This window comes from Ostrea edulis, chromosome 10, assembly GCF_947568905.1.
Source record: "Ostrea edulis chromosome 10, xbOstEdul1.1, whole genome shotgun sequence".
In the NCBI taxonomy this organism is placed as follows: Eukaryota; Metazoa; Mollusca; class Bivalvia; order Ostreida; family Ostreidae; genus Ostrea; species Ostrea edulis.
The window spans coordinates 17,321,870-17,439,217 of NC_079173.1; the positions used below are offsets into that span (position 1 = coordinate 17,321,870).

At 35.4% G+C, this 117,348-nt stretch overlaps 4 protein-coding genes across 7 annotated transcripts; 1 reads left to right on the forward strand and 3 right to left on the reverse strand.

Annotated features, from left to right (window-relative positions):
• The first annotated feature begins 281 nt into the window (after positions 1–281).
• Positions 282–42,949, forward strand: LOC125667473 (uncharacterized). Of its 4 annotated transcripts, none has more exons than XM_056152101.1 (23): positions 282–517; positions 22,879–22,956; positions 25,115–25,212; positions 26,020–26,121; positions 26,309–26,428; positions 26,525–26,824; positions 27,452–27,572; positions 28,135–28,336; positions 30,880–31,736; positions 31,850–31,973; positions 32,217–32,405; positions 32,545–32,581; positions 32,682–32,801; positions 33,090–33,254; positions 34,312–34,377; positions 34,539–34,714; positions 35,481–35,673; positions 36,054–36,170; positions 36,254–36,408; positions 36,828–36,938; positions 37,172–37,286; positions 38,044–38,137; positions 38,988–42,949. In XM_056152101.1, the coding sequence occupies exons 1-23, from the start codon at positions 438–440 to the stop codon at positions 39,142–39,144; spliced, it is 3,777 nt and encodes a 1,258-aa protein (XP_056008076.1). In that variant the 5' UTR covers positions 282–437; the 3' UTR covers positions 39,145–42,949. The 4 variants fall into 4 exon arrangements, with proteins under 4 accessions (XP_056008076.1, XP_056008077.1, XP_056008078.1 ...); XM_056152102.1 differs by having other exon boundaries at positions 33,093–33,254; XM_056152103.1 differs by lacking the exon at positions 282–517 and adding an exon at positions 17,955–18,165.
• A 557-nt stretch (positions 42,950–43,506) lies between these two features.
• On the reverse strand, positions 43,507–61,198 carry LOC125665221 (D-3-phosphoglycerate dehydrogenase-like). Its single transcript, XM_048897855.2, has 11 exons — positions 60,814–61,198; positions 57,347–57,498; positions 56,390–56,455; positions 53,960–54,116; positions 52,903–53,035; positions 52,020–52,168; positions 51,321–51,473; positions 50,366–50,498; positions 49,855–49,997; positions 45,050–45,266; positions 43,507–43,936 (listed from the first exon to the last, which is right to left on the reverse strand). The coding sequence occupies exons 1-11, from the start codon at positions 60,946–60,948 to the stop codon at positions 43,782–43,784; spliced, it is 1,593 nt and encodes a 530-aa protein (XP_048753812.1). The 5' UTR covers positions 60,949–61,198; the 3' UTR covers positions 43,507–43,781.
• Positions 61,199–70,603: 9,405 nt separating this feature from the next.
• Positions 70,604–89,090, reverse strand: LOC125666309 (excitatory amino acid transporter 1-like). Its single transcript, XM_048899485.2, has 8 exons — positions 88,341–89,090; positions 81,455–81,497; positions 80,848–80,947; positions 77,149–77,329; positions 76,500–76,733; positions 74,282–74,476; positions 73,833–73,967; positions 70,604–72,860 (listed from the first exon to the last, which is right to left on the reverse strand). The coding sequence occupies exons 1-8, from the start codon at positions 88,889–88,891 to the stop codon at positions 72,692–72,694; spliced, it is 1,608 nt and encodes a 535-aa protein (XP_048755442.2). The 5' UTR covers positions 88,892–89,090; the 3' UTR covers positions 70,604–72,691.
• A 9,652-nt stretch (positions 89,091–98,742) lies between these two features.
• On the reverse strand, positions 98,743–114,440 carry LOC125666308 (acetylcholine receptor subunit alpha-1-B-like). The gene is made up of 8 exons (XM_048899484.2): positions 113,967–114,440; positions 112,551–112,625; positions 111,915–112,063; positions 106,307–106,351; positions 101,952–102,061; positions 100,764–101,302; positions 100,200–100,390; positions 98,743–99,197 (listed from the first exon to the last, which is right to left on the reverse strand). The coding sequence occupies exons 2-8, from the start codon at positions 112,621–112,623 to the stop codon at positions 98,850–98,852; spliced, it is 1,455 nt and encodes a 484-aa protein (XP_048755441.2). The 5' UTR covers positions 112,624–112,625; positions 113,967–114,440; the 3' UTR covers positions 98,743–98,849.
• Between the last annotated feature and the right edge of the window lie 2,908 nt (positions 114,441–117,348).

A 117,348-nucleotide genomic window follows, 5' to 3' on the forward strand; every position in this document is an offset into this window, starting at 1 on the left:
CACATAGTTTGATCATTTGGTAAAGTTTTGATCCCATCCCCTAGGCGCCAGGGGTGCAGTGACAATTAAATTCACAATTTAGTTCCCTTTGCTCTCAAAGTATTCTGTATCAGCTTTTATCAAAAATGGCCATGTACTTGCAGAAAAGATATTGATTATGCTAATGTAACACACAAGTTCTAGTGTCTGAAACAAGTGTGAACGGAATTCTGAATAAAACTTCCCGACTATAATTAGAAAGCACATATATAGGTCAAAATTGTATAGCGCACGAATAGTTTTGGTAATTCTAACTCTGAAGAATAACAATTCTATAAACCCTGTTGGAACAAATCTGGACAAAATCCAAACTTCCGTGTTGATTAATTAAGTATCGGGGTCTTTCGTCACCAAAAAGAGGTACTTGTATTTAGGCAGCACAAGGAGCTAGATCATAGATGTTCCGGAGTTTGTGGATGGCGAGGCCTGTTCTTTTTCTCTTACTTTCGATTCTTGGACTTGCCGAAGCCTGGTCTGGGTAAGAAATAACCATTTATAATTGATCAATCTTTGTTGAAATTAGATAAAAAGTACCTGCGAATGCTGATGTGGAAAACAGTTGGCATAATATGGAGCCCCATGTGCGCATGAAACAAACTAAAACTAACAATTCAGTGTATTATGTATGGCACTGGATTAGTGTCACGGTAGTGCATGAATCAGGAGGTCAGATGTAATAATCCAGTTCACTTTGGTTTTTGTTGATTTCACCGTCCTCGGTCTGATTTTCATTAATCAATCTAAAACAGTAGTGTGTATGCCTGTGTGTTTCAGTCACGTGAGTGTGTATTTCAGTCACGTGAAACATACTGCGATAATACAGAAACTATTTCGACAAGATGCAGCATATTCAAGTTTTTGAGATGATTAAATAACACTTGAACTTCTAAAGAGAGTTGTTTTGCTTTCTTTGTAATTTTATACTCTAAAAACACCCTGTAAGAATCTCTCGTATGTATTTAAAAGCACTGTAAAGGTGTATGTGCAATCCAATTGGCTGAATGATTTAAAAATCCCATGTCGTTCCAATTTTTCTTCCTCCTTTCATTATATCATGTTTTCTCTTTCTCCATTGAAACCCAATTTAACCATTCCGAATCGCAAGTCTTTCATTAAACTAATATGAATACAATTTATGTGATTTGATTATTATGCAATATAGTTAGTCGCAAATGAATTATTTACAAATAGATATAGATGTTTATATTCACATTTCCAGTGTTTTTTTATTTTGATATCTTACAATTGTACTGGTAACCATTTCTTCATGTATGTACTCCAGCTGTGATTATTGCGCGTATGAATATTGATACTGTATTGTACATGCACGTCTGTCTTAACTGGTGGAAATTCCGATAATAATGAAAAGAAAATGTCAATATGAAATAGTAGAAATGTAGTGCTGTGAATTTTCCTTGATACCAGGACGTTTCATTCCGTGTTTGACCAACAATTGCACAACCTCTACCAATGAATGTAGACAGAAGAAAAAGACAGGCTGTGTTCTGACACTATTTTTAGCTACAATGAAGTATTTGATTTTATACCATTCATAGAATACCATAATATTGATGTCTTATTTAAAATCTAGTATAATCAAAGTACTAAAAGCTTTGGGGGCGCTAGGTTTGGTCTGATAAAGTATACTTTAATGATAATTTCATTGTTGATGTGAAATATTCTAAATGATTGATGGGAAGTTAACGAAAAGTGTCAGAGTACTTGTATTTGACAATATCATCATATTTCAACGCACCTCTTCAGTCATTGAATGGTTTTAGCTCTTCTGAACTGAAAGCTTAAGTGCCACGGGCTTTTCTGATCACCTTTTGTTTTTCGTAGTTCTGGTCATCCATCTGTCTGTCTATTCGTAAACTTTCCACATTTTTATCTTCGTCCGAACAACTGAAACTTAAGCACAGTTTCAATGAAACTTCGTACAAATTATCCTTGGTTAAAAGGAATTGAAATTTATTCAAAAGAACATGCTTCCTTCAAACATCTTTAAAATCTTCATCTCAATTACAGCATGACCATAATTAATCATATCAATATGTTAATCATAATGATATTAATATGCAAGCATTCACAGTTAATGTAGATTCAGGTTTGTATAATTATGGTGCTCAGAGTTAGGTTGAGACCACGATTGGGGATCAGAGAAAATGATTAAAGGGAAACATCTTTATGAAATAATTTTTCTTTTATTAGTTTCTTGTCCTCTCTCTCTGAAATCGGCAGCAAAAGTGAAGTGTGTCATATATATATATATATATATATATATATATATATATATATATATATATAATGTCTATTGAGTTATCTTCCGATTGTGATGATTATAACAAACAAATCAACACCGCATCAACACCGCAATCGAAATACCAAAGCATGAAAATATTTTAACCACATCATTTTTGCGTAAGGTGTTATGAATGTATCACATGCATGTATTATTGGCCAATTAGACGATCGTTTTTCTACGACTGTGAAATACACTAGGCCTAATGTACTGTATATTTACATTTGTATTGTAATGTTGGGATGAATCTTGATGAATGTACAATAGTGCGTTAGTTTCAACGACTGTAAATCCGGACAGATGTAAGCATACAATGACGAGATTCTGGAGAAGTAGGCAGGCGTAAAGCGTCGCACTTCATACCCTCATGTAATTTCAAAATGAACTTTATTTCTTGAATGAATAGATCATAGGATCAGTAATCTGACGACAGAGAACAACTTTCATAAACAAGAGTTAGATCGAGTTACATGCATGTATATTCTGCGCTGCACATAGAATTTGCGTGAAGACGTCGTTATTTGACAATATCCTTGACACATTTAAACATAGAGTTTATTTTGATTCCTCTTTAGGCTGGGTGCTAAAGACCCGGAAGATTAATTCTGCTTTCAAAAACAAGGAAATTTCCTTGCTACTTTGACATGTACCAGTAGTAACTAAAAAGGAGATGTGGAAAAACAATGAATTTTTGAGGCCTTTCAGTGTCTGTTGTGCATCGTTATATTATAATACCAATACTGGGTAGGACATTCCTGTACAAAAAAGATGTTGATTCATAAATACACCAGTAACTGTAGATCTGAATGTTTGTAAGGGTTGATATCATATTTATCCAGTATGATCTTTTTCCTCGCATAACGAAACCGAAACATGTATAACTTACTTAGGCGCTTCCATTGCTATTCCGTCACATTGCAGAGTTTATTATTGAAACAAAAATACAGATATCTAACCAGGAATAAAACCCAAACAGTACACAAGTTGTGTAGTTTTGAAATGTTGTAAATGCGTGACGAGAAGCAGCACTATTTTTATACCTTTCTTCTCTCTCTCTCTAAAAATTGAAGAGTACCTGTTTTACAAAACAACTTACGACAAAGTCGCAAGTCTTAAATTCTATAACACAGTGAAGTGCTAAAAAATTGCAGCCGTAGTAGTGAGGGTTCTTTGCTATGTCAGAGTTTTTACATGATATGCAAAAGACCCGCGATTTTCCCTTCTTATGTAGGACGATTAACGAAGAAACAGACACTAGGGTGGTTTTATAATCGTTTTAATGGACACGGTCTCTCGGTTGGCGAAGCGTGCATAAGTTGTAATCCCTACGTAATCCGGACCAGTCAAATTCCATGGGTTTTTGTTTATTGTTTTAACGTCTCTTTGGAGGATTTTTCACCCATGTAGAGGCGTCACCAGCTTTTTTCTTATTAAAAAAGAGGTTCGCACCTGACATTTGAAGTAATGTAAATTTTTTGGAAAGTATATTTTTGATTTCTACATTAAAGGAGAATTAGGAAATTAAAAAGAAAACCTGTGGTCGCACGGCTTGTTATCGAGCTATGGTGTTCTAAAAATGACCTTTTTGCACTTACAATTTCTTTAATTAAACTTGATTTTTCTGTTAGTGTCAACACAACATAAGAAACACAAATCAATCATTACATAGAATAGATACATAACCATGTCCTCTAACACTACAGATGAAAAAAGAAATTATTACTAGTAAAGGAAATATATAATGAGCTTTTTGCACTTGATATACGAAAAACTTCATGCTATCAAAATTGAGAGTTTAAAAGGACATATTACTTATCCTTAGACGAATTTGACTCCACTTTTTTTTGGCACGCTGTTTTTGGCTATAATAGCTCTAAAGCTTCATTGTTATTTCGGATCTCAAACATTTCGGTTGAGCATCACTGAAGAGACATTATTTGTCGAAATGCGCATCTGGTGCATCAAATTGGTACCGTATAAGTTTTACATTAAGGGTAATGTCAATTTCTAAATTTTCACATAATTTTCAAGCTCTGGTCTTCCAATTTAAAATACATTTTTAAAAAAAGTGGGGGTTGGAGATAAAAAATTTGAATTATTGACGAAAATACTGAGTTTTTATACAAAATTTCGAGTAAATTAATTAAAACTTGTTTTAAGAATTGGTGTTTTGTTTGAAAAAATATATCAACCAAGTTAATAAATTACAACATTTGAAGTAGATCCAAGTCTCAACTACCTGTACCATAAATTATAAAACTGAAATACACGTATTGGGGTATAACAATACACGATACATAATTGGGTGAAACAGAAACTGTAATATCATGCAGAATTAGAACTTTTTGATTTGTGAATCCTTCCTCCACAAAATATAGTCCCTGTCAAACCCTTTCAAAATTCGAATGGACACAAAATTTTTCAACTGGATAGGGTTCAGCAATAGATGTATAATATATTTGCACCAATAGGATCAGTATTGAACCAGTGAATACTTAGTTGTTGCATTCTTTGCAGTTGTACTCAAAAGCTCCTGCGTTAACTTCATTAAGTGCAACATATTTTGATATTGTTTGATTCCGCAATATGTATAAATAACTGCCATTTTGTCATCCTCTTGTTGAGGACGGATATGGTATTATTAATTGAGAGAAAACCAGATTAACAATTCCGGCTATTGCATTAAAACAAAAAGGCAGACTCTGAATCGCACTATAAACTATGGTTTTTCCTCGGGTACTAATACAATTTGTCGAAAGAGGTGGAAATACATTTGCCGAAAGAGTAGGAAATACACCTGAAAGTGTCGCTTCAGTTTTTGCTGAATACTTCTCAACTGTGCACGAGCACGGACAAAATGAAATGTATGGCAATCAATTTTACAACAATACCATTTGACAATACAATTGTATCAAAATACAAGAAACTCAAAATTCTGCCGATCTTACAGGAGGAAATATTACAGAAAAGGACGTAGTTGATTCTATAACACTATTAAAATTTTTAAAAAAAAAAGCCCCTGGGTCCTACAAAATTCATTCAGAACATTTGATTCATGGAAAAAGTCAAAATATCTATGTGTATTACTCAACAGCATAATAAAACTAAGTAAAATCCCCTCTGGATGGAAACAAGGTTTTATAGTACCAATTTCCAAGGGTGGAAACAAACAAAAAACTTCTCCTGACAGCTATCGACCCATTTCATTATTGTCTATTATATCCAAAGTTTTTGAAAAAATCATCTACACAAGGATTATGAACGTAACATTCAAAGAGAAATACCCGAGTCCTCAACAACAAGGTTTTCTTAAAGGTTTAAGTTCTATCATAGCTACATTTAACCTTCAAGAAACAATCTTACATCACATTGAAAACGGATCACGTGTATATGCATGCTTTCTAGACAGCCGAAAAGCCTTTGATGCTGTATGGAGAAAAGGATTGCTTTGTAACGTTAACGAAATAGTATAGGTATCAAGGGAAAATTATGGACATTGATAGACGACTGCCACATTGATACCAAAAGTACTGTAATTGTAAATTACCAACAATCAGACTGGTTCCCGGTTGAACAAGGAATACGGCAAGGTGGTGTCTTATCTGGATTTTTATACACAGTTTATATCAATGACTTACTTAACGAACTTGGTCACATAAATAAAAACTTCGGAATTCATAATATAGAGTCATCGACCCCAACTCTTGCAGATGATATTGCCTGTTTATCGTCAACTCCGCACTCACTCCAGAATATGTTGGATGTTGCATAGTTATTCTTGTAGATGTAGATTCTCTTTCAACGCTAAAAAATCATGTATTATAGATATAATGTCGTCTCAAATCAATGGTTAGTGGGCGATGAAATCATTTCTGTAAAGAATGACTACAATCACCTTTGGGATCATTCAAAACCCTCATTTCAAATCTCTAACCAGGACAAAGGAGACATGTGACAAAGGCAGACGATCTTATTACTCCATAAAACACTTTTCTTCAGAAAATTTCAATCCAGTTACTCTTGTGAATCTTTATAAAAAGGTAGCCATACCTTCTACATTATATGGATGTGAAATTTGGAATGATCTTAAAACCCAGGATCTTCAGATGTTGCGTTGACTTCAACATTTTATCGTTAAAGATATTCAAAGCTTAAATCTATCAACGCGGTCCGATATGTGTGAAAGCTTATTAGGTCTCAGACCTATCATATCTGAAATTGATAAAAAGAAACTATTGTTTTTAGGAAAACTGTGCAATTTCTCTCACAATGTGCTGGCAAAACAAATTTTTCTCTTCAGACTCTTTAGATTTTTGTGTAACCCATGGGAAACCACACACGGATTCATTAAAGATATTCTGGATAAATACTCCTTGACTCAATATCTTGCATCTTACTTGGAATCTGGTGCCTTCCCAAACAAATATACCTGTAAAAAACTGTAAAATCCTCTATTTCTCTTTACGAAGATTGTGAATGGAATAAACAAACATATCTTGATTCAGACTTTACGCGATTTATACAGTTACATGATGGAAAGGGGTTGCAAAGAATTTAGAAAATCATATGGTCGACACAAGAAACCAAAATTATTAAAACCTTAGTTAAACTCTAGACAATACCTCCCATGAGAAACATATATACATGCCAACTTTGTAATTCCGAATATAATGATATGTTTAAACACATTGCCTGCAGTTGTCCCAACTTTTCCTCAAACAGAGAACAATTTTGGGACGATTTTACAAACCTTGATCTGTGTGTCTGTGCAGAATTATGTGCCCTTGATGAAGAAGATATATATATATATATATATATATATATATATATATATATATATATATATATATGTATGTATGTATGTATCACTGTCAGAACAGAAGGAAAAAAAGTTACTACTTATATGTGGGAATTATTTAATTAAAGTTTTTGCTATATACAAAAGGTGCATATGAATTTCAACTAAAAGTTAGTAATACAATGAGTTCCTTTTATATCACATTTCCTTTCTTTTTTATTCATCTACATGTAATTATGTAATATTTTGTTTTTCTTCTTTGTTCTCACATTTTCATATTTGTACATATGTTGTATTCTGATATACTCTCTGCAAAGAGGAATAAAATATTGAATGAATGAATGATATATCGCGCTGTTGCACTGTAGCAGTCAGTGCTAGCTACCCTCCCTGTGTCGCACGGCAACGCTATTGTAAAAGTCCCACCATCATACTATTACATGTACTCGGTCATAGTCTTCTGAATGTTGTAAATCCGCACAGTTATATAAACTTAATATAGATATCAAACTCGATCGGCGAGGACAGTCACTTTTTCAAAATTTAAATCTTTCACATTATCGATTTTTAAATATGCATCAAATCAGTTTATTCTAGAAGATGTTGGTGCGTCTTTAAATGGGTTCTAAAGAGCGAGGACAATATCTTTACATTTGTACTACAGATATTTAATTAAGACTGCAACAAAAGAGAAAACAAATAACTTTTAAATTCAATCTAAAGTAAACAACTTTTTTCATTTTGGCATCATGGTTGTTTTATACAAACCAACTGCTCTTTTGAAAACGTTATATTTACAGTACTTTCCTTCATGTATGGAATTGATTGCACAGCTAGAGGGGCGTGGCAGTCAATTTGTGCAGTGACGAGACTGTCACGCCCCTCTGTACATCGGTAAATGTCTTGTGTCCTGAATATTTATAATATTGCAAAACTGCACGCGGTGTGACATCATAAGTATGGGATTGTCAAAAATCAAGACTCTGCATCGAAAATCGCTGCATTAGACTTCAGGATAGGTGACATTGACTTTTTAGATTTTCAAAGTAATTTGAAAGGCATTGCATGGTCTCAAATACGCATGGTAATAGCGAATAAAGAAAGCGTGATTATGGGATTTGGCACAATGAGTATATTGCAGATTTCAGCTACATGTCGGCTAATGATTCAATAGGGTTCTACCTTATCTTGTAAACAGTAAGCAAGTTCTGCTTCTAGGGTGTTTACGATCACATTGTCATTGATTTATCGGATCCGATCTGTAACCTTGACCTTGAAACACGAGACGAGCAGGCAATGTGAATGAACAAGCATTAGCACTGAACAGCTTGTGTGATTCCTAAGGATCGACTGAGCAGGTATCGCAAGGTGACATATCAGGGAATGGGCGAAGGAGATCGCCAACTCATATTTGATATCAAAAGTATGTTTCTATAATAAATTAGCCAAGAACTGTGCCATCTAGTGTTATGAAAGAATGAGAACGTTACCGGAAGTAAATTTGATGACCAATCAATTCTTATTCTGCAACATGCTGTCATATCAGTGATTATCTTATCACACAATCACGTTCACAAGTATATACATGTAACACTTATACTGCAATACGAAAAGACTATTACCGATTGATTGATTGATTGATTGATGTTTTCCTCCACACTCATCAATTTTTCAATTATCTGGTGGTGCCCAGTTTTTATTGGTGGAAGAGAGAACCCAGATAAAATGTACCTGGGAAGAGATCACCGACCTTCCGAACCGACACGAGCGGGATTCGAACCCGCGCCGACAGAGGTGAGAAGCCGTGTGAATTTGAGCGCGATGCTCTAACCACTCGGCCACGGAGTACAATACCAGAAATCCTTAGAGTACATTAAATCAAATGTGAAAATCATTTCAAATGCATATAAATGCACGTAAAAGATGACAAATAAATTAATAAAGACCTTATAATAAACACATCAAGTTACTGTAATTTTGTTGATAAACTATGAACTATAACCTTCTAGGGAGTGGGCACATGTAGGCTAAGCCTGCAGCCCAATCCATCAATAGTGTTTGCCGGGCACTTACATCAGCAATACTTAGTGTGTGTCATCTAGTGTATCTACAAGGTGTGACATACATGTCACACAGATGACAAGAGAGAAATGACAGAATTACTATACTCCTGTAAAAGTGTTTCATACCGATTGTTAGGCCGTTCTTACCACACTGATTTTGAATACGGATAACTCCGTTTACCTGATCAGGATATAGGTTCATGGCGGGTGTGACCGGTTGACAGGGGATTCTTTCTCCTCCTAGGCACCTGATCCCACCTCTGGTGTGTCCAGGGGTCCGTGTTTACCCAACTACACTGTATCTATTTTGTATTGCTTATAGGAGTTATGAGATTGATCACTGTTCGTTATCTTCACCTTTCATTTGTGTATTTTCTTCGCAATCTGTCTTGTATTTGGCACACTGTAAGTGTTAAATGATTTTTTCGCAAACTAGTTTTAGCCAATGATGCCACAGTATCACCGTCACATGCTCAAGTTATTTGACACCAGGTCACCTATTATTTTCTTTCGCTGTTTAAAACATGCAAGGCAACATTTTTGGCATGAAAAATCATTATTGTTCCTGTTGCATTTCTTACTAAATAAGATGTTTAAATGTGTAGTGGGTTCGACTTTCAGTACCCACAAATCTGCTTTGGGTAGGAAGTATGACAAACTGATATTAACATGGTTGTGTTCTTCAGATAGTGCCCTTATAAATAGGAGGTCTACGTGGCCTGTTTGGCGCTCACCTGCTACCATGCTAACCCGAATTAACCTTCATCAAGATGAAATTAATCAATAGTAAGCTTTCCTGCTATGCCATTATGAAATTTTGATGACAAAAAAATCAGTTACGAAAAAGAATATTTGTCCCATTGGGGCTCGAACCCGCAATACTTTGATAATTAGCCATTGTGCACTTACAACCCGTGTTGCTGCAACACTCTGTTGACTAATCTGGGGGAAATACAACTTTGAGTAGTTTTCCCTTACATGTTTCAACCCCCCTCTTGTTTTTTTATTCTTAAAGAAGAATAAAAAATGAAATATTGTAAAAATTCTTTTAACAAAGCAATTATCTGCCCTTAAATGATTATAATAAGGCTTTCCTATTAGTCCATGAGTCAGTGCCTCAGAGGTCTACCTTAATCAGCGTACCATGACGCATTCAGAAATGGGTTCAGAAATTTCAAACATGTACATGTGCAAACCATAACCAAAGGGAAATCATTGTTCACATTTTCATCTTCTCCAGAACCACTGGGCTAATTTTAATCAAACTCGGCACACATCATTCTTTGGTGAAGAAGATTCAAGTTTGTTCATATTTACCCCCTTCAAAGGGGAAATAACCAAGAAAAAGAATATCGTGGGGATCCGGGTTATAATAGGTCCTCAGTACCCCTTGCTTGTCGTAAGAGGCGACTAAATGGGGCGGTCCTTCGGACGAGATCGCAAAAACCGAGGTCCCGTGTCACAGTTAGTAGGTGTGGCACGATCAAGATCCCTCCCTGCTCAAAGACCATATGCGCCGAGCATAGGCATAAAAGTTGCAGCCCTTCATCGGTAATAGTCTGGTGAAATATTCTCAAGAGGGAGGTTAAACAATATACAGTACAATCAATCATATTGGTGTTAAGACATCACCATGTTGTGTGAATTCAAGTTCAGTTATGTCGTGACCCTTTGAAATTTTTCATAGGAATAAAGATTTTTTTTAAAAACCCTTTAAAAATCAAAGCTTATCAACAACAGCAGAACCAAGGTGATTCAGATGAGGTATAAAATATTCAATTTCTATCGGTAAATGTAAGCTAAAGCAGACAGTTTCATTCTGAAGGAAAACCCAAAGAAAACGGTTGGTCACGGTGTATGCTCCTTATTGGGGATTTCTATAAGCTTATCTCCTGGAGATAACATTGTAACCATAGCATTCACAAATAAGGAAGAAAAAGATGCGTGTAAGTTTATTTGCCACGTAACACTGTATCTCCGTGAGGACTTCAATATTTGTAAATCAGCGTATCTTATACCAATCTAGCTGTAAACACGTCTACTCATTCTAAACGGAGATAACGGTGCTCTCATTAAAACACACAGAATACAAAGATCAGCGTCTTACCTGTAATACTTAAGAGGACTTATCTGTGAATTCCGCTATTGTTCCAAACTAGACACGACTCCTAAGTAGCTTGTACTCCTTTTTATATCATGATTCTTTTTTATGCGCCAGTCTTATGGTACAGCGATGTCTGTACGTCTGTCCGTCCATTCGGGGATTTCTGTCTCTATTTTCATGATTTGTCCGTCTAATTCCTCCCATAGTGTTTAAGTTAGGATCTTCTTATTTTTCATGGTGTTTGTATAGGTATCGAAAATGTGTATGTAGCGGGGATTTTAATTTTCTGAAATTTTTGAGAAAATGACAGGTTGTTGAACTTGGTGTGTTTTGAGGAGATGTTACAAAGTAAACAACGTTCACAGTTTTCAAGTAAAAGCAATTCCATCCTCATGTGGCGTTATACTAGGATTTTACAAAATCGTTGATTTATTTAGATTTATGCATGATAACAGTCTGATTAAAGTCAGCCCCCCTTCTCCTATCGTCGTCAGGCCGATAGGAGAAGGGGGGCTGGTTTTAATCAGACTGTGCATGATAGGAACATAAGTTTTGTTGGAGTCTTTTCTGATAGTTATTGTAGAAAATTATTGTTAAACATTAGATATTTCAAAAGTCTCAAGTTATAATATATGAATAATCAATTTACATGTTTTGATTCAAAAGGCAATAACTCTGTTTTCATTGATTTCTCTATCAAGTCCATTATGCGATCTATTTCCTTTATTTTTCACAGACATTTTGTATATTGTTGTAAAGAAACAGTTTCATGAAATTGTCATATTATTATATCGTTATAACCAGTTTCTGTGTGAATTTGGTAAAGAAATGTGCAATTTTCTGAAGTTGATATATGATTCAATCTATGCATGCGCATGTCTTGCATTTTAATAAGAGCGATGATCAAGAAAATTTATTTGATTGTGTATTAGCTCCAACTCTACTAAAAGGAAATCAGTACACTATCTATACTTTTATTAGATGATAATGCGAGTATGAACTTACCTTAAAGGGACTGGTTCACGATTTTACTCCAAATTTTGTTTTTCACTTTAATTGATCAAAATCTACAGTCTACCCGTAATATATTTAGAGGGTTTCACAAAAAAAAATTAAGGTTATTCATCTTGACAGAAGCTCATTATAGAGAGTTTATTATTTGGTTTGAAAACAAAGATTGATGTGTGTTATTGCTTACGAAGTTTTCAAAATAAATGGATATTTATCCAAGTTTATTATATATATCACATTTTAAATATACTTTAGGTAAAATGTGTCATATAAAAGTTAGCATTTGTGATTATTCAAAATGACGATGCTTTAAATTACAAAATTAACGTTTCACTGGTTTGTTTGTTTTCATAAAAAGACTCGAGTCTTTGTTTACATAACAAAGAATCAAAGTTAAAAAATTCCTCTTATCCTTGCATTCAGACGGTCCACATTTTGGTTGTCAACATTAAATGAGTTATATTTTTAATTCGTAACATCAAAAATGAAAAATATTTCTTTCGAAAAACGTGAGCCAGTCCCTTTAAAGCCTTTGTAAAGAATCTGAAGCATTGCAAGGACTCATTTTCTAATTTTATTTGATGTTTGAGAAACGTAGTCAATTGTTGGGAAAAAAATCAACACATAAAGCTGGTTCGTCTATCTACCCATTGTCACAGTTTTCAAGCAAAGACATTTTGATTATTCATGCAATGTAAAAGAAAGTAATATCAATATGTCACAGCTTCATGATGGCAGAAACTACCTTCAGTGGAGTTCTACAACTTGTGATTTTTACCCGTGTCAACTAATGAAACTCATTAATGAAAACACCCTACATTTACACAAGCTTGAGACGTTGAGGTTTGATCGGGGTTTTTAGTGTTCCAACCAGAACGTCAAAATTGATACCTATGGTTTTGGTTCAGGGCGATGATTTTAGTTCAGGGTGATGAGTTCGGTTCAGGGTGATGATTTGAGTTCAGGGTGATGATTTCGATTCAGGGTGATGAGTTCGGTTCAGGGTGATGAGTTTAGTTCAGGGTGATGATTTGAGTTCAGGGTGATGATCTCGGTTCAGGGTGATGAGTTCGGTTCAGGGTGATGAGTTTAGTTCAGGGTGATGATTTGAGTTCAGGGTGATGATTTCGGTTCAGGGTGATGATTTCGGTTCAAGGTGATGAGTTCGGTTCAGGGAGATGAGTTTAGTTCAGGGTGATGAGTTCGTTTCAGGTTGATGATTTTAGTTCAGGGTGATGATTTTAGTTCAGGGTGATGATTTCGGTTCAGGGTGATGATTTTAGTTCAGGGTGATGATTTCGGTTCAGGGTGATGAGTTTAGTTCGGTTCAGAGTGATGCTTTCGGTTTAGGGTGATGATTTCTGTTCAGGGTGATGAGTTTAGTTCAGGGTGATGATGATGATTTCGGTTCAGGTTGATGATTTTAGTTCAGGGTGATGATTTCGGTTCAGGGTGATGAGTTTAGTTCAGGGTGATGATGATTTTGGTTCAGGGTGATGATTTTGGTTGCCACTAGCGTAAGTTTTGTTCCGATCCTAATTTGGGATCTGGGCACACACTTATCTCTAGAATTTTAAAAATATCTAATATTTACCAACCCTTGTTAGGCGTTTTGTCTTTTCCATCGGTTTATACAATAATTAATTACTATTATATGTATCATTAGAGTCCGATTTATAGGTCTATTTCTGTGTTTCAAAAGTCACAAACTGTCAGAACAACAGATTATTATTATTTTTTTTTTTTTTGTAACTTGGATCTCCGATCCAATGGACGATACACGTAATTATCCTGCTTTTGTAAACAGGAGGCGTGAAACTTGCCGTTGAGATTTACATTGGAGAAAGCCCGGTAGGGGTCCTAATACGCTTGGTTTGTTACGACGAGGTGGGACGGCGGTCGACTCTCGGATCCCCTCGGAACGGGGGGGGGGGGGGGGGGGGGGAGGGGGGCTGTCTTTTTCAATGGGTTCTCCAGAAGGTGGTAAATGGGTCCATCTCCTTCTTCTCGAGTCGATCGTCCACGGATCCCCACAGTATAGTCGTGGGAAGAACTTTTTGAAGAAAGCTAACACAGTTCTTCATCTGAGGTCGATCGACCCTCGGATCTCCCTCGGTATGATCGCGGAGACGGGTCTTCATGAAGCACGAGCCCGCCATCTGTCTGTTTAATTTGTAATCAATTTAAATGGTCGCTTAAAAGATCCCTATTTATTGGCTGAAAAAGAAGAAGGATTTATATTATATTTAAAACGATTATATCAATATAAATTAAAAATTAAAATATTAAAAATGATATCAATATCAAACCGTAGTATTTGTATGCGTTTAGTGTCAACTGCTGAAATAAGAGGCATGCATGGTGGAGTGATTAATGAGACAGAATGATATGAAATAAGATTATATTCCTAAATAATCTATTGATCAAAATATTGTTTTACACATTTATATTAAAACGTATTAGTTAAGGGGGTATACGTTATTGATGTAACGGTATAAAGCTAGAACTATCGTGGGTAATATTTACTGTGTGTTCGATTGTTTTGATTTGTAAAGGACCAATTCAGACTTACTAAAGAAGAAAGTTTTATTGGGTCGGTTTTCGATTTAGTCTTTACAAAAAGCTCATCCGTATTCGTTCTAGTTCATTACTTTCTAAAGGCCAAATAAATACAATAATTTGTTTTCACACATCGCCATGCCTATGTAGTATGTGGATAGAGACGGGCACTTTTAACACTCTTTTTACTACATGTACGATTTATCGTGATAATGCAATGATTATACATATTAAATACGTATTTCCAAATGGCATTTAATATATTTGTAATGTTAATATCCAATCGATTGACAATGGTTCGTACACTTTTCTTCTAGAAATTATTCTACATGTATATACATACACGTCGGTGATAAAACTCTTCTCTAAGAATGAAAAATGACAAGTTTACATTGAAGCCTTGGTCGGGATCTTGTTAAAGGAAACCCCGGAACCCAAATGTACGGCTGAAACACAAAACACCCAGAGCGTAAATACCAAGCACCCTATTTCTCTCAGTTTGTATATGTACAATGGGACCCGACTGTGGTTAATGCTTTTAACTCAGCAATTCTTGTGACAATACCACTCGCTGGTTGTGATTTGAATTACCCCATACACGTAACATTGTCTAAGGCTAGTTGGAAGAACTTTTAAAAAGTGAACCATTATGAAATTTACAATTGGTCGACACTTCATAAAAAAGACATTAAATATATTTTTCACTGGAATGATAAGACGCGGTGTTCAAAGCACTGCGTCATCATCGGATAAACCTAAGATTTAAATACCCCCCGAAAAGTATCAGATGTCAACCGATGTAAGACGAATTGAATGCCGAGACAGAATTAGTAACAGGAAGTGTGAAATCGAAGTTTTTTCTTAGTGATGCCAATGTCTGATATACTGTATTGTATTGCATAACAACAAGGATGTATACAGTATGAAAAGTGGAGTGAATATTAGAGGATGGACGCAAAACAGATATGAATATCGGGATGGTCTCTTTATTCTACTCTTAACCATTTGAGTGTGTCTTCAACACATTTAACAATTGATACAAACTTACGAAATGTTTTTCTGTATAACAGTGCAAGTCCACCGCCTTTACCCTTCAGTCTAGGAAAACATTCGTATTCAAATTCGTCATTTAACCAATCGCACTTTAGAGTTGTTCCAGGTTGAATCCAGCATTCTGATAAAAATATTACATCGTAGTCAGAAGTCACTATCACATATCTTTTGCTCTAAATTTCTGTTTACATTCCATGCGACTATACGCAATGAATGTCCGACCCCCGCAATTTCCTATCTCATCGGTTCCTGGATCCGTGGGGTGGTACGTGGTTTGTATGGAACGCCATCAATGTACAGTTTATTGTACACTAAACATGTCCTGTGTCCTTGTCGTTGTTTGTCCTTCGCAATGTGAATTAATTGTCGTCTTTGTTCGTTGATTTCTGGTGGAAATTGTTCATTTATATAAAAGTTTGTACCTTTCAGTTCTCTGGATGTGAATTTGACGTCTTGCCTTTGTTTGAAGTTGTTAAACTTCGCCACTATTGCTCTGGGTTTGTTACGTCCCGTCATTCTATGTACTCTGTCAAACTTAATGTTGCTCTCATCAGCCGTATCCATTTTCAGTTCTTTTTCTAGAAATTCTCGTAAAATGTTCTCAGTCACATTTGGGGTTTCGTCGACTCTCTCAGGAATATTTGAGAAGATTAAATTGTCCCTCATTTCCCATTTCGTGCTTGATTTTCTGACTCTAGGTGTGCTATTCTGTCGTCCATTTCGTTGCACTGGTACTCTACTCCATCTGTTCTTTCACCGAGCGTTGTAATCATATCCTTTGTGTGTTGAAGACTTGAGTTTACACTGGATTGTATGTTGGATAGTTCCGATTCAAAATTTGCGATAGTAGTGCAGATGCTCGCTACTTTAGTTTCAACACTTTCAAGTTTTTCGAGTTTTTTGTACACACCGTTTACTTTGGACTCCAACGTACGGAAAGCGTTGACAAGTTCCTTAGAAAATGGTGGACATGTATCATTTGTTTGCGATTGCACCAGAGAGACATTTTGTTGATTCTGCGATGCTGCTTTTGGTAACGGTGTAGAAGTAATATTTTCTCGATTGTTTGTATCGATAACTGGTGTAGCTGCCAATGTTGAATTTCCATAGAGCACGTCGTTCACTTCACTGAGAACACTACTCACAGCCAGGGTACTACTGTCACTATTGTCCGAACTGCTAACACTTTGATTTTCTTTTTTTGCGTTTTTTATCCTGATTCTCACGAAGAGATTTCCCGATTCTCACGACGAGATATCCCCATTTGTATCTTTAATCGCTTCAAATATAAAGAGCTACCATACAAAAAACGTATGTCGTAAGATAATTTGACCTTAATGTTATAAAATTCCCCCAAATCAGGATCCTCCAAAAACACGTCCACACACCTTGAAATCTAATCACTGTAAAACAGACATCTAATGAGTTCAGATACGGTAAATCGGGAAATTACGAACTTATCTAACGGCAGTCTATCTTTAATCATAATGAAGTTGGTTTTGATAAAATATGACCCAAACTACACTTGTGGAAAATACTAGTAACACGTAAATGGCACGAGGAACTACTTTCAAAACACCTTTGTTATGAAATCCCCTTCCCGTGAACTGACAAAGGGTTTACCTATATTCTGTATGCATACCTCTATGTATTTATTTATTTTTTCAGTAGCAGCTATTAAAATTACGCATACGCGGTATTTTCCAGACAGAGGATATTTTAAAGCTATCCATTGAAATATACTGAAAATACTGAGTGGTCTCTTTTATGATGGAGCGAATTTGGACGCTATAAATTACAACAGATGTACAAATAAGTGAACTAGTTTTATTCAGTTATTCTCTCTCTCTCTCTCTCTCTCTCTCTCTCTCTCTCTCTCTCTCTCTCCGTAACCTTTCTCACACTTGAAAGTAAATAGATACGAAACGGTTTTTTGGTAATAAGCAAACATTGCTATGCTAGTGCTTTACAGTGGAAATTCCCTAAAAAGCACACTTGGTAGAATATTCTGTTGGGATTATGGGTAATATGCAGAGTGGGGGACCGTTAATTTACTTCCTTCTTCTGTGATCAATGTATTTAAATATACGGGCTTTGGGGACAAGTACATTATCCTTAAGGCTTTTGTTGGAGACGGTGCACTATATTTTTCGTCAACCGTTGCATCAAGTGACCAGCGGATTATGCGCTTGTTATTATTTTTCTCATTTGTTTCATTAGCTGCTGCTTGGTCGGGGTAAGACCAATTCTATTTTGTTATTTTCTTTTAATTCTATTTATCATTTTTTTAAATTTATCTTAATTTTGTATCATAGTTTGATTTTAAAGATACGGGATTCTTGTACGAAACAATGCCACATGTCTCTTATTGTCTTTCGATGTCAAAATATTTATATAGAAAGGTCTACCAGATTATCGTAGTCCGAGCGTGAATATTTAAAGCGATTACTCATTCTAGACATTGAAATTCCACAAAGGTAACCTCTGTAAGCCTAGCATTACGTTGCGCGCGACTGAATTCGACGAGTTTTAATTCAAAGACCTTGTATCGCATAGATTTGATGTGGATAATTGCGCTTGTATATCCATGTACTTTTTATTATTTAAGTCTAAAATAAAATATCAGCATTGTATCTTTGGGGGGGAAATCATGAAGCAATTTTCGGATATCTAAAGCATACTTCTGTGAAATCATTGTTTCTAGTTTAATGCATATAAAATGTTATTTCCTATCCGTGAAATATTATAGCTGGTCACTGAAAGTAACAGGCCCAAAATTTATCAGAGGTTGACTTCTATCTAATATGACAGCCCTGTCACGTCGGTTAAGATATTTCCATGGAAGCCGAAATCCTCCACCGCCTGCTGTTCACACCGAACTTAACCCGGAAGTATGAATTCATCTTGAAGTTTTAACGTTTGCCATTTCGAAATTGTTGAGTTTTAGAACTTGAGCCAGAGGTTCCAGTGAACTCTTTTAATTACGCCCTATTTTCGACGTCTGTTTGTCCGTTTGTCTGTCTGTAGCTCTTAGCTCATGTTTATTGTTTACCTGTATATAGTTACGACTTTAAATAAAAATTACTTACTTACTTACTCACTTTGTACCTTTTCTCGGTCTGTACCTTTTCTCGGCGTCTATGTGTCTGTACCTTTTCTCGGCGTCTATGTGTCTGTACCTTTTCTCGGCGTCTATGTGTCTGTACCTTTTCTCGGTCTGTACCTTTTCTCGGCGTCTATGTGTCTGTACCTTTTCTCGGTGTCCATGTGTCCGTTCGTCTGTACCTTTTCTCGGCGTCTGTTCGTCCGTTTGTTTGTAAATCTGGCCGTAAGCTTTTCGTTTAATCATGAACTACGGGGCTATTTACAGCCAAACGTCAAGTAAAGCATCACTGGCTGAAGAGGATTCAAATTTTTCTTATTTCAAAGAAAGGACCGTGTACATTTGAGGTCGTGACAATTGATGTAGATAAGGTCAATAAGATTAATAGGTCATATTGGTTTGTAGTAAGTAGGTAGGTAATCCCCCTAACACATGGAAAATGTTTCAAGCCTTCGCGTATTCTTAAAATAACATGGCGAGTCTCATCAATAAAAGTGTGGGAAGAATTTGAGGGGTGGATCCATGATTATTTTGTAGGATGGGATGACAGAATGATGGAATTCTTGACATGTAACTTCTAGAGTTATTTTCCGTGAAAATAACCAGCTTTTGGTGACAGTGACTTGTGAATGTCGGGGGTTTGTAATCATGTCAATATCAAATAAAACTAAACAGACTGATATTCTGTAACTAAAGATGGTCATTCATAATTCAGTGAATTCTACAGCCAACCCGTGTCATCTGCTGACCAATCAATGTCGAAAAATGTATACAGCCACATACTCTTTGTCATTTAACGTTAAACTACATGCTATAATACTGATCGCTAAATACATGACTGCAGATTGGAATAAACTTTAAATTCCAAGCTATTCTTTGCTCAATTGGAAGCGAATAAGGAAATATGTGTGGGGGATTTCCTCGGCAAATCCATGCGAACTCGTGCAGGTCATGTAAACTTACATGTAAGAAGACTTGTGCACCATCAGGCTGCATACATGCATATGTGTTGTAGCTTAAGGGTATTTTTCGGAGAACTACTGCATTCAAAATAAGGTTCGAAAGAAATTCCTCTGTAGAAAGTATTGATCGTATAAAGTTACAAAAATAATAATAAGACAACAATAAATTCATAAAAAGTATTCAACATGATACTGAATGAAGTGGAGTTTGGCTCTCCGGAGCTGAAAATTTTTCTGATCGCCTTTGTCCGTCCGTAAACATTCCACATAAATTTTTCATTTTATCCCGAGCATCGGGACCAATTTCATTCTAACTTGGTACAAAATATCCTTGGATGAAGAGGACTCAAATTTGTTCCATGTAATTTACAATTTATGCTCCTCCTAAAGGTGTTTCATACCAAATTTGAAAATTGTAAAGAAATGGAAGGGCAGTTAAATATGTAATTGTTTAACGGACGACGCATGGCGACGGACGAAGATCAATAGGAGTTGGTCATCGGAGTGACTCAAGTCATCTAAAAAGATTTAGACATTAGCCCGAGCATGCGCGTGTTAAAGGAAATAACATATATGAACAAAGGTCGAATCATGAAGTTCAATTGTTGAAATGATGTTGTGTAGAAACAGGAACAAATCTCCGATATAGACACACTCTAGAGATATAAAGAACCAATCTCCGATATAGACAAACTATAGAGATATAAAGAACAAATCTCCGCTATAGACAAACTATAGAGATATAAAGAACAAATCTCTGGTATAGACAAACTATAGAGATATAAAGAACAAATCTCCGATATAGACAAACTATAGAGATATAAAGAACAAATCTCCGATATAAACAAACTATAGAGATATAAAGAACAAATATCCGATATAGACAAACTATAGAGATCAGATATAAAGAACAAATCTCCGATATAGACAAACTATAGAGATATAAAGAACAAATCTCCGATATAAACAAACTATAGAGATATAAAGAACAAATCTCCGATATAAACAAACTATAGAGATATAAAGAACAAATCTCCGATATAAACAAACTATAGAGATATAAAGAACAAATCTCCGATATAGACAAACTATAGAGATCAGATATAAAGAACAAATCTCCGATATAGACAAACTATAGAGATATAAAGAACAAATCTCTGGTATAGACAAACTATAGAGATCAGATATAAAGAACAAATCTCCGATATAGACAACTATAGAGATATAAAGAACAAATCTCCGATATAAACAAACTATAGAGATATAAAGAACAAATTTCCGATATAGACAAACTATAGAGATATAAAGAACAAATCTCCGATATAGACAAACTATAGAGATATAAAGAACAAATCTCCGATATAGACAAACTATAGAGATATAAAGAACAAATCTCTGGTATAGACAAACTATAGAGATATAAAGAACAAATCTCCGATATAGACAAACTATAGAGATATAAAAAACAAATCTCCGATATAGACAAACTATAGAGATATAAAGAACACCCTTTTCGTTTATCTTCGTGTGCAATACTTCTGCCACATTTACTCACACTTGAATTTCATGAAATTACTTAAGTACACAATTTTTGTCTGTGTGTATTTTTACAAATTTAGTTGATGACCCACTCATATAAGGACGTCACTGGTGCGTGGTCTCGCATGCAAATGCTCGGAGCTTCAAGGAAGTTCTCCAACTCTGAGAACTTGAATAAGTAGCAAGTCATAATATATTACCATTGTTAGGCGGATTAAGAGAAAGACATAGTTCTGTTCTCTGAAAGATCGACAATTAATTTGACAACATTTAGCATTAAAGGGTGCGACGACTACGCTCAATGCTTAATGATGCATTAGTTTGTATCATTAGTGGTTAATGATACATTAGTTTGTATCATTAGTGGTTAATGATACATTAGTTTGTATCATTAGTGGTTGATCCTGTAGATATTTACGTTGTGACTGTTGTGCATTTGTGACGCTTAAACATTAAAATTATATCCTTACAATCAAATGCAACAAGCAGTGGTTTAACATTAGCGGTTGAGTATGTTAACTATCAATGCTATAGATTTAAGCGTTGCAATTGATTAGCGGGGAGTATGTAAACTTCATAGCATGAAACGTTTTATGTAGCGGCGTTGTATCTTTAGAATTAGCAACAAGGCGGGAGGAGTACATTTTTGGTACCAATCACCCATACGCAATTTTTTAAAAGTATATATAGAGCAAATAGATGAACATGTATAGATATGAATTTATATATGAATATACGTATTGACTGGCTGTGTTTAATTATCCGAGACACTTTTTATTAAATTTAAATGTATTATCCAGCGCACCGCACTATAAAATGTTTGTCGTTCAGGTACTTGCTGTCGAATGTGTTATTGTACTGTGCGTTAATTTACATTCTGACACCGCCAGCTTGTAGACTTATGTTTAGCGCTTAGTCTAGTAATAAAATCACTTCTAATGCCGGTCGTTTGGCGAAGAAACAGTCATATCTTATGTTAAACATACATGTATTAAGTTTGACGTCACACCGGATGTAGAATCAAACCCCGGACCCCCACCCCCCACCCCCCACCCCCCAGTTGCGTAGCAAGAGTGGTAACCATGGGGTAACCCGAAGGCAGTTTAGAGACGTTTTATTATACGGAATGCAGGAGTTTTACATCACGATACCAGAAGAGTACAGAATAACGTCTGCGGTTGAATAATTTCAAATAGCATAACATACCCATGCCTTAAAAGGTGATAAAATGTAATTATCAAAAGTATTCACCAGCACATAAAAAAGGGGCGACATTTATAATAGAAACATCTTTTGAGATGTAAAATGATTTCCAATTGTATTCTCAATTTTCTTCTTTCAATAGAACTAATCAGCAGCTGTGTTCCAGAACGAGGGTGAAATGTGTGTGGGTGTGGGGCTGCAGATACCGCACGTGGAGCGGGTAAGTGCCTACTACTCCTACAGTGTGTAAATGTATTTTTTGTGTTAAGTTAGTCAAGCAATATATGGTTGCAGTTTGAAGACAAAGAAGATGGATGTATCTTTATTATGTTACTATATAGATTTGCCAGCTATTCAAAATAATATTTGAACTTATTGACAGGCCACTGCTCATTTCTGGCGCATTATGGAATTTTGAAGACAATTGTGAAATGCTTAATATACAATAATTTGCTTATGTTTGTAGATATCGCTGTGTGTTCACATGGCTAAAAACGCACCAGGAGTAAATTTACTTTTATGTAGAAGTTAATTTGTACATGTACCCATAATTTTATTAGATGTAAATTTTGCACCGGGGGTGGGGGGGGGGGGGGTGGTGTTGCATGCAACTCCCATCCCCTGTTCATATGCACCAAATTACACCCGGGGTAAAATTTGCTTACATGTAAAATTTGCACACCGTATGTAAAAAGGCGCGTGTGAGCAGAGCTTTGATAAAGATAATTATATTTACATGTTCAGTAGGAAATGAAATCCCAGTGATAGGGCGATGACCACCATTTCCTTCTTTTTAAAAAAGTTACCTCCCCTTGATTCATTGGCTCATTGCATACATGTAAAGTGGATAGTTTATTCCCTTATCAAAGTTTCGTCGATTTCGCCTTGAAAGAATTATTATACCGGTAGTACATATACATGTATTTATAGAATTTAAGTAATTCTGTAAAAGTAGAGCAAAAGGAAGTATTTTTATGAAGACTTGGCGAGAACCTTAAATTCTCAGTTATGTCTTGTGACTGGAGAGAAGATAATCTCACAGTCGACATTTATAGGAAAGGCCAGGAAAAACATTGTATATACATGTCAGTTGTGCATATTTTCTACATGATATTTTGGAATGCACTAAGTTTTATACCATAGTATGTATTTATGTGAGGTGCAATGCCTTTCGGAGATCTGGTCTGGAGGTTAAAAAACTTTTACCGTACTCAAACTCAGCCGTATTTGGTTTGAGTACAACTCTGAGCAAGCTTAACTCGAGCATACTCCATTTGAGTGTGAGAATGATTTTATGAAAGTTTATAACCTTGACTTTTGAGTATGAGTACGTTACAGTACCTATGGGCTAGGTCTGACCCCTAAACATTATAGTATCTATAGGTTAGGTCTGAACTCTACACATTACAGTATATATAGGCTAGGTCTGACCCCTACACATTACAGTATATATAGGCTAGGTCTGACCCCTACACAGTACAATATCTATAGGCTAGGTCTGACACCCTACACATTACAGTATATATAGGCTAGGTCTGACCCCTACACAGTACAGTATATATAAGCTAGGTCTGACCCCCACACAGTACATTATCTATAGGCTAGGTCTGACCCCCACACAGTACATTATCTATAGGCTAGGTCTGACCCCCACACAGTACAGTATATATAAGCTAGGTCTGACCCCTACACATTACATTATCTATAGGCTAGGTCTGACACCCTACACAGTACAGTATATATAAGCTAGGTCTGACCCCTACACATTGCATTATCTATAGGTTAGGTCTGACCCCTACACATTACAGTATATAAAGGCTAGGTCTGACCCCTAAACATTATAGTATCTATAGGCTAGGCCTGACCCCTACACAGTACAGTATATATAAGCTAGGTCTGACCCCTACACATTACAGAATCTATAGGCTAGGTCTGACCCCTACACAGTACAGTATCTATAGGCTAGGTCTAACCCCTACACAGTACAGTATCTATAGGCTAAGTCTAACCCCTACACATTACAGTATCTATAGGCTCAGTCTGACCCCTACACATTACGGTATCTATAGGCGCAGTCTGAACCCTACACATTACATTATCTATAGACTAGGTCTAACCCCTACATGTTACAGTATCTACATGTATAGGCTGACTAATGGGTCTTTCGTTATTTTTTTTTTTTTGCAGAAGTTTGGACAAAATAAGAACATCTTTTGTATGTATTATGTAAGATCCATGGGTAATGTTTCCCAAATCCCTATGTGATCGTGAAATATTGAATTGGAAAACGTAATTCATAACTATCAAAACAAAACTATGTTATAAGGTGGAATATTAAGAAAGATATACCACTAGTAAACATGGTAATATTTCTTCAGATGTTGTGCTTGGGGATACATTAATGTGGAGGTCAGAGAAACAGAATATTTCTGTTGTTCCAAATGGAAACACAACGGAAACCAAGTGTGCAATATACGTAAGTGTGCAATATAGGCAAGTGAGTTTGCAATTTACAGAAGTGTGGAATATAGGAAAGTGTGCAATATATAAGAAGTGTTCAATATAACATATAGATAGATAGATATGTGTGTATGTGTATGTGCAATGCAAAATAGTAAGAGTGCAGTATTCGTAAGTGCTCTCTCTCTCTCTCTCTCTCTCTCTCTCTCTCTCTGTGTGTGTGTGTGTGTATGCACTGCAGTATTGGTACAGTTCGTAAGTCTGCATTGTATGTAATAGTGCAATATAGGTAAAGTGTGCAATATATGAAAGTATGCAATATACATAATTGCAATACATTTGTATATGTACGTGTGCAATAAATGTAAGTGTACAATATATGTAAGTGTACAATATATGTAAGTGTGCAGTATTTGTGAGTGTGCAATATAGGCAAAGTGTGTACATATGTTAGTGGTAAAGTATGTGGTCAACAGAATCCTGACAGAGGATTTTAATTAGATTGTTTGACTCAAGTAACTTATCTTGATGTGTTATGTAACTTGTTAAAAATTATAATCATAGAGGAAACTATAAGAAAGTACTAGTATTTTACTCTGTGCAATATGTGACAATATTTACAGCGGAGGCGATAAGAAATTATTTCACTCTGTGTATAAGATGACAATATTTATAGAGGTGATTATAAGAAATTATTTCACTCTGTGTATAAGATGACAATATTTATGGAGGTAACTATAAGAACTTATTTCACTCTGTGTATTAGATGACAATATTCATGCACGATACAGAACTCAGATCCTTTCTTTATTTCTCACAAAAGCCATCTGTCCTTATGACTGTGGAGGGAGTGCGAGAGGAGACTGTATCAGCCCGGGGATATGTCAGTGCAAGGCAGGATTCACGGGAACCTACTGCTCTCAGAGTAAGTGTTAACGCTTTATAAGTAGGTTATTTTGATTTAAAATTCCTTATATAGTATACATAGTATTTCTGTTGTCATCATTATCATCATCGTCATCATTTTCATCAAACATACAATATTGTTTGATATCATATATTTTAATAATGAAATGAAAACTGATTATTGATTTTTTTATTTTATTTGTCAGTTGCTGCCTGCTCACACCTGCGACCCTGCTATCCTGGTTACTGTACCACCGGAAGTAACGCATGTCAATGCCTCAACAATTTTAGCCCACAATCCACCGAAACCGAAAACTGTCTCATTTGTATGACAAAGATTCAATCTTTTGGATATTTTTACTGATATGATTAAGAAAGATAAGCTTCATATTGAAATAAACCATCTTTCTTAACTGTTGTAGATCCGACAGATGAAGCGTATAAGCCGACCATTGAACAGAGTACAATGGAACTAGAATATTATCATCAGGTTAAACAGATGGTCATATATAACATGACTATTGATTCAGCAATGAGTCCAAACAACGTGGAGACGTTTTGGACGAATCGCAGGGATGCCAACAGAATACACTTCACTTTTCAGTCCATATTTAGTTCTGATACGCTGTTTCTGCCGGACAAACCGAGTTACATTGATCAGTATGATCTAGGAATTTCGGAGGCGGATATAAAAGCTCGTCTTACAAATCTTGTAGGTACAGGTAAGCTGTGTAATTTCGTCTATGGAAAACCTTTAGTTATATGAAAATATATTGACTTATTTCAATTGAAGTGTGAATTTATAGCAGTATTTCTGGTACACAAATCTCTGCTTTGCTATGTACACGTGTTTAAAAAGAAAATTCGGTTCAGAAGTATAAATTCTACTGCAAGTTATTTTCACCGCACGGGTACAGATTATGTTTAGTAGTTAGCTCACCCACCCGAAGACGTCTATCACTCGGCAATGTCGTTCGTGAACACTCAGCTGAACAGAATGTCATTATATCTACATCTACAGTTTAGTATGGATATGTTCAATGGGTGGCTGCAACGAAATCTTATTTCTTTTTTTTTTTTTTTTTTACATGTAAGTAATCTAACCCCACATATCTCCATGAACAGTAGTGACTTCAGGGGTCACCTTTTCAACGGATTTGAAATAAATATATGAAATAAAGCCTCTAAAAATGTAACGAGTTCGACCATTCTTGATACTCTGTTGCAGATACTCTCAAAGGATGGTTGCCATGTAACATAAAGCAAAACTATAGATATGTGATAACGCGAGAACTGTCTGGAACTACTGACAAGTATACATGTTTAAACCGATATCTGTTTTATTGTAGAGAAATACCAAAAAACTTTACCCTGTCCTGGAGTTGGCAGGGACTACCCTATACACGACAGACTCTACCGATGCAATGCCAGCATTAATGATTTCAACACTCGATTCGACTCCGGAGATACGTATGTGTAGAATTATGTACTAAGTGATCTGGTATAGACAAAACTCTCGTTTAGGGTGTGAACATGTACATGTACTAAGACTTAATTTGATGTACACAGTTGTCGTCCCTGCTTCATTGTACATTTGTTTATATACATGTATACATTCCACTTTGTTAGGAAAATAATAATCATATCATTTCATACTCATAATTTAGACTGTAATTATTTGCTTGATTTTATTACATTGTATAAGTATCTTTAATATTGTTGGGGTTACATTGATGTTCTCAATTTCCCATTCATGTATATAAATAATATAAGTATAGCGATGGTTTCTCTGACGGGGAAGATGGATCATTGAAAATGCCTTATTACTTTACTTTATTAACATTTGACAAGGATTCTGTATATAGAAATGCATTGGAAGATCTATACAAACGACCGGGGTTGGATGCTCTGGTTATAGACTTCTAAAACGCATTGTACGTGTTCTAGGATAGAAAAAAGATTCCATGTAAAAGTTACCTGATAATCAATTTTGAAAAATCTTTGAGTAAGCTCTCTTCTCTATGGATTTCAGATACAATGTTGTATTCAGAGCAAAAAATGGTGGTTTCCGAATTATCAACCATGGCGGATCCAAACAGTACTATGAAGGTCGGGAAAACACAAAGGAAGTTAATATAAAATTTGACACAGAGACACCTGTACATTGTTCTGAGTCTGGGAATTGTCCTAGTCCTGATGCCAAAATGTTGCATATAGCCAAAGATGTGACAAAGGTACTAGTGAGCTTTTTTCTTGAAGAATGAATACGGAAATTCAATGATGAAATCTATTAACAATAATCATTTTCATTCATATGCCGATTGACACCACATTTTCCTCCACATCAGCTTCATACTAAGATACTTTATTGAAAATTGATATCAAAGGCAAACTATATCTATGTAGTAATATTCCATTATCACCTGTATTTGGTGTTTACACCTCTTAACTGATTCGATACGCTAGAGCTTGTTCTGCGTATGATCAATATTTGAATTGAGGCAGGCTACTGACAAACAAGCTAACCGTGTAGGGGTTTCAGCAGTCTTGTTTAAAGTCAACATTTTGCAAATTCTATGGTTGGCATAACGATGTAGTTTGCCAATACAACCTATCATTGGGTCAAATGCTGTCTGATGGGTTTCATGCCAATTGTTAGGCAGTTCTTGGTACAATGAATTTTACTATGGATTATTCCATTTACCTGATCAAGACATAGGGCTCACAGCCGGTGTGACCGGTCGACAGGGGATGATTACTCCTCCTAGGCACCTAACGCCACCTCTTATATGTCCAGGGGTGCGTGTTTGTCCAACTCTTTATTTTGTATTCTCTATAAGAGTTATGATATTGATCACTGTTCGTTATCTTCAACTTTCATCTGGCTGTGCTTGAAACTCCCATATATATTATATATTGGTTTTTATATACCATTTACTGCATTTACTTTTTACCTTATGTTATAACACAAATCTCAAACTTCTATTCCCCAATTTCAAATATTGACCATTGTCTTATTTTAGCTGCAGAGATGGACCTTCCGTGGAGAGATATTGGGTTATACGTACTACAGTGTATCTACCCCCTCCCTCCATAAAAGAGCTCATGTCAACAGCTAGTCTTAAATCTGCGCTTCAAAACTCTAACATATAGTCTCACGGATAATTATCAAACGTAAAGTAATGAGAAAATAAAGTAATATATTATGGTATCAGCACCTACCATGACCCGGGACCTCCGTTATAAGGTCCTATTTGAAAGCCTCGTGACTTCTATTGCCGGGCGGTTGGCGAGGGAACGTTTACTAACGACGTTAAACGTCTTAGTTTTAATGTGGCGCCGGGAGTCACTATGTTATGTTAAACACCTTAGGTTTAATGCGGCGAGAAGATCCAGAAGAAACAGCTATCACTATACCTATGGGAAACGTCTTAGGTTTAAACGTACCGGGGTCGAACACGGACCCTCCGACTGAGAAGTAAAAGAAAACATCCAACCATTAGACTTACAATATCAAGAATAATACTCAACAGTTGATCTGAAATCAAGTTTAGTATATTTGAGAGATATGATATTGACAAGCGGACGTTCGTCATGCTCATGCTCCTTGGTACACTGGACTGTCACTATCATAGAAACATTTGCATCCAGTACTTTTAATTCTAAATTTGATATGGAAATAAACTGGTAACCAATTTAAAATGTCTAAGTTACTGTCGAACTGTCAGTCAGTGTGCCAAGACCTTTCTTTTGGTACCACAATTTTTTATCCCTTGACCTAGGAGTTTGACATACTTTGGCAAAACTCGTGACTTTTGAATGCTTTGTGATTGGGCTTTCATATTTCACATTTTTAATCCTTGCGACAAGACCTTTCTTTGGGTATCAGAATTATTTTGCTACCATACATCAGTGTTTCACAAATGCATTATATTTAGTATTTGTCATCCGTTACCGTTTGGTAATCCATATCACACACATTTGCAATATTGAATCCTGATAACAAATTTACTAAAGACTGAGCCATCAGTTTAAAGTATTGACCGCTTTATTCAATATGGAATGTAATTAACATTTTACATTTTTCACTTACAAATTTCTAAAAATTTCATTGTTCATCCAAATACCACTAACTATGAATTCGACCAATGAAATTTGAGAAAGATGAGATCTGGACAACATGGTTGTTCAAAATTGTCTATAGTTAAGTATGTGTAGAAAAAAAAACTGATGATCCATTTTGATGATGAGTTTTCTGTGAAACTGGCATATTGAGTAAATTGTATTCAAATTCCCGAATTTCAACCAATTTACAATCAGTTATATTAAACACACATAGTTTGAGTTTGATAACAACGAAGCTAAATATAACGTCACAATCCACGGCTTCGAGTTAATTAGTAGGCGGATCAAAGTCTAAAGTTGTGTTCCAAGATACATTATGTTTTGACGGCTGTTCATACACGTCCGGATAACTTTGGAATTTCCTGATTCTACGTGTCTGTTATGGATATATCTATACATAAATGTATACACTGGCTGCGCTTCCACCACCGTAAACATATCTGTCCCTAACATATATTGTTTGTAGTACGATACATTTTGCCGTACCGAGTATGTTTCGAGGTTGCAACGTAATGCCAATTGAAAATATATGTTTAAAGATAAAAACTTGTTGCAAACTTTATAAAGTTTATATAAGTTATGTAATTTGTACATAAAGACAGATCAAACCTCCTTTATGTGTTTATAGTGATGATTCATTCTTTTTTCTTAGACGGTTATTCAGCTCAGCTGGAAGGGATGGCGGGATGAACTCTCTAAAGTTGCACGATACGCCCTAGAGGTTTTCAAGTTGGAACCAGACGGGTTAGGGAACCTCAAAGAGCCGTACACTGACTTAGTTCCAAATCCTGTCCCCCTCAGTATAACAGAATTTAATGAAACAACAGAGGGCGGAGAACACACGTTTATTTTCAGACCATCACAGCCTGGTGTCTATTCCTGGATTTTGGAGGCGAATGACCGAGCGAACAACTCTGCCTATGCGCGGCGGTTCGTTATTTATGACCCTGTCTCCATCGTTACATCAGATCCTACTCATTTAATGCATGCTACGTCTGGCAACCCAGGAGTATACTACGAGTGGCAAATTGAAAACCCCCAAACCGTCAATGTCACCTGGAAAAACTACTTTGCCAATGTTCAACATGAAAACGGGAAATATTTAAATCGTATTAAACTTTTCCCACCTTCTCTGAGCGATGGAGGTGATCGTGATGGCTACAAGAGAATACTCGATTCACGTGATGACACTGAAGGGACGAGAACCAGAGACGCCATACCGAATGAACGGGGAATTATAAAATATGACTTCGCTCACTTATTCGGCAAGGAACAACATAATGCTCCCTCATACCAAAATAAAAATCTTGTTGAAACGTCTATCAGTATATCTTTAGACCGACAACTATCCGATGGACAGTCCTTGACTGTTTGGGTGAAAGCATATGATATACTTGAAAACACTAGAGTGGAACGAATGGTCCTACATTACGACTCTTCCCCTCCGTCCGTAAGCAGTCTTAGGTTGCAGAAAAATGTGGGTGTGGATAATATGGATTTTTCCAGCAGGTGCGAGCCCAGTGTTTAGATTACAGGGATAACTTGATTAAAAGCATATTAGAAAATACGATTCATTATTTTGTTACTAGTTTTCTGAAAGTAAATTTGTGTTGGATTTGCAGAATTCAGATCCTTGGTGCTACAGATCCCCACAGTGGTGTTAAGAAAATCAAATATCGATTCATTGCCCGGAGCACTGGAGAGCTCATAAATAACGGGGAGTACGAATATGAAAATCCTCAACGAGTAAGTTTTCACCGTGAATTATTGTTATTAAACTCTTGTCTCTTTTCCCGGTTTATTTGTTCTTGTTTTAGCTTTTATAATTGCATGGATGTTTGGCATTATTTAAAATACGAAAACTAAAAAATAAATTTGTATCGCAGGAAAATTAATTTACAAACTAACACGCGCAGATTTGAGAGTAAATCGGGACTCATTTTTACAGCTATTCATTTGATGATAATCTTTGGCTGTTGGTTTTTTCAGGATACAAACTATTGTAACATCAATCCATGTGATCACAATCTTCCCAATGGAGACTCGCTCGGTAAAACCATAACGTTTAACATTAACAATTGCCATGCAATGAACGTCAGTGATGTTTCAACAGAAATAGTAGATATACAAATGGACATATACAATTCAGCAGGTCTATCCATAAGTAAAAGCATTCAGGTAATACAGGTTTAGAGATGAAAGTCTGATTTTTATTCTTCGTGTATATTTTTGGTTCTCTTTCTTCAACGTATATCAGAAATCTGAAATGAAAGAATCGCACCATTTTCCAATAGCAATAATTTGAAATGAATTTCAGATTACGGATCTTACTGACCTTCGAGGGGTCCACTCTTGTAAGTAAACACCAGTAATATCGATGTTCCTACTAAAATTAAGCATTCCACATCATATTGTATTCATTATACATACATGAATTGGTATTGTTTCCTGCAGATTTCGGGCCTATGAATGTAACACTCGCAGACGTGATATCCCTGTCAAGTGTGAAGATAATGTGGGTACAAGCCCCAAGTTGCTACAACATTCAGGGGATCAACTTTACCTACTCAAAAGGTACATATACACAGGTGAACTTCAGTATCTCCAACATCGATATTAGTTGGAATACCAATGTACTTGGGACAAGTACATTTTCTTTCTGTCTTCTTACTTCAATATCTCGATTTCTTGGATATCTCGATTGTTTTTCTCGGGGCCTCATTGAGTTCGAGATAAAGCGAGGTTTGACTACAAAATAAGTGTACATGTAGTTTCATTTGAGAATGAGGACTCGATTTAGCAGCATATTTTACATATTTTAGTCAATCTCTATCATATTAAGATATGTTCCAACTTTTCCAGCAGGTGGTAAAGATGAAAAGGCATTCTGGGTTCATAAAAATAGTCCTTGGTTCACAATGGCTCGGTTGGAAGCAGGAGTTGAGTATGTTGTCAGGTTATATACCCTGTACGGTGTTAATGAGAGGAATCCCGTCCGTAGTGAAGCCTCCATCTTTAATTTCACAAGTAAGTCAGAACACTCTCAAATTGTGTCTTCCTTACACAAATCTTAAAATTCTCAAAAGGAAACTTGTTTCAGCTACGAAGACAATGATTTACTTGTACACTTTATGAATAATAAATTAGATGATTGCAATAGCTAATCCTAATTAGCTTGTACGTTCATATTAAGGCAAATGAATTACACTTGATTACACGATTGCAGCCTAACCAATCCTAAGTTGACTAAATTTTGTTATTGCTCTTATTGCATTTGGAGTGAATGGTCTTAAAGATTTAGCTTGCTCTGTATATCATATATTATGTAACTGATTGTAGTGTAGAAAACAATGGATTGTATCCTATAATGATGTTTAGATATTTCCATTCTAGCAAGTTTTCTCTTTTTGGGGGAGGGGTATTATATATATATATATATATATATATATATATATATATATATACATATACATATATATATATATATATATATACATGTATATATATATATACATATATATATATATATATATATATATATATATATACATATACATATATATATATATATATATATGTAAGGTGATGAAAGAGTTCAGAGATAAGCACCATCATCAAAATAGCAATACGCTACATGCATATATCTCACATTTACATGAAGACTTGCATGACATTTAACTTTTATCATAATAAACTTTGAATTTAACGTTAAATTCAAAGTTATTTGTATACTTTTTTATGTTGTGCAATTATGTAAAAATTCTATGTCATTTGTCCGCTCTAGGGGCTCTCATGGTAATTTTTAGAATGTTTAGAAAGGTTTAAAGTACAAATGACCCAAGATGGAAAATATTCTACTAAAACGTTACACATATTTGTATGTAACTTGGAAATAGGGCAAGAAAGACGTCGAATATGTTTGAGAATACAAGAAGTGTACAGAAGTTGTGCAGGTAGACGTCTTAATGATACGCCACTAAACACAGACATTTTGATCACCTCCTGTATAGCTACTACACTCACAGTGTCCAGCACCTGTTTCCTTGTTTGACGACTCATAAATGCTGTTTCCCTTAAATTTTAGTACCACTACCACTTCGAAAACCTGAATCCCAGAGTGGTGCTGCGGCTGTTGCCGGGGGAGTTGTTGGTATGGACCTCTGCTTTCTCCTTTGTCTTGGCTCGATCATCTTGCCAATGAAACAGCTAATTGTTTTGTTATGGTCTTAGCCGTTTTAATTCTTGATTGATTTGTTATGCATGCACAATACACTTTTTAGAAATAATGAATTCAAATATTCCTCTATTTAGGTGCGCTTGTTGTAATCATCCTATTGGTAGTGCTTCTGATATTCCTGGTGAAAACCAGAAGAATGGAAAACCCAATCACCAGAATTCGTTCTATGTCCAAAAGGCCACCCAGTTACATCCAGAACAAGTTTGATTTCCCAGGAAATATAAGGAGCACTGGTTCAAAATCTTATAATGTAAGTATCAATGTTTACTACTGTAAATTTAGTATCATCATTTTTGACCGGATTGGACAACGTGCAAACGGCTTATCAAATAATGAATAACGGACGGAAGTCCCTGTAATAGGGTACCTACTTTGTGTAATCAAATCTTCTCACAACTTGACGTTCCTCAAACTGCAGTTGTTATGGATACATTAAATTGCAACAATAAAACACAATTAAATGAAATTAAATGACAGTATGTCATAAGATCATATATCTGTAACATTCTAAAATTATTATTGATAGTCTTGTTAATCATTTTATAGTTCTGTCGACTTGCCTTCACGTACAATTATTGCGTAATCGATGAATAAACGTTTAAACCATATCCAGTAAACCTTTCAAGTGTTAATTGCCTTTCATTGTATACTTTTGATTAATTAATTACATTTTCAACAGTGAAATACTATAATAATAATTCATCCATTGAATAAAAATAATATAATATAACATGTTATTTTTACTGCAATGAAAGTAACAATTGATTATGAAATCATGTTAACTGATTGTGACGTTATGTTGTGTATTACTATACATCCTTCAAAATTTGAAATAAACATGTTCTTAAACCAAATTTCACTTGTGAAAATGTAATAGGAATCCTGTCTTATTCATGAGATAAATTCCATATCCAACGACAAAGCATTGAATATCCTCTTTATACACCAATTTCAATTTAGATATATTTACTTGGATTTAAAAAGTCATTGGAAATAGTGTTTGGTTTGTGTTTTAGAATCGAGCCTATTCCCAAACTTTTGATGATGACGTATATTACGCTGAAAACGAGACTCCCCTGAGATACCAGATCGTTCGATCCCGGATAACGTTTGAAGAGGAGATCACCCGAGGAAAGTTCGCCATCATCTACAAGGCTAAATACTTAAAAGACAACAACTCAACTACTGTGGTAGCCAAAACTATGAAAGGTAATATATGATACCTGATATATCACGGAAACCCTTCTGAAAGGTAATATATGATACCTGATATATCACGGAAACCCTTCTGAAAGGTAATATATGATACCTGATATATCACGGAAACCCTTCTGAAAGGTAATATATGATACCTGATATATCACGGAAACCCTTCTGAAAGGTAATATATGATACCTGATATATCACGGAAACCCTTCAGGTATATTACTCCGTTGTAAGGAGGTAATAATTTGATTATGCCTTTACTGAAGAGGTATAGTAATTATATTGGTGGCAATGAGTTCCTTTATACTTGTAGTATAATAATCATGGTAGTATTGAGTTAGTAGATGAACACACTGTAATGAGATGATATTATTTGTCTGTAGAAAATCCATCCCAAACTGATATCGAAATGATGCACGCAAAAGTGAATTTTTATGCTATGAAGGTAGGCGAGCATCCAAACATCCTGAAATTCATTGGAGTGGTGGATGACAATGTCCGTGAGTACTTTTGCTTCCCAGTTGTACGGGCTGGATTTCTTTAATGGGATATCTGTATGATGATGATTTTATATTTTTAACAGTCGGGCGATTCATGGTCCTGGAATATTGTGAAAATGGCCCGCTGAAGGAATATTTGAAGAGCAAACGACACAAAGTTAACGATGAGATGCACGAAAAACTTTACAGATTTGCGTGCGGAATCTGCAAAGGAATGAACTATTTAGCTTCACACGGGGTATTGCCGCCTTCTATTTCTGTTCTCTATTGTAAAATCCCCAGTACTTTAATTAAATAATTAATTATTTAATTTTGTAAAACCATCACCTGTCAGCAGTTCTGGTTAGAATGTAGTGCGGTAACGCATTAGCTGTGTATGTGGGTTGGTCTGTGGCTGTATAACGCTTCTAAATACAACGGGGTCGGTATTCCATTTTGTATACGTTGAGTTATGTGATTCCTGAATGTCCATGTGATGGGATACCCAATTTTCAAGAAAAAAAATATTCTGGCTATGTAAAAAATAAAGGCAATAGTTCATAGAACCCTTTTACATTTCATTTATTTTAGGTTCACAGTTTTGAAACTTTTCTTTCTCTTTGATGTGATTAATGTTGATCAAATATACTGACATTAAATTCTAAATGCCACTTTTAGGTTGTACACAGACGTCTCGCTGCAAGAAATGTCTTGCTGACATTCCTTCTGGAGACCAAAATAACAGGCTTTGGACCCGAACCTCGAGAAAATGACGGCGATGCCCAGGCTGTATGTTGAATTTCAACAAGCTTAGTAGTAGTCTTTTAAACAACAATTAAAAACAACAACTGTTATTTACATGCATATAGTGAAGATCAATAATACATGATAGACAAATAATACCATGAATTTGAGAGAGAGAGATAGAAAGAGAAAGAGAGAGAGAATTGTTTTACTTGTTGAATAATTCTGCAACTTTTAAAAAGTAATCATACAAGTACTTTGTCTACTCTTTTCGACAGGAACGGATTCCCATTAAATGGATGGCTCCAGAATGCATCAAAACAACGAAGTACGCGACGGAGAAGAGCGATGTCTGGTCCTATGGAGTTGTGCTTTGGGAAATTTTCTCTATGGGTAAATAGCAATGTTTCTTATAAAAACCAAAATATTGTAAGAATACTATGAGCGGGGCTGAAACTCAAAAAGCGAACGCTCTACCACTGAGCAACCGCAAGCGATACACAAAGCCATCTGAAATTTATTATGGGGTTGGTTGATAAGGAAGGTTACTGTGACAACTGTAGCGTCATAATTATTTTGCGTCATGTGTTACCATATTTTGATACTTTCACTATTCATTTCTACTATATTGTCAGGTATATGTACAATACTATATAAGAATAACAGAAATGCATCATACTGTTAATTTAACACGATCCCTGCAATGTATTCTTTCCTTCGATATAATGCTTTCGTTTCAAAAACTTACCTACAGCCACATACCTGTACATAACTGTAAGTGTGTCCCTGTGAATTCCCCTCAATACACGACTTTCTAGACTGTTCTACGAGATTAACATCCCAATGGATCCCCCTCTATAAACGGCTTTATAGAATGTCCTACGAGATTAACATCCCAATGGAATCCTCTCAATATATGTACCCACACATCAATTATTTGGGGGTTTTCAGATTTTTATTAAAACTAATATGGACCTTTGAACGCAGAAATCAGTACAATCAAAAGAAAATTATATTTGATTATTTAAACAAGGCTGCAGGATATTTTTCTGGTTGGAATTGCTGAAATGTTCATATATATATATATATATATATATATATATATGCACTTAAAATATTTGATAACCAATGAATTTAACATTTTTTGCAGGCGATGCGCCATACGAAGGTGTGAAGAGTTCGGAATTGGATTCAAGGTTGAAGCGTGGGGAACGCCTGAAGAAACCAGAGCACAGCGATGACGTGTATGCTCTTCTTCTTGTCTGAATATTTCTCTTTTAAAACATAGAGTACTTCTATCGTTAACGCTCTTCAAGTACCTGATATTGAAGTATTTATCAGTGCATTGATTACTCACAATTCATATGTAGTTAAGATTTATCAAAAAAGTTGTTTGTGTGATGTAGATAGAAAAGCTATAGAGAAATGACGTCGTTTGTGTGATGTGGGTAGAAAAGCTATAGAGAAATGACGTCATTCGTTATCCCCCTATACACTTTCATTACTCTCTGAAGAATACAAACAGATTGGATATTTATGATTGATATTACCATCTGTAACTTGTTCTTGGCAGAAATGATGCTTTTATGTCAATACGAATAGTCAAATTGTTGCTTTTGTCGAGACGTAAAATACATTGGCACGGCATTGGTTTATTACTAAAAACATGTATACGTAAAACTTATACGGTACCAATTTTGATGCACCAGATGCGCATTTCGACAAATAATGTCTCTTCAGTGATGCTCAACCGAAATGTTTGAAATCCGAAATAACTATGAAGTTTTAGAGCTAAATATAGCCAAAAACAACGTGCCAAAAAGTGGAGCCAAATTCGTCCAAGGATAAGAGCTATGCATGAGGGAGATAATCCTTAATTTTGAAATGAATTTCTAAATTTTATAACAGCAATTAAATATACATCCGTATTTTCAAGCTAGTAACGAAGTACTTTGCTACTGGGCTGTAGAGACCCTCGGGGACTATATATTATGTAAAAACAGAATATACAGATGCTTTATCTCAGTACATTAAAATACTAGAGTACAATTATATCTATTTTAACAACTTTTTTCTTTTGCATGTTTTTTACAGATTCTACAAAATCATGAAAAGATGTTGGTCATATGAGAGCGACAAACGTCCAAACTTTGAGGAAATCCTAGACGAACTTCAAACGCTGTTCACAGGAAACATAGAAGGAGAGGATTATTACTATACACAGGGGGGACTGTACGACAATCGAAGATAAATACAGCTCTATCCAATTCTACTCTACAAAACACATCTTAAAATCATCGTTGATTGTTACATGTATGCCTCTTTTAAATCAGAAAGAGAGAGAGAGAAAGAGAGTTCAATTCACCGTGATTTCATTTCTTGTTTCATGATGTTATGATTCATATTTTCACGTTATCTTATTATTAATGAAAAGAAATGCTTTTTGTACAGGGTTAGTTGGAATATATTAGAATGACCTTGTCAGTTGGACTATATTAGAATGACCTTGTCAGTTGGACTATATTAGAATGACCCTGTCGTCCGTACATAATTTGTTCAGAGTATATCTTTACACCGATAAACATATTGATTAAACTTTGTGTATATCTTATACATGTATGAACAATGAAGTTGTGCAACAGTTATTTAACATTCAAGGACGTTATGGATATCCTTGTCCATTTTGAAGGAGTTATGTTACATGTCATTATCCAGAGAATATTCTCATTTAATCTTCCATGAGCACAAATTGTATTCACTATTTCCCACCACGCAATGTTCCCTGTGGGGTCATTAGTGTCTTTAGGACAGTTCTAGTTGTAAATAGCTTATATATTATAACACATATATGAATGATAATTGAATAGACTTTAAAGGTACATGTATATGTAACCAAATTTTGTCAGTATGATAAACTATGAAAAATAATACGATTTGACAATTTCGACAAGTTATATACGGGTATCAAAGGAGTGCTGGTCTACTGAATGTAAAGAAAAAACGATAATTTTATGGTGGAATGATGCTTATGGTGGATGTGCGCAAGTGTGTGAGAGAAATATTATTAGTAGCGCTATGTGATATGAGAATTTCATTTACAGTATGTGGCCGTACTTAATGGTGATTTCATGTTAAACTTGACCTTAACTCCTCCTCTATTGCTCAAAGTGGTTCTCTCTACTCTGTTTCCGTCTGTCTTTTATCTCTGTGTCCCTCCAACAGCCTGCAGGCCGTCCACGCTTCCACGTCGCCATATAATAGCTGACTTTCGAAATTCCATGTGCAAGTCAAATGATCATAAATATTTCGAAATGGGGCGAACACTATCCGCCTCAGAGAATACATAATTAAATAGAAAATTAGTTTGATTACTTTTTAATCTGATTTAAATTGCATAATTTGCAGAAAGTGTATAACTTGATATAAAACACATGTTTTATTCCTAGGACAATATCCAAAGAACACGGCATATATAACTTTAAGCTGCGTTTTATATGAAGACATATAAGTTATACACTTTATGCAAATTATGCAATCTAACTCGGTCACATTGAAAGGTAATCAAACTAGTTTCCTATTTAGTAAACGCCCCTTTTCGAAATATTCATGATCACGTTACGTTGTTCGCGGAATTTTAAAGATCAACTATCATACGACAACGTGGAAGCGTGGACGGCCTGAAGGCTGTTGGCGGGACACAGAGATAAAAGACAGTCAGACGGAAACAGGATAGGGAGAACCATTTTGAGCAATGGAGGGGGATTTAGATTTCAAGTTTAACATGAAATCAATATTCAGTATAACTACATACTGTAAACGAAATTCTCATCTCGCATGGAATTCCCAATACAAATTTTCTCGCGCGCTTGCGCACATCCACTATAAACGTCATTCCTTCATAAATATGCATTAGAAATCATCGTTTTCTCCTTATATTCAGTAGACCAATACTCCTTTAATACCCGTATATAACTTGACGAAACTGTCAAATCGTAGTAGTTGATTAATTTTGTGTTCCTTTCTTTAGGGATATTAATTTTTGTATATTTGTCAATCTGTGTCACACTTTGGTTTTTGGATGTCATCTCCAACACGCTTTAACTTTAGCAATGTTACAGTACAGGAGAAGTCTTTAGTATGACCCCTAGCGTTAACATGTAGGTCAAAAGGTTGCATATTGTGACAAATTTGCAGATGATATCTATAGATTTAATAATGAAACGAGGTAAATAAGAACGAACTGTGTCACAGAGAGGTGAAAGATCCTCGGCCGGTACAAGGGAATGAACAATTGTTTTAGGGTGGTTCTTAAATCCTACCCTTCTAAAACAGAAACCAATTAAATCAAAGGAATCTGCTTGTTTATATTTATTGTATACCTTTAACCTTGCCCTTCTAAAAACAGAAACAAAATAAATTAACTGAATCTTGTTGTTCTCATCTATTGGTTAACCCTACTCTGCTAAAAACACAAACAAAATAAATTAACTGAATCTTGTTGTTCACATCTGTTGGTTAACCCTTCTGTGCTAAAAACAGAAACCAAATAAATTAACTGAATCTCCTTGTTCATATTTCTTGTATACATGTCTAGATAGATTGTAACTGTAGTCGGTTTGAATAAGATCCATGTTTTGCATTGTTCTTTGATAACATGTAACCATACCTGCTAGGATGTTCTTTGTGTACTGCTGTCCTTCAATACATGTACACGTAGTACGTACAATAAAAAACCCTCAAATAATTGTTGTTGTACTTTCTGTCCGTCCGTGATAAAAACGAGACTTTTAGGTCCACGTCAATATCGGATTTGTACATTTATTATCAGTATCAATGCTACTTTGAAAAGAAACCATCCGATTTTGATTAGGCCTTAGGCAATTTCCGAGATGTCATAGAGGTACGTTCAGTGGTCTGTTGAGCGCTTGGGTGGGTACAAGATGTATACATATACTATAGACTAGCTAAATTAATACAGATAAAAGTAATTTTGTTTATAGCAGCCGTTGGTATACATTAAACTGACCATATCAAGAATAATATTTAATTGAATTAGGTCATTAAATGAAATATGAAATTATTTTTTATTTCCTCTTCTGCTTTTTGTTTGAGCTATTTTATTATTAAATACTAATAAACTTACTAATATTGTATGTCCCTGTAGTTTGGGTGGTTGCATGATGTCTGATAATCGGCCTTTAAAAGGCAATATATCAAGGCAGCGATAAGCAGTTGTACCCACCGCGTGTGGACGATAATATGTTTTGCGTCTCACTGTGCGTAAGAGTTCCACAAAGGGAAAGAATTAATGAGCAACTCGGAAATTACGTAACTGTAAAATTTAAATGACTTCGCTTTGCATTGAAAGACTTTCCCTTTATGTAAGCTAAATGTTTCAATTTTTGGCCAGGTTGCGCAACGTGCATCGGGCTTTATATTTTGGTGAAGAGCGGGTAGGCATCATAGGGTACCTATATAGAGTAATCAACTCCTCTCACACTTCTAACTTATCATTCCTCAAACTCTGTATAGTTGTTATGGACACATTGAAGATGTGAAAGTGTCTTTTTGAAAGTGTTCACACATTTTTCAAATAATTTACATGTAGATGAACTTTGTCATTTTTAAGCATTTCATGAATAAACGGTACCTATTTTGTGTAATCATCTCCTCTCATGATCTTACTTGATATTCCTCAAACTTTGTACAGATGTTATGTACACATTGAAGATGTGCATTTGTCTTTTTGAAAGTGATCAGACATTTTCTGAAAAATTTACATGTAGTTGAACTTTGTCATTTTTTCAAGCATGGTACGTAGACCCGCTTTGTGAAACCACCTCCTCTCGCAGATTTTACTTGATATTTTTCTGACTTGTACATTATAGTTGTTTCCTAAAGATCTCTGTACTGCTGTCTCCATGATAGATAACATACACAACAGCAACCTGGCCATTTCTGTTCTTAATCGATTTTCTATACTTTAGTTAAAGCTATTAATTTTATGATTTGTAACTAAATGTTTAAATATATAATAAATTAAAATAGCAAAATTACAAGAATTATTTTGTGTGCTTGCAGGTATGTAAATATCTTTAGGTTTTTATTCAAAGAGAAATAACTCAAATATTACTTACTCAAACACAACTCAGTTGATTTTACTGCCAGCAACCTAGTTGCCAAAATTTAAGTAGCACAAGTTGTTTCAGGGGTCATTTTTAATGTATAGCGAAAAATTAATCAATTCGGAAACTCTCAATATGGTGTTACTGGGCACAAGGAAACGAAAAATAATTAGCACTACGAGAGAAAAATACTCTCTTATGATTAGCCATGAAATATTAAGGTTATTCCACCTGAGGGGGTTGCAAAGAAGAAAAAAATAACACTGGTAAATTTGGCAAAGTTGGTTTTACCACTTTTTCGCAACCCTCGTATGGAATTACCTTGCATTTCATGACTATATTTTTAAAAGAGAGGTTTATAATACTATCATACCTGTACATCAGAGACATATATAACTTACATATGTTTCTGTTTAGATTTAAATGTACCTCCCGATATTAAACATGAATTAAATTCTAATTTCACAGCTTTATAAATCACTCCAAGGTCAATTCTTTACAATTTATTTTCAAACCTGATCTTTTGCACAATTCTAATATACCGTAAAAGCCTTTTCTAACAAAAACAAAAATTGACAAAAAATAATAACAAAAATAAAATAAGCTTTTTGAACCCCAAAATAGTAACCCCAAAAGTCATTTCATATGAAAATGTTAATGCTTTTCACAAAAAATAGAACACAAAATGTAGCTATCATGGTGACATAATTTGCATAGGTCTGGAAAAATGTGAGAATTTTTTGTTCTAAGAGACTGCCATTCATCAAAATGTGACTGCACTCATTGTTGTGGTCACACCTTTCAGGCTCTCCATATTTTTCAGAGAGGGTGGGGCTAAAAATGTGGCCACGCCCCATCTGTCTCCAGCTCCCCCAGAGGACAGAGTCAAACTGGTAACACTTTCTCCAGCTACAGCTCCTAAAAGTTTAAATATAAAAATTTCAAAATAATTTGAATGTTCAGTACTAATTCAATATCAGATATTCGGACAATAACCATTTTATAATGGCTATGTGTTTCTAAAGTTAGATGTGCACATTTGTTTACATTTTCAATAGCAGATGAAGTATTTATGTCCATTATTATTTGTAAATAGACTTTATAGATTGTAAACAGATGTGATGTCACTGCAGTAAAAGAAGTCCCCAGTCTTTTACAGAAGGGGTATTTATAGCTCAGTAAAAAAGAAGTTCCCAGGCAATTACAGAATGGATATTCATAGCTCAGTAAAAGAAGTTCCCAGGATTTTACAGAATTGGTATTTATAGCTCAGTAAAAGAAGTCCCTAGTCTTTTACAGAACGGGTATTCATAGCTCAGTAAAAGAAACCCCCAGGCATTTACAGAATGGGTATTTAGAGCTTAGTAAAAGCACAGACACTCTCTATTAAATCTATAGAAAACAAAATATGTTTGTGAAACACTGATGTCCCCTTATGGCAGTAACATAATTTTTGGCACCAAAAGAAAGGTTTTGTCACAAGAAATACAGATGTGAAATATGAAAGCTATAGCACAAACAATTCAAAAGTTATCGCCAAGGTTAAAGATGATCAAAAGTAGGTCAAACTGCAAGGTCAAAGTCTGTAAAATTTTGGTACCAGAAAAGGGTCTTGTAACAAAGAATACACAAGTGAAATATGAAATCCAACTATCACCACGCGTTCAAGAGTTACAATGTATGACCAAGGTTAAAGTTTTCAAAAAACTCCAAGGTCGAGGTAATGAGGTCAAATATATTGGAACCAGAAGAAAAGTCTTGTCATAAGGAATTCACGAGTGAAATATGAAAGCCCCATCACTAACTGCTCAAAAGTTATGGTCATGCAAGATTAAAATTTTTTGCAGACAAACAGATAAGACAGACCAAAAACTATATGGCCCTAAAATATCAGATTATGGGGGCATAAAGATACTAAAACACGTAGTAATTTGATGTATTGGAAAAGAAATGTAAAAAAAGAAGATAAAATAAGCTACATGCAATTACTGAGTTTTCACTAAAAGTAAGCAATCAATGACCAATAAATACCTGATATAGAGGCCATTAGTTGGGGGCTGCCCTTAGCAGAAAAGACTACAGCTGTCCCCGAGAGTGAGGCTGGGGCGGGGAATCCCTGCCCCTGTAAGGACAGCAATACAGCCCCTCCGCTGCAAGTTGTTCCTGACGCCTGGAAACCATCACTAATTTTAACGGTCACTGTAGCAGAGTACTGTCCCGAACAGTCATCAGTTTGTGAGAATTCAACCTAATAAGAAAACAAATAGAAAGATTCACAAAAAAGAAGTCTTAATCAAATAATGTCTACATTTAAAAAAATCTTATCATTGGTTTTGTAGGTCATCACTTATCCTTGACCAGGAGAGCCATTTTTCTGGCTTTGTCAATTAAATGTCTAAAAATTACCAATCCCATCCTTTACATTGAAAGCACACATAGAGTGTCCAGTGTCTAATATGAGATATCAATTTTTTCAGTCTTTCCATATATACAGTTGCTACACACACTGAAGGTAAATCCATACATACAGTTGCTGCACACAATGAAGGTAAATGTACACACACATTGAAGGTAAATGTACACACACACTGAAGGTAAATGTACACACACACTGGAGGTAAATGTACACACACACACTGAAGGTAAATGTACACACACACACACACTGAAGGTAAATGTACACACACACACACACACACACTGAAGGTAAATGTACACACACACTGAAGGTAAATGTACACACACACACTGAAGGTAAATGTACACACACAATGAAGGTAAATGTACACACACACACACACACTGAAGGTAAATGTACACACACACTGAAGGTAAATGTACACACACACTGAAGGTAAATGTACACACACACACTGAAGGTAAATGTACACACACACTGAAGGTAAATGTACACACACACACACACACACTGAAGGTAAAGGTACACACACACTGAAGGTAAATGTACACACATACACTGAAGGTAAATGTACACACACACTGAAGGTAAATGTACACACACACTGAAGGTAAATGTACACACACACACTGAAGGTAAATGTACACACACACTGAAGGTAAATGTACACACACACTGAAGGTAAATGTACACACACACTGAAGGTAAATGTACACACACACACACACACTGAAGGTAAATGTACACACACACTGAAGGTAAACGTACACACACACACTGAAGGTAAATGTACACACACACTGAAGGTAAAGGTACACACACACTGAAGGTAAATGTACACACATACACTGAAGGTAAATGTACACACACACTGAAGGTAAATGTACACACACACTGAAGGTAAATGTTCACACACACACTGAAGGTAAATGTACACACACACTGAAGGTAAATGTTCACACACACACACTGAAGGTAAATGTACACACACACACTGAAGGTAAATGTACACACACACTGAAGGTAAATGTACACACACACACACACACACTGAAGGTAAATGTACACACACACTGAAGGTAAATATACACACACATTGAAGGTAAACGTACACACACACACTGAAGGTAAATGTACACACACACTGAAGGTAAATGTACACACACACTGAAGGTAAATGTACACACACACTGAAGGTAAATGTACACATACACACTGAAGGTAAATGTACACACACACACTGAAGGTAAATGTACACACACACTGAAGGTAAATGTACACACACTGAAGGTAAATGTACACACACATTGAAGGTAAATGTACACACACACTGAAGGTAAATGTACACACACATTGAAGGTAAATGTACACACACACACACACACACACTGAAGGTAAATGTACACACACACACACACTGAAGGTAAATGTACACACACAATGAAGGTAAATGTACACACACACACTGAAGGTAAATGTACACACACACACACATTGAAGGTAAATGTACACACACACTGAAGGTAAAGGTACACACACACTGAAGGTAAATGTTCACACACACTGAAGGTAAACATACACACACACACTGAAGGTAAATGTACACACACACACATTGAAGGTAAATGTACACACACACTGAAGGTAAATGTACACACACACTGAAAGTAAATGTAGACACACACTGAAGGTAAATGTACACATACACACTGAAGGTAAATGTACACACACACACACTGAAGGTAAATGTACACACACACTAAAGGTAAATGTTCGTTGGACCTTCTTTATAATACATACACCTGTCATAAAATGCCAAGAAACCAGCAATGCATTTGATACACAAATATACTTTCAGTGTATTTGAAGATAACATCTTTCCTTCTACCTATTTTTATGCGGAGAACTATTACTTGGACATTTTTGTCATCATACATATAAGCAATGGAGGGTACTATACATACCATCCATATTCAATATGTGTATAAAACACATTCATATCACTTCACATTAGTTTGTGACATACACTAAAGCAACACTGACGCCGCCCCCCCTCCCCCCCTGTCTGATGTTGGGTAGGGACCAGTGAAGAGTATAGCAGTGGACTTTTAAAATACAGTACCTGTCCCCCTTTCTAAAAATAATTTTAGTGCCCAGGTCCTCTATTCAGTAGAATAGTACTTGTACGTATACACACTAAAAACATGACACCATATTTTTTAACAGATTAGATATCTTTCCCAGAGTTTCTGTTAACAAGACTTTCCATTGAGTGGAATTTTTGTCATCAGAAATGCCTCGTATCTTGGAGAGAAGAAACTGATTGAATAAACTTAGATGAATATAAGCAGTGATTTTTTTCTACCCACTGGTACTGGTACCCATTCAATTGGGAAAAATAGCGTCAAAATCGAACAAATTAGGAATTTTCTACCAAAGTAACGGCAAATGATTTTAACTAAAAGAAAAGAAAAGGAGAACAAAACAAGAAGTAGTGAATTTGGAATTTTTAGTCTCAAAATTGGGAAAAATCAATGGTTTTTGGCATTGGGAATGGTACCGTTTATCGGTACCAGTTACATGTATATAAGGAAAAAAATCGCAGATAAGATCTGCATAGTATATTAACATCCTTAAAGACCTGTGCTGAGTTACAAGAATATACATGTAATATCTTTGACCTCCATAAAATGTTATGATGGGACCAATATGAATAACAAAATACACCTATTACTGATCAAAACCTTATGGAATCTGATACACATAAAGAGAATGATAAAACAGTACAGTCGGACCAGTATATACTGACGCCTGTATAATGGGGTTTTCGTTAATTTCTACCCCTATCTATTTTTATTCACAATTATCTTTTTCTGTGTTCTTAACACTAGGCAATCTGACATCTTCTCTAATGCAACACTGTCTCCAAGAGTCTGGTTTTACTGTAATGTCCAAGATGACTATCCATACTGTATACATGACTGTTAAGAAGCCCCGCGTATAAAACATGGTAGAAACATTAAACTCATGATGCAGAGTTAAGGATAGACAGGACACTGATCACAGGATTTAAATACATCATATGTCATAAACTCCATGTTATATTACATGTAGGGCTGTCGTCAATTTACCCAGGTATGACATCATAGCCATCTTCGCAAGTCAAGTGTCCGATTCCCTTACCCAGATGAAGATAATTCAAGTGTTCGATTTGCTTACTCAAATGAAAGTAAGTTTAGTGTCCAAATCACTTACTTAAATGAGAGTAAATCAAGTGTCCGATTTGCTTACTCAGATGAGATTATGTGATTTGGACACTTTGCTTGTGAAGATGAAAATAGGTGAATTGGACACTTGGCTTGTGAAGATGAGAATAGGTGATTTGGACATTTGGCTTGTGAAGATGAGAATAGGTGATTTGGACAATTGGCTTGTGAAGATGAGAATAGGTGAATTGGACACTTGGCTTGTGAAGATGAGAATAATTGATTTGGACATTTGGCTTGTAAAGATGAGAATAGGTGAATTGGACACTTGGCTTGTGAAGATGAGAATAGGTGATTTGGACACTTGGCTTGTGAAGATGAGATTAGGTGACTTGGACACTTGGCTTGTGAAGATGCAGCAGACCCTACTAAACTACATGTATGTTACATCTTGTACTAGGCTATCATAATACCGGTATACATGTAACTGTGTATAAATTGTGATGTCACAGTGGTAAGGCTTTAAAATCCAAGTGAATGAGAGAAAATTGCTGAGGCGTGATTTTTCTCTCTCAATTTTTATCAAATTTCTCCACCAATTTTCCATCAACTTTTTTAAAATTCAGAATAAATTTATTTTGTACAGAAATAGTTCTTTGGAATTGATAAGCATTGAAGGTATTTTTCAAGTAAATGGCAATTATAGTAATGCAAGAGTGCAAAGTTAAATGTCGCCATATCTTAACACTGAGGTTAACAAGTCCATAAAAATGGTTTATTTAATGTCTTTTTAAAAAATTAATTGACATGTTTTCTCATAAAATCAGATAACTGTCTGTAAAAATAGAGAAAATGGGGTTTTATATAGCAAATTCTCAGTAGTATTATGTATATTTTTGACTAGACTGAAAAATCTGAAAAGATGAAGAAAAATTATTGAAGCGTATCCCCATCTTTTATGTAAATTTCAGACTGCAATTGATTTCAGAGAAAGATTAACAGAATACGTTTTCACTGCTTTTCAGGGAAGGTAACTCTTCCATGACCATACCTCCCTTCAATGACAACAACCTCAGATGATCTGGATAGATTGTATTGAGGGTCCTCTGTACTATGATTTTATCAAGTATGAGGAGAATTTAAAGATGTATTTTTCCATGTCACTGTCCAGCCTATCTGTAACTGAATGCTCAAGCAGCTAGAATTCATACTTGTAAATTTTGTTCTTTGGCCATGACAGGTGCATTGACTAAATTCAATGTTATTCCGTCACCAGAAGGTTGTTGTCTGGTTGCTAGGTAACCTGCTAGTACAGCTGCTCCGAGGTAGGATTTGGCCTCCTTTAAGGAGGAACCTACAAAATGTCGATGTGGGTTTATCAATGCTGCTAACTGTGCATTATTAATAAAAATTCTACTGTTATATTTGTGTAGAATTGATTTCTATGAAACCATTACAAGAAAAATGATGATGTCGTAACTGAGGAATGAATGCCTCTGTTGTTTTGTGTCATACAGGGTATAAACACAGAGGAAATTTGGGGGTAATTAGTGTAATTGGTGATTAAGGTGATTTTTACACATAAGCATAAGTATGATTTGTTGCAAATGGTGGGTGGTGTGGAATTCTGTAATGGAACTTAATCTGCAAAGAAAATTACAGCAGAAGAACTCGTCATTCTTCTTCAGACAAATATTCCACATATATGGTATGTTTACTTACCACAGGCAGTCACCTTAATTGTTCCCGTGGACTGTCCTCCAACAGAACCTGCCAGTTGACCTAATCGCTGACCCAAGGTCACCCAAGCTCTGGATTCTTCAGATAAAGCATTGGTCATGGCGTTGGCATTGATCTACAGGGAAAACTTCCATTTTACTGCTCTCAAATGCTTTTATATATTCATCAATCAACATTAAAACTCTACAACAAATGTTTACTGCCATTGCAGTCAACCTTGGTAAAATCTGAAAGTATGATTGGTTGCAAATGGTGGGTGGTGTGGAACTCTGTAATGGAATATAGAAGGGAATCACAATTTCTTCAGGTGGAAAGTTGATATGAAAATAGTTAAGGACTGACAAAATGAGAAGGGGGGGGGGGGGGGTTTAGTTGATTGAGTTGACAATTATTTCTAAGGCATACTAGGTATACATGTATTTACATAATGAGATGAATTAATGTAAAACTTATACGGTACCAATTTTGATGCACCAGATGCGCATTTCGACAAATAATGTCTCTTCAGTGATGCTCAACCGAAATCTTTGAAATCCGAAGTTTTAGAGCTAAATATAGCCAAAAACAGCGTGCCAAAAAGTGGAGCCAAATTCGTCCAAGGATAAGAGCTATGCATGAGGGAGATAATCCTTAATTTTGAAATGAATTTCTAAATTTTATAACAGCAATTAAATATACATCCGTATTTTCAAGCTAGTAACGAAGTACTTAGCTACTGGGCTGTAGAGACCCTCGGGGACTAACAGTCCACCAGCAGAGGCCTCGACCCAGGGGTCATAATGTAAAACTTATACGGTACCAATTTTGATGCACCAGATGCGCATTTCGATAAATAATGTCTCTTCAGTGATGCTCAACCGAAATGTTTGAAATCCGAAATATCATCTCTGACATGGAAAAGTCATTGGACCATTTGATATGAAAAAGTGATACTTACAGCACCAAAGAGTTGTTTCCCTTTGTTGAGATCTACAAATTGTTCTGCTATTTCTACGGCTACTCTTTCTTGAGCCTCTGATGTACTGGCTCCAAGATGAGGTGTGGCCACCACCTTAGGGTGCTGGGCTAGTGTAAAGTCTGCAGGGGGTTCCTAAAGGGAGAAATAAAGAGACAAATGTTATGTGATAAACCTCAAGAAATTGAATGATGTATTGTCAGGTCATTTTGAATGTGTTACCTTACACAAGTGTACAGATATGATGAGGCATATATCATGGTCAAATTTCTTTCATGCAATAATTACTATAGAGCAAAATGTTTATGAGGATCCAGTTTTGACATTATGAGGTTGTTGAGATAACTTAAAAGTTGAACAACATGAAACTAGTAGTATGGGAAATAAGAGTTATCCTTCTTGGTTCTTGTAATGAGACAATAACTACTTTTACAATCATCAAAATCAAAGCCTTGGGTTTAATTCATCTGATGTCTGAAGAACTACAGGATTATAATTTCAATTTAGCAAAGGAATTTGTTCATAGAACATGTCTATTTCTTATAAAAATTCAGGTAGAAATTGAATCTTCAAACACTTTCATTGCAACACACGTGTATCAGGTCCACACCATTTACCAAGGTGCATTTTTCTACCCCCCCCCTTATTTCCCTCATCTGTACTTTGGACTTATAAACTTACTGAAGTGAACACATCTAGGCCTGCTCCTCCACACTGCCCCGACTCCAGGGCCCTCAGAATGGCTGCCTCCTCAATAATGCCCCCTCGGGCTACATTGATCACTTTTACGCCCTTTTTACACTTCCCAAACACTGCATCATTTATGAGATCTACAACATACATAGCTGAATTCAGGATCAGAAACACCTGCTTTTCACATCTTTCCAAAAAACTAAAACTAAAAAGAAGACATTAAAACATTCAGTCCAGAGAAACTACATGCAGAGCTCCAGATAATTTTTTACCACAAAGAGCATTTACCCCCTGATTTTCAAATCAATGAGTATTTTGCTTTTCAGAAGAATTCAAAAGAATATTTTGTAATTTACTGATTATCTTTGCTGTTTTGCCACTAATACAGAATTGGATCGTAATCATGTGACTGGGTGTCTGACATATTAAATTTCAATACCTCAATGATAATAGGTAATTCATATTTATATTATACTACATGTATCACAAGTATGCATTACTTTGGGGGTGTAAAGCGTATTTAAATTCGCTAATGCGTAATTGTACGCATGATTTTCAACTTAAATGCGTATTCGGTCAAATTAAACGAGTATTTACGCTGATACGCCTCTTATCTTGAGGTCTGTGCATGTATGTACTCCTGAAATATTATTTTGATTAATTATCAGATTTGCAAGTACATTTTCTGTCCATATTGATCTGAACTCTTGACTCTTGCAGTAAATTAAGAGAGATTTTGACACATTTCTGTTGACAAAGAGAAATAACTTTTATATTCCACTTAATAAGTTATAACTAGCTGGTAATAAGAAAGACAAAATGGAAATAGAAAATACATTCAGATCGAGACAAGACAGAAAAAACTGCTCACTCCGTGTTTGTGGAATAAGGGGTGTGTGGACAGTGATGTAATCCACCAAGGGCCATAACTCCTCCAGCTGCATCCACTTGACACCAAACTGTTCACTGACCTCTCCTGGGATGATGGGGTCAAATCCAATGGTCTACAATCAGTGAAAAATGACCTATAGGTATGTAACAAGGAATATCGGAACAATAGAATTTAAAAAAAAACTCCTCAGAAAAAGAAGTTGCAATGAGCAACTCTTGTATACAAATTAAAGGTGGCTAGCGATGATTCATTTCTGATACAAAAATATCAGCTTGATTTAAAACTTGTTTTTCCAAATGTAGTGAGTAAATATCAGAATACCACAAACGAGAGTTCTTAGATTAAATTTCTGATATTCGGTAGTGGAAATTAGCAGAAAAAAAAATCACAGTACTGAGTATTTCTAACACCTGTTTACTCAGTTTCTCAGATTTCCTTAAATCACTATAACAACCAACTGCTAATGCAATGTTTTCATAAAATACTCACATTACAATTATTATGAATCAATCTTTATGCACTTAACAACAGGAGGGGACTGCCCATATTAATGACAACATACTTACATAATGTATCCCATTATTACTACATTCACAGGTACAAAGTGCATTATTTATTTTACATTTTCTTGATTTATCGGCTGGTCACTTTTTAAAGTTCTGTGAATAATTGTGGAAATGTAAGATTGAACCGAAGAATTGAACTCATGCACTGTGTGTAATGAAGGATGTCCCCCCTCCCCCTAGCAGGGCAACACCTTGAAAAAGGTCCCTAGTGAATTTAAAACCTATAACTATTTACAAATGTACAACAAATTACAATGAAATTTTCAGCAGGCTGAATCAAACAACTACCTTAAAAAGTCCATGGTGAATTTGAAATATGGTCCTTTAATCAAGGTCCATATTTCAAACATATTTGTTTACACAATCACCAACTCCACTAACCTTTCCTGTTTGTAATGACACTTATATCAAATGCATTTCTCAATACTCCCCTCCCCCTCATTTTTTTCTACCTACACTCATGTACAAACCTTCATTCCAAAAGACTGCATTCTTAATGCCACCTCTTTCCCAATACGCCCCAGTCCCACAATTCCTAGAGTCTTCCCATAAAGCTCTGATCCCATCAGGGCCTTCCGTTCTGACCATTTCTTCTCCTTCATGGCTCGATCACCACTGTGTACATTCCTTAACATAAAAAATGTCCTGCCTGTACACTAAACATGAGATAATGTCATGTCTGTACACTAAACATGAGATAATGTCCTGTCTGTACACTAAACATGAGATAATGTCCTGCCTGTACACTAAACATGAGATAATGTCCTGCCTGTACACTAAACATGAAATAATGTCCTGTCTGTACACTAAACATGAGATAATGTCCTGCCTGTACACTAAACATGAGATAATGTCCTGTCTGTACACAAAACATGAGATAATATCCTGTCTGTACACTAAACATGAGATAATGTCCTGTCTGTACACTAAACATGAGATAATGTCCTGCCTGTACACCAATCTATTGATATGTATACAAACATTAAAAAGTACTGCAAGATTAATCATTTATACAAAATAAATTTGTATCAGTGCTTTTAGCAAAAGTCATTCATTGATTCAAACATGCTAAATATTTAAAAACTGCTCTTTATTATTATTATTTTTTTAATCTGCACTTTTGATTTCAAATACATTATCATTGGTATAAAACAAATTCAAATTCAGGAGATAAGCGTGTTTTAAAAAAGTGACAAGTAAATTATGCCCTATTTGCATATAAAGTGCAAGGAAAGGTAACTTCTTTTCTTTGACGACAGATACATTGTACATATACATGGTATTTAATTTTTCCTACTATTTTGTCAGAAATATATAAACTTGTGCTGTTTCAGAGTCTTTTATAACTTGACATAAAAACCTACACGGCCTACACATCTATATAAAGAAATAAGTTATGTCTAAGGAATAAATGTCTACTTTGCTTATAACACTGGGATGTTAAAAATAATGGAAGCGTAGGGTAATTTGTACACAGTACTTAGTGAAGTCAGTGATGCAGAAATTAACTCATGCCTTCACTCTTGTTGACTACACTACAAACCATGGAGACATTAATTTTAGTCTTTTATTACTGGTAGAGAGATGACATGTCCAAAAGTTATTTTCTCATCACAGTCCTTTTACACAATGAAACAGTAAATTAGGCTTATCACTGAAACAAGAGGCCTACGTGCCACATCGCTCACCTAAGTCACCTTGGCCCATATTTACACATTTCCCCTAACCGTATATATTGGCATGTAAAACTTTGATCCCCTATTTTGGCCCAACCTACCCCTGAAGGCCATGATTTTCATAAACTTGAATCTGCACTATGTCAGGAAGCTGCCAGGTAAATTTGAACTTGTCTGGACCAGTGGTTCTTGAGAAGATATTTCCTATATATTTGCATGTAAAACTTTGATTCCCTGTTGTGGGCCCACCCTACCTCTGGGGGCCATGCTTTTAAGAAACTCAATTCTGCACTATGTCAGGAAGCTTCTACATTTTGAAATTTTCTGGCCTAGTGGCTATTGAGAAGAAGTTTTTTAAAAGATCTTCCCTATCTATTACATGTATGTAAAAATCTTATTCCCTTCTGTGGCCAAATCCTACCCTCAGGGGCCATGATTTTAACAAATGTGCATCTGCACTATGTGTGTAAGAAAGCTTCAATGTAAATTTGAATTTTTCTGGCCCAGTGGTTCTTGAGGAGATTTTTAAATGACATCACCCTATTTTTGCATTTTTGTGATTATCTCCCCTTTAAAGGGGACATGGTCCTTCATTTGAACAAGCTCAAATCCCCTTTACTAATGCATGATTGGCAACAAGTCTGATTGATATTGGTTTGCTGGTTCTGGAGAAGATTTTTCAGATTTGTAAGTGCATTTTCACTATCATCTTCCCTTGGAGAAGAGTGGTGCCTCTCATTTGTACAAACCAGAATCCCCCTTCACCCAAGGATGGTTTTTGCCAAGTTTGGTTGAAATTGGCTGAGTGGTTCTGAAGAGGATGATGAAAATGTGAAAAGATTACAACAACCATAGACAATGGAAAGTTTTGATCAGAAAAGGGTAAATGTACATATATAAATATTGCAAATTATAAATAAAATGTGGAGGTTTTAATGGTATTATAGGGACTACATTGGGTAAATGTAGATATTCTAGACTATAAATAAAATTTTTAGGTTTATATTAAATGGTATAGGATTATAAAAACAACGAAATCACGGGCTAATAATACACATCATCTCGTGCTGCCTTTGTTTTTATGCATCCATCAGAAAAACAAGGTCTAGACATTTATTCTTTAAATAAGACTCCTGAATTAATCTAGTTTGCATGCTGTGTGCGTCTGACAGAATTGTAGCCTTGTATCTTTACCTGCTGCCGACATCACATGTCAGTTCTTACCTGGACACACAACAGATGAGTGTGCATGTCAGTTCAGCCGCACTCAGTGTGTTTCCCCCAGGCGTGCTACAACAAAATATCAAAATAGGATCACATCATAAACATGGTGAACGGAATGAAGATGTAAATCTGTAATGACTTCAAAAAGAGGTGAAAATAATTCAAACACCAGAGAATGCAGGTGACTGAAATTCATAAGGTTTAAAATAAAATTGTGAGACCCTATTCTCCAGGAGGAGAGGAGGAACCAGGTCAAAATAAGATTGTAACATACATTGTATATCACTGTACATGCAGTGTACAGGTGACTTTTCAAAGGCTTATTAAGGATAATCAATTATATTCAATTTCACCACAAAAAATTAAAAAACAAAATGTTAATTATTCAAATTTGCAGTTTAATTCCTGTTGTCTTAAAATTTATAGCTGGTCAGAAAAATCAAGGACATTAATTTAATTAATTAGAAGGCAAAAAAAAAAGTTTCAGAAGTTTGACAAGTTTAAAGAGGAATAAGCCTCATCATAGTATTTTTATATCAGGAAATTAATACATATCCTTATATGAATGCCAGACTGGTTGGTTCAGAAAACTAGAGTGTTGTGCTGCCATTCTATTCAACAGAGTAAAAATGAGTCCCATAAGCGTTTTAATTTCTCTATCAAGTATATCACAATAAAATTGCAAATTTACCCTAATTAGAGTCAAATAAAAAATTTAAATTTCCATAATAAAATAATAATAAATATCTTTCTTTTTTCACCCCTTACAATTTTTGTGTGTGTTATTTTTCATTAAGTGATATTGGAGACCAAAGTATACAGCTGTGATACTAATTATAGAAATGGACTTGGGTCATTTGATAACACATTTCAATCACATACACATTCAACTTCACGTAATTCTTCACTAATTGTAGAGAACAAAATAAAGGATACAGGAGTTCCCTTTTTTCTTACTTCATGACAATGATTCCCCTCTTGGTGGCTTCATTACAGTCGATGTTGTCAACCCCAGTACCAGCACGACCAATGATCTTCAACTTCTTCCCTGCAGCTATGACCTCTGCAGTGACCTTGGTTGCTGATCGAACAATCAGCCCATCGTGATTCTAAAACAGCAATTAAAAACAAATAAGAATTCGCTTTTATGAACGATATTACTTTATTAACAACTTGCACTAAAAAGGCACAAAATATACATAGGAATTACGTATCCACCTTAAAATTTCAAGGATATAATAATGATATTTACAATAGAACAGAGAGGGTATAATACAATTATTGACATTTTTTAGGTCAATTGATATGATGCTTTATCTATACAGGAAAAGTACAATATTCACTGTGACCAGAATAGTACAATATTCACTGTGACCAGAAAAGTACAATATTCACTGTGACCGGCAAAGTATTGTACTGTGGCCGGAGTGCAAGGTTAATATTGTACTTTGTGGGTTGTTAAAGCATTACACTGACCAAGAAAAAGTCAACAATTGTTTAATAATTATCCGATTTAATAATTTCAAACATTGAAAGCGACTACCAAAGCCAGGTCAGCCAATTTATGTACCTGTACAGATAAAAGGTGAAGATAGCAAATTGTGATCAATCTCAAAACTCTAAGCAATACAAAATAGATAGTTGGGCAAACATGATCCCCTGGATATGGGATAAGATGCATAGGAGGAGTAAGTATCCCCTGTCGACCGGTCACACCCGCCATGAGCCCTACATCTTGATCAGGCAAACGGAGTTATCCGTAGTCAAAATCAGTGTGCCAAGAACAGTTTAACAATCAGTATGAAACTAGTCAGACAGCATTTGACCCAATGATAGGCTGTATTGGCAAACTAGATCGTTGTAATGACAGATACAATGCAAGACCTATTTGAAAGTTATCAGAGATGCAATTTAAGTTTTTGTTAATCATATGACTAAATAATTTAAAAACAATACCTGATTGGGTTCAATGCTGTTTATCATGATTTAACAATTGTTACTCTAGACTAGTTCCTAATAAAGTTAGTTTGTTTACCATTATAATAGTACAAGACCAAGTTGAACATCAGTAGAGACATGAGTGTTCATCAAAAGACTCAACAATTATCCGACAATCAATAGGTACAAGTTGAAAATCACTATTCAATTTTGGTCAGATGTTGGAGAAATCAAATGTTCTATTATTCACCTCAAAGACACACGGAAGTGAAAATAATGTACTATTTTTTTTCTAGTTTGTTGAATCTCAGCTGAATAAGGTACATGTAATTGGAGAAATAAAATTCAGGACAAAAGTTTAACGTTAGTTAACCATATAATGAAAATACAGACACATGTAATTGTCATGTCAAGCATTTGAACAAGAGTATGTTTCCTGATCAATGTTCTTGATTTTAATCCTGAGAGATTGACCGTGTCAGACGGCCATAACTGAAGGTCATAGATTGGTCTCCTGGATGGGACAGGACACACATGTTTCATAGCAATATATACATGTCCAGTCTCTCTTCCTTTGATACCACTGCTAATTGTAATGATCGCCATTTCCTCATGAATGCAGTTATGATTGATTGTGTCTGTTTAACGTCTCTCCCGAGAATTTTTCATTCATATGGAGACGTCAAGAAGAACGTTTGGCGATGGAACTGTCGCTACCTGTTTTAACAACCTAGGTCTGTCACAGCCAGAATTCGAACCCTGGTCTTCCACGTGCGGGGCGAACGCTCTAACCTCTAGACCACCGATGCAGTTGTAAACAATTGCACATATGAATATCATGATAATATAGTAATCTATTTTAATGACTTTAGATTCCGAAAGAAGTAAAATAGAAGAAATTGATTTCAATTTTAAAAATATGTCAGAGTATGAACTGCATTGCTTCACACTGGCAGACTAACATGCCTCATGAAGTATGCCATGTCGTACTAGATAGAATGTTCTATCGTTAAATGACGTGTCCTACGGACCTAGTCTTTTCTCAAGACACAGTTAGATTATTCTAACTACCAGTGTCGTGGTTCATACCCTCATTTATTTTCAAAAATTATTTCTTAAGAGCATCCATTCAGAACTGGAGTAGACTTTGAACATAAGGTAACAATGAAATATCAGAGTTAATTAGGTACAGTTGATGTGCTCTTTAATATTCATAGTCAAAAGAGATTTTTAGGAATCACAATAAAATAAATGGAATTATGGTCTTATCTATATAATATTTAGAAAATTACATAAAATCTTGACCCATATCGCACATGGTTATAATTCTGACATGATCTTACACTGCAAACGTTGGACTGTTGCAGTCAACACATATATGTGAAGCTTGCGTAACACGCCCTCTGGTGAGAGAATGATGTAGGTACATGTACGTAGAGAGAACTATATATAATTATGAGTTATTGTCAATTTTTTTTAGTAAAACTACAACACTGATTAATTCTCCTTTCCTAACATCACCCAAAAACAGAAGGGGAGTTTGTACACAATTAACATTCGTTCCCTTATGATAAAAGATGCATATTTGGACATAAAGGAATAGCCCCGTGCAGGGTAGTGCAAATCAAAATGTTAAAAAATTTATAACAAAACATCCAAGCCCCATTTTGGTGGTACATTTCATTAGATCCTGGTTTATAGAGACTTCAAGGACACCACTGTGTGAGGGGGTCTCTTGGCTGTCATGTGAGCTCTGGGTCGACTGTACAGTCTAATATTTCCGTTACGGCTGCTCTTGTCTGGCTGAACAGAAGAGGCAGTGAAATGACTACTAGAGGTACATGGAATAGTAGTTTTAACTTGCATCATCTGTGGTGCAGACGGATTGCATGTTCCATTGCATATATCCGACAGAGCTAACCCCCCAGATTCCAGTTTGTCAGCTTGTGTAAAATGCTGACTGTGGACTTTGGAGTTATGAAGGGGCAGATTCACTGTCAAGATTTAGTCCTAGATACTGCTTGATATACTAAGTTATGTGGTTGCGGATTCTATGTGTCAAATTCAATTAATAATGAAGTTATAACTGCCTTTAAAACCCAAACTCCCAATTAACCGTCCATATTGTAGTCAAAGCATATAATCCTGTGACGTAGGATTTCGATATATCATATATGATTAAATGTGATTCACTTCTCCAAACTTCAAATTCTTATGCCATGAAGTAGCTGTTTTTAACTTACTGTCAAAATTTCCAGAAATGGATTCAAATATAATCAGTTTCCTCCATCATGCAAGTGTATTGTTACAATACACAGCTACAACAATAGCTGGTGACCATTCATACGTTGTTTCCATAATCAATTCTATATGTGAACACATTAGAAATTTAATGATGATATTGATGAATTTCTTAATATATTACTGGGGACATTCAGAGTAGCTTCCCTTTACATCACACTATGTTGCATAAATAAAATACTTACGGCAATTTCTTTCAGTAATTCTTCTTTGGAAAGTTTAGTGTTTTTCACCACTTTAATTCCATTTTCCTGAAGAAAATTGACGCATTTCTGGTCAACTTCATCCGAAATTAATACGGAGGTGAGATTAATCGACATGATGGTTCGGCGTGGACAGTCGTGTTGTGTTGTGTCAAAGCGTCCGCGTGTCTCTAGCTATAGTCTGTTTCTAAACTAAAAACTAAATGTTCGTTGGAGTGAGGATAAATAAAAGTTTAATGGCAATGGCTGTCAGTGATAGGGAAAATTCCGTACTTAATGATGCTTGTTCTTTAGGTGCAACATTAACATACAAATCATCTTTATTTTAAAAGCTAACAGATCTGATGCAATAGTGGTGTGTTATTGTACGGAAGCTCAGCGTTGCAAGGAATACATGTAATTTGCCAATTGATGAAATTATTTGAAAAAACAAAAATCAACCGAAGTGCATGACTAGATTATAGACTAAATTCGTGTGGAAATGCGATATAGTTTTATTACAAAACTACTCGATTAAGAGTACTATGGTACGCCCAGTCTAACAACTGGGAATTGACAGAAATGAAAGTCGTTTAATGTAGATCTATATCATAAATGAATTTTTATTTATGAAAATACATTAGGGTATGAACTGCATTTACAAATTTCACAAAGCGTGGTATTTCTTAAATACATGTATGTAGTTATATTTCAAGAAAAAACGAATACTACCAAAGATGAGGACTAAGAATTGCGTGGGGTCAGTGGCGGGTTTGTACCGTCCTCAAGCAGTTATCGCCGCTGTCACCACTATGTGTACCGGTATTACGAATGGTTGATGTCGTAAATGAGTGAAATGTTTTCCCCATGACAAAAAGTCAATTATTTTAAAATAGCAGAATACTAAACATTTCTTCATTAAGATGTTTGTAACCCCCCCCCCCTCCCCTAAAAAAGAACATGGCAGACAGAAGTTTTCAGTAGTGCACAATGCCCTGCAATATAGTATGAATCTTTATGAGGTTATCAACAATTTGAGTAATTCATTCACCTATTTTTCTTTAAAAAGCTGCCTGAAGTTAGCAACAAGAACTCTTCAGAAATCCCTAAAAATATGCAGTAATGCTCCACCATATCCTGTTTGGCGAAATGAACGCACCGTATGATGGAATTTTTTGACCTTAACAATTCTTCATCCGATATGACAAGCGACAAAAGTTCATTTCATTTTGCGGCGCACTGAATATACGTTGTGCCCGAACAAGCAATTTATTGAAAGATATTGAAATAGAACATACTGTTCATGGTCTATTTTGAAATTTAAAATTTTCCATCTGCGTTATACTTCATTGAAAATTTTAAAAGGCGTGTACCATTAAATGACTTTTTAACTAGGTATTTACAATAGGTTCGGATGCACTGGAATCGCTGACTTAAATGATCATTATTTGAAGTAACTACCGTTAAAAATTAGGTAACCCTTGCATGTTTAGGAGGCGGCGGTCCATGCACCTAAATAGCGAGGTTACGTCGCCCTAGCGTTAGTTGTCAGCGAGTAGGGTGACGTTGACCAACCCAGTCATGAAATTGGCATGAACAGTTTTGGGTCGGGGATTTGTTTGTTATGCCATTAGACACACACAATGTATATATACATTGTAAATATGTACATATAATATTGAACCTTATAGCTGTATATATATAGTGGGTTTTTTAATCTCATATTGTACATGTGTGAATTGCTTTATGCAGTTGCAATATGTATGAATAACCATATCAAATATATATTAATATAAAAAAAATACCGAAAAGAAACACATTTGTCACTTCAGATTTGTTCTTTTTCCATCTTTTTGGACATTTCCGAAGAATTTCGATAACCCACGTATTTGACTTTTTAAAAAAAATCAAAGTAAATACACAATTATATAGATATTCATTTATATATTTCAAATACACAACTATGTAGATATTCAATCGAATTAAATTCATTTATAAACTTTTATTTTATTGTAGAAGTATGTAAATAAACCGAAATAAGGTATATAATTTACGATGCTCCCTAAAAACATAACACCGTAAGTAAGTAAGTAATTTTTATTTAAAGTCGGAACTATATACAGGTAAACAATAAACATGAGCTAAGAGCTCATGTTTCAGTAACATTTCAGTAATAAACACATTATGGATTACTTCTTTAATGCTGCGTTTAGGCGACATTATTTAGATTTGTTGCAACTATAATATATATATTATAAAGATCGACGTCACAAAATTCATAGCTATATACCGTGAAGCAGTATAAATTAGTATAACGGCATACAATGTACACCTATTTTAAAATTTCTTATTTCACGAGGAAGCATAAGTATCTGAATATTCTTGTAAAAAAACTTCGAAACTATCTTACCATACATGTGCACATGTAGATAAAATTAAGGTTCGCTGTCCTCATGATAAAGAGACATAACTCTTCCATTGATGTTTATATTATAAATCATTTCAGATCGTGCCTGTTGACCAGTATTTTTATAGATAGACAACTTTTCTGTATATACTTAATCCAGCTTCTTTACGTGGGATGTTTCAGCCAGCGCCAATGCTACATTAATAAAGCAGCACATTCTTAAAGAATTATATTTTTTTTTAACCTGAACATATGATGACACAATCCGCGGTTACTTTTTTGAGTAGGGTTAACGGTTTCTTTTAATGCAATACATCGACAGGCGCCAAGTTTCCTCCTCTAGTTACGTAGAGCAAGGGCTCTATAAACTGTATGGACCAAAAATATAAACTGTTTGGACCAAAATCGGCTTCATATAAAAAAAATCGCCAGCTATTTTTCTTTACCTGGACATACCAGAGGTATGATCAAGTACCTAGGGGGAGTGAGCATCCCCTGTTGACCGGTCAAATCCGCAATGATAATAAGAGATCATCTTTTTGAAGACAGGTTTAATATGAGACAAATATATTATGAATCTATGATGCTTTTAGTGTCCGATTTGATGATTTATCGCCGGTTGTGGTGTCCCGGGCCGCTGCATGAGGCACAACATCTGGAGGCAATTTGTGGAACGGAGCACATAGATGTCTTCAGAACCCGGATGTAATAGTCAGCTACCTTGTCACATGATATGTTGAAAACAGACAGGTCCTGGCAATCCGATGACGTCACAGAGTTTTCGTTTTTCAAACGATCGATATGTTTTTGGATTTCTGCATCATCTAGAATATATCAAAGACCAATCATATGTTATTTGTTATTTTTAATCTTATATACGTGTAGGTCATTAGATTGCTTCAAAGATTTTATCTTCAAATGATGAATATAATAGTATAGCTTATATTGGTAGTAGGTTATCGTAAAGTTATGCATGGTATATATGACAAATATATACAACAGCAAGTGGCACATTGTTAATATATTTTTTCAGATAGAATCAAAATCAGTATATGGGAAAAGTTCACAGTTTACATCACTTGCATTAGCTGTGTACAGCATGATAAAGTCACCTTCCATTTTCTTTCTTTTTAAATGCGCCAATGAAAAGCCCAACGATACACACGGTTATTTGATTTCAACTTACAATGTAATACCGATCAAAACGTCAAAATTCTTAACCTCAGAAGTGCAGTTAGCACATTCAATCTTGCATTCTGTAAGTTTGTAAAATTTGGTCTGTAGTACACCTGCCACCAGCAAAATCTCTCCACCCGCCCCATCCCAAAACAAGTTAAGACTATCATAATGTTCTGATATTCTGTCACTCAGGCGAAAGTGGACAACGCGCTCATATTACCTTTTGAAAACTAAAGATTTTGGACTACATGTGTATTCAGATGGTATACTTGATAGAAAATGTTTTATAAATGTACTTCCCCACTGCAGCTATGGAGAGTAGTTCTGGTTTCGCTTTTCAGTTCATTTTAACATTTTGAAACATTAATTAAGGAATTGTGTGCAACCCTTGCAACAATGTACGGGGTTAAAAGGGATATTTTGAAAGTGATGCGTTAATGTCAGAAACACACGTGTCGATATGTTGTTTGAAAGATCTCACGGAGATGCCCGAGCTTGTTTGGTTGCAATGCCCATCGTTCTGATTCCAGCGGGAAAAAATACCAGGACAATCGGAGTGTACAATGTACAGAAATCAGAACAATAATGTAAGCACAAGGATTTCAGACAAACTTCCGCCACAGTTCGTGTGCACTCAAACCACACTCTGAACTCCTCACGTGGTTCGTACCGAAGTGTAACGGAATCATCCGAAAATTGTCGATTGTACAAACCAAACTCTTCCAGATGGGGATTATGGGATAAGCATTTCAAAGGAACTACAATAGACTTAACGTTAGGTAAGACATGCAGTATGCGGCGCAGAGTAGTAGATATGTTGATACAGATATAGACGGAGATTTTGATGGTAAATTTGCATGTACAAGAATACAATAAAGAATCGAAAATCCACTAGAAAGTCAGTATTGTTTTATCAGACATCAAGTGAAAAACAATGCCTTCCCCAAAATCAGTAGGGAGAAGGCATAAATTGTTTCTTTTTCCAAGAACGCTTCCTTGGCATCGTACTATTATCTTTCTTTCAATAAAAGTTAATTCCAAATAAAATTTTCGCTCTCTTGAGTATAGCTCAACCTTACCTATTCCTAGTAAAGTGAAAGTTTTTTTTTTTAATTGCATTACTTTGAGCTGATTTTTCTATTTTCTGGTATTTTTAATTGTTTTATATTTATAAACAATATTCGTACTACATTGGATATAAATTTCTAATGTGAAAATGTTCAAATTTTTAAGTCCGTACTACTTTAGTGTTATTCGCCCGCGTGAGAATCGCGGACTCAAAATATACAAATCGCTGTATGTGATGCGTTCAGACCTCTGGAAGACAATGCGATGCCTTGATGGGGGAGTTTGCCATTTCAGAATGCTTGCGGGACTAAGTATTGTTTCAAAGAGCAACAGGTCGACAAATATCCGCACTAGCTATCTAGCTAATGTTTGCCCTGCCAATCCAAATTTGCAATAGACATTCTGAATCAGTGGCCCCGAATACGTTCTATCAACACGCAACACAGTCCACAAGCTGACAACATTCAAGCTGTTGCACAGCGATATGCAAATACAATGTACGAGTCTCGATTTATGTAAACTAATCACGTGATAGTTCGATACTTCATTGTACAAAAGGCAACTCTACGCCAATGGCTGTCATCCTTACATTGTAGCTTGAGTGTGTTAATTTTGGATCCCTGTCGGTTTGTGTAGGATTTGATCTTGAACATAGAGGCCAACAGATTGATTGCATTAAGATATCAGTACAAAGGTATTAATCCCATTGTAAAATCCAGCGTAAGGATTGTAGCCAATTACTTATATTCGTAGACGACACTGTGAAGGAAAGCATGAAAAGAAAAACAAGCTGTTTCATGGAGAGATCAGCCAAGCTGTCCTGTACTACACATCAAACACGGCGACATTGTTTGGAGTAGTCTTTTGCATGTACAAAGAAATATACGTGAATCTCAAATTTACTTCACTTCAGACAAATTTGTTGATTCGTCTAATCATTGTACATTTTACCCAATCTAAAATCAGACTTCTTAGATCCGCACCGTATACTCTGCGTAAGTATGTTGTAGCGATTGTGAGCGTATCTTATTTTCATTAGATTGACATTTGACCTTTAATCATTATTTGCATGACAGGTTGTGATATTTTAGGAGAGGGAATTGTAAGTTGTTAGAACTTGTTCCCAATCCTTTTGGGTTGATCAATAAGATATCAATAAGATATGTTCAAAACAATATACAAATGTATACTGTAATGAAGATTCGATAAAACGGAATCGTGTGACTTTTTTTCTTCAATACACTATCTCCATGCAGGGACTGTACAATGTGTCATTTTAACAATTAGATGCATGATATCCACCAGTAATGTTAGAAAGTGCTTTCAATGTATGTCTGCATTCCGTTTTAGTCATTTTAATGATTTACATGACGTGGTTATGTAATTGTTTTATGATGTTCAATGTGATGCACGTTAAATTTGATAATTGAGTCATATTTATGAAAGAAGTTACTGAAATCTGAAACAAATCTTGTAAAGGTCTTCTGTGGGATAAATTCGTCATATATTTAGTTTGATAGATAATACAGAATCAGTCAGGTTTGAAAATCCTTACTCGCCTAATACGAATTTCCATTTCACATTCTAGATGACTCCGTATTATGTCCAGAATTGACTGTGTAAGTAATGATATCAGATTTGTTCTTATAAAAAAGAATCTCACTTTCTCTTCGATGCCTGATATAGACCTGGAATAACGCTAAGTTTAGAGTATATACAAATGGATAATTCCTGCATTTTGTTTAGAACAGCATAAGCGTCTCCCAGAAAGGGAAGCGTGGACTTTGATTTCAATTGTGCTGCGAATCATTACTCAGAGAAACAACGTCGTACACGTACTTTATAATCATACTATTCAGTGATTAAAACTCTCCTTCAAAAATTCAAATGTTTACCACATATACATGTATTATATACATACACTGTACATGTACATTGTATATAGGTTGCTAGTCGCTAATACGGATAAGTTTAATGCTGAAAGCTGTGAAAGAACATAGAAATAAACACTAAAATTGACATGTCCAACGGCAATGGTTTTTGTTTTTGCCTTCGATATCTCACAAATGGTATTGATAGCCATTTCTTCATGAAAACGTTGCAGTTGAATCTTGATAAATATAATACGTCTATTTTAACAGCTGAAAATTACGATAGAAATGAAATTAGAATGTAAATTTAACAAATAAATTTAATTTTGGAAGATGCACTAGGGTATCCACTGTAGCGCTTCGTGGCATACTTTTCATGAAGCGTTAAGTATATACCAGCACAGACGCGCTTCATAAAGTTTCCCGGCGGGAAGCGTCAACAGTTTTCAAAAATGAAATTTATTTCTTGAGTATTACCCTTTATTAAACAGAAAATTCAATAGGTATGAAGTATCTTTCAGGCCGCAATGAATGACTGACTCGGGACATTGAGCTGCATATCATACTAGTATCATGAAAAGGAGTATCTAAACTAAAAAAAAATTCCATGTTTACTACTCACCTGCAGAAACCAAACACAGCACTCCAATCAGTACAACTAGGGATCGCAGGAAACTAGTGGTAAATTTCATGATTTATATGAGATGTAATACACAAACGAGAAACTAACAATGGCAATCACTCTTTCTAAAACCGAAAATCCTACTGGGATTAATGTTTTAATGACCGGCTTACGAGGTCAGACATTTTAATCTTAAGGTATACACATACAAGTCTGATAGTTAAGGTGTTTAATTCTGATGAACACTCCCGAGTTTTGAATTATTACATGCGTATAACAAAGGAATGTTTATAAACATTTATTTAAATGAACATCGGATATTGAAATGGGTCTTGTGCATGTATCATTGTAATTTCCGCAATGATATCACTAATAAACATGTATAATCAATTAGATACACACAATAGATAAAGACACGAAATGAGGCTGTGAACTGCTCACAACGGCATACTTCATGAAGCGCGTTATTACATGAACACATGAAACATGAAATCATTTCGGTCGGAATTCACAGCATTTAACGTAGTTCCACCCTCCAGTGACCTCATAAGATTTTGCAAAGTCAATGATTTAATAAGATTTATGCATCACAGGAACATAAATTTTGTTGGAGTCTCTTTCAATAGCTATTGTAAAATATCTTGTTAGTCATAAAATATTTCAAAAGTCTAAGTTTTATATGAATAATCAATTATATGTTTCCAAATATTAAATCCAAGGGCAATAACTCTGTTTTCATTAAATTATTTATCAAGTCCATTATGCGATAGATGTCCTGCATTTTCACAAACATTTTGTATATATTGTAAAGAAACAGTGTCATGAAATTGTTATGAACACTATTATACTGTTTTAACCAGTGTTTTGTGAAATTTTGATAATGCTGTTTACGGAAAATTGCAATTTTCTGACGTTGATAACAGGTATATGTGTGCTAATTGATAAAAAAAAAAAATATTAATACCGCAACATACTTATTTTATCATTTTCATTTGTTTTTAAGATATATTATTTCAATAATCAACAATCGAATATTAGATTGAACCTATAATTCTAGAGGGGTGGAATTACCTTAGATATTTATCAAGATTCATAAAGCATTGTTTACAACTGCAACGCATCCATGATGAAATGGCTATTTTTACAATTTGTAAAGTTATCGAAGGTAAAAACATTGGATATATCTGGCTTTTATACACGGGTATGGGCGGAAATGGGTATCCAATTATAAATAGTGAATTTGTCTGTGCTTTATATCAAATATTTCTTCACTTAGGGCAGTTATGTTTATTTACAAAAATATTTCAAATGCAACGTGTATCTTGTATGATCCTCTTTTAACCTCAAATGACTGTATTCTATTTCCATTTTGAATGACTATGTATCGTGTGACAGCATGGCGAGAATTCCATCGTTATTGAACGCAAGTTTTTTTTTATACTTGCCTAGAGGTACAATGTAAATGGTCGAGCTCTGGTCACGCGAAGCCAGGAGATTTGGTTCTGCAGGTCGTGAGTTCAACCACCGGTGGGGGTAATCTCGACTGAGATTCAGCTCGGCTGGATATTTGGACTGGCGCCTTCACCGAATTTCAGAGCAGTCCTTCATAACTCTCTATTAGGTTATCAATTTTGTATTTCTTACCATCTAGATATGGAGATCCCAAAATAAAAACAGTCACTAAATTTTCTGTTAAAATGAAGGAATTGTTTATCTCCTGATATTGAAGAGTTCCTATTGTCTGTTTTTCTTTATTAGTGATATAGAATAAGTACAATGCATATTTACAGTTACTCCGAGATTCGGTGAATATTCAACGGAGCCAAATCTCAACCGAGATAACGGTAGGGTGAAAATGGGTATTCATGAAAGGTGAAGATAACGAACAGTAATCAATCTCATAACTCCTATAAGCAAAACAAAATAGCGAGTTGGGCAAACACGGACCCCTGGACACACCAGAGGTGGGATCAGGTGCATAGGCTGAGTAAGCATCCCCTGTCGACCGGTCACACCCGCCGTGAGCCCTATATCTTGATCAGGAAAACGGAGTTATCCGTAGTCAAAATCAGTGTGTAGTGCTTTTTTTCTCTGTTTGTATGAAATTTTATTTCACGCTAACGTAAATAGTTATCAACTTGGCAAGTTGTACCCTAGTTTTTCGGGGGGAAAGTAGGAATACTTGTGCGACTTTTCTGATCGCTCTTGTGCACGGAGTTGACATGGCAAATAATGAAAATTAACATGATTACTCTGAATAGAACCTCACTGGAATCTTTCAATCACTTCAGGTGGTACCTTTTATCCCTGACAATGAACGACAGTAACACCTTTTCCGGACGGACGGTGATGTAATACTGTACAATTCAGTAACCGTAAGCTTGCAGTACAGCCAAAGAGATAGATAGATAGATAGAGAAAGTAAATCTCAGAATTATACTAAAATAAATGATAGATGTAGGGGTAGGAGTAGCGACCAGGACGGATTTATCTTTAGAAGTTCACAGAGGAAATAAGTAGATATTTTTCCAAAAAATTGGGGGGGGGGGGGTCTTCCCCAAAAATCTGTTTTGTCCCTCCCACAAGAATCTGTTTTACCCCTCTCCCAATACCCTTTTCGTTGTTGAAATAAAGATGCCATGAATCTCAAATTATATATTTTAATTCACATAAGTAAAGGAAACAAAGTCTTACTACTGCAATGATTTCACATCTCTTAAAATCCCCTATAAGATTTCAGCTACAGTCGTAACCAACCTAACAAAAACACAGCTATTGACGTCACTGAGGTATAACTTGTACGATGATCATTTCATGAACAGTCTGTTCTTCTTTGTCAATGATCCTGCAACTACAAAACAATCTTCTGTCTGATCTGAAATCGACATCTATATTCGGAATAATAATACTGATACTGAATGTTGCAACGAAACCAAGTTGAGTTTGACCTACTATATCATAATTCTATGAAATATGAGACGGGGTCTTTTTGATGATATATCTAGTCATGAAATAACAATATTTAAAAATATAGTCCATTTTCTAACTTGGTCTTATGTTACGCCATATTAACATCAACTCAAGATATCATCAATTATTCTAAGACTCAATAATGATGATCAGTGATTGCACGCATCAAAATTATTGCTCTCATCAATTTAATTGATGAGTGCATCAATCCAATTATTGCCCTCATACATTCAATTGATGGGGGCATATTCGGGAAGTATGGAATAGTGCCCGATATTTTTGCCGTTGACCCAACGTACACCGCATAACGCCCGCCGGATACGTAGCCCTCTTCAGGCTATCTAACGCCCGCCGGAGACGTAGCTCTCTTCAGCCTTTCTACGTGGTTTTGACGTGGCATCAGACACAGTCATTGGTTTACTACGGTTACCAAAATTTTTACGATACGTAGTGTGTTAAACGTCATTTTGTCAATACTTAGAACTGTATAATGTAATTTACCTGCATGTGCATTTCTACAGATATATCACTCTGAACGTTTATAAACGAAACATCCCTGATGTTCTTAATTTAAAAAAAACCACCTGCTGCTATTTGAGGGTTGTAGTTCAGTGTAAGTGGCGGATCTACAGGGGAATACACTTCTTTGGTTGAATATTTTAACAAAAATGGTAATTTTTGCTAATTTGGGGTCTTCACACCCTCTTGTTTTTGAAGCGGAAAAGGTACAAACTTGGGTTCTATCCCCACGTTTGAAAATGTTGTGGATCCGCCACTAGTACAAGTTGGTCATGCTACATTACAGTGTCAATAAACTATATAGAGATGATGCAATCTTCCTTATTTTCGTGGTATCCTAACCAACACACGAATCAATCTTCTAAATGCGGTAGACATCTAATCACAGCAGATCTTTTAGCAGAAAAAGCCAAATTTAGTGTTCGCAAATTTGACCCCGTTGTGATACGGATTTTTTCATCACTATCACTGTTTAATTTTGTTTTTTAATTCAAAAAGTCTTCAATTCAAAACAAGTGGAAGCTTCAGCTTGATAGTTAAAGTCGGATCTAGTCTCTATTACCGAACATACAATTCACGGACGTGTAATATCTAACAATTATAATTTACAGTTTGATGTGAAAAGTGATGCTACTTTCTAATTCGCACATACCCATCATCACAATCCCGGGTAATTCTCGCGGAATTATCAATTCTTTAAATAAAGAAAATACAATGTACAGTCCAAAATCAGCATTCTGAAAAATCTAAGCAAACAGAGCTACATTATAATACATTAACACGCATGTCATTAACAAAATACTTTCTAAATCAATTTGTATCTAATACAATCGTTTGTACTTCATACAATTTACAGTGGCGGATCTAGTGGGTTACACCCCTTTTGTGGAATAGTTAAACAACAGCGGGTCATTTGTTTCCTTTTTGGAGTCTTTACCCCCACTTTGGGCAAAAACGGTGCAAAATCGCGTCGCAAGCCCCCGACTCTTAAAGATTTTCTGGATCCGCCCCTGGATTATAAGATTTTTTTCCATCCACAATTTTCAGCATATTGTATTGTATACAATGTATAGTCTTTTCGTTGCGATCCGATCTTAGAGCTGTGAAAGCCCAAACAAATAACAACATACACTACAATCACTACTCAAGTAATATCCAACAGATTCTAGTACTCTAGTACTGTGAGGTTACGTTGTGATGCTTGTGATCCGAACAACTACTCAGGCTTCTTATCCTGACCACCAATCACACAGCAGTTATCGCTTCTTTTCCGTTGGGAATATCAACTCGTACAAGGTTGAGATTCTCGGTTTTATCCTCCTGGTGTGCGGATAACTCACTCTTAGACAAATGGTAAACTATCCCAGCTCCGATACTGTCTCCCACGACATTTGTCATTGTGCGAAATCGATCCCTATAAAATATCAATTTCTTTCTGAAATTACTTTGTAATGGATGAAAAAGAGCAGAAGACGAACAGTTGTGAACGTCATCAATTCTACCAGTCATTGGTGATCAAGTCTTCCAACGGTCTATTGGAACTCCCATGTGCTCCTTTTCTTAACTGACCTATTTTATACCATTACGAGACAATTTTTTTCAAAACTTCTACATAATATGATATGCAAAATGCTGACTTTAAACGAGACTGTTTAAATTTTGGTAACTTATCTATCAGTAGCCTCTATCAGTTTAAAGATTGGCAGTACATGCTCTCTTGTATCGAATCAATTGAGAGACATAAACACCATAATCATGTAAGTGATACTGAAATATTTCTACCTAGATTTTGGAATTTTTCTCCTGATGTAGAAGCTTTTAAATAAACTATCAAAAGTACAGAAGCAGGTAAGGTATTAAAGGAGCACAATTCGTGCACATGGTAATTCCAACAGACTGTTGGATGACCTGATCAGCCAAGTCTACGGAGACATTGTCAATAATTAACTACAGCATCATTTTGATATCAACTTCAGAGGTCTTGAATGGTGTTTAACAAATTACTTAACAATTACTTTTCTGTATGATCGAGATCACAAGATATGGATGTTTCCAGTTTTATCGAAGTAGCAACATTGCACAACTATATACTTAGAATACATAAAGTAGACTAAATTCTCTGCTTTAACCTTGACAAGGATAAATAAGTTACTTAACCCTTATTGATAGAAAGATTGCATCTCAACACCAAAAGATTATGATTTTCAATGCCTCAGAATACTAAACCAACGATGTCGTCATTAGTACGAAAGACTATATAGTTGTGAAATGCTGCTGCTTCAGTAAAATCGAAAATATCCATATTTTATGATCTCGATCATAGCACTTCTTTCGTATGGGCTGTGGTCCTAGAATCAAATTTCAAGAAATTCTATCTTTAACTTACAAGAACCAATCAACGACAAGAATCAAAGTGACGTCATCAATTGGTAAACCAACAGCAGCTAGGACTATGACCATAGTAACCAAACCCGCCTGTGGAACCCCAGCGGCGCCTATGGAGGCTGCAGTAGCTGTTATGCTGCAAAGCATTACATAATTACCGGTTATGGATAATATATTGTGCAAAGGTTAGGGATCAAGAAAATAAATCACTTCAGTGGCGTAGCTTCCACATTGAGGCAACCGAGGCAGCTGCCTCGGTAAAAAAAAAACACCCAACACCTTTTACGTTGTTAAAATGTCGATAGCTGCCTCGGTAATATTCGAACCCAAGCTACGCCAATGCACTTTTATAGGCAGTGTAATAAATTTACAAAAATTCACGTAGAATCTTACATAGATTTATCCTAAGAATGAACTTAATCAGTGAAAATGGAAATGCTGTATAAATACCTAATTGTGACTATCTGTCCAAAAGACATATCGATATCGTTGACTTGGGCAATAAAGAGTGCCGCCACTGCCTCGTAGAGGGCTGTACCGTCCATATTAATGGTAGCGCCTACTGGGATCACGAAGCTGCTCACCCTCGGGTCGATTCCATTTTTCATCTCCAGGCAACGTAAGGTGACTGGCATCGTTGCTGAACTGATTCATTATCAATAATAAATGTAAAACTCCCCAAAACTACAGTAGTGTATATCTATAGAATACAGACATATATCAGAATAGAGCTTAAGGAATCAATGTCTAGGTTATTTATAATGTATTATTAGCAATGGTATATATAGCATGGGGATCCGCGAAATAAGCACTTAAGATAAAACTTGGCGAGCGAAAAATATAGACAGAACATCACAAACACAAATTATTCATGAATTCGCAATACAATAGAGTGTTCAATATTCATACGTTTTCGAATTACTATACTGTAATTTCTATAGCTGTTTAACGGAATATTATGAAATTTACAAGATTTAAATATATTTATTTTAGCAATTTTGCACCATCTTTGTTCTGCTTATCTTAAATAAATAAAAATAAGATCCCCCCTCTCTCTTCTTCAGGTAAACGGAATACTCCGTAGTCAAAATCAGTATATATGTAAAGTGGTAAGAAACACGTCAGGCAACAGTCGACCTAATAACAGGTTATATTTGCAAATTTGAAATATTCCATGTATAAAGACGATAGAATTTGCGAAATGCTGACTTTAAACGATATTGTTCAAACCCCTGTAACATTAACCTATTTGTCAGTAGCTTGCCTTGGTATGAAAAACAAAAATGATCATACGCAAATCATGATCTCGTGTATCCAATCAAAGACATACATTGATGGATTGTTTGTTTGTTTGTTTGTTTAACGTCCCGTCGAGAATTTTTCACTTATATTGAGACGTCACCAGCTGTAGGTGAAGTGCCACAAATTTAGATCTATGCTTAGCGCTCAGGGCTGTAGTAGTGAGGGTTTTTATAACGTGCCAAAGCCAACCGCGACACGGAACCTTCAATTTTAAGGTCATACCCGACATACCCGTGAATGTCGAGCGTGTGACAAAGGTACAATCACTATCTATGTTAATGTCTTCGATGTGGCACGAGTGGGGATCGAATTCACAACCCGGTAATGAAGCGAACGCCCTACCACTGAGTACAACACGCAGGTGATAATGAAATATCAATACTAGTATCTATCTATATGTCTGTCTATCTATCTGGGTGACGATGGGGAAGTCACCCCGTTTGTCATAGATAAAATATTATATCGTTGATTGTCTGATAGACCATAGCAGATTTGACATTGATATAGAAATGTACGTCGGTAAAATATTGATATTGTATACAGCTTTAATCTGTGTTACTATGACGAAACTTCAAGCAATTTAGAAAACGTTCGCTTTTTAAATAAATTGTGTCCTTCTTGGTTCGCCATCGTAACAATAAATGCCGATAATAATTTCTAACGTGATCCTGTCAAATGACAGACTGATAGATTCCTTTTTACGACAATTCAATGGGTTCCTTAACTTTCGAGTACTAAGACAGACTCAATATAATTCGTTTCGCTACATTAAGGAGATTGTGTGACGTACTACGTACTATTCTAAATGCGTTACATAGATAAATCGAGGCAGGCTATACTGACGAACAAGTTGATGATACAGGGTTTCAACAGTCTCTTTTAAAGTCAGCATTTCGCAAATTATATGGTCTTAATAACGATATAGTTTGCCAATGCAACCTGTCATTGGGTCAAATGCTGTCTAACGTGTTTCATATCAATCGTTAGGCCGTTCTTGGTACTACATATTACGAATTACTCCGTTTACCTGATTAAGATATAGGGCTCATGGCGGGTGAGACCGGTCGACAAGGGATGCTTACTCCTCCTAGGCACCTGATCCCACCCCAGGTATATCCAGGGGTCTGTGTTTGCCCAACTATTTATTTTGCACTCCTGATACACGTACGAGTTATGAGATGACCACTGTTCGTTATCGTCACCTTTCACTATCATATTATTTCAACTACTCATTTTTGTAAATATTCGACACTAAATTAAATAATTAATACATAATCCACAAGATATGCATTTGAAAATGCAACCATTTATGATTATACTAATTCAATACTTTATGTTGATAATGGGAAACGGATTGAAGTTCTACCTGCTCGAAGTCCCAAATGCTGTGGCCATTGCCTCTAGAATGCCTCGTAGAAATGCATAAGGGTTACGTCTAGTGAGGGCAAAGTACATCAGAGGAAGGATGATCGCTCCGTGGATCGACAGTCCGAACAAAACGGTCAGGAAATACAGACCGACGCGGGTCATTAGAACTCCGAAGTCCTCCATCCCCACAATTTTCCCAGCGATCAGAAACGTTATTCCGATTGGAGAATACCTATAATTATACAAAGTGTTTTGGAATGACCGCTGAATTGAACGATACTAGGTCTCAGGTAAGATCAAGTTATTCAAATATGGACTAAAAATGTTTTGAAATATGGATGAAAAATTAAGGCCTTAAATGAAATAGGACAATGAATACTGACGGGTTATCATGTCTATGTAACGAACACATTGCCGAAATACTTTCAAAAGAATTACGTCACACGTCATAACACGGGGGAAATTTTCGCAAATGTTTTATTTTCGGGAGGATTCTAACAATCTGCTAAACGTTAGCCAAGTTAAGTTATCCACCGACTCCGCTGTGTAGAAGGAACATAATGCCCATACAGATCACTTCCGGTATATATGCAATTATTACTGAAATGAAGAATTTTACAGGTTTGTTTGATACATAACATGTATACCATATGAATACGACGAAAAGCTTCATAGTACATTCCGTGACACAGTTGCAGAAGTTGAGCAGTGGTTTCCCCTTCTCTCCCATTCTGCCAATGACGATTCCAAAACACACAGAGAAGACCACGAGACCCAGGATATTAGACTGACCAGTCTCTCCTTTGGTAGGTTCCATTGTGACGGACTCTGGAAAAATGAGTTCAAAGGTCGATTACAAGTACAAAATATTCAACATCGTAAACCAACATTTATTTGTGATCATCAAGAGGACTTTTTATTCGCGAATGGTCGATGGGAACGCGTTTACGAAGAAAAATATTCGCGAATAACCTTTTACATTGATGTTGGGCATTCATAAGTCACTTTACATATGCTCCCTATTGATAAAATAACTGGTTCGCAGCGACAATCAATCGCGAAAGAGTGGTGCATGTATTTGCAAATTTCGCGGATGTTTCTCACTCGTATAAAATCTGGTTCACAGGTGTTACATTTTAATATTTCATTGTGTTCACTTGACCACATTTACAGGTGATTGGAAATCGTTGGCTTTTAGAAAATTATATACGTTTATTTCTTATATAAACTGTACAGATCCGAAAATAAGAAAAGTATTACAGTTTGAAATAATTCTGATTGTATACCTTGACGTGAAATACAATAAAAGGAAGTAGAGGTGAATAGAAAAACGTTGATTATCTTTCTTAAGATTCCTTCAATAAGAATTTGCCGAGAACTTGATTATGTTTTAAACTTTATTATTTTTTTTACGACATGTAATATTCTAATAAAGTTCAATCACGACAGTTAAACTTTTGGTTGCTTAAATGAACACGAGGGGATTTTCTGGAAATCTGATTAAGAGATCCTTGAGTCTATCACTTAATTCCATGCATATTTCGATAAAGTTTAAGTACCTAACTGTTGCATGTATGCCACTGGTAGTTTTAACAACAACAACGATCATCTTGTTTCGTTCTACTGAGGGATAAAAAACACATCCATATTTTTGTGCCTCCATCACTATTATTGATATACCTTCGATTAATCTCTCTGGAAGGACCATCATTGTATCTTCTCTTCCGATAAAATGTAGTACTTTCTAGCACCGGATTAAACAATGATTTAAGGATTAAGTTGCTTCATGCTGCTTTGGATCTCGCGTGAGTGAAAATAAAGATTTATCTGCACACTAGAGCGGTGGGTTACTTAATTCACGTCTTGCGACACAAAATACATCAAGATTGCATGATTGATCGTGGGACTTGTGTTAAACTTTGAAGGTTAGCGTTAAGGATGTATGCTACACCAGAGAAATTGATATGGATGAAAAGTGGAAGATATGTACAACAATTTTTTTTTTTTGAAATTGAAAACATTAAAATTTACTTAATTTTGTCAAAAATGTAGTTTTAGTAAAAACAAATCTGAAAAACATTTAAAATCCCTGCTGGATATGATCCCGCAATTTACAGTTCAGCAGTCGACGTGCTAACCTACTGAGCTACTTACCTAGTCGATAATTATTGAAATGAATAGACAACTATTGCTGATATTCAAAATTTCATCTATGTTTTGAAAGGAAATCAGTCATTATGACGATGTAGAATACCTCCTTAAGCCTCTCATTTTGAAGTGGCAAGATAAAGAATCTTATTTGAGTTAGAAATTCTTGATCGCAACGTACTGTAACAAAGAAAACATTTCGAGAGAACACTTAGTCTGAAATAGCCGTGACATAGTGCTAAATTTAAACCTATATGCGTGAATCTTCGTCGAAACGAACTAAAATAATCAAGAATTTTATTTAAACTTCATAAAATGGGAGAAACTGGTATTAAGCAAAATTTGATTAAAGCTAAGTAAACACTCCGGTTCCCATGGAAACAAATTAACTCAAATTGCACATGGTTGATTGCCACTGAAACGAAAGGTTTTGAGAAATAGTTATCAGTAGCAACATTCTACAGCTTTATCTTGATTTGTTAATCTATTTTTATTTCCCCTGGGATCCGGGTGAGAATAGGTCCTCAGTACCTCTTGCTTGTCGTTAGAGTCGACTAAATGGGGCGGGCCTTCGGACGAGACCGCAAAAACCGAGGCCCCATGCCACAGCAGGTGTGGCACGATAAAGATTCCTCCCTGCTCAAAGGTCGTAAGCACCGAGCATAGGCCTAAAATTTGCAGCCTTTCGCCGGCAATGACAACGTCTCCATGTGTGAAATATTCTCGAGTGGGAGTTATACAATATAAAACCAACAAGCCGTTATTTTCTTTGTATGCAAAAATAATACACATCTTAATTGTATTTGATATGAAAGGTGAAGATAACGAACATTAATCAGTCTCATAACTCCCATAAGGAATACAAAATAGAGAGGTTGGCAAACACGGACCCCTGGACACACCAGAGGTGGGATCAGGTGCCTTGAGGAGTAGGCATTCCCTGTCGACCGGTCACATCCGCCGTGAGCCATATATATAATTTGCTATAAAAGCCGTGACAATTAGATAGAATGGTTTGTACCGTAAACCTACCTTCGATGATCAATCTACTATCGTGAAAACTCGGATACATGGGAGTTGGTTTACCATATTACGAACTTTTATACACACGGAGACACGCTCTGATTTAAATGTGTAGGAAATACTTGGTATTTGGATTTAGTGTTCTTAAGTTTTAGTAATTTGAGGCACGTTCGGAAAAAGTCAAGAAAACAAGCATTACAAACCCTGATTAAAGTAGTGAAGACATTGATGACATGGTAAAATTTTGAAACTATGAATTTCTATAGTGTATATACATTGTAAAAACTTTGTTAGATTTGCATAGACTAAACACCAATTTATTGCATTTCATTATGGCATAATTGTTCCTTTGTTAGAGATTCAAAATAACGAAAATAAAGCACTGTAAAAACTTTTTACGATGGCAACCACTGTGTACATCATCCCAGGTATTGTACATCAATATTAATTTTACATACATCTTTAACTTCGATAGATTTACCAATTGAAATTATAGTCATTTCCTCATGAATGTGAATGATGTGCTTATGAGTCTTGATATATTAAGACTATGTTAACGGCTGGGAATACTCTGACAGAAATGACAGTGGAATGTAAATATAAAAAAATAAATTTCATTCTGAAAATACATGATGATATGAACGGCAACCCTTTATGCCAGCATACTTTTCGTGACACGCTAACATGCACCATGAAGTAGATGCTGGCGGTAAACGTCGCAGTTCATGACTATGCCCTCATGCATTTCATTTCTTAAACATTCCCGGATTAAAGTTGTGTCATTGGGATAAAATGTGAAAGTAACATGCAATGTGATCACGCTTGCCAAAAAGTTTAAGCATTCATGGAGACGGTATTCATCCGCGACTTTTAGCAAAGAAAGCTTGATATACAGAAGTACTACTACAGTAAGATACGATTATAACGAAGTGCTGAGAACCAAAAAATTAATTTGTTTATAATGTTATATATCCAATAAGTTCAACAGTAAGATACGATTATAACGAAGTGCTGAGAACCAAACAATTAATTTGTTTATAATGTTATATATCCAATAAGTTCAACATATGTTTGAAAGCTACAGGGAATGAAATTCATTTCACCGTAAGCGTGAATTCATTATAAACGTGTTCGCTATAACTGTATTTTACTGTATATGAATAGGAAATCCTCACCTCGTAGTTGGAGTGTTGTGTTTTCAGAACTCTCCGTGTTATTCTCTACAGGAAGTGAAACATTTTCTAAAGTTTTCTTTTCACTGAGGTCGGTCTTAAACTGAAATTCAAAACAGGAAGTCTATATAGAAAATGAAAATGACTGAAACATATGACAGACTCATTATAACACACATTATAGTTTTTATACGAACTTAGGTATTTACGTTATAAGTGAAGAATTACGACGGATTCCGACGGACGTTGACGAATTTTCTACCTTGTCGTTTTGTGCCCCCAAACTGAAGAATTAATCAATATTTTGGGGAGTTTAGGTTGTACTACGCTTTGATGCTACAGATGAAATGAAAAATATTAAAAATGTTCCATATTCTTAAAAAAAAGAAAAGAAAGTAATCCCGGTTTTCTATTTGACATTTCCAAGTACTCTGAATGTCGGACAGAATTTGTGGTGGCATATGATACTGAGAAAACAAACTATTATATCAAGAGTGCAATATAAGTGTCATAAAAAGCGATTTGTAAAGAAAAGAACATGATATTATAAAATCACTAATACTTTCTGAAATAGCAATTAATTAGAAAATTAATTAAATGATTAACTTACCCCCGTGTAACAAGCAACTATCAGGTTATCTGGGAACATATTTCTGCAAATATAAAGTACAGATTTATCAAGAACACAAATGACTACATGTAAAATAACATCAAATCAAATATGAAGCACAGTTTGAATTTTAAAAAACAAAATCGAACATTAATAAATACATGTTTCTCTATTGATAATATTTTCATGGATCAAAATGTAAAGATTTTTTTAAAACTCGTGATTTAGTAACGCTTGATAGCATAAATGACGTGCATCGGGTAGCTTGTTTCCCTTCAATGAAAATCACACTGTTCTTACATTCATTGCAAAATGCCAGAGACGTTTTTAAAAAGGAAAAACCAAAAAAAAAAAGTCGATATGATCATTCAATGATAGGGGACATTATGAAAAGCTTGATAAATCAGAATCACAAACGATTTTATCAGGCATTTAAAATGATTTAGTGTCTCCCAAGATATTGATATTGACTACGAATTACTCCGTTTATCTGATTAAGATATAGGGCTCACAGTGGGTGTGACCGGTCGACAGGGAATGTTTGCTCCTCCTGGGCTCCTGATGTTACTCTGGTACATGTATGTCTAGGGTTCCGTGTTTGCCCTATTCTCGATTTTATAGGCTTAACAGGAGATTGATCACTTCGTTATCTCCACCTTTTGATATCCTCTTTGAGGAAAGCCCCGCCCCTTCCCTGTGGATATGATTTCTGGGAAGAATAAGTCAAATATGTACCTTACGTTCATAAAATATTTTTGCAATGTCGTTATATTTTCAACAGAAACTTGTATGTATGATGTGTGTTCTGTAAAGATAGTTTAGTATTGACGATAGGGCTATAATTTCATACTAGAAAGATACATCAGTTGCGAAATAAACAATATCAGCCATAAATGAACAAGTTAATTTCAATATGGCATGTCAATAAATTGTTTATCGAAATGAAATACAATCGAAGATGAAACACAAATATTGTTAATTACAGCATACATTTAACGTGATCGGATATGACTGCAGACATTAATTCAATTTCTCTCAAATTGTAAGCATTCATAGACAGTTTTATTAACGGCAGACATTATGGACCTGAGACATAATTTGTCACTACAGGAAGATACTTAATGTAATTATAGAACTGATTGATTAAAGATGCCTACTATGGGATGAAAATTCCAAAATTTACTTCGATTCTTCACATGAGCGTCAATTCGCGAAAACGTGAAATCGCGAGTTTTACGAGCAATCAAATCAAAGCAAGGAATCGGATTTCGCGATTAAAGCTTTTCGCGATAGAACTTGTTTCTTATCAACCATACAATGAACTGATTTATAAAACTCGTTTGTCTTTAGAAAACCACGCCGTGGACACAAATTTTACATTACTCATTCCAAATTAAATCTTAGATGTGTAATAGATTTACAAATGAGCATTGCACGATATTTTATTAAAATGTTTGATTCAGCTTTAATTCACAGGCCCTCTTTAAGGATGTGCTTTCTGATATTCACAGTGAACTCCATAGTGGGTTCCCTGTGATAGAATTGTATCGGGGCAATCACAAGTTCGATGCTTGCTCGGGTTATTGAATTATCAACACAACTGATAATTTAGATATTCATGCATTGCCCGCAAAATCATGTGTGTATTACAATCCCATTTATGTAACATATAAATGAGCATATCAAATGAAACACTGGAATCAAAACTTAATATAACTTGTGTATTAACCACGATACATATAACTTTTTGTACAATGATCTTCCACGCTCAGTAACGATTTCTCTCAATAGCTGCAAATAGAATTGATTTTATTTATTTAGCTTGACAAATCATTTTTAAAAGCTCTAAAATAGGAAAAACTGAAAGCAAAACAAATCAAATGGGTAACGATTGGGTTCAGGCTTTTGTCAAATGTCAGACGCAGAGCTTTAAATTGTAAAATCTAGACTCCACATTGCTTCTAATATCCGGAATGCCGCTCTATGTTATTGAATGACAGAAGCTGTGGCGCGTTTAATTAGTCGATTGCAGCAATGTTTGGGGACAACGATCAATAAGCGGCTTTTGAATGATACATAAGGAGGCGCCTTTATTTCTGAGCCTGGTCGATTGACCTCTTCCTCTCTATTTCTTTCTTTCAATTTTGACTCGTGAGAAAAAAGTGCAAAGTCAAGAACTCGCCAGAGAACTTCACGTCACGAAAATATTCGAAGTACCACGAAAGCACAATCAATTATGAATGAAAATGATCACTTTCATGTCCATTATACGTACAGATGAAGTTTCAATTTGTGTAATTACCGAATATTTATGTGTACTACTTCATTGTGAAAAGGAGTAGATTGTTTTTCATTGTTTAACACAGTGGAGCAAATCGGAATTAAACAGCATTTATCAGACATCATAAACTGACAGTTCGACACATGTCACGCAAATAATATTCAATTGCTGATAATTCGATAGATAATACAAATTTATGTTCTTACGTTAGGCAAAATTAGTTTTCTTCTTTGATAATTCCGGTTCTTAGAAGGCTGCTTCCTTTCATTTTACAGAATCTAATTGCAGAATATAAATCTCGTCCTATGTTATCAAAGACAGCTTTTTCAATTGTATCAATCATGTTTTACAATTGTATGTCCATCCACAGGGCGTTATAAATATTTTATAACTTATAGCGTGCAGAGAGAGAGTTACATTACGCTAACACTGAGACGAAATCTCGGCAGCATTGTAAAACAATGGAGATTTCCATCGGCCTTCCAAGGACTTTACCTTCGTACCCGGTGACCGAGTAAGCCACATTAAATATTTCATTGATAGGTGATTTTCCTCAATAATGAGGAATATTTTATACATGGCTAAACACCTATACTGAATCAAAAAAGCAGTGAAACATATCTTTAAATGATATTCAGATTATCGTCGATACAGAACTATGAGTCTATTTGGTGTCAACAGAGTTTTGAACCAAAGACGCATAATTTTTTTCCCTAATCTTCCTGTGTTGTGCATGCTTGTATCGTATTCTCCTACGCTCTTTGCCATTATGGTACGCAGTTTCGAGATAAGAGTTCTTTTGAGTAGGAGGTGCATTTAGTGCTACACTGTACTTTGAATGCCTAAGTGGGACAGAGTGAACCTAAGTCTATAAGGAAGGCGATGAAATATTGAAAACGGCTTCAGTTTAAAGATGTAAATGTAGTAAATACAAAATTCTATCATATTAAAGAAATGTTCACTAAAGCATAACATAAAGCAAAGTCATATTTTCAAGTACTATCTACCTATATATTCGATAAACGAAATAACGTGATAAAATAAGAATTCCGTGTGTCTATTTACTCCACTTTGTATGTGTATCAATAGAATTCGAGTGATGAAACTGCGTATGAGAAACTTACTGAGCACATTCATTTATGCAGTAATGGGCATCTGTCTCCCTCCTTCGTTAAACAAATTGTTTCGCGCCTCAATTTGTACAAGAGTTCTTAAAAGGGAATTAACTCCGACGCATTTAAACTTGCGTATTGTATTTCGGTTTTCCTAGAAGCGGGGATCTTTATTTACAATCACGTCGATCTGTACTCTTTCTTATGAGAACACATGCGTATACCATTTGAGAAACTTCACAAGCATAAATTGACTGTAGAAATACCAGCTAATAACTTGACAATGTGTGTAGAAATATTACAAGAAAATATTTTTATGCATCTAGACTTTAAACATTTGTTCTTCATTTTATCCATCGTGTTCTACAATAGTGACACTGATTAATTCGGGAGATAAAAAAGTCACGTTGAAGGATCCATCCTCCCCTCCCACACCCCCGATTTAAAAGATAAGAAATTAAGCTTTCGAAAGTGTCCTGTAAGTTTTTAAGATAATCCATTGGCAAGTTTTTGGAGTGAGCAAACTGACTGGGCCGCGTAATATAATAGTCATATTCAATAGTATGTTTTCCTTGTCAACTCTGTTCAAGTTCATGATTTTCAATGTTGCGTAAAGCAGTTGGCAATATTTTGCACAATAAAACAAATACTAAATTAAAAATACAAAACAAACAAACTAGGCAAGTTGTGTGAAAAATTGTAAATTTTACGATCCCCGGAGTAGTGGCTCTGACTCAATGGCGGGACCAACCTTTCAGTGGTTACATGTACGTGTAAAACGTTTAAATAATATCTTCTTTAATGTTTTTCAATACTAAATTGTTTCTAATCAAGAATCAGTTAGCCCCTTTTTAAAGACCTCTCTAATGTTGATGATACTATCTACTAAGAGGCCCACAGGGCTCATCAGTCACCCGAGTGTTAGTTAAAAGTATCAGAAGCCCCAAAAAGGGCTATGGAATCTATAATAATTCTCCTGTTCTGCATATCTAACCCAAATTCTAATATTCAGCAGCAGTGTAAAACAAGATTTGTAATATCACCGAAAGTGCCCATACTGCATCACAGAATTAACACGATATGACTATTTTGGATCCACCCAAGAGTCAGAACCTCGGGTAGCGACAAAATTTGTACTTCTCTTCCTCCTTTTCCTAAATATGCATAAAGTTTTCATAGCGTATCAGCAAAATTATAGAAGTATTTCAAATAGAACCAAACCCCTGGGATCATGAAATTTACAATTTTTGGAAAGGGCTATCTGCTTCTTCTAGATATTCATTTAGTTTCAATTTAGTATCTATAGAATTCAAGAAGATGTTATTCAAACGTGTTATACATAATATATATGCCAAGCTTTGTCAGAACCTTCCCTCGGGGATCATGAAAGTTACAATTTTGGTAGCGGCCATCCCGTTCTACATAACTATACGTTAATAGGTTTTTCTTACAAATATGCGGTTGTTGAGAAGAATATTTTTAAAAATTGGTCAAATTTTGGCAGGTTTTCCTCCACCTCTTGGGATCCGGGGGTGAAGGAGTCTTGAAATTTATAATGTATGCTCCACCCCCCCCACCCACCCCCATCCCCGTCAAAAAGAAGCTTCATACCAAATTTGAAAAGAATTGGAATGACAGTTATCAAGGAGTTAAAATGTTCAATTGTTAACGCACGACGCCAGACGCAAGACATATAGCAATGGATCGCCTGAGCGATTAAGGTGACCTAAAAATGAAATTTATTTCTTAAATGAACACAGAATACACACGTACAAAGGCACATTCCAGATACATGTGCTGCGTGTTCATCGCAATTATAACTCAGAATGATAAATCAATCGATTGTATTCTTTGAAGTACTAAGGTAAAAAACAGAATTTCAAAGTGAATCTAGAATCATCTAAAGTTGCGGTGAGGATATGCATGCAATATGTTGTATTTGTAAATCAATGTGACCTTGATCAAACAGAATTGCGACCTTGTATAATGACATTCATAATGGATTTCAGAAAACAATCACTGGTGAAAGAATACTAAAATTCCATTTGCACATGGATAAGAGTTTGAGCACGATTTGTCTCTAGACAAGATATCATTTATATCTCAATGTGATGTCATTTGTATCTAAACGAAATGTCATTTTTATCGATATGAGATGTCATTTGTACATGTATCTAACCCAGATATGAATTGTATCTCAAGGAGGTGGTATTTGTATCTTAATGAGATATCATTTGTATCTTAATGAGATATCATTTGTATCTAAATGAGATGTCATTTGTATCTAAATGAGATGACACTTGTATTTAAATTATATGTCATTTGTGTCTAAATAAGATGTCATTTGTATCTAAATAATATGTGATTTGTGTCTAAATGATATGTGATTTGTGTCTAAATGAGATGTCATTTGTGTCTAAATGAGATGTCATTTGTATCTAAATGAGATGTTATTTGTAGCTACATGAGATGTCATTTGTATCTACATGAGATGTCATTTGTGTCTAAATGAGATATTATTTGTATCTACATGAGAAATTATTTGTATCTAATTGAGATGACATTTGTGTGTACTCTTACACAGGGTATGAACAGTGATGATCTTACATAAAAGTGTCACTGAGCCTTTGAAGTACAGAGTCTCATAAACAAGAAATCAAGTCATTGTCTTGTCTGATTGCGTATCAACCTCATATAGGAATGTTAGCTTGTATAAAAATAAAGTGTTCCTTTCCAATATAATAGAATCAAGGTGCAAGAAGAGGTCACTAACTGAGTAGAACTACTTTTGCAAAAGCTTTGCCTTGTGGACTTAAATTTTATATCCAAGTTTCTCGTATTCCTGGAGAATTGGAATTCATTGAGATAAACTTCTCTTCGAAAAGAATGAGATGTATAATCCCGACGAAAATTAATGAATTCGCAGTACTAGTATCTCAATACGTATCAAAGACTACAACTTAAATAATATTTTAGAAGGTACAGTTGGTCGCATGAATCCTTTTGAAAAGTTACTAAATGTGCTACAGGATTATTTTCATTAGCGCAAAGTGGTGTAAATCAGCGCATGCGCATGTGATTACGCTGAGTATAGCGAAAGGGAATTTACAGACTCTTAAGCTTGAAAAGCTTCTTATGGGAAAATCGATGTAGCATTTCATTATATGTAATTGTGCCTCCGGCGTATGGAAGAAATTTCTATTATATTAGGTGTAATTAATGAAACTTATCCAGTAGCTCATTACGAATGAATATCTAGAATTTATGAATAGCTGTAGAATTCTATAACTGATTCTCACAACAAATCTTTCTCGCAAACTCTTCCACACCAATATACTATTGTTCAAATGATTAGTAAACGTGATGAACATTTTGCTGCTAATCAAAATATAACTTGATTTTCATTAGCAATTTTAAAACCAAGAAATATAAAGACATAAAGATATCTACATTGAGTTTGTTATAGAGTGATGCTTTTATATTTTTCTCTCACCTGATGAGATCAAGAAAGGTATCCACGGAGTTCAGTTTCTTTGACTCCCCATATCTGGGGATTTCTGTCTGATCGCCATTGGCGCCCGGGCGAATTGTCACCGCCATGATGATTCCTAGGATTACAGCCAGCAAAGTGGTTGTACCAAAATACGCCATTGTTCTCAGCCCCATTTTGCCACAGGTTTTTGCATCGAGTCCCGCAATCCCGCCAATTAAACTTGCAATAACCAATGGTAGTATCAGCATCTTGAGCATGCGCATTAGCATTTCTCCCGGAAATTGCAGATACATTATTTCTCTTTTTGTTAGCTGTCCCGTCGCTCTTACTCCAAATCCAATTGCGCATCCAAATACCACCGATAACAACAAAAGAACCAAAATGAGATTTTGTTTCAGTCCTTTCAAGCACATTTGTAGCATGTTTGTTCCATACCTGCCTTGGTATGCACTATCGTATAACACCTGGGTATCGTATTTCATCGAACAATCGTTGTTGTATAACAGTTTGGATTCCGGGTCGACGACAGTCTTTGGCGGTTTATAATCCATGACTGCGTTTCAAAATCTTTTATCTAAACCTTTTTATTCAAACATTTAAATCAACAATATTCCTTATTTTTAAAAGAATAGAATACGGGGTTATATTCTGTATCAACAAATTAGTATATGTTCACCTTGGTGCTTTCATATATGGCTATCACCTACCATCCGCAGCTAAACAGCCTAGGAACAGCGTACACAAAACTACAGGGTAGATACGCTATTATCATTAGTGTCAAATACGCATGCGCGAGAAGTAAACTCATCCATCAATAAGAAAATACTTATTTGCAGCTCTACATTGGTGGATAATGAATTGCTCCGGAAAGTAAATCCAAACACAATATAGATATAGCAAGGTATGGGGAACGGAACCGGAGCGCATTTCAGGGAATCGATGTGATGGTATTAATGGCAATATCCCGGCTTTCACCTACCGAGAAGAGCTTCAATCGGCTTTCAGCACGGGATATTTGTTTACAAACAGAGAAGATTGAAAGTTCATCTGATGTACATTAAATGAGCTTCCAGCTATCGGCGTTTCCGAGTCGCTCACTTTACCAGTACAATGTATAAAAGTATTTTAGTCAAGTTTTCAGCATCGAATCATTTGATGCTTATGATAACAGTTTATATACCCTGTAGTTTTGTGAATAAAACACCTGTATATTCTCCGAATCATCCTTACCTATCATTTCGATAGAGCATTGCTATTGTTGTGGATTGTTTTAAAACTCTAAACATTGTTTACATATATGGTTGAAAAGGATAGATATTGTGGAATTCCACGTGAAGACAGACTGTCTGTATTATGATTTGAGAGAGATAGAAGATGAAAAACTTTCATTTCCAAATGTCCATATAATGCACTTTCAAGAGAAAATAACTTTTCCATCATTTCAGCGAATGGTCTTCTTTTCAACAATATGTCTGTATTGGATAAATATTTATGGTTAATGAAACGTGAAGATGCTGATGTCTTAAGTAACCTTAGTAGATCTATACTTGGAGATATTTATACATGTACTTGGAGAATGACTGCTTGGTGCTACAGGAGACCACTGTAGAAATGACGTGTTTACAGAATGATTTCTGTTGTACTGTGTACTGTATGTATATCATGCATTGGACAGAAGTGGACAATTCACATCCAATATAGCACCGTCTCTTGGTGTCCTTTGCATTTGACTAAAATTTACACTTACATCGGTCTATATTTGATATGAGCTTAAATTAGGCGAGGGTTAATGGCCCTGGTTGGTTTCCATGTACGTATATGTTATACTGAGATGTATCACAAGTGATCAACTCTCTCACATAACTAAGCAGTCCATGCATACACTTTCTGTTAAAGGTACTGCGATTGTGATTGAGTATGCTGCTTTGGGTAGAAGTGGATAATTTACATAAACCAATTGTCCCATAGCACCGTATCTTGCTACCCTCTGCAGCATATTCAATAGACACAGTCTTATTATTAAGATTTGTTCATGTCTTTGTGGATAGGGATGTTTTACATTGGCTTTAACAGTTAATTTAGTTATATGAGGTATACTATGTGCTCGTTTTTTGTCGGTATTGTATATGTTACTGTTGATGGAAGTGGATATTTCTCTACTGAAATAATTCTGTCCTATAGCACCGTCTTTTGCTATCTTTTGTATTATCACCACAACTAACAAAACAAACTATTGTGTTACATACGTATTTCTATTTCAACGGAGCATGACACCCTCATATTTATGATTATGATGATTTTATTCAAAAGTTGTAGAGAAATACAAATACTACACAGGCCCGTAGGCAGGATTTTTCAAGGGGGGGGGGGGGTACATAGACTCGCAACGCGAGTCTATCACCTCGCACCGCGAGGTGCCACTACGACAGGGGGTCTGGGGGCCGCTCAAGGCCCCCAGAAGCTCTGGAGTATTTGGTGCAAAATCCTGCAATCTAGCAATTTCCTGGCACTTAATTTGAATTTTGGAATCATGCCTTTTTTACTATGAATTTTCATGATTTTCATAAAAATCCCGACTTTAATAGTCACAATTCAAACAAAATGCCGACTTTAATAGTGCTTAGTAGTTTTCAAGGGGGGAGGGGGTTCGTACGAACCCCACCCCCTGGCTACGGGTGTGCTACAGTATACAATACACAGTCAGTATCCAGAATAGAAAAAGGCAAAACGAAAAAAACCAAACCTATACATATGTACATACATATACATACATCTACATATATCCATATATCATACACAGAGAGCATGTACATTATACAATGTACATATTCTGGAGGACTAGCTCTAGTTAAACTAGACAGTTAAGTAATCAAAGTCTTAAAGTGATAAATTGGCATATTTACATTTACTTTTTAATCCTTTAATAAAATGCATTAGAGAGTTTTAATGATATTTACTTATAAATGCAAAGACCGAATCACTAGTTTGTTTGACGTATAAACACTGTCGAAAGACAATTAAAAAAAAATATCAATACAGTTGTATTATAATACCTGATAAATTCAGCATTTTGACAGTCTGTGCATTCGCAAATGCTGTTAAAAATTTCCTTTGAATATCCAGTTCAATTTTATGTGTCAGAATTATATTTTGTATTGTGTTTTTATTGATGCTTTACTTTTCTGATACGAAATATAAACAAAAGTAATCTTCACACTACCTTTGTTCTTAACACGCCGCCATTTTGGAACACTTGTCACTCCTGCTAAAATGGGGAGTATACTCGAGTAACACGAGTTCAACACTAGTGTCGATAATTAGACATATTATTTACTACTCTAGTTACCCATGTAATTCGCGCCGCTTAATCAAATTCATCCTTGGGGAGTATAATCTTCAGACCCGTTGCTAATACGCAGATTGAAGATTGACAAAATTAAGAATAACTATGTACAACATTTATCACAATATGGTACCCGAGTATCTGAAAGAAATTTTACCAAATATTCGTTCACATGAATCAAATTACGTTACAAGTAAATCGCAAAATTATGGCATTCCTAAATGCAGAATAAACATCTATAAATCATCTTTTGTAGCAAGAGGGGTACGTGAATGGAATTCTTTGCCCCTAGGAACAAGGCAATCTACGATACTAAGCTCGTTAAAAAAATGTTTACGCCTCCAAAAATCGCACCTTTCATCATAGCTTTTTTTGCTTTCGGAGAACGCTATTGGAACGTAATCCATACGAGACTAAGACACAACTGTGTATTGAATATAGATTGATATAGATGTAACATCATTGACAGTCCTTTGTGTACTTGTGGTAAAGTAGAAGATGCTAACCATTTCTTTTTCTCATGTGCAAAATACACCGTCCCAAGAAATGACCTATTTAATGCTATTTTTAGAATGGATAATTTGCATATAGTAGACACGCATGTTTTATTATGGGGAGATAACGCAATCAGTACCACAGAAAATGAAGAATTATTTTCCTATGTTCAGTTATTTATAAAGAGATCTGGTCGTTTTTAGTTGATGGAATTTTCATAGCGATTACTTTGTACGTACTACATGCATATATTAATCAATTGTACATACATGTATATATTAATCAATTGTACATATATATCTACAGATATAATTTATTATATAATTGCTTTATGAAAGTTAATCATTTTTTACCTTTGTGTTTCATTTCTTGAACATTATCATATGTAATCAATTGTCATATAGGAGAGGACGTTCTAAGTTTTAAGAACTTGTGCTCAATCCCTTTGTTATAACATCCAGACAATAAAATATGTTCAAATCAATACGCAACTGCGTACATATCATTTGCTAAAGAGAGAGAGAAAAAAAAGGGGGGGGGGGTGCCTTTAAATAGCTGTGCCTCAAAATACATCATTCAGCCAAAGTCCATCAACATCATGTCGAATATCTCTTTAATGTATACCATATACGTACATGTAGTAGACATATTTAGGATATTCTTTGTTAAATTATCAATAACAGTTTCCATGTGTACCAGTCGAAAGCAATGAACATAAGTGGACAGCAAAATTCATAGAACAAAAAGTAAAGTAATTCCAAATACACACAGCGCGTTTGGTAATACAAAACACCGTAGAAAACAATTTTGTGCATTCTTTTTGTTTTCGAATATGACAAGAAACACTGTTTCTCTGCACAGAAAAATAGGCGAGTCCATTAGTAAATCCCAGGAGTTTCCGGAGACTTTGCCCCCTGGCCCATATAAGGACTTTGCCCTGTACCCACTGGCTGCCTCAGACCTCTTGCTGTACATTGCATATACTTCATTTTAGTTCTGGCTGCACGCCTGTTCTTGGCTTTCGTGTCCAACACTCATGACTCTCCGAGTTTCATCTAAACCTTTATGAACAGGAGTCACTCGTTTCGTTTAATCGAACGTACCTCTAGGTAGTACGTTAATTACCAAATGTATTTTTCATGATGAATAAAATCCAGACATATCAGCACTACTATAACGAGATGCAGGCACGTAGCTTCGTTGTTTTTTTTAAGGAGGGGGGTCAGCTGGAGGGAAAGTTGATCTTAAATTCCCCGATAATTTGTCCACTTGTCAAATAATGTACAAAGTAACCGTAAAAATGCGTTCACGTCCAACATGTACCATCCACTTGACAATATGATAATCTGACAAGTCGATATAGTGATCTGACAAGCCGACATAAAGATCTGAAAAAATCGGCATAATGTTCTGAGAAGTCGACATAATGATCTGATAAGCCGACATAAAGATCTGAAAAAATCGGCATAATGTTCTGAGAAGTCGACATAATGATAAGCCGACATAAAGATCTGAAAAAATCGGCATAATGTTCTGAGAAGTCGACATAATGATCTGATAAACCGACATAAAGATCTGAAAAAATCGGCATAATGTTCTGAGAAGTCGACATAATGATAAGCCGACATAAAGATCTGAAAAAATCGGCATAATATTCTGAGAAGTCGACATAATGATCTGATAAGCCGACATAAAGATCTGAAAAAATCGGCATAATGTTCTGAGAAGTCGACATAATGATAAGCCGACATAAATATCTGAAAAAATCGGCATAATGTTCTGAGAAGTCGACATAATGATAAGCCGACATAAAGATCTGAAAAAATCGGCATAATGTTCTGAGAAGTCGACATAATGATAAGCCGACATAAAGATCTGAAAAAATCGGCATAATATTCTGAGAAGTCGACATAATGATCTGATAAGCCGACATAAAGATCTGAAAAAATCGGCATAATGTTCTGAGAAGTCGACATAATGATAAGCCGACATAAATATCTGAAAAAATCGGCATAATGTTCTGAGAAGTCGACATAATGATAAGCCGACATAAAGATCTGAAAAAATCGGCATAATGTTCTGAGAAGTCGACATAATGATAAGCCGACATAAAGATCTGAAAAAATCGGCATAATGTTCTGAGAAGTCGACATAATGATCTGATAAGCCGACATAAAGATCTGAAAAAATCGGCACAATGTTCTGAGAAGTCGACATAATGATAAGCCGACATAAAGATCTGAAAAAATCGGCATAATGTTCTGAGAAGTCGACATAATGATCTGATAAGCCGACATAAAGATCTGAAGAAATCGGCATAATGTTCTGAGAAGTCGACATAATGATCTGATAAGCCGGCATAAAGATCTGAAAAAATCGGCATAATGTTCTGAGAAGTCGACATAATGATAAGCCGACATAAAGATCTGAAAAAATCGGCATAACGTTCTGAGAAGTCGACATAATGATCTAACAAGCCTAACCATATTGCTATGGTGGCATATTTCAGATGATTATGTCGGCTATAAACTGTCTATATGATAACATGCCCAACATATGCCATATACCATAATCATATGACAAGTCGACCACTGGTCACTTTATTTTCGCTTCGTGATAGGTAGGTCGTGAATATGAGTCACGTTCGTACCAACCTAAGATGTAAACGTTTAGGTCATGATTGCTTCTTCGCCAAACGCTCAGCATCTAGAAGTGTGAATCACGAATCTATCGGATATGACCATAAAGCGAAGGTCGCGGCAGGCGTTAGCACGTTAAAGAACCCTCACTGTTACGGCACTGAGCGCTATACATAGGTCTAAATTTGTGGTACTTCACCTACAGCTAATGAAGACTGAACACATTTCGACATGACGTACAACCAACGTCAATATAATGATCTAATATAACGACGTAATGAACTGACGAGCTGATCATCAATGATCTGACAAGCTGTTCCCGTAAGAATCCGGGTTAGAATAGGTCCTCAGTACCCCCCTTGCTTGTCGTAAGAGGCGACTAAATGGAACGGTCCTTTGGATGAGACCGCAAAAACCGAGACCCCGTGTCACAGCAGGTGTGGCACGATAAAGATCCCTCCCTACTTAAAGGTCGTAAACGCCGAGCATAGGCCTAAATTTTGCAGCATTTCACTGGCATTGGTGACGTCTCCATATGAGTGAAAATACGTAAAATCAATCTGACAAGCTGGCATAAAGATCTGACAAGCTGACGTAAAAATCTGACAAGTCGACGGCAAAGCAGAAATATAGTTTGAAATATCGCCTAGAAACCATTTCTTGCCATATATAAAGAAACCAAACAGGAAGGTATATCACTTTATGTTAGAAATGTGCCGTTACTAATAAATATTAATCAAAGGGCAGAATGTACTCCTTGGAGTGGAATGTTTCAAACATGTACAGAAAAAAATAATTATATATCAAAGGAATTCCTCTGCAATATAATTCTTTTGATGTTGATTTATTTTCATTGCGCTGTTAACATTGATTCTTCATTAAAGTTATTTACTGTAGCAGGTACTTGGGCGGGTGATGTACACATACTATTAGTATGTCTTAACCTTCAACCCCTTTAATCAGCGATGAACTCGTCCATAAAGTGCCTAGCGTGCTAGTTAAGATGACAGGATTATTATGTCTGTTATACATGTACATCAAAACGAGGTGAAGGTGTGATGCGGCTCACTCAAATATATCCATGCGCGCTGTGCGATGACATAGGTTGTTGGTTTACATTCAACTCCTTAACAGTACAAATGTACATTGTACAATGTATGCATAAATAAACGAACTTTATATATTTAGAGGTTAAAAGGTTATTAACCTCTAAACATATAAAAGTCGTTGTTTTTTTTTATGAAAGTGACTTTTCATGCAAATTGTCATCTTTAAATCGTACATGTCACCTGGAAACCATCTTGACAGCATTAGGTGGTCATTCATGAGTCAGTGAGACTTCATATCTATATATCTATATAAATAAAAGCACAAAAACCCAACAACACCCTACTTTCTTAAAGTGTCGGATCTGAGAAGATACAAGGCTAGTAAAGAAATTTATAAAAGCACTGAAAAGGCCACGACACTGTTGGTTATTTAAAACTCAAATTTTCGACAGAGGTCACATTTGGCAAGACATGCAAGTGGTTGTTATTGATCATAACCCAATATGGACCGATGCAGAGAGAAAGAGCACAGAAAAATCCTGGATGCACCGTTTGAAATCATTCCGTCCAGGTGGAATGAATAATTTGAATGATTTCACGCGCATGATTCCAGGATAAATCCTTAGTTAAAATCAGTTTCCATAGCCTAATCGCCAAAATTCACCCGATAAGATATCTTATTTTGTATGATTAAATACATACAATTCGTTTCCCCCGTTTCAAGACTCTGACCTTGAGTTCCTTTATTTAGCCATAATAACGAGGATTCCCAAAATTGCGATTATTGTTTGACCTTCAATACTTCCTTATTGTGTTAGAACATCATACAAAAGCATTACAATTATGAATTTATATAGCTCTCTCTCTCTCTCTCTCTCTCTCTCTCTCTCTCTCTCTCTCTCTCTCTCTCATATTCTAGTCTCGACATTGCGGGGTTTTTTTTAAAATAAAAGGGGGGTGATAATAAGAAAAAAATGTATTGACCTTGAAGACTAGTATTTCATTAGTATATCATCTTAAGACCTCTAAACTATGGTAAAACATTATTCTAAATCAGCATAAGTTCGGATTCGCATAGCTCTTTATGTTGCGATATCAGAATTTCTAGAATGCAGCTTTAAGGTAGTACTCTACATCGTCATAATGGCTGACTTCCTTTAAAAACATGGATGAAAAAATCGATATCAGCAATATCTGACTTTTCCTTTTCTATTTAAATACATAGCCGTTAGCTCAGTAGGTTAGAATACCGACTGCTGAACTGTAGGTCGCAGGTTCGAGTCCAGCAGGGGTTTTTAATTTTTTTCAGATTACCTTCTACTAAAACTGTATTTTTTGACAAAATCAAGTAAATTTGAAAATTTTCAACCTCAAAATATTGTTGTACATATCCTCCACTTTCCATCTACAACAACTTTCTCTGGTGTAGCATACTTCCTTAATTTGTCTGACCTTGAAAAATATATTACCTTGAAAAATAATACCGAATCTTTTTCCTTAGACTTCTCTCCCATTCACCTCTTCGATTGTTGATTTTAATGCTAGATCGTTGTCTTTTGATTGACCTTGTTTGTTCTTCTGGCAATCATTATTTTTCGCTGCTTACCATATCCGAATCCTAATGGTACGGACTACCAAATATTGTTTTGAACTTAATCATTCCATATCATTATCTTCCCACCATTTTATTCCATAATCACATTGTTTTGGAAGTTTTCCCTCTAAATTTATCTGTAATTATCAAGAATAATTCTATTTTCATCCCGACCCGACCATGGTACAAACTTTCTAAACCATCGTCAGTAAACACGCTTTACAACGAAACTAAACCACCACCATTTTTATCCTTTAACCTTGAGTTCCTTTATTTAACCATAACGAGGATTCCCAAAATTGCGATTATTGTTTGACCTTCAATACTTCCCAATTATGTTAGAACATCATAAGAAATCATTACAACATGAATTTATATAGCTCTTTCTCTCTCTCTCCCTTTCATATTCTAGTCTCGACATTGCGGCTTTTTAAAATAAAGGAAAAAATGAATTGACCTTGAAGACGAGTATTTTTTTTAATATATCATCTTAAGACCTCTAAACTATGGTAAAACATTATTCTAAATCCACATAGGTTCGGATTCGCATGACTCTTTGTGTTGCGATGTCGGGGTTTCTAGAATGCGGCTTTAATTTGTCTGACCTTGAAAGGTGTATTACCTTGAAAAATTATACTGTATCTTTTTCCTTAGACTTCTCTCCCATTCACCTATTTGATTGTTGATTTTGATTTTAATGCTAGATCGTTGTCTTTTGATTGACCTTGTTTGTTGTTTGATCATGTTCTTCTGGCAATCATTATTTTTCGCTGTTCACCATATCCGAATCATCAATGGTACGGCCTACCTAATATTGTTTTGAACTTAATCAGTCCATATCATTATCTTCCCACCATTTTATTCCATAATCACATTGTTTTGTAAATTTTCCCTCTAAATTTATCTGATTTCTGTAATTTTCAAGAATAATTCTATTTTCATCCCGACCCGACCATGGTACAAACTCTCTAAACCATAGTCAGTAAACACGCTTTACAACGAAATCATCACCATTTTTATCACTCAGTACAACAGTGTAACACTCTTGTCATCAATGTAGTTTATCGATACTTGTCGTTTTTGCGTGTTATTTGTTTATGTAATATATGTCTCTTGATAAAGACGCGGGTTGCGTCGAAAATTCGAGTTTTAAATAACCAACAGTGTCGTGGCCTTTTCAGTGCTTTTATATATATATATATATATATATATATATATATATATATACACCACTAAAAGCAGACTTATAACACAAAAACATATCCAAACTATCCTTTTTTTTTCGAGCCCATATTTATTAGAACCACAATGTAATGTAAGCTTAACTTACATAATATAAACTTCCTTTTTAAGAACCGGTATAAATGTTTTGTAATAAAAGATGTTAGATTATTCGTGGTTCATGATCGGGTGTGAATAATTACTTCCGGGAATCAGCAAAGACAAAGTAGAACAAACAACAATGACAATAAAAAGCACGAGGAGCAACCTGTCTATGACGAGTGCTAGCTGTTGCCACTCTACTTTGATGACGTCACGCCTATCTTGTTCAGCCATTCGCTGATCATTGCGGTCGATAGTCTTGTTAATTCGGTGTAATATTTTCATAAATTCTTTTTGGCATGGTTCGTCTGTATCTGTCTTTTGTGGAAATCTCGGAGGTACATCATCTCTTCCGTTCGTGGCAGGTGGTGGTTCGCTCTCATAAATGATATACCGCGGTGAGGGCACCTGCTCCTGTTTAAATATAAACTATTCATGAGTTACTTCTTTTTATGATTAAGTGGAAAGCCGCCATAACTACCTTAGAGCTGAATATGCCGTTATTTAAATTCATGTCATGGTACAGAACTGCCGTCAATAAATATATAAACATGTAACCTATCCATAAAAAGTGTGATACTGGCTACAAGGTATATACTATCCCAATACAAACGTCGTACAATCTATCCTTAGGTCAAATGCCCTCTGACTTGTTTCATACCGATTGTTAGGCGGTTCTCGGGACACTGATTTTGACTACGGACTGCTTTGTTTACCTAATCAAGACACAGGACTCGCAAGGGATGCTTACTCCTCCAAGGCACCTGATCCCACTGGTATATCCAGATGTCCGTGTTTGCCCAACTCTCTATTTTGTATTCCTTATAGGAGTTATGGGATTTATCACTGTTAGTTATTTTCACATTTTATGTATGTTCTTCAGTGATATCATGAAAATGTAATTCTCTCTAGGCATCACAAACCTCAGCTCTTCGGAAGGAAAGGCTAGATAATCTGTACAAATATGGTGTTCGACATCACAGAACTGCAAACCTACCACGATATACTATATTTTTACACTGTTTCTATGCAAAGCCGTTGATCTTGAAATGAAAGGCTTTGTCAAGGGTCTTTCAGGTGAGAGCTTGAAAACCACGGTTCAATCAAATGTTACATGTACATATTGTAGTTTTTGGCCCGATAAGGAATCCCCATTTCAATCAGAAACCTGACTCACTTCCGTTAGAGCTGGTCAAGCCTAGTTATATCCGAAAGATTAATGTCAGGGATGAAAAGTTCCAAGCTACATTGTATAAACCATTCATTGATCAATCAATCATTCGATTTTGCATTAATGCACTTTGAATTGATTACTGGCATTTCTGAGTAACATATTTTTAAAATCTTAAAATATGCACTATGCATTGTTCTCTAAACCTAAAATAGTAATGAACATTGACGATAATGACGCCTTACCATTCCCTCTTCTGGGGCTACGGGTAAATCAATTTTGAGAAACAACAGCTTGGCAACTATCCCAAAGAACACGCGTTTGAGGCAGTATGGGACTTCATGTCCACGCAGGCCTTTATGGTGGACATTCAGCGTGAAGACATTGAGCGCTGTTGACAAAGAAATAAGGGCGATGGACATACCGTAATAGAGACCTGAAATTAAAGATGGTTGATGGACTCCAAGATAATCATTCGCATTAGTTCCTTATGAAAAGGTGAAGATAACGAACAGCGATCAATCTATATCATTTATTTTACGGAGTGGGACTATAATTCACAAGTATTCATTTGCAATGCATTTCGATTTGATGAAATACCTTATATATATTTTCATGTCAAATCATATTTTCGGGGTAAAGAAGACAGAAGTGTTTCTAGAGGTCCATTGTTACTCTGCTCTCAATGTTTTACTCTTAATGGGATTTATGAGATTGATCACTATTCGTTATCTTTACCCTTTTTATTCATGTACATTTGTATAATTCATGAATAAAATATAATCTCATTAAATAACAATCACGAGTACCTATAAGGGGTACAATATCCGAAACTGGTGGTAACCTTTCTGCGACAATCATCAGGAAGACTGTCATGGACAGTAGAGTTGTGATCCCCATAGAAAGCTTCTCCCCGGAATCATTTGGCATGTAGAACCCTAACAGTGCCACTAGAGTAATTAGAATACAGGGCATCACCATGTTGAACAGGTAGAACAGCGGCTTACGTTGAACTACGAGGGTGTAAGTCAGAAACACGTACGGCTCAGGACAACACGTGAAGACAACCACGTGACGTTTGAAACTGAATTCTACAACCTCAAATTCCGAACTGTTGACGTAGTTTGATAAATCGCCCTCTTCTGCGTCATTTCGTATGTCCATCCGAAATGCATCGAAAGTCCAAGATGCAAAATTCATAGAACAATTCTGTACGTCGAAAGGGAAATATCGGACATCCATCGAACACGAACTTTTGAAAATCCACATAGATAACCACGTGACATTTCCGGTATCAGACACTATGACGTTGGTGCTGACGGATGACTGTGCTGTTCCGACATCCGCACTAAAGAAGAAAATGTTCCAAGATTGTGTTACATTCTGATAAATTAGAAATTTTGAATTAAGGTATATTTATGTCTTAGCTGAATAAAATATAATGTATTGATAAATTTTTCGGACTGTTGGTGAAACGAGCTATGCCATTGATAGTACACCAGTGAAACATTTGTAATTACACATACTAATTATAATACTGAACAACCAATATTTACTAAGATAATTGTGAAAGCAATTTAATGATCTTCCCAAATTATAGCCAGATATTCATCCTCATGGATCTTTTCCAATGTAATTAGGTAGTTTTTATCTTGATTAGGCGTTTACCAATTCAATTTCAAAATCGTACAAAACAGAATTGATAAACTAATTATTCTAATTAGAAAATCGAAGACACCAATCTGTGCAGGTCAAATACAAAGGTCTAAAGTAGGATTGTGCCTACAATGGTACCGCCATGTTATGGTGTATTCTTCAAGGGGGCAAAATCAACAAACAAAAACGAAAGTAGAATTCGCTTGAATTATACAATTTAAATCATGATAGATATTTGCAAAAGTACAATTAATATTCAAATGCAGTAGACACAGAATTAGAATAGCGTCATATAATCGTCAACATCAACACGCAGTTAATTTCTGTGATCTTATACTCACTTGTCATAAAGCAGGATATCCGGGCGCCACACTTGGTCATAAGGCAACCTAATCACTTTTATCCCCCCATACTTCCGTGGATTCCATCTAAGCATATTGTCCCTCCAGTTCTACCCCAAAGAAATAAGATAGTAATGATAATTTCTGTACCTTTTGACTAACAGGTATGATCTGAAGGAGCATATGGATGCCAATGAAGAAAGATACAGATTATATATAAAGCTACGTCACTGATCGTGGTCAAATTAGATGTTAGGTAAAATGTACTGATAGACTGTTAGTCCCCGAGGGTCTCTACAGCCCAGTAGCTAAGTACTTCGTTACTAGCTTGAAAATACGGATGTATATTTAATTGCTGTTATAAAATTTAGAAATTCATTTCAAAATTAAGGATTATCTCCCTCATGCATAGCTCTTATCCTTGGACAAATTTGGCTCCACTTTTTTGGCACGCTAAATTTTGGCTATATTTAGCTCTAAAACTTCATAGTTATTTCGGATTTCAAACATTTCGGATGAACATCACTGAAGAGACATTGTTTGTCGAAATGCGCATCTGGTGCATCAAAATTGGTACCGTATAAGTTTTACATGTAAAACCTTACACTCCATGAATCACATTGCACTGACCTTGACCTTTCAGTTTTGCGGTAGCTCAGTGGTAGAGCGTTCGATTCGTAACTGAGAGTTCGTGAGTTTGAGCTCTACTTGTTCCCATGGCCGCGTCCAACCTAAGACGTAAATATAGGTAGCGATTGCTTCTTCGCCAAACGCATTTAAAATTGCGAATGACGGGTCTCTCTGATATTACCTTTAAAACGATGGTCCCATGTCGCAACAAGCGTTGGCATGTTAAAGAACCCTATTGCAACGGTCCTGAGCGCTAAGCAGAGGTCATTTTTGTGTTACTTCACCAACAACTGGCAAGGGTTCAATATAGGTGAAAAATTCTCGACGGGACGCGACACAGTCATTCCGTTTTGACTAAGGGTAAAGTTGTGGATGGGGACGAAAAGGCAGACAGGAGAAAGCACTAACAGCATACCCGGATCTTCGACATGGTCAACTCGTGTAACAATCATTTTGCACGCACAATATGATACTAGTAAGTATTGTACGACATACATGTACTAAAGCATGGTTAGGAGATGATCATTAGTCAACCACCTATTCCATGTACGATGTATTAAGTTGTACATAGGACGTATAAGGCACACGTAAGTCATACGTACTTAAGAAGGAATAACATACCAGAGAAGAAATCTGACATGAATGGAAATTGGAGGATATATACAATACTATCTGGAATTGAAAAACTTGAAATTTAACTTATTTTCATTTTAAAGATGCAGATGAAGAAAACGAATAGCAATCAATCTCATACAAGGAATACAAATCTAAGAGTTGGGAAAAAAACGGACCCCTCGATATACCAGAGGTAGGATCAGGTGCTTAGGAGGAGTACGCATTCAATGTCGACCGATCACACCCGCCATGAGCCCTATATCTTGATCGGGTAAACGGAGTAATCCGTAGTCAAAATCAGTGTGCAAAGAACGGCGTATCAATTGGTATGAAACACATCAGAGAGCATTTGACCAAATGACAGGTTGTATCAAGTTGGCATATTAGATCGTTATAACGACAATATAATTTGCGAAATGCTGACTTTAAACGAAATTGTAGAAACCCCTGTAACATCAATTTGTTTGTCAATATCCTGCCTCATTATAAATACTGATCATACACAGAATAAGTTCTTGTAGATCAAATCAGTTGAGCAAGATAAACATCACATGCAGGTGTAAATGGAATATTGCTACATAAGTATGGGAAGTTGACGATGGAGAAGCTTAAGTCATCCAGTTTTCCATAAAGTTGAGTTGTTAGTTTGCTGTTGACATATGTGTTCAATAAAATATCTAAGTACGAAGCAAATGTGGAAGACTATGGTGTCTTTTATTTCGATTTCACTAGGATATATCGAATCAACATATGAATGAAAATGATTATTGTTGATAAATGAAACGTCGTCGATACATCTAAATGTCGAGTTGAAGGGCACAGTAAGATATCTTTTATCTTCTCATGTAGAAGCTTTTGAATGAATTCTGTCTCATAAGAATATAAAAATGTCAGCTATCAAAGGAGCACAATTCGTGTCCATTGGAATTCCTTCAGACTGTTGGAAAACCTTATCACCAAACACTACGACGATATTGTCCACGAGGAACTCCAGCATCTTTTTGCTATCAACTTCAGAGTACCTCTACGTGGAATCAGAGTGGTGTTTAAGGAAGTATGTTTTGAATGACTGATCACTAGATATGAATGTTTCCTTTTTTCCTTTTTGTGAAGAAGCAAGTGTGTATGATGTCAAAAAGTATAGTCTTTAATTCATCGTGAGAAATGGTCGTGTAAAGTGTTGAAAAGTCATACGTTTCGATATTGTTGATTTGAGAAAAGTTTTGTGATTTCAATTTTACACCACTTCTGGAATATTTTGTGGCAAAGTGCTTTTCGAGTTTCTCCTTCACAGCTGTGAATATTTCCGTAAGGAGTAAAGATAGGGGCTTCGTAGAACATTTACTGGATCCAGCAATGTATCTTTGTCAAGGTTTTAGTGAAATTTAGTAATCTAGTATACTAGGTATGGTAACTCATATTCATTTGTCCCATTGACTGAAATATGATATGTGTTTAAAACTGAAGTAAAATTTTTAAGAAGCAGTTGGAGTATAATTACAATTACCAAATGTGGAATTAATAATCTGAAGAATTTTTAAAAAGTCCCTTCTAGACTCAAACCCACGATCTGCAGATCAACAGTGGACATATTGACCGACTTACATGTTGCTACCCAGCTACGCTATTCCATTTAAAAGGAAAATACATTTATTGCTGATATTTATGTGTTTCAAGAGGAAACTGGCCATTATAACGATGCAATATTCCTCCTTAAAGCCGTTCCTCCTCCTCCTAGACACCTGATCCCACCTCTGGTATGTCCAGTGTTCCGTATGTGTCCTTTTATTAATTTTGTATTCTTTCTAGGATTTATGAGATCGATCGCTGTTTTCTTCTGAATCACGTGCACGTGTCCATATAAGACGCTGTATTTGGCAGCTAACAATGCGCGTTCATAATACCCGCAATGGTCACGTGATATAGTCTAGCCAAGACTGATTATTTGATAATTCAATTTTAAACCATATTGTACGTGACTTGCCTGTATACTTATGTTTGAGTCACTATAATGATCAGAAATGACATTAGGCTATGTGCAGTGTATCATCAGCTCTCGTATATAGCAAAGTAGTGATTAATATTTCAACTTCTATGGTTACGAACACTTTCTGAGCGCAGAAGGTCAAATTCATAAGCCTAGACATGAAGGGAATAATTTCGATAGAATAGCTGAGTTTTACTTTTTCTGAAACAAAAGTTTTATAATTCAAAAACCCTTAGTGAGTTAATGAAACAAGTTTTATAATTCAAAACCCTTAGTGAGTTAATGCACTTGTACCTCTCCAAGGCCCATGATTGATATTTTCTAGGTGACTGTGAAAGTTGCAAATTACACTAAAAATAATTCCAAGTTATAATTTATTATCAATTATGAAGTCGAGCTCAGCAATGTGTGAACGGCAGGTAATTGTAATGTGAATAAATTAGAAGTTTATGTAGATTTGTTAGAACTATAAATATGTGAATGATAAATCTGAGTATTGTAAAGAACTGTAAAGAAATCTACTTCAGAAGATCTATTTTGAGTGAATTGCACTGCCCATTTATTTAATATTCGTCATACATCTAGAACTTCAGTAATAAACAAAGGACGAAACACATAGGACGATTTAGTGTATAATCATATCTCTTATCTATTGGAGATAAAAGTGTATGAAACGCTTTGTTCATTTTCTTCAAAACATCAGATAAAGAGAGCCAGGCGGGAGGAGGAATATGAAGTAGATAACAGATTTACTTTAATCATGCAGCAGTTTTGAACATCTTTGATATAGATTAGAAAATGGGATAATACTGTTTGCTTTGATAATTAGAAGAGATAATGTGATTTAAGAAATCACAGAATGAAAAATAGTAGCAATCTTACAAGTTATATAAAAAAAAACGTATAAACTGGTTGTATTATATAAATAAACAAACTGAAAAGGTAAATCGATTCCGGAGCTTTGCCAAATTGTAAACAATGGTAGTACTGATCACCAAATTGGACTTGAAGTTGATCTATTTGTATCCATTAATTAATTAACTATGTTATGTCGATAGTAGCTGTACTATTGATATATTTCTACAGCGCGATACATTACGTCGAAGCATGACTGGAAACTTACCAAGTTTAGCCAACAATTGGTGGTGATTATCTGATTTTTTTCATCCTACAAGTTAAAGAGGAAGAAATCAACAGCATGTTTTAAAACTTGTTAGTTTCTAAGCAAAGCAAAACATCCACATAATCAACACCCATGCTATGTAAACTGACTTTAATGTATGAAACCCTGGCTACGGTAGCTCAGTGGTTAGAGCGTTCGCTTTGTAATCGGGAAGTCGTGAGTTCGAACAGCGCTAATGCCATACCCGCGTCAAACCTATGACGTATTCAGACGGCACGCTCATGCCATACCCGCGTCAAACCGATGACGTATTCAGACGGCACGCTCATGCCATGCCCGCGTCAAACCTATGACGTATTCAGACGGCGACTTCGATTCTCACTCGGGTTTGAACTCGGGCTACCCGAGTAGCAATCGAACGAAGGGAGTTTCAACTCATATGACGTTTGAACTCAACCTGTCACTAACCATGAGGGATAGTGTGATAGCATACTGCGCATGTGTCCGTTTCTATACGATGGTTGTGATTGGTTGCAATATTATACATGGGATTAAGACAGAACATTAGAATATTTATGGTACTAACTAGTTACAAACCGAAGTCGGCCATAGGTAGCCAACATTGAGAATCACGGGTCTTTCGGATATGACTGTTAATTGTGGTGCTTTACGTCTCAGTATCAGTGGAAAATTCTCAAAAGGACTTACAATAAATAAGCAAGATTTGCTTATACATGTACATATAATATATAAATATCGTTAACGTACAATGTATATAATGACGAGCCTTAAGTTTATGTGTTCATTAGTACAAGATTTGTACATGTATTATTCAAATCAATATATTTCATGTAGTACTACATATTTCTCTAAAATTTACCGAGTACCTTAACGTCCAGTTTTAATTCAAAGAAATAATGAAAAAATGAAGTGGTAAAGGTTTTGACAATCATTTTTAAACTCATGCTTTATTTCAGTTGATTTTCAAAAACTTGTCGATTCACGCCTAAATTACTATATTGTATCTTCTGTCAATTTCATGAATTAAAGGCATCAATCATTGTTGAGTAAAACAATGAGAAGGAACTTAGGAATTAAATGGTGTGAATGGCTGATGAAAGGATTTAAATCCCGTGGTGACACTTTATAACACTGTAGAAATCAAAAGGATCACGTGATAATGTAGTGTCTCCCAATGACGTATGATAATGGAATTCAAGAAATTGTGTCTCTTTGTCGTAAAAAGGTTTTAGATGGAATTGTATCAACTTGTTTAGTAACTTGTGGTTTTATGTTTCTTCTGTCGGCGTTGATTCAATGGTTTCGGTTTCTTTAGTAAAAACAATGTACGACCAGCTGAGATGTTTTTGTCACACTTAAACCCTGCGAAAACCATTAGTCTTCCTGTCATGGCATTTCAAGTTCACTATTAAGTACAATGATCATACAATAACTCATAGTGTAGAAAATTAATAGGATATTAAGTTGTTATAGATATCTCTGTAGCATATTAATTCTATAACTACTCTTAACTACCCATGAATACACGGCTTGGACATTGCAAGAGAAGGGGGTCCAAATACGTCCTGTTAAGAAACTAATCTTAATTAGAAGAAATGTTTTCAATGATCATTCTATGATAAGAACACTACTTAAAAGAAAAAAACACAAGAGTGCTGCAATGCAGCTAGATTCAATCAAGTGTAACAATTATCAGCTACAAATGTAGATTCAATCATGTGTAACAATCATCAGCTAGATTCAATCATGTGTAACAACTATCAGCTAGATTCAATCATGTGTAACAATCATCAGCTACATTCAATTAAGTGTAACAACTATCAGCTAGATTCAATCATGCGTAACAATCATCAGCTACATTCAATTAAGTGTAACAACTATCAGCTAGATTCAATCATGTGTAACAATTATCAGCTAGATTCAATCAAATGTAACAACTATCAGCTAGATTCAATCAAGTGTAACAATTATCTGCTAGATTCAATCAAGTGTAACAAATATCAGCTGGATTCAATCACGTGTAACAACTATCAGCTAGATTCAATCAAGTGTAACAATTATCTGCTAGATTTAATCAAGTGTAACAACTATCAGCTAGATTCAATCAGGTATAACAACTATCAGCTAGATTCAATCAAGTGTAACAGTTATCTGCTACATTCAATCAAGTGTAACAACTATCAGCTAGATTCAATCATGTGTAACGATCATCAGCTAGATTCAATTAAGTGTAACAATTATCAGCTTGATTCAATTAAATGTAACAATTATCAACTAGATTCAATCATGTGTAGCAATTATCAGCTACATGTATATTTAATCAAGTGTAACAACTATCAGCTGGATTCAATCATGTGTAACAATCATCAGCTTGATTCAATCAAGTGTAACAACTATCAGCTAGATTCAATAATGTGTAACAATCATCAGCTAAATTTAATCAAGTGTAACAATTATCAGCTAGATTCAATTAGGTGTAACAACTATCAGCTAGATTCAATCAAGTGTAACAATTATCTGCTAGATTCAATCAAGTGTAACAACTCTCAGCTAGATTCAATTATGTGTAACAATTATCAGCTAGATTCAATCAAGTGTAACAATTATCTGCTAGATTCAATCAAGTGTAACAATTATCAGCTTGATTCAATTAAGTGTAACAATTATCAACTAGATTCAATCATGTGTAACAATTATCAGCTATATGTAGATTTAATCAAGTGTAACAACTATCAGCTAGATTCAATCATGTGTAACAATTATCAGCTAGATTCAATCAAGTGTAACAATTATCTGCTAAATTCAACCAAGTGTAACAACTATCAGCTAGATTCAATCAAGTGTAACAACTATCAGCTAGATTCAATCAAGTGTAACAATTATTTGCTAGATTCAATCATGTGTAACAATTATCAGCTTGATTCAATTAAGTATAACAATTATCAACTAGATTCAATCATGTGTAACAATTATCAGCTACATGTATATTTAATCAAGTGTACCAACTATCAGCTAGATTCAATCAAGTGTAACAACTATCAGCTAGATTCAAGCAAGTGTAACAATTATCTGGTAGATTCAATCAAGTGTAACAACTATCAGCTAGATTCAATCAAGTGTAACAATTATCTGCTAGATTCAATCAAGTGTAACAATTATCAGCTAGATTCAATCAAGTGTAACAATTATCAGCTAGATTCAATCAAGTGTAACAGCTATCAGCTAGATTCAATCAAGTGTAACAATTATCTGCTAGATTCAATCAAGTGTAACAATTATCAGCTAGATTCAATCAAGTGTAACAATTATCGGCTAGATTCAATCAAGTGTAATAATTATCAGTGAGATTCAATCAAGTGTAACAATTATCAGCTAGATTCAATCAAGTGTAACAATTATAAGCTAGATTCAATCAAGTGTAACAATTATCTGCTAGATTCTATAAAGTATAACAATTACCAGCTACGGTAACAACTATCAGCTAGATCAAATCAAGTGTACCAATGATCAGGAGAATAAAAGTATATTTCACAGCACCGAAAGATAATACTATATCTGCTTGGAATGTCCATAATTACATGGAAGGGACAACTGTTTCCTCACTGGCCAGGTTACATAATCATAAAACATCTTAAGCGTAAGTCAAAATCTGAATATTGCGATGGAATGATTGAGAAGTCAATCATTCCAAAGTAAAATTGTCATTCAATAATTGCTTCGTCAAATTACAGACGATTGAAATTTTTACTTCCGTTACTTTGCTGTATGATCCCGGGGCCAGAGAATGCATTCATGTACTTTAGAAAACTATCACTTACAGAAGTGTAGCCAAAACATTCAAATATCATGAACATAGAAAGTTAAGAAACAGACTTAGTCTACATATTTTGATTAGCCATGGTAGCTCAGTGGTTAGAGACCCGGAGGATCGTGAGTTCGAGTTCCTCTGGTGACGGGTCGTTCTCTATAGAAGGGGACCAAAGCCATACTTCTATGCCCCTTTTCTGTATCTTTGGTTTTACTCATCGTCGCAAACCACGGGTTATTGTTTCATTCTATTTCACAGAAATAAAATGAAACAATAACCCGTGGTTTGCGACGATGGTTTTACTGTGTGACATTTTTAATTCAATGTTATCTTATAGTATGGTAATGTACATTTTTATTTGCTACATGACATCCTTAATTCTATACCACATTATCTTATTCAATTTTCTGACATCTTTGATTATGATATATGCGACATCCTTAATTCTATCTCACGATATTGCATCTTTACATTGGTTACAATTTAAATTCTAACTTGACATTTGTGGTACAACTTGACATTCTTAATTTTATCGAGATTCAATCTAATAGTTCCGGTTTCATCTTTCTTGTTAATCCTATTATTCTTGCATTTGTCATCTTATGTCTCATTGTTACGCCAGAGGGCACTGCGTTTGCTATAACAACTGCTACCGAATACGAAACTGGATACGAAACTGAATTCAGTTGGACGAGTTCTGGAGAACTCGTACTCAGGAGAACTCGTATCAAGGGGAGCTATTTCCCGAATTTTGAGTATTTCCCAAATCATTTACATTGTGTTTTATGTATTTTACATGTTCTCAGGCACGTAGTTTTGTTTTGTCTCAAGGTGAGTGAACAATTCGCAAAGCGACATTGAACAAACAAAAAATACTGATTTTAATTTCCAAATTTTTTTGAATAGTTCGTGATTTATTAAAATTAAATGAACTTTTGAGTGCATATTATGATAAATGTCAAATGAAAACATTAATATACAACATTCTTTTACAGGTAGAATAAGATTTCTTACAAGTAAATATTCTTAAAAAGAATGTATGTATGTAATAGAAAGCAGATTCTTATAATCATTCAATTCTTTTTCAATATGAATGTCATCTTCTCGTATTCTCCATGATTATATAGTAATCTATAATTTCGTACTTTTAGGTTTGAAGTTTAAAATACTTTTGGATGTATGAGGTATTCATTTTCAGCACGTGTTTACAAAGGATAAGAAGGAGGAAAAAACGAAATGAGGAATATCACATTTTCACAATTTCAATTGCATGCTTTCTGTGGGGATCCAGGTTAGAATGGGTCCTTAGTACCCCTTGCTTGTCGTAAAAGGCGACAAAATTGGGCGGTCCTTCGAATGAGACCTCAAAAATCCGAGGTCCTGTGTCACAGTATGTGTGGCACGATAAAGACCCCTCTCTACTCAAAGGACATAAGCGCCGAGCATAGACCTAAAGTTTGCAGCCGTTCACCGGTAATGGCGACGTCTCAATATGGGTGAAAAATACTCGAGTGGGAAGTGAAACAACATAAAATCAATCAATCGATTGCATCCAAAATATTATATTTTACCAAGGTGATAAAAATGCTGATTCCCACGTAAGAATTGCATTAAACAGTCATGGTTTTAAAAAACTAAGCCCTTGAACTTTCGTCCTCTACTTTAAAAGTCGATGATTTGTGTATATCTATTGGTAGGAGTAAACTTTTCTTGATTATGTGTATTGTGATTATTTTATCTTTGGGATGCTTTACGCGGGAATTACATAAACAATCATACCACATCAATGATCTGGGCCAGCGCCACACTGAAGTTGACTGTGGTAGGTAGGGTGTGGTTGCCCGAAGGCCGGGTGCGCTTGTCGTACCGGACCATGATGTCCCGGATTAGGCGGAACTCGTGGTCATCGGCCCTGACCAAGAGAACAGCTGAAAACAATGCATTCCATAAGTGCTCTATTATCATAATCTGTCTATCAAACTCGTGTTTACATGCATGCAACGAATAGTGGAATGACTGAAATCAAAATTTCGATTACAAAAGCGTTGATTTTTTAAAATCTTATTATTCAATATAGATTTAATTTTGCGGAAAAAGGATAGATCGTGAGCATTATGAAATTAAAACCATCGTGTAAATTTTTCAATCTGCTCTGTTGTCTTTTGACTTGGATTTAATGAGATTCTTCGCCAATGTTGCTTTAACGTTTAAATTCCAAACGGCTTAAAGATGTTCAACAAAATGCATGCATCGGATGAAAAAGAAGGTATAATCGTTCTGGTAAATGATACGCTTCCAAGTAACTGAGTACTGGTACATAAATAAAAAAAGAGTTTTTAGGTAATCCCTGAATTACTACATTTGTTAAGAAAAGAATCGCGTGAAGGAAAATAAATGATGTAGAATACGACAAACCTTTTAATAAAAAGTACAGGAGTACCGTGTGTAGGCACGTGAAACTGCCATTATTCTGCTTAAGGAACCTCATACCTATCAAATAAAGCAAACAAAAACTAAACATTGTTTAAAACAGTCGCGTTTGATTCTGGGTTTTAAGATGAAACTAGTAGTTTGACGTGTCTTTGAAGAGCAACGATGAATATTGATATAATCATTACAAAGTCAAATTTTCCATTCATGCTATTTTCAATCCTTTCAAATAATTCCAGAATAAACTGTGTTAAACTTAACAGTTCTCAAGCAATTTCATCCCTCTGTTTATTAGTGTCATATATACATAGATATTTTTTTTTAATATACATCTGATAGCCAGCGAAATTATCGTAGTTCTAATAGAAGCAACCGCGATGTGGAGATTCTTTAGTTGAAATAGAATTGAAAGGTTTCTTTGGGTAATGATTTTCAGTTTGACCGAGTTCATTGAATTCAGGCGTTGTGCTTTGTACAGGGGTTTTCAGGCAGCTAACGATTCTGGGAAAGTAAGAATATGGAGAAAAGTGATTTCCTGAAGTGATTTTTACCGAGTCTCCACAAATGGACTCCTGATGATAATTATTTTACCATTAAGGTTCTTTAGAACCACGTGAATTATCACAAGTTACCGAACAACGCTAAAATTGAATACAAGATAAAAGTATGATCTGTAAACCTTTTCTACAATTATACATGTGTGACTTACTTTCCAGAATACGATGATAGCATCTATATTCTGTACATTGATAAATAATTTATCCTGCAGATATTGCGGTATTGAACTTTGAGAATACCAAAATCTTATCGCTATCTGCTTTTAATTAATTTGAAATTCAAAAATTAACAAATTGCTCGAAAAAACTTAATTTTCATCCTGAACTTGCGCGTGTACTAGCGAAATATATATAGCCATATCATAGTTTATAGATTGGAATATGTAATAATGATTTGACTTGCTACTAACATATTATTTATATACTTTATCATCTAGATATATACAGGGATGCGGTTATATCTAACTGAAACAGGGACTGACAGTAATACCTGTACAATGTTGTCTTGTTGACATTGTTCTATAAACTAGGTATATTGTAGATAGAGAGGGCATATTACAATGCATCATGGAACTCGACACATTTGTCCAAGTCCAAATTGTTTTATATTGTGAAAGTTTGAACTTTTAAAGTTATTCTTATTATTGGATATTGGTATTCATTTAAAATCTCAGGTGAAAAATGCCTGTATATATGTACAAACCAGATTTAACACATTTCCCGTTAAAATAACTTTTTAAGAAATGCAAAGTAACTCTGTATCATAAATATGTTTAAATTCAAAATAGCAGAACATAAAAGATTTAGTTCTTTTACTGCCGAATAAAACAAAATTCCAACATACCGAGTATTATTGACTCTGCTCCAACATGTGTATAATGGCAAAAATGTCCCTTTACCGTATCATCACAAATCCCTTGTTTTCTTTTCTCTCTCTCTCTTTTTTTTAAATTTCCCTTAAACAAACATCTTTGTGCTACTTCGTCGTCACTCTAATTTGTCCCATCGGCGTTTACAAAATTAATTTTCTTCTGTATTTCTGAATCTCAGTTTATCTTGTACACAGCACCTGGTTCCCCACATCAGCGATTCACACGCTTTATTAGTCAATTTTCCATCCTTTTCTTTCCGTTTTGTAAACATTTAGTCCCCGGCATTCTTGCATGGTTAAAGAATGAAAGAAAATACTTTTTGATTAGTAACAGATTGTTAAGAGTCTCCGGGCGGCGCTAATGTGTCGATATTTTACTTCTTCGCTAACCGAAACTCTTAGTAAAGAGAACAAAACCTATTTATCTTAAACTCAGATTACAATTTACATCTGTTGCAAACTAACAAAAAGGTTGTTATTATTTAATACTGTGTTTTGTTCATAATTCAATATAAATCGTGTGTATATTTGTTTCAACCAATCAGTAAGCATTAACCAAAGAAGGCGCAAAATACATGCGCAACGATTCAAGACGTACAGACACGACGTCAAATGGAGATGGAATGCAATTCAATAGAAAGTGCAATGGAAGTAAGGCGTCTGATATATTGTTTAATGGCGTCTCTTTACTTGTGTTATATTGGTAACGTCCCCCTAAAAAGCATTTTAATAAGACAATACTATGTTCTTCTATATGGTGTCACAAATGTATCCTGAATAAAACATAGGCAAGGAATATCATATCAGGATGGACATTATTCAGAAAGTATCAAATTTGAATATTTATCCGTTGCAAACAATATGCCACAACAAAACAACGAATATAGACACATAAAGAAAGACTGCATAGATATACCATCTGTTTCTCACGTGTACATCTTTTACCTATTGAAAATAAAAATATCTGAAATTTGATATGAAGACAAAAATGTTGAATGAATATGTTCATTTGATTTTCATTTTGGTCAATAACAAATATTATTGATTATTGTATTAACTGTGAGTGTTGATTCGCAGATCTATTTAAGGTCAGTAGTAGTGACTAGAGTCATGGCGTAGCGAATACATGCCAATTCCTTTCCAATAAAGAGGATGCAAATCCAACAAAATTGAAATATGATTAATTGTATATTGTTAAATATGATTAATTGTACATTGTTTAGCATCCCGCTTGAGAGTTTTTCACTCATATGGAGAAATTACCATTTCCAGTGAAATGCTGCAAAATTTAGGCCTATGCTCGGCGCTTACGGCCATTGAGCAGGGAGGGATATGTATCGTGCCACACCTGCTGTGACACGGGGCCTTTGTTCTCATCCGAAGGACCACCCCATTTAGTCGCCTTTTTACTGAGGTCTTATTCTAACCCGGATCCCCACGGGACAGAATTGTAACAATGAATTTTTGTTTAAATTCCTTGAAAATAAACGGACGTAATATCTAATTTTATACGATACTTTGAAAACAAAAACACTATTTAACTACATGTGTAGTGCCATATTTGGTCACTGTTCAAAAATCAGCTTTCAATGTTCATAAAAACACAGTGGATATTACCATTATTCATAGGACACCATATTTAGGATCCTTAACTCTTTAACAGTCTATATGCAAGTATGTTAAGTGTAACGCATGCGCACGCACGATCTTTATTACCATTTTTAGCCTCTCTTCTCTCGGGTATATTACACTTTTACCTGCATTCATATCAGTAAGAGCAATTTGATTATGTTAATTAATTTCACAATATTAAGTTGGTAAAGTAATGAACATTGAAATAATGACAAAAATGAAAGAGTGAAGGAAAGAAAACTTGCGATATACTATGAATAACAGCATTTATCATTGGATAATAAGTTATGGTTGTTAAACGAGTCCATAAATGAACAACTGTAAGTGAAGGGGGAGGGGGTGTCATTAAACACCCGCATGTCCTGATCTAGTCTATTAAGGTGAATTAGAAAATTAAAAACAAAACAAAAAACGTTTCCTTGGTTTGTCCCGTGAGGGTAGGTGAATTGAACCTACCCCTCTCCAGGGCTAGACCAAAAGTATGGGAGAGATGTATTAAATTCAAGACATCCTGCGCAATATAATAAATGGGGGTGGTTGTAATTTGAACTCAATTTTCTTGTGGGCTATGCCACAAATATGGGACAAGAAAGACACCTACATAGACTAGTTCATAAAAGTGCCCACGATTTTGCTGGACTATTCCATAACGGTGCACACAACTCTGCTGGGCTAGTCCATAAATGTGCCCACGCCTAACCTGTCTCTTCAGGATTAGGCCAAAGGTATGTAAGGGGTGCATTAAACACACACCCATACTGGATTTTACCATAAAGGAGAGGGGACACGTTAAACCTACGCCTTACTTGGTTAGTCCATAAAGATCGATGAGCTTATATGAATTATACCCATTCTTCTCATAGGCTTGGTTATATAAAATGTGAAAGGGTACCTAAATTTCTTCTCCTGTGCCGTGGCGTGAATCTGAAGGGAGTCCAAGCATCTCTTATTTCATTTGTTGTCGCTTCTGTTTCACAAACTAAATGCTCTTTTCATTCTAATTCAAACAAAACACAAACACCCGACCCGCAAGCATGGGGTCAGTTGGTAACTGTTGGACAATTTCCCCTATGTTTGTTTGATATTCGTAGGATTGGTTAACTATATATCGTTAACCGATTGGTGACTGTATTATCTGCCATAATACTATACAATTCATGTGGGAAAACATTGTTAATTTAAAAATAGTTGAATTGACAAGCATTCATCTACATCAACCTTTATATCATAGACCGAATTTCTATTCAGCAGCACTACATGTACAAAGTTGACAATCGATGAGAAGCAAAGAGAAAGACGATCTCTCTCTCTCTCTCTCTCTCTCTCTCTCTCTCTCTGGTTTGAGTGCTTTATTCATGCAAGCTGAATCAAAAAGCATTCCCACAATCAAACGAGAAGAAATTGCGAAGCAGCACAATAAAACCCATATCACCAAGATACCGTCGTCAGAAATGGGTGCATTATTAGATAAAAGGAAACGGAAAGGTATAACCATTACAGTATCACAGAAGCGAAACATGGCAGACGACCGTAAGCAGACAGCGCAGGAGGTGATAAACAATCCTCATTCATTGTTTTCTGTAATTTCATTTATAAGGCGAAAGCAGAAGATCAGCAGGATAAAAAGAGGATCAAAGACTCGGAGTGACTTTGCTCAGAGATCGGTGTCGCAGGGACTTTAGAGAGAAGTATGCGAATTAAGCAGATACAAAGTATACTAATT

Excerpts from the sequence above, each read along its gene's own strand:
- LOC125667473 (XM_056152101.1), top strand. The coding sequence starts at position 438 with ATGTTCCGGAGTTTGTGGATGGCGAGGCCTGTTCTTTTTCTCTTACTT. Across the intron at positions 25,213-26,019 it reads AAACCAAGTGTGCAATATAC|CCATCTGTCCTTATGACTGT; the intron begins GTAAGTGTGCAA and ends TTCTCACAAAAG. Across the intron at positions 34,715-35,480 it reads CTGGTTCAAAATCTTATAAT|AATCGAGCCTATTCCCAAAC; the intron begins GTAAGTATCAAT and ends TTTGTGTTTTAG.
- LOC125665221 (XM_048897855.2), bottom strand. The coding sequence starts at position 60,948 with ATGTCGATTAATCTCACCTCCGTATTAATTTCGGATGAAGTTGACCAG. Across the intron at positions 51,474-52,019 it reads GCCTAGATGTGTTCACTTCA|GAACCCCCTGCAGACTTTAC; the intron begins GTAAGTTTATAA and ends TTCTCCCTTTAG. Across the intron at positions 45,267-49,854 it reads CCAAAGAACAAAATTTACAA|GTTGAATTCTCACAAACTGA; the intron begins GTATGAATTCTA and ends TTTTCTTATTAG.
- LOC125666309 (XM_048899485.2), bottom strand. The coding sequence starts at position 88,891 with ATGGATTATAAACCGCCAAAGACTGTCGTCGACCCGGAATCCAAACTG. Across the intron at positions 76,734-77,148 it reads CTTTTCGTCGTATTCATATG|GTATTCTCCAATCGGAATAA; the intron begins GTATACATGTTA and ends GTATAATTATAG. Across the intron at positions 73,968-74,281 it reads GGACAGATAGTCACAATTAG|CATAACAGCTACTGCAGCCT; the intron begins GTATTTATACAG and ends AATGCTTTGCAG.
- LOC125666308 (XM_048899484.2), bottom strand. The coding sequence starts at position 112,623 with ATGAGGTTCCTTAAGCAGAATAATGGCAGTTTCACGTGCCTACACACG. Across the intron at positions 112,064-112,550 it reads CCTGTACTTTTTATTAAAAG|CTGTTCTCTTGGTCAGGGCC; the intron begins GTTTGTCGTATT and ends CATTGTTTTCAG. Across the intron at positions 102,062-106,306 it reads CCAATTGTTGGCTAAACTTG|AACTGGAGGGACAATATGCT; the intron begins GTAAGTTTCCAG and ends TCTTTGGGGTAG.